The sequence below is a fragment of the Myodes glareolus genome, chromosome 14, assembly GCF_982192425.1.
Source record: "Myodes glareolus chromosome 14, mMyoGla1.1, whole genome shotgun sequence".
Classification (NCBI taxonomy): Eukaryota; Metazoa; Chordata; class Mammalia; order Rodentia; family Cricetidae; genus Myodes; species Myodes glareolus.
In genome coordinates this window covers 47,638,465-47,782,643 of record NC_142039.1, presented here as the reverse complement: position 1 = coordinate 47,782,643, position 144,179 = coordinate 47,638,465, and the positions used below count along the sequence as shown (strand labels likewise).

General features: G+C 43.7%; 1 protein-coding gene and 1 long non-coding RNA gene across 4 annotated transcripts; one reads left to right on the top strand and one right to left on the bottom strand.

Moving 5' to 3' along the window:
* Positions 1–13,645: 13,645 nt before the first annotated feature.
* Positions 13,646–27,523, top strand: LOC146892012 (uncharacterized). The gene is made up of 2 exons (XR_015005110.2): positions 13,646–14,061; positions 26,640–27,523. It is a non-coding gene; the product is annotated as an uncharacterized LOC146892012 (long non-coding RNA).
* A 14,828-nt stretch (positions 27,524–42,351) lies between these two features.
* On the bottom strand, positions 42,352–96,072 carry Dusp22 (dual specificity phosphatase 22). Of its 3 annotated transcripts, XM_048428105.3 has the most exons (8): positions 95,952–96,071; positions 86,696–86,729; positions 82,828–82,910; positions 59,286–59,335; positions 48,591–48,665; positions 45,668–45,839; positions 44,781–44,853; positions 42,352–42,881 (listed from the first exon to the last, which is right to left on the bottom strand). In XM_048428105.3, the coding sequence occupies exons 1-8, from the start codon at positions 95,970–95,972 to the stop codon at positions 42,835–42,837; spliced, it is 555 nt and encodes a 184-aa protein (XP_048284062.1). In that variant the 5' UTR covers positions 95,973–96,071; the 3' UTR covers positions 42,352–42,834. The 3 variants fall into 3 exon arrangements, with proteins under 3 accessions (XP_048284062.1, XP_048284061.1, XP_085555457.1); XM_048428104.3 differs by lacking the exon at positions 42,352–42,881 and having other exon boundaries at positions 42,888–44,853; positions 95,952–96,072; XM_085699331.2 differs by lacking the exons at positions 42,352–42,881; positions 59,286–59,335; positions 95,952–96,071 and having other exon boundaries at positions 42,888–44,853.
* Between the last annotated feature and the right edge of the window lie 48,107 nt (positions 96,073–144,179).

The following is a 144,179-nucleotide window of genomic DNA, read 5'->3' as shown; positions in this document are numbered from 1 at the left end:
GGCAGAGAGACAAAGGAAGTGGTTTCTGATCCAAAGCAAACTTAGCTCTCATGTCATTCAAATAAACTAAAGTTATTTCCCACATTAGGGGGATCAACATTTTTCAATTTAAACTTATCTTTCAGGTGATACAAAAGAGAACCATGAAAATTGTGTGTATTACTAGGGTGCTGTGCGGTGTTTTGATACAGATATGCCCAGTGTTCTTTTATACATGATGTGATTAGCCGGTGAGTGCTGGCATATGACATGTGGCTTGTGTGAGAGCATCATACCTCCCTGAGGTTTAGGCAGAAAAATTCCCCCATATCACATAGCAGCCATGGGCAGTAGGCTCTTCAAAGAGTGCGAAGGAACTATATCATGTGAGAAGCTACGCTTGAGCAGAACTCTAATTGCAGAACTATGCTTCTCCAGACTGGGCAGGTGGAGGAAAAGTTCAGATAGAGGCATCAGAGGCTAACAGATCAGTTTCCCAGCCTGCTTCTTGGGCCCACTCTGCCTCTGAGTCCTGGAGTCAAGCCTCTGGCTGCTCAGGGAGTCTTCAGGAAGGCAATTTTAAACAGACTGTTGGGGTCCAATTTAGTCCACGTTGTCCTCCTGCGGGACACAAACATTTAAAGTGATCTTCACAACCAACCAATTTTAGCAAGAGTGTCGAAAGGTTTATTTCAATGTCAGCATTAGATGACCCAGAGAAGATTCTCTTTCAGCTTCCTTCCATGAACATTTAAATGTCTGAACATGTTTTCTCTTCAGTATTTTTAGGCTCTCATTTATGAACGCAGCTGATTTTCCCCATTTCAAGTATAGTGGACTGCATAGGCCAAGCAGCCAGGGCTCTCTTCGGACAGGACCGTGGATTTGCGCCTTCTGTCTTCTCTGAAGGACCAGTGACAGAAAGTATTGTCTTTGGAAGCTAAATGTTGAATTCACACTTTGAATCTCGAATCTTGAAAGCCAAAGGGTTGATTTTCTTCAACTCTCTGCTTTTCTCTAACGACTGGCCCCCAAGGCAGTGGCATATGGCAGTGTCCACAGACCTTCCATGGTGGATGGGAAGGAATGTAGTTTTGAACTGGAGTAAGCCCTGCTCCCCAGACCTGCCCTGGCTTTGGATGATCTCACAAGGTGGCTATAGCGCACACCCTCAGCTCAGTAGCAGCCTGCAGAAGATGGCTGGTTCTTCTAAGAGTCCTGCGGCCCCAGGCTACAGTTTCCTCAGCCATTTTTTACTATGACCAGGTGGGGGAGACAAGTGGGGAGCACAGTCTTATTTTAGAGAGGAATATGTTGACAGCAGGGAGCTTCCCTGGAGTCACCCAGATGGCCATGGAACCAGCTGGGATTGAGGACAGCCTCACCACACACTTGGAAGATGTCGCGAACTCTAAACGTTGGCCTGTTCCTGATACCTTTCTGGGGTCACAACCCTGGATAGTTCCCTTTATTCACCTTCATTTGCTCCTCTCTCCAGGATTTGGGAGGCCAGGAGTATGGAGCAGTGCGATGTTCCCTTTGACTTGCTTCTCACAGTTCACAACTACCAGTGCCTTCCCCTTACCTACAACCCACCTGATCTCCTTCTTAGAGAAAGTAACAGTTGAGGTGTGAGCAACCTGTGTCTCCCCTTTCACCCTCTCCTTAGAGGAGGCTTCAGCCTGTCTGTGGCTTGTTTCCATGATCCAAGGCTGAATAAAAGAATCACGGAGTCCACTAAGTGATGCTTGTTGCGTCTCCGTCGAAGCCACTGCAGTCAGGTCAGGTACTCAGCGAGGTTCACCTTTTTGATGTTGCTTAGGCATTTCCTCTCAGGTCTTTGGAATTTTAGAAAGACAAAGTGCCAATATTAATAGAGCTGTGGGCATGGGCAGAGGTCATATTGGGGACATTCAAATGTAGGGGCAGTTTGGACAATATACAACGTTAGGACAGAGTACAAGGGCTGGTGGTGCTGTGGGCCTGGACAGAGGTCATGCTGAGGACATTCGATCTTTGTTTTCCACAATACTACACAACATGTTGTACCAATCTCTAAGTGAACATGCGATGTAGATTGTTTATGTGAAGAGTGTTGCTTTGTACAGGCAATAGCCACAAACAGTACCGACAGCACGAATTTGTTAAAAACCTATTCTGCAATCCCTGTGAGATGGTGTCCCTCCTCGATTTGGAACTTGGGAAAACTTGGTGCTCTTCTCCTCCCTCCACACCTCCAGGTCTTCGGGGTTGTTTCCCTGTGTGCCTTTGGAAGCATCTTTGTGGAAGGGTCTCTCTGCTTAGCCTATTGGACCAACTCAGACCAATTGAGGTCATGACACTTCATCTGGGAATTGCCTCCTAAACCTGTTCTAAACCTTGTGCTTTGCCCTGGACTGTTTGCAAAATCATGATCTGCAGGCAGTTTCTTATGAAGAGACACATGGCCTTGGCTACTTGTTCTTATTTGATATCGTCCACTCAGTGTAAAAGAAACCCATTCATACAGAAGAGGAGCCCCCAAAGGGCCAGCTGTGTGCATTCCTACTAGTCTTCTTCAGCACATGCACTCTGCTGGAAAGGGAACGGTCATGGTGCACGGTAGCCCCTGGTAGTGTGATCAGTTGCTACGGGCTCTTTGGAGCACATGTGGGCATGCTCAGAGGGAACGAGCTGCACAGAAGAAACTTACCGTGTTGGATTTTAATCCTTTTTTATTTGAAACTGTATGAACTTTTAATTTGATTAATTTTTTTCAATTGAATGCCTCCTTTATTGAGCAGGTTCATAGTCTCTCCTGCTTTTTTATCAGGGAATCTGTAATGAACGGATTCTCGTGCGCTGGCTCATTCACTCCTACCATTTATAAACCAGAAATCAACATTTTTTCCCTGTAGAAACTTCCCAGTTCCTTCAGAGTTTTTTTCCCCTTGGAAAATCAAGCACCCCCCCCCCCCACACACACAGAGTTAAGCTTCAGGATGTGTTTATTTTAGACAGTCACTCACTCTGATGGTATGTACTCAGTGGGGTGCTAATGAACAAGCCTAGAGGGGTTTTCAGAACGTAGCAATGACACTCCCCTCCCTGACAAGAGTATTGTCGGTGTTTTGTGGCCAAAGGACCACTGTAGCTGCATCCTCAGGATGCACCGGGGGCATCTGGCATCAGATGGAACTTGACAACAACAAGGAGAGCTGTCAGCTGGCTTTTCCATCTGTGCAGTAAGGGAAGGCATCCCAACGCGCCACAATGCTCCAAGAGGAGCTCGACTTTCCAGGGCATGTGGACCCTCTATGGTAGCAGGCCTTTAAAAGGCAAATAAGCAGGTGCCCCACACTGTTGGATTTGAGTACCAAGTCCATTTTCATACTTTCTTCTCTTCTCTTCGTTCCCATGAACGAAGGGCCAGGGAGCTTTGCAGAGGCCTCTTGTTTGGGGTTTAGTGTTGTTTCGTAGGTGGATGAGATATTCTACCATAGGAGCTGTCTTCTGCAGAGGTAGTGCTTTCAAAAATAGTCCTAAACTTTGTGGCACTGCTGCTGTCACTCCAAAGCTCCAACCTTGGAGGTCTGCCTCCACAGCATGAGTAAGAAAAACCCAGACACTGGTGTTAAAGCTCAACCTGAAGGTCAGAAATGCAAAACAGCCAGCCACTGGCTCGTACCCCTACCTCAGTCTGAAACGGTGGTCCTGCCTCTGGGAATCTCAGAATGAGACTGTCTGAAAGCTGTCTCCTCCCATTTTATATTTCTCTCTAGGGCTGGGATTAAAGGCATGCACCACTTCCACCCCATTTTTATGGCAAACTACTGTGGCTACTGGGATTAAAGGTGTGTGTCACCACTGCCTGGTCAGTAAGGCTGACCAGGGTGTCTGTTTTACTCTCTGATCTTCAGGCAAGCTTTATTTATTGAAATACAAGTGAGATATTCCTATATGCTCTCCTTGTTATGACACTCTGAGGCCTCAGGCTCAAGCTAATGGCCACCTGCATGGAGCACAACAATGTTCTCCTAAGTTCTGCTGATTTACCTCAGCTCTTCAGCTCCTGTGAGGCACAAGATGAGGCAGTGAGGTACGGTGAACGAGTTTGCTGAGGGTGACTCAGCTTGGTACTGGGTTCATATCACTCATCTCCAAAATTATCGTTCTCTAGGAAAGTACCAAATAGTGGATGAGTGGAGATGATCGAGAGAACCAAAGAAAAAAATCAGCAAGAAGACTTCTCTTCTGCACCCTGGAGTTGCAGGATTTCAATACAATACGATGGAAAAGAACCTTGGCGGTTGAGACTAGCATGGCTGGAAATCTTAATGACGGGGGATGTTAGTAGAAGAGAAACAGTCTGAGGGATGCATGGGGACTGAGGAACTGGAAATGGAAGGCTGTGGAGAAACTCCAGACTTTTAAGGCCCTTGTTCTGGACAGGACATTAGTTCTCCATCGTCACAGGGATAGGATGCACTCAGGGGGCAGCCTAAACTCTGGGGTTCGGCCAGTAGACCTTGGGATCTACATTTCTATTAGATAGTAAGGGGACAGGAGTGTGGGCGGTCCAGTCGGGTGGTCTAAGGGCCACACACTTCAGACAACACCGTTGGAAGAGGAGCGGCAAGTTGTTATGTGTGACATGGTTCAACTGGAATTCTAGGAAGGCAAATTTCCTTCCTAGTAAGACTAGCCTGGATAGAGGTGTAAACGAACTATGGAAAGATAGGATGATAGAATATGCTGAAGAAGGACAGGCCTGGGGTTCAGAAGGCAAAAGTAGGGGGATGTTGAACCCTGGGGACTCTGGTGTTATTACCAGGGAAAGGAAACAAAGACAAAAGTGATATTTAGAATGGAAGGCTCAAAGTGGCAAAGCTAATATTGATTGACAGCTCAATGAGATGGAGAAAGAGTTGCCATGAAAATCAGTCTGTGAAGAAGTTTCTAGACGGGGTTAGTTGAGGTGTGAAGACCCACATTGACTGTGAATGGCATGGAGTTCTGAGCCAACAAAAAGAAGTAAGGGAACCCAGCCTTAGCACCCACATCACTCTGTTCCCTGGCTGCTGAAATAATGTGACCAGCTGCCTCAAGCTCTTGCCATCACGACTTCCCAGAATTCCCTGAAACTGTGAGCCTGGACACACACATGTAGAATGCACACCCAGAGGGACATGTGGAGGGTGAAGTATCTTGAACACAGTGGATATTGTGGTGAGTGGTTGGCTTCTCTATTTTCCTGCCTCTGACTGGTTAGGTAGGGGCCAGGGGGAGGTCAGGAGGAACTAGGTTCCGTATGACCATGGACACTGATCGCTTTCCTCCCTTCAGGTTTATTCATGATGGCTTTGGAGTCACTCAGGGTGGGAACAGTGAAGGTCACTTCCTTTTGAAGCCTGTAACAGGCTCCTGTGTACAGGAAGGAAATGCTGCCTGTCTGGAAGGCACAAGCGCAACAGCCTGGAGAAAGGGAAACTGATCCTCATTGGGTGAGCATGGTGTGGGACACAGTCTGAGGAAACTTCCTAAGAAGGGACTGCCCTGACTTGGCTTTGAGACTTTGAGCTCTGGAAAGGGATCCTGGACTTGGTGCTCAGCCTGGGGCCTGGTTTCATCACCGAGAAAGGTCTTGGGAGGCAGGAGGATACCTCATATGAGCTTTAACCACTTTGGATCTTGGGTCAGCGTTAGGCATCAACCTGCACAAGGGTCAATCTGATATCTGTTCTGAGGCTATGGGACTTTCTTCACTGAATCCCAGCAACGTCTTGTGTAACTGAACACTATAAGCCCATTCTAGATAGTACAATGAGGTGAAGGGGACTTGGTCAAGCTCTCCAATGTCAACAGAACCATCTGGGGAATGAGGGCAGCCTCTGTCAGTCACATGCCTCATTGAGAAACGCACCGTATGAAAAATAAAGAAAAACACATCTGTCCTCCTTAGCAGTCCCTTCCTTGGAACGCTGCCTGCCCCCTGCCTTCCTTCAGGCCTATACTCAAGGGCCACTTCCTAGGGAGTCTTTAGGGGTTTCCAGCACCCATGCTGATTTATCCACAAAGGCCTGGTTGCTGGTCACATTCTGTCTCAGTCACTCTAAGCATTCTCTCTGTAATCACTTTCTCTGACCGGAACACAGGGGTCTTCGATGATCTTGTTTTCTGGAGCCATCTCCACTGGAATGTGGAGGTGTGGCAGGGCTGTTTTCTGAATGAACGAACAAGAGACGGTCCTTGAACAATGACTGGTCCTTGAAAAGAGACAGAAAATTCCCATGAGAGCAGATAACAACCACGTGGCTAAAATGGGCGTCTTTCTTTCAGTGTCTTCAAAGACACTCATCTCAACAGTGACTGAGGTGACGCTAAGAGACACTTTAAATACTGAATCACGGGGGAACAACTAAATATGCCTTGGTACATCTGCACAGTTGGAAACTTATACTTATGAAAATTTTCGTTCATTTTGGGGAAAAGCTTATGATTCGAGGTGAAGGGGAGATAGCAGATGCAAAATTGTATGCATGATGTGATCTTAACTCTGAGAAAAAGATACGGCAGTTAGGGAAATCCCCAACATGTTACCAACATGGTTAGGGGTCACACAGCATTCATATAATTTTTTTTTCTCTTTTTTCCCCTCTGAATTTAACACTCTTTGAGGATAAACATACAATGTTATTAAACCTATAAGGATATTTCTTTAGATAAGAAAAGTTACTTCTCAGCAAGATTAACTAACCATGTTGGCTTCCAGCAAGCCCCAGGGCAGCCTCTCCCCTTTGCTCTAACAGTGCCGTTCTCTGTGACGGCCCCTGTTTCTCTTCCTTTTTGTTGGATAGTTGGATAGTTCCCCTGAAGCATGTCTTTGATGCCAGTTACTTCTATTTTCACATGAATGTCCTTTTCTGGATTACTTGAAACCTGGCTTGGGCTGAACCTGCTGTCCTTCTCTGTGCTGGCGGTGTTAGGGGAAACACAGACACAGCCGAGCGTGGTTCCTGTCCGGAGCGCACTGCCGGATGACTGGCTCTGCATTTCTGCTCTTTACCTTGGAGGAACTGCATTTACCAAAAACCGCCAGTGACATTCTTCTGGCAAAATTCCAGTGGCCTCATCCCCTTTTCTAAGCCTTTAGGCCTCTCAGCACTTCTGCCAAAGGTGGTCAGTCCCCTCATGACATCTCTCCTCTGTGGTCACTGGGGGTGTTTAAACCCTCAGTCGGTGCTCACGTCATGATCCGCCGAGCACCAAGCATCCCTTCCTCCTTCTCAGGCCTCTAGGCCTCGCCACACAGTCCGGTTGGCCCCGGTGAGCTGAGTCAGTCTCTGAAGGATTGCCACCTCCCCCGTACCGTCTTCACTCGTGTCTGTTGACTTAGGCTGCTCATTACTGCCACACAGAACCTCACTTCTGCCTCTCAGCTCCTGGAGAGCCAAGGCTCTCTGCAGAGCAGAAGGCAGGCCTCTCACCCCTCAGCTCAGGCTCTACCACAGCTTCCTTTTTCAGATGGTGCTGTCTAACCCACTCACCTTTAAGGGTCACCTGAAGTTAATATTTATAGGATGTGTAGTATCTGTGGAGACTCTGAAAAAGATTTGCTAGCCAAACTGAGATTTTTCCTTTAAAAATTTATTGCACAAAATAACGGGTTCCATCATAGATTATACATACATATATATTTTACACGCACATCATACATACACACACACACATATAAAATTTTACCTTGTCAGTTCACTACCCTCTTTCTTCCCAGTGGTTCTTCTGTTTTCATGTGATCATACGTGTGTTTGCTTGTGTGTGTATTCTGCATATGATTTACAAACACATAATTATTTGCCATTGTTCTTCCTTCTCCCAACTTTCCCTCTCTTGCTCACTCCCTTTAGACTTCTGCCATCTTCTCGCAGTATCTTTTTCACTTCCAGGCATATACAGTTATTAATATTGTCTAGACTGAGCATAGGAGAGAAAGTTAGGATATTTGTCTTTCTGAGTTTGACTTTGTCTGTTTAGCATGGTATTCTATAACTCCACTCAGTCTCCTTTCTGGATGAATAAAATTTACACACACACACACACACACACACGCGCGCGCGCACACATGCACACACACACGTACACACACACACGTACACATGACATCTCTATCCACCCATCTGTCTGTGGATGTTTAGGCTGGCCCATATGGCAGTTACTGTGGACAGTGCTGTGGTGTATATTGAAGAGCTGCCCTGGAGTCCTTCAGGTGTGTTCCTAGGGGTGATAGCAAAGTCACATGGTGGTTCTATTTTAAGAACTTTTTTTCCTTTAATAAACTTCTGTACTGACTTTTCATACCGACTGGACCCATTTGTGTTTCCACTGGTAGTGTAAGTGGCTTCCTTTCCCTACATCCTCCCCGGCATTTGTTTCTTGCTTTTCTTTTCTTGACGGCGGTAATTGACTCTCTGACTGAGTTGAGACTCTTGGTGCAGTTTTAATTTGTATAAAATATATACTTTTGTAGTATGAAGTTGAAAACCAATAAAATATTCTATTTATTTTGTTATGATTTCCCCCTCTCTCTCCCTCTCTCCCTTCCCTCCTTGCCTTCCCTCCCTCTCTATCCTTTCCTTCTTTCTCTCAATTTGAATTGACAAAAAAAAACCTATACTTTTTTAGGGGGGGGGGCTTTCAAGACAGGATTTCATTGTGTAGCCCTGGCTGACCTGGAACTTGTTTTGTAGACCAGACCAGCCTTGAACTCACAGGGATCCACCTGCCTCTGCCTCCTGAGTTCTGGGATTAAAGACATGCACCGCCACTGTCCCACAAAGTCATACATACCTTTTATTTAGCTAACTTTCCATTTCTATGCCAAAATATGATATACTTTACTTTAAAAGACAAAAAAAAAATCGTTTTGGATCATTAGTCAGTTTGTAGCTCGTGATATGTTTCTTTGGTTCTGAGACGGCAAAGCAAGTCACGCTAAAGGTGTGCAGAGAGAAGGCTGAGCCGTCGAGCTGGGAGGCCCAGAGACACAAGGACTTCTGTGTCTGTAGCCCTTTCAAGTGGTAACTGCAAGTGGCCCAACTTCCCTCCACTAGACCCCACCTGCTAAGGTCCTGCTGTCTTTCAATAGCTGGTGACCAGGCCTTCACACATGGGCTTTGGGGGACATTCCAAACCGCAGCATTTGTGGTGCACATAAGATGCTCTGGTGTGTGCACGCACTGTGAAATTGCCGTTACCCTGGCAGATCTGCATTTCCTCACTTATTCACTCACTTAGCAAGAACACCTAATTACGCTCCAGCAATCCTCAAGTGTGCAATTCATTGTCTCTAACTGTAGTCATCGGGTAGGTCCCAGGAGTTTACTCTTCTGTGCCGACTGACATTTTGTGTCCTCCCCAATTCCTCCCCACCCAAGGCCCCAGCCTCTGGCCACCGCTCTTGGACTCTTTGCTTCTGAGTTGAAAGTCTTTAGACTCTGCATCTGATGACAGTCTTCGGTGTTAGCCCGTGCCTGGTCTCTTTCACAGCTGATGTCTTCCACACTTGCCCCTGCTATTGCCAACAGCAGGGCTTCATTCTCCACGGGCCTGCCCTGTAATGCTTGCTTTGCATATTATTAACCGTATCTACCATACTGTGCAATAGGACATAGCAATTCCTTTCTTTCCATCTAACTGAAATTCTGTATCCGTTGTCCTACATTGCCTTCTCCCCTGAATCTTTATATCCACCATCTGTTTCTAAGAGCGTGGAATTTACCTTTCTATCCCTGGGCCTTTGTTTGAACAGGGTGTCACCAGATCTGTCCGTGCCATCACTAATGGGCAGACTTCTTTCCCCTTAGATGCTGTATATTATTCTCTCATGTACGTTTGCTGTTTTCTTCATCTAATCCTCTATTGGTGGATATATACTTTGATTTGATATCTTGGCTATTGTGAGTGTGAAAGCAAACACAGGAGCGCAGCTAGCTCTGCATTGTGCTCATCTAATTTTTGGATATATATTAAGTAGCAGACTTGTTGACTTTTACATACTTCTTTTCTTCAGGCATTTCCACCCTCTTTCCCATAGTGGCTGTGCTAACTTAACTTCCCAGCAGCAATGGGTCAGGTTCTTTTCTCCCTGTGAGCATTGTTTTTTTATTTTCTCTGTTTATATGTCATGCATGTGAGTGTTTGCTTACATGTATTATGTGAGCATGTGCATGTCGGGTTGCCTACAGAGGCCAGAAGAGGGCATCAGTTCTTCTGGAACTGTTACAGGTGGTTGCAAGCTGTAAGGTGGATGCTGGGACCTAACTGCAGGTTTTCTATGGGAGCAACTGGTGCTTTTGGCCCTGAGATATCATTCCAGCCCCAGGCATTCTTTGAAATCCTGGATCTGTATATTTCTCTTTCTAATTTCCCCTGGAACTTCCAAGAACGAGTATCATACTTCCTTCCTTCCTTCCTTCCTTCCTTCCTTCCTTCCTTCCTTTCTTCCTTTCCTTCTTATTATTTTTTTGAAAGTAATTTTATTAAATTATAAAAGTTTCCATTTACGCCCCTCTTCCCAACACCCTCCCATTCCCCCCCTCCCTCTCCTCCTCCCTCTTTGTCCCTAAGGGCAGTCAGGGTTTCCTGCCCTGTGGGAAGTTCAAGTTCCTCCCCCCTCCCTCCAGGTCCAGGAAGGTGAGTATCCAAACAGACTGGATCCCAAAAAATCCAGTATATGCAGAGGAAACTAGTCCCAGTGTCATTGTCAATGGCTTCTCAGAGAGACTTCAGGCCAGCCACATTCAGAGAATCCGGCCACATTCAGAGAATCTGGTTGGATCACGTGCTCGTTCAGTCGCAGTCCAACTGCCCTTGGTAAACTCTCATTAGATCCGACCCCTTGTATCATCCTTCTTATTTTTTTGCAGACTTAAAATAGTATCATGCATAAAGAAAAAAAGTTGAAAATTTCAGACTGTTTTAAAAATAAGGCTAGTTTTTAAAATTCTGCTTTATTTGGTTCTTAAGTAGCATACAAATGGGTTTCATTATAACCTCTCCGTGCATGTCTATCGCGATCTGCGTTCTCCCCTATGTAATTTGCTCGCCATTACTTCTTTTGCTCCCCACACCTCAACCCACCAGTTACCTTCCTTCCCCCACCCCGCTGCATGTGAAATCTAGATTCCACATATGAAAGAAAACATGCAATATTCAATATTTGTCTTTCTGAGTCTTTTATTCTGCTTAAGAGATGATCTCTAGTTTCGTTCATTTTCCTACAAATAATATCGTGGAGCTTTTGTTTATGGCCAAATAAAGCCCCATTGTGTACTGTTGACAAGCTTCAAGGCTGGTAACATACCTCGGTTCTTGTGGAAAATGCAGCAAAACACATGGATGTGAAGTTCTTTTGTGGTCTGATAACTTAGAATCCTGCAGGTGTAAACCAGGGGTAGCACAGCGAGATTATATAATGGCTACACTCTCTTTTTCAGAATCGCATACTCATTTCTATAGCGCCAGTTCCAGTTTACATGTTTCCCAGCACTATGTAAAGGTCTCTCTCTCCTCATAGACTCACACTATTCAAGGGTGTCTTCTTGATGACAGTTACTCAATGGGCTGAGATAAACCCAGTAAAATTTGGGTTGTGTTTCCAAGACGGCTAACACTGTGGACCACTGAAGATGCATTTCGCAGTCTTTGGCACTGTTTGAGAATCCGCCTTCAATTCATTACTCACTCACCAAATGATAACTTGTTTGCTTTTTAATTTTTTCCCCTTTGGGGTTTGTTGTTTTGAGTTCCTTCCAGATTCTAGATACTAATCTGTGTTAGATGCTTAGTTGGCAGAGATGTCACATTGCCCTGTGGTCACCTCTTCACTCTGTTCATTGTTTTCTTCGCTGTGGGGGACCTTTCAGTTCAAGCCCATTTGTCAATCCTTGGGTGCATTTCCTGTGCAACCAGAGTCCTTTTTGGAAAAATCCGTGTCTGCGCCTCTGTCTAGAGTGTTTCCCTTCAAAAGTTTTTCAGGTCTACATTGAGATCTTTTATCCAATTTTAATTGTTTATTATATCAGTTATGATATTATTATTGTTATTATTACCATGGGTATAGAGAGACAGCATATCTAGCTTAATTTTTTATTTTTATTTTTTGGTTTCTCAAGACAGTTTTCTCTATGTAACCCTAGCTGTCCTGGGAACTCACTCTGTAGCCCAGGCTGGCCTCAAACTCCCAGAGATCCACCTGCCTCTGCCTCCCAAGTGCTGGGATTAAAGGTGTGCGCCACCACCGCCTGACTTAGTTTCATTCTTAGTTTCATTCATATGGCTTATTCATTTCTTTAGCATGGTTTGTTGAAGAGGCTGTCTTTTCTCCAGCGTATGTTTTTGGCACTTTTTTGAAGAGCAAGTGGCTGCAGCCGTGTGCATGAACAAGGTTAATTTTAATGTGTCATTTTGTTTTTATTATCGTACAGTGGCTACCTCCAGGTGCCTTCTCTTTTTCGGCCTTACTCCTGACACCAACCCAGAGCTAGAGCTGATGTTTAGCTTCTGCCAGGGCTTCAGAGAATCCCAAACTCTGTTATTTTGGTGGTTTTAATTTAATTTGTATGTGTGTGACAAGGTCTTGATATGTAGCCCAGGCTGGCCTCATTGACCTCATGGTGATCTTTCTGCCTCAGCCTCCTGAGTGCATGGCTCTCATTTTGGTTTTGAGGGAAGCAGAGCAGTAGTTTTTTTTTTTTGTTTTTTGTTTTTTTTTTTTAACGGCTGGTCCCTCTGTCGGTTTGGGGTCCACCCTTGTCGTTCCTGCCGCACCGCTTTTGATACCACTAGTCAGCAATTTCGCATAATGTCTCTCTGTTGCCTGGTGTTTGCTCTGGTTTCATTGCGGTCAGTGCACTTTTGACAAAAATCCCACAGAAGCGAGCTGTGTCCTCAGTGCATCACAGCGATGGACGTGTGACAGTAACGGGGTTGGTTAGTGTCGCTGTTCCCCAGAAGAGTCCAATGAGGGTTCTAACTGAAGGGTTTCCCCACTGATTAGTGACTGGGTTTTTCTCTCTCTCGGGAGAGATAAGTCCAGACTATGCAAATGCAGTCTTCCCGCGTGCTGTGCCCAGTGGTTCAGTGACTCTGGGTGACCCGTCTGCCTAGAGTTATCCCTGCCACCATCACGGTGATTCTGTACCTTTCTCGTTTGTATTTCTGCATCTGCTCACCTGAATTCTTCTACAAGCAGGAATGCTCCATCCTTCTACTTATTGATTTACTCATTCAGTTCCATGCCAGTTTGGACTCATGGGCATTTATTTATGTTGCGCTGGGGTAACGATAGTGTTCTAGTCCTTTGTCGCTCAAGCTACAGCAGTTTGGCCCTGGCTGGCTCTGCAGCCTTTTGACTTGTCCACTTCTTTTCCAAGCACTTCCTTATTCCCTGGCTGCACAAACTTCTCAGGATCATAGCAAAGTATCTTCCTTTCGGGGCCTGGCATCAACCACGTCTCCCTGACATCTTATGTTGGAGTGTTTTCAATACCATCACTGATTTCTGTCATGGCCTTCTGAATGAAACGCTGACCACCGACAGTGGGACCCAGCCACAATCCACACCTCCTAGCGCAGCTCCCAAGCAGTCCGGCAGCGCACAGAGCACTTAGTAAGATCAACCACTCCCGTCTCCTTTAGTGGCTTTTGATCACTCAGCAAAAAGTTCTGGAGAATGGCCAGAGGAAGAACCGTGAAGCAATTCCAGCTTCTGCCAGTCTGTGGAGCCTGGAACTAGGAATCAAACCTCTGTCCTCATTTTTCTCAAAGTAGTTTCTTCAGGCAACAGGATCCGGGACAGTACGAGCCACTCACACAGCCTAGCGCAGTGCAGGCAGCCGGAGGACAGGACATCTCAGCAGCGGCATTAGTGGAGACAAATGTGTAAGAAGTTGTCAGCAAATAACCGAGAGCCAGATAGGGAAGTGCTCAGCAGGCTGAGGACAATAAACGCTGAAGGGGGCTGACTGCGCGCTAGTGTGCAGCTCACTCTAAAGCTAAGTCCCTGAAAACAGGATCCGTGTTTGGCGAAAACGCTCTAACCAGGTGAGTGAGTTTCTCTCTGACACTGGTCTGAACACTTCTCTCCGACTGCTGCTACTACATTGCTAACACTAGGAGACATTCTGCTGAGTCACAGCAATTCCTGAAGTGTGGCACAGTGAAGTGCCAGTAATTTAGGTTTTACAAGAACGGCCGGGTTTCAGGATCTTATAAAATCGTCCAGCGCTCCGTGTCACTCTGTAGCACAAGAACTGGGGAGCCCGTGGAGACTCGGGGTTACCTTTGGAAGCGTGTGGGAAGTCAGGGGGTTACCTTTGGAAGCGTGTGGGAAATCAGGGGGTTACCTACGGAACCTTGTGGGAAATTAGGCTTTGAAGGTGCAGCCTGCTCGGGTGTCTGCTGTGCATCCAGTGAGCTTCCTCCACCTCCACTCCTCATCTGTGTAACATGATGCTAATGCAAACTCTGCCATACACTCTAGCAAGTCAAGAATCCAAGAATCTCTAAGACAGAAGGAGCCCCTACCCTCTGCCCAAACAGGCTTTGTGCTTTTTCTTATGATTGCTACGCAAGTGCTCTACCACTGAGCCACACCCCAGCCCATGTGTTTCTCCATAGCAACATGACCTTGAGGAACTTCTACGATGCCAGCCCAGATCCAGTGTGATGGCATCATTTGTGCTTGGCCTGGTTCTGGCCAATGGGAGCTCCCGCTGGCCAGCTTTTAACTTTCGGTGACCACACCGTCCCTGATGGTTAAACAGACTTTGGGGCAAGGATTCCTCAAGTTTGACCTAAGGGGACTGATGTGGGAAAGACCCACAGGGGTGCAAGAGAGTGACGTGTGGGGTAAAGAGACGAGTTGCCAGGAGGAGAGGGTGCCGCCTTTGAGGAACTGAAAGGGCTACCGGCTGTGCCTGTGGGCAAGCGTTGAGGAGGTGGGGCTTGGTGGGTCCTGCTGCAAGAGGCCTTCCGAGGGAACGAAGCCTGTGTGGGCTCTGGAATGGACTGGTTTAGGATGTAAAGGTGATAACACCTAGCGATGGTGTATCTGTTGCCATGGAGAAGGTGCTGATAGAGGGATGCTGCTGCTTGTCACTGCCACTGCTCCAGCTGCTGCAGCTGTCTCTGCCATTGCCACCACTGTCACCACTGCTTCTGCTGCCACTGCCACTGACTCATGCTATTCTCTCCTGCCACTATTCCCGCCACCGCTGGCATTCCTGAGGCTTCCCGTTCCACTGTGGTACTTCTACGGCGGCTGCTGTGGCATCTGCCCTCTGACGCAACGGCCGTTGCCCACCAACTTCTATGCTCTGCACTAATCTCTACTCAAGAAACTATGAGAAAAGTTCTTTATCTGTGGTTCTCCTGCGTGTCTGAAGACTGGATCCTAGACATCCCTTAACCCTGCTGATCATTTACAGGGAAGGTGAGGGGAGCTTCCTGGCCTTAGGAAGCTCCACTTTGAGGCCTAGAGTGACTAGAAGCAGCGACTCCATATAAGTCCTTATTACCTACAGCACATCAGCCTGGGCCTCGTGGAAAGCTGGCTTCAGCCCTAAGCCTTTACTTCCTCAGCAAGCAGGAACCAAGTATCTGTGCCTTGCCAGGTACTATCTAGCGCCAGCCCCTCGGAGCTTGCGTCTGAGCGAGCCGAAGTGTCTCATTGTCTGCACATCTGTTTACTCCTGTTGTAATGCTAAATATTAAAATGTAAACTTAAGTAATCCTTAGCCTAGACAGAGACAGTGGCCTCACATAGGCACCTGTGAGGTGCCAAGTGTCCCATGAGAAGGTTCTATAGGGAGACGGCCTCTAAAAACATGCAGGTGGTCGTTGAGACCTCCCCAGGGACAAAAATGGCTCCCTGTAAGTATCCTCCTTCAGTGGGGTTGTGGGGTCCAGTTTTAAGTAGACGACCCCCAAATGAACTATTCAAACCAAGGGAAATCAGAGCTTATGTTTGAAATGTTCAAAATGGCTGTTTGCTAGTGACTGTCCCACAGGATGAGGTAGGAGCTTAACTCAACACACACACACACACACACACACACACACACACACACACACACACTGACGTCTGTAGAGGTTCAGAGCACATGGACTTAGGAAAGCCCCACACTCACTGAATGAATGATTTATTCAATAGCATTTACGGAAGGTTGGTGTTGAGAAGGCCCCATCTCTAACTTCCAATACTGAGTCCCCTCTACCATCTCCGCCCCAGTGTGGTACTGTTCCATATGAGAAGAGTCTCATTGCTTCTCCACAGAGGAAGATCTGTGGGGCAACAGAGAATGTGTCTGCAGATGAGAGAGGGTTCTCAAAGGCTCAGTCCTAGGGAAGAGGGAACCCATAGTACGAGACAGCACGCTAGACCAAGGGTGAACTCAAGAGTTAGCTGCGGGGGAGGGGGGCATCTAAAAGGACAAGGCATTCTGAAGGAAAGCAGGAGTTCCAGCATGGAGACTAGAGCCCCAGGGCTTATCAAGATGGGCTCATGCACCCTGTTGTCTTGTCCTAAGCAGCCTGTGTGAAGGAACTGAAAGGCTGGAACAAGCAGCAGTCAACTCATTTAGATAATTACCTGCAGACTTTGGGGGCTGTAACCAAATCTCACAGGGACCACACAGTCTGCATTCTCAAGCCGGGCCTCATGAAGGGGCAGTGACATGTAGTCTCATTCCTGCTTTAGCTTACCCAGGCCTTGCTCTTGTCTCCCAAGAGACCACCACTCTAATGACTTTGATCTACACCCCCGATCCATTTGCAACCTTTCTATGTGTACTTCTAAATCTTTTGCTTGTTTGGAAGTTCATGGACTTTTTCTGGGTTTGGTGGTACATATCTATAATCCTAGAACTCAGGGACCATGGTAGGGAGACCCTGATCTTGAAGCCAGCCATAGCTATATAGTGAGACTTATCTCAAAACACAACACAAAAAAACCAAACATGAACAAAATAGTAAAGGTTATAGAGAATATATTTAAAATTTGCAGTAATCATACTTACGTATATATACATTTACTTTTGCAAAAAGAGCAGGTATGACAAGCCATTGTCAATGACTGAAGCAGGACCCTGACTATTTGTAATAGGTACACTTTACAGGTTTTTTTTTAACGTATGCAAACATTGAAAACTTTAATTAAATTTCATTTTATATGTAAAGTTGTCTATTACACAGAAAGATTATTCAAAGAAGTTTAAAGAAATTAATATACCAATGGTGTGTAATAGAAAAATATCCCTTTTTGAAGAGGCTGTTGACTATTCACATTGTGAACTAATTTTCACTGCCATTAAATTATCCTCAGGGAAGCATTTAAAATATATTTTGATTAATAGTTACTCCTAAATGAAAAATATAAAAATTTATCGATGTTGATTAAAATCTCTATTACTCATTTATTTACTTATTGCCCTATTAGCAATTCTTAACGAGAGACTCACTCTCATATAAGCAGGTATAATTTATTATAAATTAATGTTAAGTTATAGCTGCTTCTATTCTCCAACTAGGGACTGTAGGGAGCCGCCTGGATGTCGCCTTGGCCAGATAGTGCCAGCAGTCCTTCAGCCTGGAGGTATACATATCCTTTGATGTTGCTGCCTTGGGCGGGTGTGCCCGAGCCTTGTTTTGCATCTCAAGAGACTCGGTCTCCTGACCTGTCCCGTGGCCTTGGGTCCTAGTAGAATGGCATCAACCAATCAGCATTCGAGCCTCTCACCCTAGAAAAGCGGCTGTCTTTGGATTTTTCGCTCTCTCGTCATCCCTGTTCCCCATTCCCCCTTTCAAGCAAGGAGCTCTAATAAATTGTGATTGAGAAGGATTCTTGATTTTGTGATTGTCCTTTCCTGCTGGTCAGGAAGCGCGTCACATTTTGGTGCTGATAACCCGGGACGCCGGATTTGAACAAGCCAAGGAGGGAGCAGAATTCAGAACTCAACGCAAAGAGCTGTGACTGATGTCAGGAAATCCTCCAGATGTATGCTGATTGCTAAGGCTGGTCCAGAGTGGTAATGTTTACATTTGTTCTTCTCTGTTGCTTTGGGTTGCGCTGTGATTAACCAGGTGGTGAGTGCCTTTGTTGCTGCTGTGACTGCAGCTCTAGTCAAAAGTAAAAATAAGTCCGCAGTAGATCAAGCGGCATTTTTCTAAAAGGACTTCCTTGTAAGTAAAAAGGAGGTTTTTTTTTCTTTCGCCCAGGGGGTAAGTGCGCACCATGGGCAATTCTTATGGAGCCAGTTCGAACCCCAGGGAGATTTATCGCTCAATCCAGGCACTTTTGCGACAGCGTGATTTAAAGATCTCTTCTAGCACTGTCGCTAACATCGTAAAAGACATTGTTGATGTCTCACCTTGGTTTGCAGCTTCAGGTGACCTAACTTTGCCATCTTGGAATAAGCTAGGCAGGGATTTGGAACAAGCAGAAGGTAATATTGGGAGAGGCACACTTCCTTTTTGGAGGATGGTGCGGGACTGCTTGAAGGAAGAACGTAATATAGAGATATTAAAACAGGGTCGCAAGGCATTACAGAAACATCAGGACAGCTTTTCAGAATCAGATCAGAAGGAGGAACAAGAGTGTAGGCCTAGAAAGAAAAAGGAAAAATTAAAAGATAAGGATCCGGAAATAGAAAAAGGAGAAAAGGGGAAGAGAAGCCCCATAGCTTTAGTAGTGAAAGAATTTGTAGATTTAGATTTATCAGAGGAGGAAGAACAAATAGAGGAAGCAGCTGCAAGATCCGAGAAAGAGCAGCAAGGTAGCCGGAGGCGGGGCGATGTTGATGTGTTTACTACGAAGGGCAGAAGAGACGAGGCGCCAGTTCCTGCTGCCCTCCCCCCATCCGCCCCTCCACCCATGTACCAGCAGGCAGCTACAGAAGGTCACAGCTTCATAGGAAGGCAAACTTGGTCGCAACTGGCTGCTGCCTTTCCTGTTTTTGAGGAGCCACAGAATTACAATAGGTGGTATGAACCAATCCCATACAGACAGCTGAAGGATTTGGTTGAAGCTGCGAGAAATTATGGAGCAAATGCCAGTTATACAATCACATTATTGAGAAGGATTGTTACAACAGCGCTGACTCCTACAGACTGGCAGGAGATTGCAAGAGCAGCTCTTCCAGCAGGGCAGTTCCTGGATTTTAAATCTATAGTCCAGGACAAGGCTCAGACCCAAGAGCGCATTAACATACAAAGTGGCCACCCAGAGTGGACGGCTGATATGCTTCTTGGACAGGGGGCATTTGCTGGAAATCAGAATCATTATCCTTGGGAGGTTTATAGGCAGGTTAGTGAGATTCATTATAGAGCATGGAAATCACTCCCTAATAAAGGTGAAACAGCTGGTAACTTAACCAAGATTATTCAAGGTGCTGCAGAGCCATTCTCTGATTATGTGGCTAGGATGACAGAGGCAGCTGAAAGAATGTTCGGGAATTTAGATATTTCATTGCCTTTTGTCCAGCAAATAATATTTGAGCAGAGCACCAAGGAATGTCAAAGAGCAATAGGTCCAGTAAAGGGAAAGGGATTAGAAGCCTGGATCAAAGCCTGCCGTGAAGTTGGGGGGCCTCTAACCAATGCAGGGCTGGCGGCTGCTGTGCTTGCTGCTGCCAGAGGTGTCAGAGGAGATAAGGGAAAGGCATGCTTTAAATGTGGACAGTTGGGGCATTTCAAAAAACAATGTCCCAATAGTCATAATGCCTCAGATTCTTCAGGGCTCTCAGCTGCAACATCGCAGAGGCAGCCAGACATTTGTCCCAGATGCAAGAAAGGGAAACATTGGGCTAATGAGTGCAGATCAGTTAGGGATATAAATGGACAACTTATTCCTATGCCTATTCAGTCATTGTCAAAAAACAGATTGAGGGGCCCATGCACCCAGGGCCCAAAAATATTTGGGGCAATTCAGAACACGATGGCAGTCCCCGAGATGACTCCATCGTCCCAACAAGAAGGGCAGCCAAAGGCTCCGGAGGGCTGGACCTCTGTGCCACCTCCAAACTGCTATTAACTCAGGATATGGGAGTTCAGGTCATAGAAACAGACGTGTTTGGGCCATTAGAAAAAGATACTGTTGGCATAGTCTTGGGACATTCATCCTCAATTATGAAAGGCCTGATAGTCCATCCTGGAGTCATAGACCCTGCCTATGAAGGCTGCATTAAAATTCTTTGCCATTCTCCATACGGGGTAGTTTCCATCGCCCCAGGAGACAGAATAGCTCAACTCTTAGTTCTGCCTTCAGGGCGTAATAAGCTTCCAGCAGAGGGGCTTGTCTTAAAGGACAAAAGCCTTGCTCCCATGGGAGTAGATTTGGCTTGTTTATCCTTGGAGCTTGATCAGCGACCAATCTTAAATTTAGAAATAGAAGGAAAGATTTTTTCAGGCCTGGTGGATACTGGAGCAGATAAAAGTATCATCAGATCCCAAGCATGGCCAAAACGCTGGCCCTTACAACAGGCCTCCCAGTCCCTTCAAGGGCTGGGGTATGCACAAACACCGCATATAAGTGCTAAGGAGTTAGTCTGGAGAACAGAAGATCAGAGAGGGACTTTTCAGCCTTTTGTGGTTGATTTGCCCATCAACCTATGGGGCAGGGATGTGCAGTCTCAAATGAGATTGAGACTTACAAATGATTATTCTGATACCAGTAAGCAAATGATGGCACGTCAGGGCTATGTTCCCAATAAGGGACTTGGTAAATGTCTCCAAGGTAGACAGAATCCTATTGAGTCTGTCTCCAAGTTAGATAGAAAAGGCTTGGGTTTTTCATAGGGGCCACTGAAGCTGTAGCTTCCACACAAAAGACAATGCCCATCCCTTGGCTAGTAGATAAGCCGGTATGGGTCCCTCAGTGGCCCCTTTCCTTGGAAAAGCTGGAAGCTGCAAGACAATTAGTACAAGAACAGTTAGAACTAGGACATTTAGAACATTCTGTATCGCGTTGGAATACGCCTATTTTTGTGATTAAAAAGGCTTCTGGAGGTTGGAGGTTACTGCATGACCTTAGGGCAGTCAATGCTCAGATGCAGGTCATGGGCCCAGCCCAGCAGGGTCTTCCATTGCTTTCAGCAATACCAAAGAATTGGCCTGTAATTTCCTTGGACATCAAGGACTGTTTCTTTTCAATTCCCGTGTGTCCCCAGGACCGGGAAAGGTTTGCATTTACTCTTCCATCTGTTAACAATGAGCAACCCAATGCTCGGTTTCAATGGAAAACTTTGCCTCAGGGAATGGCCAATAGCGCCCTCATATGTCAGTTATATGTAGATGCAGCATTGAGTCCTGTTAGGAGACAATTTCCTACTGTGAAAATTGTTCACTATATGGATGATTTATTATTATCTGCCCCACATCAGGAAACCCTAAAGGAAGTTTTCCAAAAGGTTACATCCCTTTTGGAGGAGCAAGGACTCCACATAGCCTCAAATAAAGTACAAACATCTTCCATGGTGAAATTTTTGGGGACTATAATCACCCCTGAAAGCATCAGGCCTCAGAAAGTGCTTATTCGCACCCATCACCTTAAAACTCTTAATGATTTCCAGCAGTTGCTGGGAGATATAAATTGGATTAGAGGATATCTAAATATACCTCGATCTGAGCTCTTGCCTCTGTTTTCCATCTTAGAAGGCAATCCTAATATCTGTTCACCTAGAGCCATGACCCCGGCTGCAATGCAGACCCTTAAGAGGGTAGAATCTGCTATTACTACAGCTCAATTACAGCGAGTGAATCCATCCTTACCAATTTTGCTATGCATTCTCAAAACAAAAAATTATCCCACTGGAGTGTTATGGCAAGATGGACCCCTCTGGTGGATGCATGGAAATTCCATAGGAGCAAGATCTGTTCAATATTATCCAGAATTGGGGGCTGGCCAAGCATTAATGGGAATAAAGCTTTGCTTAGCCCACTTTGCGAGAATGCCTGACAAGTTGATAATTCCCTATACGAGGGAACAGGTAGAAGTTTTGACAGCCACAGTAGATGGCTGGGCTATCCTGCTTTGTGTATTCCCTAATGTTATTGACAATCATGTGCCAAGGCACCCCTTAATAAATTTTGTGGAGAAAAATTTGGTGTATTTTCCCAGGATTACCTCACCCCACCCATTAGAAGGAGCCTTAACTATCTATACAGATGGCTCAAAGACCGGAAAAGGGGCTCTGGTGGCAGGAAATGCTAAACCTGTGGTCTTTCAATTTCGGCCTGATTCCCCCCAAGTCACTGAGTGCTTGGTGGTTTTGGAGGTGTTTCAGAGATTTCTTGAGCCATTTAATTTAATTTCAGATTCACAATATGTGGTCAATGCTGTGGCCTCTCTTGAGGTTGCAGCCTCAATTCGCAGCTCAAGTACAGTGTCTAATATTCTTTTACAAATACAAAAACATATTTTAAAAAGAGAAAATCCCTTTTATGTTGCTCATATTCAAGCCCATTCTCTCTTGCCAGGACCTATGGCAGAGGCCAATGCTCAAGCTGATGGTGCTACTCGAGCACTCGCCCTTGTGGCTACAGATTCACTCCAGCTAGCTAGAGATTTCCATCAGCTTTATCATGTTCCAGCGAATACACTTCGCTTAAAGTTTAAGATCTCTAGGGAAAATGCCAGGAGGATAGTAAAAGCCTGTCCCTCCTGCGTGACCATGTTACATCCCCCACATATTGGGGTAAATCCCAGGGGGTTAAAGCCAAACTCACTCTGGCAAATGGATGTGACTCACATCTCGGAGTTTGGCAGACAAAAGTATGTTCATGTGTCGGTGGACACATGCTCTGGAATAATTCATGCCACCCCACTGGCAGGGGAAAAGGTAACTCATGTAAAAATGCATTGCTTAGAGGCCTGGGCAGCTTGGGGAAAGCCAAGTCGTTTAAAAACCGACAATGGCCCAGCATATGCCTCACAGGGCTTTAAAGCCTATTGCAAGCAATTACAAGTTGAACATACCACTGGCCTACCATACAATCCTCAAAGCCAGGGTATCATAGAAAGAGCAAATAGAAATTTAAAGGAAATTTTGCGAAAGCAAAAAGGGGGAATAGCTGTAGCAGCTTCCCCCAGAGAAAGGATTTCTCTTGCACTCTTTACACTGATTTTTTAATCCAAAATATTGCTGGAAAAACAGCAGCAGACAGGCATGCCCTGTTTGAAAGCTCTACAGAGCGAGATTTGGTCATGTGGAAGGATGTATTGATTAATAAATGGTGTGGACCGGATCAGGTAATTACCAGATCCAGGGGAGCAATTTGCATTTTCCCTCAGAATCGTGAAGATCCAATCTGGGTGCCAACGAGACTGACAAGAGAAATAAAGAAGAAAGATGATCCAGTGGATGCTGAGTGTCCTGCTGTGGAAGATTCGTGCCAGTGATGACCCTCTGGGCGGTGTCAAGAGCAACTGTTTCACGTTATCACCTTGAGCAGCACCCTGTGCAACCTCTTATCTCTTAACAATTTTCTGACTGACTCTATTCTGCCTTTCTCCCTCCTTGGGGATGGGTGGGAGCAGAGATATCCTTGGCATGCTGTGTCTAGGTGGAAGTGCTGTATGTCTTTGATTGGTGTGCTACCTGCTAGCCCAAGTGAGGAGGGACAAGGTCTTTGTGGCACAAGCCTTGGCAGTCTTGGAATGTGTATCCTCACCCCAGGTTTGGCTCTCAGCCTCAAAAGAGCTCACAGGCAATTAGCCATGCATAGCCTTTGCACCCTCTAGGGACCAGATAGTCCCACGGCACAGAGGAAGGTATGCATAGGCGGAGGGTGTGCAGACACAGCCCTAGCACTCCCAGGGAAGTAATTGTCCCATTGCACGGGAAGGGTGTGTCTTGCTTTTCTTTTCTTTAATCAGTCCACACATCATGAGGTGGGGACCAGATTGGAAAACAGTTTTGCCTTATTGCTCTTAAAGACAATAAAAGGAGGAGCTGTAGGGAGCCGCCTGGATGTCGCCTTGGCCAGATAGTGCCAGCAGTCCTTCAGCCTGGAGGTATACATATCCTTTGATGTTGCTGCCTTGGGCGGGTGTGCCCGAGCCTTGTTTTGCATCTCAAGAGACTCGGTCTCCTGACCTGTCCCGTGGCCTTGGGTCCTAGTAGAATGGCATCAACCAATCAGCATTCGAGCCTCTCACCCTAGAAAAGCGGCTGTCTTTGGATTTTTCGCTCTCTCGTCATCCCTGTTCCCCATTCCCCCTTTCAAGCAAGGAGCTCTAATAAATTGTGATTGAGAAGGATTCTTGATTTTGTGATTGTCCTTTCCTGCTGGTCAGGAAGCGCGTCACAAGGGACCTCATTCATTTATCCTGTTTGTCATTTCAGTATTTGATCTGCACGGACAGACATTTTTGCTTAAGGAGAATCTTCTTTGCTTATTTGCAAATGATGGTCTTCTGTAATTACTCCTATCTTTCTGAAAATGACAGTTAGAGGTTGACCTACCATCTTAAAAAAATTGCATTACATATTTACATAGCACATTTCTTCACAAGAGAAGTCTCTTATATTATGTTATATAAAATATTATGTCATTATTGTAAAATGTAGAGAGTCCAGTTACACTATAAACTGAAAAAATACCTCTTTAGATGAATTTATGTGAAATTTTCCATCCTAAGACTTCTCACCGAAATTTCTACTATGAAACATCAAAAGATATATGTCTGCATGGAATCATAGTTGGGAGGAAAGCTCAAGTACATCTCAAGTCATGAGTTAAGTTTTGAAGTTTATAATGTCAACTTTTAAATACATAAGCTCTCACAGACCATGGTAAATTAGAATATTTACACATAGTGCCTTACTGGAGCTATCAGACTGGGTGATGAAAACTGGTGTTTATTTTGTTTATCTGGTTAGGGACAAATAGGAGAAAATCCATTTCTAGAGGACAGGTTACCTGTAATTACTCACATACATTCATATTTCTACATAGTACTAAAGAGTTTAAGTCAGAATCTCAGTTTGATGAGCAATTTTTGACATACAGTAAGACTAAAAAATATCCAGATTTTATATTTCCTTTCTTAAAAAAAAAAGAAAAAAAAAGCAAGCAAAGGGGGATGGATGGCTCAGTGGTTCAGAGTACTGGTTCTTCTTGTGGAGGACATGGCAGACATGGCTTTCGTTTCCAACACACACACTTTTGACCAAGTGACCCTGAAGCGAGCTTCCCATTGCATAGAGGGCTGAAATAGCTGGAGAACCAGAATGGATGATTCAAGGTCTAAAATCCTCAGCCTGCAGTCGACTGGGAGCAGCAGGAATTGTGAAGAGCCTTCCTCCACAGTCGTGTCCTCCTTCTGATGAGATGAGAAGGGGACCAGAGATGCGGAAAAACATCTCCCAGGACAAGGGCAAAAGTTCAAAATGCTGTCTGCTGTGGTAACTCCAGTTAATTAGCATACATGGTACCTCACCTGTGTACTATTTTTAAGTCTACAGTACCTTAGCTATAGTCACACAGTATCTGATGAATCTCTTGAACTCCACGTTGTGCACATTTTTCAAAACACCCTAAACACAATATTTTGGTCAAATTAAAAACAAACAAACAAATTAAATCATAGGTTAAAGTGTGCTGTGTACTTCAGAGGGAGAGAGAGAGTGTATAAACACAGGACAGCATGTTTGACAGTGAGGACTGCCAAGTCTCTCATTTGGCAGTTTAGGAAGCAGCTTCAGCCAAGGGCTGGAGACAGACAGGAGTTTGCCAGTTTTGAATGATGCCCACCCCTGCCCCCCCTCCCCAGTTGTACTTTAGGTCAGCATAGGCCTCTTCCAAAGCTGGGAAAAACATTTCCCGCATGCCAGAGTTGCACTTAAAAATAATAGTAATCCAAACCCTCTTATCTACAAAATAAAATGTCTCCAGAGAGGAAAGGTGCCCTGGAAGGAAAGGTTAAAAAGCAGAATATATGACTTGCTTCATCTAGGAGTTTAGGTGAGGTCAGGAGACAGGTACGTGGCTTTGCGGGAAGGGTTTAACGTGATCATCTTTCTATAGGCTGAGGTGGGTTCCTGCTCAGAGATCCATTTAGTCTCCATTGGCGGCAAAGGCTTCTGAGGAGTCAGGCTGTTCTTAAAGGAAAGAGCAAATGCAGACAACCGGGACTCCTTCCTGGGGATCTCAGAGATTCACCCACCCACCAGTCCAGAGGTAGAAGAGAGGTACTGAAGGGCCTCCGGCCGGCTCCGCCCACCAACACCTCTGGCTTGTCCTCTCAAATCTAAGTGCAGATTCCTAGAAAAAGTATAGAAGGAAGGAGGGAAGAGAGGGCAAATTTGTATTTCTTTTTTTTTTTTCAGTGGGAGGACAGAACGGGAGTGAGCACAAGAACTGGGTGGGGAGCGAGGGCACAGCCCTGTTTTTCTCTGTTGTCCACACTAATCACAGTCTCATCCTGTCCTGGGTGTCTGGAGGACAGTTAAGTGTGCCCCTCCTGTGACTCAGTGGTATTTCTGGGAAATTACCTGAAGGAGAAAACACTATTTTCCCAAGTATTCCCAAGAAGGGAACAGAAAGTGCCCACTATAACAACAGCCCGCCTGGACTCTTCCTGCGTCTTGATTCATCTCTTCTCTCTGCCCACTCGCATGTAGGTACCCAGGACAGGGACCAGCTAGTCCATCCATGAGATGAAGAACACAATACACTACAGTCAACGCTTGCTGGAAGAATCCGAGATGTTAGAAAAATGGCTCCAGCCTCAAAGAATACATATTGACCAGATACTAGTTGTGAATTCACACGGTCATTATGACAAAGAATTAGCCATGTTGACACAGAACGCCTGCGTGCACTGCTGAGATCAGGCTGCAATGGGACAGCGTCCAGGGACAGTATCGTCTGTGTACACTTGTCGCTCTGTGTCCATCTGTCCAAGCACTGCCTGTCAAGCTGCTGGGGGAAGACTGACAAGATGCTGAGGCTGCTTCTCTCTCAGGGAGGAGAGAGGCAGTGCTTGTTTTCTCCTGCTGCTTCATATGCACACGGACTGCTTGGACAACACACATCTGCTGGTTTTAGCTTTAGGAAAGGTGCTGATCTCATTTGGAGATGGAAGATGAGGTCGTCACCCTGCTGTGCAGTGAGCCCAAGAAGGCTTGGAAGGTTTTTGAAACCATAGCTGGAAAGTTTTTCTATGTTTGATAGAATCATATATTTTTAATTGTGTGTGTGTGTGTGTGTATGTGTGTGTGCATGAGAGAGAGAGAGTACATGAGTTTAAATACCCTTAAATCCTCTTGAACTGGAGTTACAGGCAGTTGTGAGCCATCTGACATGGGTGTTGGAATCAAAACTCAGGTCCTCTGCTTTTATTCACAGAGTCATATCTCCAGGCCAGAGTTACATTTTCTTTTTTAAAATGATATAAATTGTAATTTTATTTTTCAGTCTTGTCTATGGGAATACACTTAAAATTCATTATGTTTTACATATATCAAGTGCACTTTTTAATAAGTATACTGCTTTTCTAATTGTTGCTTTAAAGTCATGTATTTTAGTGAAGATCTCCCCTTTTCCTTTTATTTCTTCTTTTCTCATACAATACATACCACTACCATCTCCCTTCCCTCCACTCCCCCCCCATCTTTTTTAGAAGCAAGATTTTCTTTTAATTGTTTTCCCCTTTGGAGTTTGGATTCAGAGAAAAAATGTTTCATTCAGACTGTGTCCTCGGGCTGTGTAGGTGACCGGAGAAAGCATTCTCGACAAAAAAACAGATGCCATGGCCAATATGGAGACTGTGCAGAGTGCCTTCAGTTATGTAGAGAGCTGTGTATGTGCACACAGGTGTTTGCATAGGTAACTGGTGTCTGCAGTGTGGGGGAAGGAGGGAGGGGGGAGGGAGGGAGGGAGGGAGGGAGAGAGAGAGAGAGAGAGAGAGAAAGGAGAAAGAGAGGACAAAGAGAGAGAGGACAAAGAGAGAGAGAAGAAAGAGAAAGAGAAGGGGGGGGGGGGGAGAGAGAGAGAGAGAGAGAGAGAGAGAGAGAGAGAGAGGAGAGAATTGCCCTCAGTTTAATTCTACCATATGCTTCTTTTTCCTTGTTCCCTCTTTGTGGTGATGGGGTTAGAAGCCAGGGCTTTGTACACATTAAGAACATGATCACAATTCACTAGCCTCCAAATCCAGCATTTGCTTCCGACATGTCTCAGTATTGCTGTGGACAGGAAGGGGATAAAGGCCATTTCCCATTCATGCTCCCTTGCCTCCCTGTACCACATTTACTTTCAGGCTGCCTGTGTTTTCCTGTCGCTACTGAGCCTCACAGGGCTGAGGCAGAGCTGCCCAGTGGAGCAAAAGAGGGGTCAACACGAGGAGAAGCTGCCCAGGGAGCCAAAATGCTGCTGTTTACTTGCTGTATTCCCAGAGGTCCCTGTGCTGGGCGGGGGCAGTGTTCTGACTCAGGCAACATCGGTCTCCTTTTACGTGAGTGAATTCCAGACAGAGGACTTCGTGGCTAATTCATCATTGCATAAAGCCACAAAGAACTGGGAGATAGAATTCCACCTCTTGGCATCTCAGCCACCCTAGAGAGAGGATGGAAGCAGCCAGCAAGTCCCTGGTCTCAGATAAAAGAAATATTTTAATTCTGGCTGATTTCTTTTTGCTTGCAGCGGGGGTTTTATGCTATGCCAAACACCGGGTGATAAGAGCTTTAGTTTTGTTTTCTTAGATCTGTTTTCTTTCCAACTCCGCCCATGCGTAGGCTTTATCTTTTCTCATTGAGAATAACATAGATTCGAAATTTTGACTGTTTCATGCCATCTTGAGGGTTTATCTGTACCAGCTAATACTTGCTATTTTTAAAAGTTCTAAACGTTTTAAACCAGTATATATTAAGATCTCAACCAGGAGACAGGAATTATCCATTCCCCTTCCCCATGTCTTCCTTTGGTGAAAAGTATGTACAATAGAATAATATATCAGGGGATTCCAGAACTTACCCAAATGGTTAAAAGAGATCAATTTCACTAGCATCTGTGTTTAGGATACACATCAAAATGGGACAACACATCAATGCAATGACACACAAGTCCACTCAAAGGGAAGGTTAGCACCACGTCCTCTAACTGACAGAGGAATTGTTAATGAGGAATGGGAATCCAGGGGGGATCTCCCAACTCAGCGCTGTTCTTATTCGGCCAGTGAGTTCTCAGTTGAGAGGCTGTTATGAAATCAGAAGCATCCCGGTCTCAGTAACAGATGCCAGAAGCATCCCCTAGCCCAGGTGCGACAAGCAGACACAACGCCACAGCCACATTACTGCCACATGTCCCCCCAGGGGGCAAGATCAGCCCCAGTGAGAGTCACTGGTCCCGCCCACTCGCCTTGAGCCTGCAGAGCCCAGTAAAAAACAAGCAGACAAGTCAAGGAAGAGGAGAGGCCTGCCACTACAGGCCACAGCAGGACAAGCTCAGCAACCGACGGGATGCCAGACAGAGGCACTGCACACCGTGTGCTGTGTGATTCTGTGCCAATGCCGTGTCCTTGGGAGGTGGAGTTGGTCTAGAAAGGCAGTAGGTTTGGTAACTAGGTACAAGAGGACAGGCCAGTCTCACCAGGTGGTGAACGTGTTCAAAGATAAGACTCTGAAGATGGCCAAGCCACTTGGTGGCCTTACTGCGCTCACTGAAGTTACACTTTAGATGGGTGAGGTTTCTGGTATTTAAAACCCTGCTAACCAGTTTTTCTCTTTTAAGTAAGAAAAATAGGAAGGCGACATCAGAAGGAGAGGCTCCAGACAGGGACATCTTCACGATGAACTGTCTCTGTTCAATGGGCTAGATTCCCTGCGTTTCTGTCTGCCCCAAAGACGGTTACAAGAAGCTCACAATATTTTTGCTGGTCAGACAGCTGCAGTCTGTTAACACCTGATGCAACCCAACGGGCTGTTTAATTAGCCCGGGCCTGCATCTTCCTATGGAAAATAGTGTGTATGCATGGTCACTCATGTTCAACACAGCCAGAAAGGTGGCAAGCAACCAGCACGGGGGTGTCCTACAGACAGCTTGTATTCTCTGTTAGAATATGAATTAACTCAAACCAGTGACCTCGTATATCTGGTACGACATGCTATCTGAAGAGGGAAGAGGGTCAGAGGCCATGCAGAATTCCCCACTGCCCATTGCCGTAGCCAGACAGAATCAAAAACAAACCCCAAAGACAGTTGTTTTCTCTTTCTCTGTCCTTTGGTTTAAATGGCAGCTGCTCTCATTATTCAAAGAAACTCTGGGGACGTTCCCTATAAATGATGCAGTACATGTTTTTCTGGAGAATGTTAGCTGCTGTCAAAATTACTATAAAAACATTCAAGGTGGGTGAGGGAGGACTGGGACACTGGTGGAGTGTGTGTGTGTGTGTGTGTGTGTGTGTGTGTGTGCATGCGCGTGTGCGTGCGTGTGTGTGTGTGTGTGTGTGTGTGTGTGTTTCTTCTGGCCTGGTTATAGATACTAACCTAACTAAAGACACAGCTCCAGGAGAAGAACACTCAGTATTTCTAGCATCTTCGGTCTGATCCTTAAATGAAGTGAGAAATGGATTAGAAATTGGGGGAATAGGGACATTTTTTTTCCCCAAGACCTCACTTTGGTAAAGATTGAGGTAAAAAAAAAAAGTAACCAGGGCAAATTCATTTCATCCCTTTAGTTGGCAGTAATTGTGGGCATCGAAGAGAAGAGGTGAGTTAGAATGTCCAAACAGTCACACAGAGAAAGACACTGTCCTCTTTTGCTGACTGTCTATCTGACAGAGATGGGCTGAAAACCGAAACTGAGGAAGGCGGGCCCCATTCCTTGGCTCTGCAAACTGAGGCCTGCAGCTCTGGTCTGTTTGAGAAGGAAGAGGCAGCCAGGGAGGCAAAGAGCCCACCTAGTGCCTGGCAACACTTCTGAAAAAGCCAGTGCAGGAAGAGGTATTTCTGAGTAGGCCTAATTTGGAAATCTGGAGTTAGGAGGCCTAATCCATCAGATCGTGTCAGTTTCCGGGAAACGGCAGGAAGACACTCTTTTGGATTTTCACGGTCAGCAAATGATATGGTCTCCACACAGCAGAACTTCTGCCAGGCACTGTCTGTGAAAATTGCATACCTTTATTTCTTGGTGATGGCTGTCTTCTTGGGCAGGATTCAAATGGTTTGGAAGCAAAGATCTCATAAAACCCATGTTCCGGCTCCTCAACCTCTGTGTGCTTGAAAGGTCACATTGGGGAGTCTCACACTGAGAGCTGTCACGTGCCATATTCCCTTCATGGGTTCTTGCCTTCTGCCCTGTGAGTGGACACCTACAGGGGGCAGAGGTGCATGCTGGGGGCTGGGGCACTGTTTTAACAGAAGCATTCCAGGTAACAGTGACAGAGGTGGGTTCTCCATTCTTCTCAGCTGTGTTCTCTTTAAAGCTGTTCGCGACAAAACTCACTGAGAAACACTGCTCTTTTTCTTACCTGTGAAGTTCTCTGAAAAAAATCTTTCAGGGACTAGAGGTTTTTGGGTTTTTTAAAAAATTATTGTTTTTAATGTTTTGGAGCAAAATAATGTCACCTCTGAGATTGGAGGACATTCATTGTGGTTTACAGATATTTTCAGTTGTTTGATGGCTTTACACTAGATAGGATAGTTTAATTACTTAAAACATAGTCAGGGCACTGTTCTCCCTGGCAGTGGTTGTGGGGCAAGTACCCTGCAGCTGGGGCTCCTGCCTGAACCAAGTCACAGTCCGTCCCTGTCTGAGTAGCTCCTGGACCTTGGATCCACCCACGCGCCACTTATGAGTTAGCAGTGCTTTCTTCTACAGTTTGTGTGTACTGACTTCTAAATCATAGGTGTGGCTGTGTGGTGTTCATAGGTTTGTAAGGAAAAAGGATCTGTCCACGTGAATGTGCTCCATACATGGGAAAGGATCTGTCCACGTGAATGTGTTCCACACATGGAAAAGGACCAGTCCACGTGAATGTGCTCCACACATGGGAAAGGACCGGTTCACGTGAATGTGCTCCACACATGGAAAATAGTTAACAGAGCATGCAGAATGGACCGCACAAAACTAGTTTTCTCAATTTCAAAATGGAATTCTTTCATTTTAGAAAAAAAAAATTACAGTCTTAGAAGGAAGTTAACAGTAGGAAACCCAGAATTAAGTCTTTTTTCCCCAAAGAACCCTGAGTGAAATATACCATGAACAGCTCTGTACCTGGCCCATGTGACCCTGCTACAAGAACAGGCACTTGGAGGAGCCCCTGTGGGTGTCTGTGTCGGCTTCAGGATGGAGCGCTGATGCTCCAGTGTCCCTTCCCGTCCTCTACAGAGCAGAGCTCTGGGTACTCCTAAAGGAAAAGCTGCTTCAAGGAATGCTGGGAACTGGCACTGTTCACAGCTAGCCTCAGAGCAAACAGTCAGCACAGGTTCTTCAGAGAATGGGGTGCAGACTGTGAGAGAGGCAGTGAAGGAGAGCGGTCCACAAGGAAGCTGATGTGTGATGTACACGCGTGGATGTGAGTGAAAAGTGCCTAAAGTAATGTCAAAGGTCAGGTGGTGGAGAAGCCAGAGTGTGGCTGAGAAAATGGAGCCCACGGGAGCCCATGGTGCTGGGCCTCCCTTCTGCCAAGATATCCGCCCTGATCCTCTCCTGAGTATAAATAAACCAGCTGAGGAGCTCTGGCACACTCCCAGTGCACAGCGGGGTGGGGATGGGGGCCATTAACCTTAACTGCCTATAGGTAATAGGAGGCAAGGTATGGAGTTCTGGAATTCCTTGTCAAGTTCTTCCCATGCTCCCGGCCATCCGAAATAGTGGATTAGACCTAGGCCCTGCCCTCAAAGGCATGAGGTCTCTGGGAAGGCTGGTGTCCTACACCAGAGGCTAAGCACAACAATTCCAGACTCAGGAATCCAGCCATTTCTGTTGTGGGAATGGCAGTCTTGGTAAGATGTATCCACACCGAATGATTCTAAATGCGACTCTGCAATATTCCAGAGAACACAGCGATTTTAAGCCACAGCTATAGGCATTCTTTGCTAAAGAGAAGGGGGCAAGGGGCAGCCTTTCTTCCTGTGAGAGCTAGGCTGTGCTAGGCCTGCTCTCTTCATTGACGGGAAACCACAGGAGCCCTGCACAGAGAACAGCAGCGTTTTCATCAAGGTCTCCAAAATAACCAAAGTCATACCCCAAACAACAGAACCTGAGGAAGGGTCAGGAAACTGAAAGGGCCCGTGGAAAGTCAGAGAATTTTCATTTCTCTCTGCAGAGATAATGAACTGGAACCTGCTGACCAAGTCCTAGGTATCTGAGAGCTCTAACGAAAGCAAATGAAAACAGGGAGAAGGCCATTCCAGAAAAATCACCAGTCAACTGGGTTCCCACAAAAGGGCAGCTAACAGGGAAGTAATTTCCATGCAAATGGAAGCTTCTTTTGTTTTACATGAGGGAGCCTATGAGCAGAGGTACAGCAGGTACATCTGGCCCCCTGCTATAGGACAGTGAAGCAGAAGACAAGGGCACAACAGAAATGCTCACAGTTCTCAGGCGGGCAGGAGGAGTCCAGCCCTACAGTGATCACAGTCCCAACAGTTCTGAAGGCAGGGTCCAAGTGTGCTGAGCTCTCCCTTTGCTTTCCTGAGGTCCACTCTCAGGATGCCCTTGACCCTTCTTCCAAGTTCCCCACCTCCACGCTCAGTACCTGCCCTGAGACAGACCTGGAAGGCCCTTGGGCTTCCATCCTGAGCTGAGTGTATGCTCCTCTCTAGGCTGATTGATCAGCAAGTCTGTCTTCCTTGTGGCTGACTGCACCTCGTGTGACTTAGAGAAAGGACGGAGATACAGTGGACTGCTCCCTCCCCTACTCTGTGTGTGTGTGGACTTCTTAGGAAGGTGCAGTTTGGTTCACAGCAGATGTCCTGACACCGCTGACCCCATAAACTTCCTCTGGAGGGCCAACACTCCAGATAGGCTGGAAGGAAAAACACAGGTTGGAGGGACCTATGACAAGAAGAATGCTTCTAGAATGTTTTCCCCCGCTCTAGACAGGGTTTCCTGTGTAACAGTCCTGGATGTCCTGGCACTTGCTTTGTAGATCAGGCTGACCTTGCATTCACTGAGATCTGCCTGCCTCTGCCGCACGTGCGCCATCACCACACTGCCTAGAATGCTTTATTTCTTTTTTTCTTTTTCTTTTCTTTTGTTTTCTTTCCTTTTTTATGCCCATACTCCCTCCAAAAGGTGACCACATTCAAGCAGGTCATCTAGGACCTGCAGTTCACCTCCACTAGCCCACATGCTTTTCCCTTGAGGTATAATTTGTGTGACAGGCAGAGGTGACTGGGTTCTGTCAAACACTAAACATCTTGTTTTGCCCGCACCATCAGGACAACACGGTTTTCTGTGCCCTTGTGGTGTGCCCCTGTGAAGGTGTGCAAGCAGAGGGGGACCTATGGGTTAGCAAGGTACTCAAGACTTGGTAACACACCACCGAAACGCCATCGCTCCCAGCTCAAAAAGAAAAACGTATCTAGAAAGAGACAGAGTGGGGCTGCAGAGATGGCTCACGGTCTAAAACACTGGCTGCACTTCCAGGAGGACCCAGGTTCAATTCCCAGCACCCACAGGGCAACACACAACCATCTGTAACTCCAGTTCCGGGGGATCTGACATCCTCCTCTGATCTCCGAGGGCACCAGGCACACATGTGTTGCTGGAGAGATGTTCAGCTGTTAAAGGCTAGGCTCACAGCCAAAAATACACCTAAATGCTTTCTAAAGATGAGAGCAGTTATAGGAAAAGCTCCCATTAGCATGTTCTGGGGCAAATGTGGAGCAGACCAGAGCCCCCACCCCAGATCACTTTTAGCAGTTAGTTGGTTGACTCCAAGGTGTTTCTTGGAAGCTGGCAGTCATTAAGGCTGTTATAAAATCCTTGGCCCCATTCATGCCATTGCTAATCCCAACCAGATGAAACAGACAGGAGGCACCAGACAGTGAGCTTCTATCCATCCAGCTCTTCTCCCTCACTGTACTTCTCAAGGGGCATCCTGTGGATACCTCTACATGGGGACCAAAGCTTACTAGATTCTAGGGACACCATCTCTTAGCGTTTCCCTTGGCCGCAGGGGTGGAAGGTTCTAGCTGCAGGCAGGTTCTAGCTGCAGCAGCCCTTGCTTCCTTTAGCTCTGTCCTTGGTAATTGTCCCAGAGGGATCTATTTCCCACCAGGACTCTCCAAGTTTCTATAACCCATCCCTTACCTTGCAGTGACAATGCAGCACGGGCGACAGAAAGCTCTCAGCTGAACATTGCTAGCTAGCAAAAGTCAACTTCCCCAGGCCCCCAGATGGTGTTGGCACCTTAAATGGACAAGGCCGTGGTTCTCAACCTTTCTACTGCTGTGACCCTTCAATACATATCGTGGTGACCCCAACCATAAAATTATTTCATTGCTACCTCATAACTGTCATTTTGCTACTAGGATGAATCGTATGTAAATATCTGATATGTGGCCCCTGTGAAAAGGTTGTGCAACCTCCAAAGGTTCATGATCCACAGGTTGAAAATCATTGGACTTTAAAATCTGGCACATCTAGCCAGCTAATCTCACTGCTTGAATTCTAGTCCTGACCTTGTTGTTTTCTAGTTGTGACACTAGAATTCAATTTCATTTGTTAAATGAGGATAATAGTAAGGCCTGCCTCACAAGACTGCCATGATGATATTTCAACAGAAAAGGCCTCAGTTCCTGTTGTGAGGGTACACATTTAATGCTCAATGATAGCTGGCCATTATTCAGAGCCTTTCCTACCCTCTAGAGGGAACGTGTCTGGGAATGAGAAAATTCACAAACACAAACACCACCTAGGAAACCGGCTCTGGCCGGTTCATTGGTCCAGTAGAGGTATGGCATCATCTGGCCCCTCTCTTCTCTCAGAGGGAGTTTCTGCTGCAGTAGACTACAGGAGAAATTCCTCACATGGATGGGTGGACTCTTCTGGGACTCCCCTAAGTGTTCCAAAGAACTGGATAAAACCGGGTCTCAGTCAAGCCTGCCTGGCCTGTGATTCCTAGGCCTATCTGGTCAACCTCATGAGTCTCAGTTCATCTGCCAAGGAAATGCCTTCACTCGGCTGTATCACCTGGACCTGTGCCTCTCCCGCCTAGGCATGTAGGAGATGACCGGAGGAGGTTGAGAATGCACAGGACAGGGCATTCTGTGGGAGGGCTGTGACTATCACGCTGTGGGGCCATTTTAGGTCACCTCACACCACACTGTCAAATAGAGCTGAATCTGCAAGCAGCTAACACATACAGTTCAGCTGAATGCTCCTCTCCTCACACCTCTCTGTCTTCCCTCTGCCCTCCCTCTTGGTCTTCACACAAGACCAAGGAAGATCCTAAGCTTGGGGCCCAGGCACAGGACCTTCTAAACTCTGGGTCTGAGGGAAATGTGTACCCTTTGAGCTTGAAGCCGTGAAGGCCACACCCTTCGCCCAGCAGAAAGCAACATTTCTCTGATGCGCATACAAACCTCTCTGATTTTCATTTTCCAACATGGCTTCCAACCAGTGCTCTGGGTTTCCCCAGGGCAAAGCACCTCACCAGAAAGTCTGGTTCCTGTTTAGACTGCCTTTGCAGCTGCTGGGGACAGAGCAAGGCGGAGAGCAGGGCACACCAGGCGCAGAGGATTCTGAGAGGCAAGATAGCCAGTTGTTCTGTTTCTGACATGTTCCATGCACATGGAGTTTACAGCTAATATGTGTGCTGAGCAGCAAGCAGTGACCAGTCAGCATGGTTCTCCAGAATGGTCCCAAAGAACATTATTCCTCAAAGGAACTGTCCCAGTAAGACCCTTCCCCAAGCACTGATACCATTTTTAAAAACAGACCTTTGCACATGGGTATGTCCAAGAACGGTCCACTCTAAACACCTCTTGCAGTAACTAAGTACCTCTCACGATTAGAATACTGAATTGCCCATACTTTCAGACACCTGCTAAAATAGCTCCTTTGGCGACCAGATTCTAATAACTGAAATAAAAGCTTCAGGAAAATTAACTGTGAGCTACTAACTCTTATGATCTATAGTTTGCATAGAGACCTGGAGCCAAAATAAACCCCAGCTTGCAGATGTTCAGACACGTGCTGGCAGGTCTTTCCCATGATGGAAAGATGCAGGCACAGTGCTCAGCACCCAGAGCACCATCAGATGCTTCCTGCAGTCCCCTGAGCTGCGAAAAGAAATGACACTAATTTATGACACTGGCAACAGCGACACAGAAGGAATCTCACCCCGCTACTTGGCATCATCAGTCTCAAGGTCTTAAGCTGTGACAGGGAGACAAGAAAGCAAAGTGACCAGCCCTCCGGGCACGGGATTGTGCTCATATGTAACACTGCCCATGCCCTTGGTTGTGTTCTGGCGCATCTGATGACCAGGAGGTGCCACTGAATGGAAGAAGGGAAAGAAGTTTCCAAGTAAGGAGCCAAGGGCACATTTCTTGTTTCTCCCTTTTCTCTGGCAATAAGGGAAGCGGAACCACCCTCTGCAGTCTTGGTGATTTCTTGTTAAGTATATATATAAATACCAGAGTGTTGAAAGCACATTCTTAATAAAATTATTAATAACTCAGGGTCAGGATGGGAGGAGTCAGATGATGTGGGATGGCAAGGGTGTGACTCTCTGTGTGTTCCCTATTTCTATGACCAGAGGGCTGGCATGCAACACTTTAGTTGGTGACCAGCTCTGGTTGTAGGATATGGGCTCGTATGCTTCCTAGGCCACTGACAGGTACCACCTGAGGACCTGAATGTCCAGGTGTTTGTTTGAGCTTGGCATGTCCTGGACATGGCACATGCTACTCCCCTGGGGGTTAAGGATTTCTTTGAAATGAATAAACAAACAAAAGAGCAGCAATAAAAACAAATACCTTGAGTGCACGCATGTGTGCCCCAACCCCATCAACTGAATTGACTTGTGGATAAATATCAGGTTTGCTGCCAAGACAGAAACAAGAAAGAATCATTGCTCAGTAAACTAAAAAGCCAATAGTAGGAGCTCTTCCTCAGGGACAAGGGCAAGTGCCAAAGCTTATGGCTGGGACTCTGAGAAACAGGACAGACTCTTGGCAGTTTTGGTAGAGGAAGTGGTATGGACATGGGGATCTGCCTGCAGCCCAGCAGAGGTGTCTTGCTGGAACAAGCAGACTTGCCTAGCAGGGGGAGATGGAGCCTCTGGGAGCCATGCAGCTCTTCCCTTCTGGAGTACAGTCCTGGCTGCTGCAGCAGCACTCGGGCCAGGGTACACAGCCAGGGCAGGGCAAGGTGAGTCCATGCCTACTGCACAGGCCTGCCCTACTTTGTTTCCTATGACTGTGACAAACACCACGATCAGAAGCAACTTGGGGAGGAAAGGGATTAGGTCATCTTACGGTTTGTTGTCCACCACCCTGAGAAGTCCGGACAGGAACTCAGGAGGCAAACTGCAGCAAAGACAACGGAGGAATGTTGCTTGCTTACTGGCTTGCTCTCCATGACTTGTTCAGTTTACTTTTTTGGGTTTTGATTTTTCTGCTGAGACAGGGTTTCTCTGTGTAACAGTCCTAGCTGTCCTGGAACTAGATCTTGTAGACAAGACTGGCCTCAAACTCATGAAGATCTGCTTGTCTCTGCCTCCCGAGTGCTGGGATTAAAGGGTGTTACTTTCTTATATTCCCAGGACCATGTGTCCAGGGCTTGCATCACCCATGGTGACCTGGGCCCTCCCACATTAATCAAGAAAATGTCCCACAGAATTACTTCCACGATAATCTATCTGATGGAGGAATTTTCTCGAATGAGGTACTTTCTTTCCAGGTGACATCATCCTCTGTGGAGCTGGCAAATGGAACCAGCACAGAAGCCCAGTGACCAAGTTGATCTCCCAGGAGTTCTGACAATGAGAGAGAGAGAGGCTGGGCAGGAAACAAAAATCAATCTTTTAGAAAGTAAGTATTTCCTTCCCCCAAATTAGAAAATTGGAGACTGACTTGTACATTAAGGTGAATGAGTCTGGCTCTGGGGACCATGTTCTGGGTGGGTGGACAAGCTGTTTGCACACAAGCAAGCCTCCTTGGAGATCTATCAGTTTCTTCCTTAGCATCCCCTACATCTAACTGAACACGGCAGAGGCACACTGCCATGCTGTGCAGGAGACAATACTAAAGTACCAGTGTTGAGAGCACGCTCCCAGAGAGCAGGCAGGTCCCTAAGCCCAACCCCCCCACCCCCAGCCACTCAGTTCCTGTCTCACCTGGTTTGCCTCAACTCCAGTCTCCTTGCTTGCTTGACCTGGCTCAGGGTGCCAGCTTCCCTCACCTGGATGGTGGCCACAGCTGCCTCCGCAGGGGCCTCCCGTCCATTCTCAACAACACCAGAGTGTGAAGTGAAAGTCTCTTAGACTGAGCGACAGATGGCAGAGACACGGAATGCTGGAGATCCAGAGCCAAAGTCATCTTGGGCTCTCTTTAGTCCCATAGTAGTTATTTATTGGCCACCTCTATATCTGGCATCTATCGATCAGGCGAAACATCTGGATTAAATTGACTTAGCAGATCCATGGTGTCTATCACCTCAAAGCTAAGACTATCACTGGATACCATCTGAGACCTACAGCAGTGGTCGCCCCACTTTACTGAGACCTGCACATCTGATACCACTGCTAACGGGTTTGGTATATGCACTAATTTGACTTTCATTTTTTTTAAACTACAAAACAGCATTAATGTAACTGACTTCAGGGTGGAACATGTCATTCAGAACATCCTGAACCTGTTCTTGAGCCCATGAACACTCTAATCTGGGTCAGAATAAACTATTTCACATTTCATTTGTGTGGGGCAAACGCGTTTTTTCATTGTGCGGTGAAGTATGAGCCCATTGGCTGAAGGAGCGGAAGGTGCTCCCGCAGCAGTGCGGACACTAGAGAGCCTTCCATGTGCACACAGGTCACAGACCTGCTTATCCGGCTCCATTCAATGAGTTCCTGCAGTGTCCAGGGAACTAATCTATAGCCCTTAGCTCCTTGTGATGCTCCCAGTTCAGGATTAAGTCACAGAAGGTGAGAAGAAGACAGTGAGAAGCGTTGGGGTCGTGGGACCTCTGCAAGCGACAACTGGCTGCCACCACAGTTTGACTGTATGTAACTTAAAAAAATGTGAAACCCACAATGTTCCCAAATCCAACATGGTTGAGCATTGGTATTTTCCACAAATGAAAAATCCCAGACTTGATATCTCAAGCAAAAAGCAACAGTCAAAATGCAGATGTGCTGGCAATAATGAAAAAAAAAACCTACCTACAGACTCTGTAGGTCATGTCTACATACTCAAGTTCATATGAAGCAAATATTTTTAGATTTATGGAGGGCCCTGTGCCTAAGATAGTTCATGATGCTCATGAAAATGTTCTAATCAGTGAACCACCCCAAATCCAAACCAGTTCCAGTTGCTAGCATTTCAGGGAAGGGTCAAGCCTATACCAGCACTAGACTGGTCGGGCCAGGCCTTTCATAGCCTGGTTTACAGTTCCTCACTACGGCCTGTGCTCTGCTGCTTTCTAGTCGCTGGGGATGGCTCACATGTGGTTCCCAATCCCGAGCTCTCACACCTTCACAACACACTCACTGTGACGTAGATGCCAGGTCTCAAATGAGGCTGCAGTGCTTTCAAGATGCCTTCCCTTAGCCCTCTGGCCCCCCTAAATGGGAATAGTGTTTCTCCTCCTGCATGACACCAAGGGCAGGTGTACTGCCTCTACCCTGGTGTGAAATAATCTTTTTGTACACTGTAAAGATGTGCCATTCTGATTGGTTTAATAAAATGATGAATGGCCAATAGCTAGGCAGTATTTTCAGGCACACAGGATGCTGGGAAGAAGGTGGGAGTCACCAGCCAGATGGAGAGGAACCAGCATGGACACTACAAAGGTAATAAAGCCACAAGACAAAAGGTAGATTGATTAAAACAATGGGTTAATTTAAGTTGTAAGAGCTAGTTAGTAACAAGCCTAAGTTATTGGCACAGTTTTTTATAATTAATAAGTCTCCATGTCAATATTGGGGCGTGGTGGTCCTGATGAAAAGGTCCCACTACACTGCCCCACTGTTTGGCCATCACTACCCCAGTTTACTGTTCTGGTGCCCAGCTGTGGTGAAGACAGATGCATCAGGTCAGTGAAGCAATGAGGTGGATCCTGTGTCCCTCTGTGAACAGTGATGTTGAGGGTGGGCTGCAATACATCTGTGTTGCAAAAAACCAGCCCAAGAACTGCACTGGACCATGACCCACCCAATCTTACAAGCCAAAGTCCCATGTATGTGTACAGATCCCAGGTCTCATCTTCAGCATCTTGTTCTACCTTCAAGTACTCGGTTTGGTCATGAAGAGAAAGTGCTTGGGCTTCTTGTCTAACCACATCAATGCCCTCTTAGGGCAGGGAGCTTCCAGATAAAAACAGTATGACTGAAACCCAGGAACTCACCATGAGGGTAACTATAGGTTTCAGGTTTGAGCCTTCAGGGAGTGAAATACTTCCTTTTCTAAGCTTAGAAAGTGGAGGAGTTGGTATTAGCATCAGATGTGGTTACATGGCGAGGGACAGCCAGGAAGGGACGTCAGGCTACAGGTGCTATTGGCTCAGGCAGGCTGGGTCTGTGGCCCACGAACCTGTTTTCCTGCTGTGTTTTCTTTCCCCTATGTAGGCATGACAGTTCTCCTGGGACTGTGGTGGGGCCTGGCTTCTGCTGTCTCAGTGTCCCCACAGTCTCACAGCTGGTTTGGGAGCCATGCCCAAGGCTCCCAATATCACCTGCCTTTCCTTTAAGTTAACCCTCACCAGATTTAGACAAAAAAATTCAGGAGTTGGCCTTAAATTGTTCAGTGAGTTTTGTGACCCTTCATAGTAAGAGCTGAAAATGAATTTGGAATGGGTTTGTGGACTGCCTGGACAATGTATCCCTGTGGTACATGCACTAACCAGAGAGACCAAATACTCAATCTTCATTTTGCAGGGCAAGTTTCACTTCTGCATCTGAATTTCTTTACACCCACAAATGATGAGGTTTTCTTTTTGGTGCCAGGGATAAAAGACAGAAGGTAAGGGCTTCACTCTGAGCGACACCTCCAGCCCCAACAATTCCAAGACATTTTTATTTATCTTTCAGTAATCAGACAGTGTGGTATGTGCCCCTCCTAATGCATGCTGCCAGTCTTCTGTGCCAAGACCAGGTGCACCGTGACCCTCCACAAACATACGTGACCTTCACATGTCACAGAATACACGGCACATGACATTAGACTTGGTTGACGTGCCCTTTATTGACAAACGTGAGCAGCTTTTGGTAATTCTGCCATGGAGAACAACGGCCATGGACGACATAACACACTGAGACATGTCTTGAGCTGGAGAACTTAACAGGAGGGCAGAGTTTGCACTGCACTTCCCAGGTGCCAGCCTTCCTCCCTGGGGAGTGTTCGTGAGAAGCAGTTACTTCACAAAACAGAATGGAGCAGTGTGATAGAGCTCTTGAGACTGTTGGGGAAGCATCCGTCGGGCGAAGGAACAACCACAGTAGTGGAGTTAAGGCAAATATTTTCTCTTGCTACAGAGTCTCCATAGTTCTTAATGTATTCCAACATGATTATACATGCTTTCAATTTAAAATGAAAAGACAAACAAGTTTACAAATTAGTACTGGACACTTAAAAATAATCTCTATGTCACTTGTCTTTTTGGCAGCACCAGCCTGAACTTTGCAATATGTCAGAAACTTCAGGTACATTACAGTCTTCTGAGAAAGGCCCAGTACTTCAGAATTCCCGGGGCAGCTGTGAAGAAAGAATGTTACTGGCAACAAAAGTTAAGACAGTTGAGAACCTACGGAATATGTGTAGCTGTTCACACATGTGTACACATATTTAGGCTTCACTTTACCGCCTACTGTTCTGCTTGTCTTTCTCTCTCCAGCGCCAGGGCCTCACGTCCACTCCGTGGCGCTCTGGCAGCTCTCCCCTCTGCTTTCCTAGCCAGCAGACATACTCCTTTCTAAAACACGTTGTTTTAGTGGAAGATGCTGAGTTAGTTCACGGATACCTCATCTCACTACACACACACACACACACACACACACACGGAGAGTTGGCTACCATACTTTTCCTGGGCCCCAAAGGGCTCAAATTTGACATGCTCTACACACAGAGAAAGCTTGTTTTTCTTATTCGAGGGCTCTTTTGGTGATGGAATTCAGAGAAACCAGGTGGCAGCATCTTTGTAGGGAGAGGCTGAGTGTATTCAGTCATTCATACGGATCTGCGTGCTTAAGGAATATGAGTTGGCATAACAGACTAGACCGTGCATAGTTTCTTGGGGTGCCTACTGCCACAAACTTCAAGCTGAGGAGTTCTCATGGCCAGAATCTGGGGTTTGACCCACTAGAAAACCTCATGGAAGTCCAAATTGAAAATTTTAAATAGCTCAATGACATAAATGTCTTTCTCTTTGGTTTCAAAAACAAAAGCAACATAACTATCATTTTTAACTATGAAGCAGAATTGACAGGGATACCAAAGCAACCCTAGCCTTAAAGAAGAAAGGAAGAGAGAAATAAATCTAGTGAGGTAGCTGAGGTCAAAGGTCACGTCCACAGCCTATACCAGTGAGCTCAGGAAGCACTCAGGCATTTTAGAACACAAACCGCTATGGTGTTTAATAACTGTTCTTCCTTCCCAATTGCTGCAGGTCCATGCAAACCTGAGATGGGGTCCCTGCACATGAGGCCAACCAGAGGCTGGAGTGTGTAAAAGCAAACGGGGGCAGGTCAGACCTCTGGTGCAGGGTTACTGTGGCTAAGGTCCTCCTTGTCACCATCAACTCAAATGACACTGCTCCCAGACAGAGCAGGCACCAAGTGACACTAAGGGATATGACTGGCTGGCAAGTAGAGGATGGTGGAAAGCTGCAGGGAACTAGGGCCTGATACACCCAGCAAGCCCAGGGCAAGTCTCTGAAGTCCCCTACCCTGTCCCTCCAGACATAATTTGCAGGGATCATGTCACCCTACTTCCTCTGCACCATCTCAGGTTCCGGAACACCACTGTTTCCAGCTGCTCATGTCTGAATTCTCACTCATCACAGGTGCAGGCTGTTACTTGGTGAGTAATTTTTCAGAGGCCAAGTTCAAATGACTTCCATGTGGCCATTCCAATTCTGGTGGCAGGGGATTTATAACTCTCAGCACTATGAACACTCAGTTCTCACATGCCGAGACACCTTTCCAAGTATCCCCTTTTCCAATGCATACATTTGTAGGCACATAGGCACACTCTTACACACATGCATGCACATACACACTCTTGCACGCATACAATAAAATACACTGCAGCCCAGCAGCATCCTAGGCACAGCAAGCTCAGGTGAGGCCAAGATTGGGCGAAGATGGGCAGAGTGAAAAGGCCTTGAGCAGGGCAGGGTAAGGTTGCTGGGGAAGGAGCCCTGAGTGGTCCACCTCGCTGTGACCTCCTTTTGTAGTCCTCAGAGGCAGTAGCCAGTAACCAGGCACACCAGCCTAAAGGCAACCCAGAAGACCCGTAGCAGGAAGGAAAACACCAGATCTCGCTGTTAGGTCTCTGTCGTGTAGCTATTGTAGGTCAGAGGAGACAGGGCTGAGAAGCTGCTCCACCGCCTGGTGCTAGGCCGGGGCTCCATGCGCCCTTGCTCTTTATATTTACCCAGAATACTTTTGGCTTCTTCTGCATCTCGCAAAGGGTTCTCTCCATATTCTTCTTTCAGCCACTGACGATACTGGAAGAGTTGGAAACAAATCCCAAATGTCACACACACACACACACACACACACACACACACACACACACACACAAATGCACAGTGACTTCACTTCTTAAGCAATGGTGAAGTTTCCGCATATAAGCATGGAAATAAAAGGGCATCAGTTAATCATAGCTTTGCAGTTGACAGCCAATGAAGCAAGAGAAAGAGCTGTTCCTTCAACAGTCTGAGCTCAAGATGTGAAAATCTGCTGAACTATCCATCAATTTAGCAGATTTTGAGCAGTTACTGTCTGCTGCTAAGGAATCTAAAATGCATGCAAGAAAAATGTGTTCTTGTGCCATCTGCCTGTGACAGCCAGGACTGATGAAAAGAATTCAGGGAGAAAACAGCATGAGCTAAGGTTTGCAGTTCAGAATCACTGCATAGAAAGGTGACCCCATTTACGCCAGCCGAAAATCTGATACTTGAGTTACCATAACTAGTATGGGAAATACCCCCTTCCACTCTCATTTGGTTGCTTATAACTCTAATAGCTCAAAGGCTGAGATATGAAAAAGAAAAATAAGAAGAAAGTAGGCCAAACCAGGAAATGCTAACTATACCCAGAGGGAGAAACAAGCAGATATGGAGAAACTGGCACAGCAAAGTGGCAAAGCTGCCATGCAGGAGCACAGAGCATGCAGGAAAACTCCCCACAAAGATGCAGGGAAACCTTGGGCCTGACAACATCTGTGGGCCTTTCAGTTCCAGTATCACAATTCTCAAAGGGTGAGGCATGGCCCAGGGTGGCTGACTACATTTGAAAAACTCCCCAAGGAACACTCACCTGGTGCACTTCATATTTCTCAAACTCCTGTAGCTGCCTTTGGAAGCCCAGGTTGGGATTGGCACAGGACCTCCCAGCTCGAACGGTGTGCAAGGCATCTTCCCAACCAAAGTCGGTGACAGTCATGATGTATGCGATCACTAGTGTCACACTCCTGGAGACCCCAGCCAAGCTGTAAAACCGAGATAGCTACGTGTTGCAAGGACCGTTTAGGAACTGCTGATCCACCCCATCCATCCAAACAAAGGACCTCATTGCAGAAAGTCTGTCTGCCCTGAGGCTGTCACAGAAGCAGACAAGGGTTTACCAGAGAATTACTCAGAAATACACCAAGAACTTTGCTCTACTCCAGTTCTACTGGATCTTAACCATTCTATAGGCATCTCGGCCTCATTGTCCACGGTTTTTCTATAGGATACAGCCTGGATATTTTCTATTTCCTTGGGCACTAATGTAACTGGAGCATGGTGAGGGGCTTAGAGTTTCCAACCCTCTGCAACAATTTCACTCAAAACCTGAAGGCTTCATGGCTTGCTTAGCTACCATATATAATAAAGGGCAAGTCTATGACTTTTAAGGCTCACGAAAGGGCTGGGAATGCAGCTCAATGGTAGATCACTTGCCTAGCATGCTCAAGGTTTGGGTACCTATCTTCAACATGGACTACAGAAACCATTTCTAAACCTTAGTGTCAAGATTTGTTTTGCTCTAACCAGGCAGAGCACTGTGGTGGGCAGACTGAACTTAGAGGGTGATTGTTGGGTGGTTCATACCATCAAAGGGTTAATTTTAAATGCACATGCAATTTAAGACATAGAAGATTGTGCCTCCTCAGAGTTCTCTATCAATGAATGAACAGAGGGAAGCTTGAAGAATATTCTTGCTTTCTGAAAAATTGCAGATATACATAAATACATTAAACAGGAATTCTTAGAATATCAGGACTCGAATATTCTAGTGACAATAATAAACTTTCCTCTTAAGCACTATCTCATCACCAGGGCTTTTTATTAGAAACTGCAAGGGAATTTTAAACAAATATATCCTCTTAGGCTTGATATGAATTCACCAGAAGCCTAGAGAGACCCCAGGACTGGGGCTTCAGAATCTCCATCAAGTGTCTCTAACTGCACTCCCAAGGCTCTTTAAACTCAATGGAATGGAAGGTTGAAACAAATATCACTTGTATTGGTTATACTACCTGCTTTTTAAAACACTACAGCAAAAAAAGATACTGCACATTATTTAATGTCAAAACATAAATCTGTGTAAATCTGAAAAACACTATTCTTAAAGCTACGGAACCATCTCATGTCCTTTTCTTGCTTTTGTTCGTGGACTGCTGGCTCCCAGCATTTGGGTGGGCTCTCTGACCAACGCCAGCACAAGCTCCGAGAGTCACCATTGCACACTGCTTGTTCTGCAAGGGGGGGGAAGGAGTGCTTTCACTTAGTCAAAGACTCACACTTTCAGTTAATTAGTATCACACATCATTTAAGACAGAGGAGATATGATCAATCTCCATTTAAACTGTGACAGAGTGATGGCTCCAGAATATTGCAAGCTATTATCACTACCAAAGGTAATAATCACCTAGGACCTACCTGGTAAAAATCAGAGAAGTGTACAAACACTACGCTTGCTAATTATGATGGCTTGCCTTTCTTGTCCGTGTGTGTGTGTGTGTGTGTGTGTGTGTGTGTGTGTGTGTGTGTGTGTGCATGTACAGGTGACCTTTCTGACCATGGGTCACTAGTCTCAGGATTCACTGTGGATACCAGAATTCATGGTGTTCAAGGTATCATAAAGGGCACAGCACTGGGTGCCATCTGTGCATATCCTCCCAAACACTTTCATGCATTTCTAGGTGACACTGTAGCACACAGCAATGCAAATGCTGGCTAAGGATGAGAGAAACATGTACAGACTTGGTATAGACATACTTTTCCTGGATATTCCTGACTCATGGTTGCAATCATAGATTTGGAAGCAATGGATATGAAGTGCCGACTTTCCATTTATGATACAAAGTACAGCAGACTGAAGGTGGGTCCCTGTCAATAAAATACTTAATTCTCAGTCTGCTTGGATCACTTTAAAGTTCTAGAGACAAACACACACAACAAAAGCCCCAACCTGAAAGTGGAAAGGAAATATTTTGGTGTTATTATGTGGCTCTACACAGCCACAGTTGCTATCAGAGTCTGCAGGAGGAAGCAGGACTGTGGAATGGCCACCATGGCCACCATACGAGTTGACACATAAGATGCTGTTCTAATAAAATGTCAATCTGGTAATGACAGTGTTTTGTGTCTGCTAACCTTGACAACAACCCCTAGAAATTCTAGCAGTGACTGAAGCAAAAACTAAAGCGAAACCAGTCAGTTTTCTTTCTGCTAAAGGAAACAAGGACCACGGCAGAACAGGCAGCAGTGCAGTGTGCTGAGATCCAGACTCTACTGACTGCTGTGAGGACACGAACTGGTTAACCACATAGAGGAAGTGTGGCAATTTGAATAAAAAAGGCCCTTATAGGCTCATAGATTTAAATTCTTGGTACCCACCTGGTGGAACAGTTTGAGAAGGACTAGGAAGCATGCCTTGTTGGAGGAGGAGTCACTGGGGGTGACAGTGACTCTGTCTGGGTGCCATTCCAGTTGGCTCTCTGCCTCGTGCCTGTGGATCAAATCATAAGCTTCCCTTTGCTGCTCCAGCACCATGGCTTCCTGCCTGCTGCCATGCTCCTCACCATGACGGTTATGGACTCTACCTTTCTGCAACCATGAGCCCCCAGTTAAACGCTTTATTTCTAAGTTGTGTGGGTCATAGTATTTTATTACAGCATTATAAAGGCAACCTAGATAAAAAGACGCCAACTAGAAAGCAAACTTAAGATAACATTATCAAGAGACAGCACACCTACCAGTGCACCAGACAGCCCTCACCCTGCAGTCGGCACTCGTGGATGAACTTGATGCTTTCTTTAAAATGTCTTGTCCTATGCACAAAAGAAGTGAAAAGTGACATTTACTACATATCATCTGATGAAAAGAAACATCTAGGATTTCCTAAGATGTCTTAGAGCAGTGGCTCTCAGCCTTCTTAATACAGACCCTTTAATACAGTTCCTCATGTTGCGGTAACCCCCATCCATAAAATTATTTTCATTGAGACTTCATAACTGTAATTTTGCTACTGTTATCAATCATAATGTAAATACCTATATTTTCTGATGGTCTTAGGTTACTCCTGTGAAAGGGTCTTTTGACCCCAAAGCGGTCATGACCCACAGGTGACAACCGCTGTCTTAGATTCTGCCCCATCTAGAGCTGGACCATACTGGGACCAGGGCTATCTAAGCCTTGGACATAGGCACAGTGAGGCTTAAAGGCCTCCAATCATCAGCATATTCCAGATTTTATCTTCAAGGCATCCCTGAATCACGTGGTTGCTGCTGACAGACACATGGAGTTCTTGTTTAACTTCTTATTTCATCTGCCTCTCACATTGGCTGTGAACACTGCATAGCCTCAGATCTCAAATAAAAGATCTCCTGGAAAGCTTAGAGACACTGGCTGTAATGACCTCCCTAGAGACCTCCCTGGCCATTCTCATCACTGGACCTATAGGAAAAGGATAGCTTAGTTTCAACCCATTCTGCCACTGTGTGTGGCCTTAGAAGCATGACTTAGAAAGCAAGGATGATGGCTCACAGAGGTGACATGGTAAAATATCAGTAAGCTTTGTAAACTCTGCAGTTTGCAATGATGGTGAATGTGCTACAGCTCTTTCTTCTGACCCTTATATGTTGGGTCCCTTCTTTTCTGTGCACTTGTTCAGCATACAACTATTCAGGAGACCACGGTCAGGTTCCCTGGCAGCTGCACTGGAGCATGGGCCAGGCAAAAGTTGCGATGGGTAGGCTCAGAACCTTTTACCAGGTGTATTCTACCTTCAGGTGGTTTCTAAATCACTGAGACCCCCAAAGCTGCCTATGTGCCCCATTTGTTTCTCCATAAGCACTGAGTACTGGCCATTTACCAGAGATTATGAAAGGCTGAGGGACAGCTGGTGTCAGGTGCCTGGCCAACAGAGAATGGCACTACCAGAAGGTGTGCCCTTGTTGGAGTACGTGTGGTCTTGTTGGAAGAAGTGTGTCAGTGTGGAAACCAGCTTTGAGGGCTCATATATGCTCAATCACATCCAGTGTGAGTGTTTACTTCCTGTTGCCTACAGATCAAGATTAGAAGTCTTAGCTCCTTCTCCAGCACCAAGTCTGCCTGCATGCCACCATGCTTCTCACCAAGATGATAATGAACTAAACTTTTGAAACTATAAGCCAGCTCCAATGAAATGTTTTCTTTACAAGAGTTCTTGTGTTATGTCTCTTCACAGCTAAGACAGAAGTAAATACCAGGGGCAATTTCTGTGATAGGCCAGACCATGCTTTTGTTAAGAAGTATGTGGATGAAAGAATGTGGACTTTGGGAGTTTGGATTGGAAACACTGCTATATCCTTTAAGTGGGGCTTAATGGGTCATCCTCAAAAGAACATGGAAGATGGTGCTGAGGGTGAACCCAACTGTGTGGACCTGGCTCAAAAGGTTTCAGAGGATTAGAATTTTAGTTTGTGGCCTAGAGACTAGTTCTTGTGATATTTTGGATAAGAATGTGGCTGCTTTTTGCTATTGTTTGTAAAGTCTGCTTGAGGCTAAATTAAGAGTTTTGAATTGATACATGACATAGCATAGCATAGCACAGCACAGCACAGCACAGCACAGCACAGCATACCAGTTTCTGATAATTTCCCAGGGAAAAGACTTCTAGATGTAAACATAGGGTTCAGAGAACCACAGTCTTGTTCCCAAATGACCAAAAGCAGGCACAAATAAATATGTCTTTACTAAAACTGTACACCTGACAAAACTACTAATCAGAAGCCCAGTGCAGTATCTGGTAGGAGGGGAAGGTACAGAAACAATCTAACAGCTGGTGGGGAGGGTGTCTCCAGGCATGGTGCATGTGTTGGAGGACCGAAGCAGGAGGGCAGAGCCTCCCAAGTTACAGTTCAAACCAGGGCATCCCTGACACTGTTCTGACACCATAGCAAAGCAGGCTAAGTACAGCGACTCGGTTTTGGGCAGCACAATGCTCAGGTTCCGAGAATATTCTGCTTCTGCCAGCTGTGGCCACAGAGAAAGAACAAAGAAAGAAAGAAAGGAAGGAAGGAAGGAAGGAAGGAAGGAAGGAAAAGGGGGAAGGGAGGGAAGGTTATGGGAGAGGATTTCTGCAAAGGTTGCTCTTTCTGACAAAAGAAATGTGTCATGTCTAGCCTCCAACCAGAAAGCTACAAAAGTCACATTAAGAGCTGTAGCAGAAGCACAGAACTCCAGGGTAAAGTGCAGCAAGGGAAGCCAGGTTCTCACAGGATGACAGTTTTGGCGCCAGCCCTGGGAGTACCACTCAGGCTTCTCCACACCATCTCTCCCTGAGACACCATTAGATTCAGTCTACTTACAGCCAAATGCACCCTCTCATATCAGAAACTAGCTCAAGAATTAAAAAAGTCCAAGCCACCTCACCTAGGCCGGAAGTGTCCTGTTATGGCTAGTTTTATGCCAATTTGACACAGGCTAGAGTCTTCGGCAAAGGGAACTTCAACTGAGAAAAATGTCCTCACCAGATTGGCCTGTGGGCAAACCTGTAGTCTAGTTTCTTGACTGATGATTGACATGGGAAGGCCTAGCTCACTGTGGGCAGTGCTACTCCTGGGCAGGTTGTCCTGTGTGTTATACAAAAGCAGGCTGAGCAAGTCATGAGGAGCAAACCAGTAAGCTGTGTTCCCCCACGATCTCTGCATCAGTTCCTGCCCTGACTTTCAAGGATGATGAACAAGCTGTAAGACAACATAAACCCTTTCCTCCCCAAGTTGCTTTTGGTCTTGATCTTTTATTGAGGCAATAAAATCCTAACCAAGGCATAGACCCAAGCTGCAATGTGCCTCATGGCTTATATAGAGGTGTCCATTCTCCTTGCAGTAGATAGGGGCTTGACAGGCTAGCCTGACTCTAAAGTCCCTGCAGAGCAGATGGCAATTCCTCTGTCCACCCAGGCTGCTCCCACTGTAGTTGTCAGGAGTGTGCAGTTCTCTCCTAGCTACAGGTTCTGCTTCTTGGTAGGGAACCACTGGTCTATAAGCACAAAAAAGGAAAAGAGTACCAGAGAGAGCCACAAAAGCAAAACCAGAAAGCAATAAATGAGTGCCACTCAGATGGAGGAAGAGGTCGCAGACCCCTCAGAACAGTCTGCCCGAGCACAGTGGGGCAAAGCCAGTAAAACTCCTCTGAGTGCACACAGGACTTGGAGTCTTCAGGGAGGGGTTGTTCTACAGACTCAGAGGGCAGGTCAATTTTTCTACTGAGGCCACCCTGGCAGCAACTTCTTAAATCTGTTTTTCACACCTGCATGTCACAGACTCATGCATTATGAAATCAGGCTTCCTATGTACTGTGACGTAGAACCCGGATTCAAGAGTTAACCTTGCCACAATGGACTGAACAATACTCAAACCTGCACCAAGCTCACAACAGTGTGTTAAGGAGCCTTGAGAGGCCTGGGGAGGTGGCCTCACTTATTCCTCCCAAATAGCATTTCCTTCCTTTGGTTTGCATGTCTGCATGTGACAGGTGCTAAATCAAGGGCAGCATACAGGATGCTGTTATTGGCCACCACTGTGCTGGGGGTACAGACTATGGAGCTGCAGGGCAAGCGTCTGTAACTGGGACACCGGCTGTCTCAGTCTGAGAGCACAATGATGCCCACAGAGATGATGGAACACTCCACCCTGAGACTTGACTCAGACACAAAATCAGGCACTGGGCCAAGCCAGACAGACATTCCTAGAAATGCCTTTTACAAGAAAGACCAGGAGGTGGGCTGGCCCAGTGCTGCTCTGGTTTAAAACTGGGTGATGCAGACAGAGGTGTGTGTGTGTTGGGGGGGGGTTATTTCCAGGGAAAAATGACATAAATCCAAGCTCTGGTCACTAAACTCCCTCCTCCACAGTGGGAAATACCCACAGTCTGGGTTCTTTCTTTTCTGCTGCAGTGTGAAGCAGAAGCACACATCTGCAGCACCATCCCACCACATGCTGTTTACATGAACTCCAGTTCCCTCTTTGCGCTCCTCAAAGCAGTTAGCCTTGAGGCTAACTTGGCTGGCAGTTAGCCTTCACTTCCATACAAAGATTGCCACAGGCCTGTCTGCAGAAGGAAGTGTGTCTACAGGTGTATACTCATCCAGCAGTGCCAACAGCCTAAGAGAACAGCTCAGGGAGGAGAGGAGCTCTGGTAGAGAGATGTTCTTTATGTGGATTAACCATGGGTTCCAGGGGTTGCAAATTGTCCTCTTACTTCTCACTGACCAGTACCTCAATCACTCTCCATTTCAGAAGCTAAGAGTGACCAGGTCAATAAAAGATGATAGATGGAGCAAGTTACCACATGACTCTCTGTGGAGACTTCCTACTGTTCTAAGACCCATGATCTTAGATGCCATGATCCTGAGTGTGATTTGACAGTCCTTAGGTTCAGCCCTTTTGATGTGGGATTTCCCTTTGTATGCTGTGATTACCATTAATGAATAAAAAAACTGCTTTGGACCTATAGCAAGGCAAAACTTAACTAGGTGGAAAAAACTAAATTGAATGCTGGGAGAAAGAAGGGCGGAGTCAGAGAGAAGCCATGCAGCCCCACCAGAAACCAGATGCCAGAACTTTACTCGTAAGCCACAGTCACATGGCAATACACAGATTAACAAGAAATTGGTTAAATTAATATGTAAGAGTTAGCCAATAAGAAGCTAGAGTTAATGGGTCAAGCAGTGATTTAAATAATACAGTTTCTGTGTGATTATTTTGGTTCTGGGTGGCAGGGACTAACAAGCAGCTCCCTACAATACCCTTTGCTTACTTGAGTTGGAGACCAGTGACCTGGCCACCTGGAATGGTGGTGGGTCTTACTACAAAGAGAGTGGTATCAAATGAGGTTGTGCTGACAACAAAGGCCACAGACATACACAATGTTTCTCCTCACCCAGTGAGTCCAAATGTGTGAAGAGAAAATCCCAGCAAAGACAAGCACTTTATAGTCCCCCCCCAACACTTTTTTTTTTTTTTAAAGAAAGATGTTGATAACTCTATGATGGGATAGTCTTCCTGGGACGAAATTGGTCCAGACACCCCAGGATCCCATGTCCATCTCTCAGCTAGATCTCTGAAGGTAATGCCCCCGAATTAAACACAGACAACTCACACTTGTAACAGTGACTCCCAAACTTTATGCTTAGGAACTGCCGCCATTACACAAGAATTGGAGGATATGTATATCACACTTTTCATTTTACTAGATACATCCATTTAAAAAGATAGCTTAAAAACAAACACATCTCTCTACCCTTTAAGACAGAATCATTTCACAAAAGAAGAGTTTAATTCAAGAGTAACAAGGACAGTATGAGACCCGAGGACTCTGATGGCTACTGTAGCAAACACTGATTGTATCTTTTTCAGAGATCTCCATTTACCCCAGGAGCAGGAGCACATTACTGAGTGAGTGATGCAAAGACCTCAAGAACCATCTGGACACACAGCTACAGTGGTGCAAGGGCTCATCTACCTCTGATCTCTAAAAGCTGCTCAGAAACAATAGAAAAACGGCAAATAAAGAAAAATGGGAATACAGACAATGTCAGCTACACATAGACAACACAGACAAGATGTGAACAAAGCCCAGAGCATTCCCTGATGCCCCTACAGAGCTCCGTGTAGCGCTCATGCTCACCTCTCCACAAAATCTCAAGAAACACCGCACCCACTTGGTTCTGAAGCCACAGAACACCAGCACCTACTGTAATGACGCAATGCTATAGATTCCAGAGCCTACGACAGAGCTCCCTCAGACTTTGCAGAAAAGGAAAGAATTACCAACTTAGTGATGTCTGACTACAAACACCAACTTACTGTGTAATGAAAATAGAATAAGCAAATCCAAGTGAATACATATCTAAGCGCCTATTTTCTAAACACATTAGCATTCCTTACTTTGAATACAGAGAGGATACAATATTATTTTTACAAGTACTAAGGAATTAATAAAATACCCAATTTCATAATCACCTTAATACTCTAAATCTCCAAGGAGATGAGCAGATTATTAAGTGAGAAGGTTAAAATAACTTGCTTTAGAGAAACCATAGAGAAAACAAATGCAAATGGGTTTGCAAACCTTCATGTACTAAGCCTTGGCACTGGCCACTTGACACACATGCACAGCAATGTGCAAACACTCACTCTGGCATATCTCTTATGACAACGTCATGCAAAACATACCACACTAGGGTTATGGGGTTATTGGGACACAGAGAATTTGAACTTTTATATTTCCTGACTTGGGCAGAATAGGTGGCTGGGGGAACTAAGCTAAAATTTTGTGTTAATGTTATCTCAAACCAGGTTTCTGCATTTTAAGTTCATGGAAGGTCAGATGGGGGAGATTCTCTAGGATTAAGGCCAAGACAGAAAACCAACTTTTCTGAAGTTCACAGCAAGTGGCTACAAGGTGACTGAAGTGTCAAAGGCCACACACTTCTTACTAAGCAAAGTAGCCAGAATTCCTGCTGTTTGGGACTTTGCAGAAAAAGAAATATTTAATCTTTATCTTACCAGATAGGGTAAGCACTGAGTATGTCCCCAGTCCAAGATTTAGGAAATAAAGCATTTCATCCAAAGTTGAAAATTATTTTTAAACCAGTATCTAAGTTTAAAACACTAAGCAGTGCAGACTTCCAGGATTTGTTCTGTCATTGAAGAGAGGGAACAGGCACAAGAAGTTAATGTGGTCAGACGGAAGATTGTCGTTGATAGCTGTCTGGGTTACCAATTGCAAGTTTTACAAACTACTCAAGTTTTTCTCTTGCCTTATTTTTTTTTTTGCCCAAAACATTAAGAATATTTATCTTGGTTTGGAGAGATTGCTCAGTGGTAAGAGCATTGGCTGATCTTCTGAAAGACATGGGTTCAATTCCCAGTCCCTACATGGAAGCTAGCAACTCTAGTTCCAGGGGATTCAAAACCATCTTTTAGCCTCTGTGGGTATTGCATGTACCTTGGACACAGGCAAAATACTCATATACATAAAATTAAAATAAATCTTTTCTTTAAAAGATCTATTTAAATAAGAAAGGAGACTGATCTCCTGGCCATCCACATTAGTCAATGACACAGAAATTGAACTCCTTGTATTTAGTGAGTAGTAACACAGAAAACCCTAAACAAGTTAGATCATACAGAGGTAAGCATTCCAACTGCCAACTTAAGGTGAATCACTTGATTCTACCATGGAGTCACACTTACTGTTACAGTCTGAATGCTACCTCTTCTAATGTGTTTATTGGAACCTTAGTTCCTATATCTGGCAATACTGGGAGACAGGCCAGGTGTAAGTGTCTAGGTCATGGACACAGAGCCTCCACGAATGTCTCAAGCACCTGGTCCTTTCACCTCTTCTACACATATACTCACTCCTTTTGTCTTTCCACCATAGTATTAGGAAGCAGCACAAGTCTCTCAACAGATATGGCCACCTAATTTTGGACTTTAAGCTTCCTGAACTGTGGGATAAAACTTATTTGTTTTCTGTATTAATTACCCAGTCTCAGATGTTCTGTTATAGCACAACAGAAAAGAGATGAAGACACTCAACCACCTTTACTGGCAACAGATAAACAAAACTTATCATCAAAACTTATTTCTACAATCATTCCTGTAACTCTGAAGACATTCAGCATAGTAGATAGATCCATACTTCTCAAAGTGCCAAGAAGTCACAGAGATATGCTCATGGGCATAACTGCCTCTCTGAACCCTAGAGATGAATGTTTTCAGACAAGAGAACATAAGCGTAGACTAGTTAAATGATTTGCCCACAGTAGATGAGACTGCATTGTCTTGTTCACTGGTCTACAATGCAGGACTGTCAGCACTTGTGTTAGATCACTGTTATGGAAGGTGAAGGCGGCACTTAGCTCCTAGAAAAGATAAAATCTTATAGCTGCTCAAAGACCAGGGGCCATGTATCCTGGCAGCACATACCCAGGATAGCTTCCAGCTTGATTCCTGCCAATCAGGTATTGACACATTCAATAGCATGGTTGAATCGTGGTTAGAGATGAGAGCAAAGCAATCATTCCAAAAATAGTCACCAAAACAAGGGCAGAAGATTGCTGTGGTCTTCGGAGAAAGGCAGCGCCTCACTTCCTTCCGCAGGGACCATGCCCTTCCAACCACTTCTGTTTCTTGACACGACTGGTAACCAAGGAAGTTCTCTAAAGTTGCTGCTTCTCCTTCCAGGGTAGGCTACTACTTTGTTTTCCTAGTAAAATCTTGCCTCTCTCTTTATCACTTTTAAAGTCTCACCTCTCTGTGATTTATCAAGAGTCGGGGTAGAAACAACCCCTGGCCTGGGCAGAACAAGCTTGGACCAACTTCCCATTTATGCAGTGCTTTCCTGGTCTAACTCTATTTCCACAGTCCCCTGTCCCCTGTCTGACTCTCCACTGAACTGTAGACCTACCCTGCCCCTCTTGGAACAGGGAGGTCTTATAAAGTTACAGCCTGATCCATGATTTCTCAGTTCTCTGGCAGTGAAGACTTATGGATGGCTGATATTCCAGCAACTTTTAAAGAAGACTGTCAGTCGAGACAGAAACTATAAGTATGTTGTCTGCCCCACTGACAAAGAAGATCTGTATACACCAGCACTCGTTTATAATGGAAGATGAACCCTGTGGTCCTTCAGACTTAACAATACTATTTGAATCTGGGGCACTTTTGATGAAATAGTAACATATAGTTCAAGGAGAGCTGTCATGCTGGCCCCCAATATCCTGGCCAAGACAGCCAGAAGCCAGGTTCAGTGGGATGAGTAAAGTAATGGAGTTCCTAGCATCTCAGTCTGCAAGGATCAAATGCAGGCCTGAGGGAACTATCACCTATTCATGCTAGGCCTCAGTTGGGACCAAGGGCTTGCTGCATTTGTAACTGGGTCTCCAGTGCTCCATCCCATCCTACTGAGGCTGCACCACTGGTCAATGTGGATGCTGTCATTGAGGTGAGCTACAACTGTGAATCCCTCTTAAACGGTTAAAATGACAAAGAAGACCCCGTGAGAAAGGCTGGTGGGTCAACATGTTTCTGCACAAGCCTGAACCCTGGATTAGATCCCTGGAGTCCAGAATGAAAATAGAAAACTGACTCCTGGAAGTTGTCCTTTGATCTCCCAAGTTTATAGCATGGCACACACAAGCCCACACTCACGCCTGTATGTTAAACACATACACACATATACACAAATAAAGCATAGGCATATATTTTGGAAGGAAGAAAGATAAACAGGACTAAAGTGATGTCAAAGGTTTATACAGTTATGACAACACAATGCACTGGCAAACAAGAGAGAGCAGGTCACTCTGATAGGCCAGGCTTGAGGTCTAGACCGTCCTGCAGGGGAAAGGACACAGACACTGGCTCTGCAGCTGGTTCCAGCAGAAGAGCTCTCAGGGCAGAGGACGCACATAGACTGCTGTGACAGCGTGAAGGCATGGGTGAGAAATATCTTGGGAATTTTTATAGTTAGCATGTATATTTTTACATATAATAACCACATTTTAGATATATTAGATTAATAAAATATTAGAATCAATTTAACGCGCCTGTTTCTTTACTTGGGTATCAGTTGACCTTCAAGTACTTCCACTTCTGCTAAGACAGTCTCTCATTTGGCCTAGGATTTCACTGTGCAGGTCAGACAATCTTGCCTATGAGTTTCCAGAGATTTGCCAACACCTTCCATTTTATGTAGGCTCTGGAGATCAGAGCTCAGGTCCTCATGCTTGCAAGATAAATATTTTACTAAGCCATCTTCTCTACACTACAGGTGTGTGTGTGCATGTGTATGTGTGTGTGTGTGTGTGTGTGTGCGCGCGCGCGCGCGTGCGTGCGCTGTGCATGCACATGAGTACATGTATGTGGAGACTAGAGGTAGATGGCCAGTGTTTTCTCCATCATCCCCAACCTCATTTTTTTTTTTAATCTGGGGCTCAATAATTTGGCTAGAGTAGCTGAGCAATGAGCTCTGAAGATCAGTTTATCTCTAGGTCCCCAGCACTGAGGTTATAGACATGTGCCTGTGTTAGTTTTTACATGGGTGCTGGGGTTCGAACCCGGGTCCTCAGGCTTGCCCAGCAGGCACTTTACTGATTGGCCCATCTCTCTAGATTTCAAGTCTTCTTAGGGGACACCCAGCCTTCATGTTTCGCAGTAGGACTGGAAAATAACTCCATCTACAGTTTGCAGTGGCCTACCCAGTTAGGATTCCTGCAGACTCACGTCCTCCACCTCAGGATGGTAGCTATGCAAGGACAGTAGCAGCTCCACAGACGCGCACAAGGTTTACTTATTTCCTTCAGAATCCCACATTTGCTTTCCCGTTGGCCCAAGAACTGCTGGGACACACACTGCACTTGTTCTTAATTTCTCCCAATAACACAGAAAAAAACTTACAGGTTTTGAGATGGTGAGTCCGCTGCTGGAATGCACAGGTATTTAACTCCCTGTAGAAGGATAAAAAATATATATACACATATAAATAAAACTAAAAAAAGATGCTACACAGGGGAGTAAAGACTTAAAAGGAACCATTTCCTTAGGTCAAAAAACAAGAAAATAAAAAAGGAGAAGTTTCTAATCATCTTTTGTTGCCAAGGAACCGAGGAAAAACTCTTTAATTCGGGTTCCTGATTCTTTTCCATGGGCATCTCAATATTCATGCTTTGGCTTGCAAGCAGCATATATAACAAATTTAGACAACATTTGAGGGACTGAAAACAGGAGCTGAGCACTTCAGTGTTGAAGTTCACAGCTCACCTTAACGTTCGCTCTCATACTGTGTGTCCTTGGGATCCCGAGTCTCCCCAGAGGAGGCACTCTTGCCTATGCCTTAAGAACGGCTGAGAACTGCAATGTACTGCCATAGCCTTCTATGTCATTTTAGTGTTATAAGAACTGCAATTCCACTACTAGGCCTTTGAAACCTGAAAACAAAGTCGCTTGCTTTGTAGAATACCAAAGGCTTGTATAATAAACTACTATATTTATTTCCCCCTAATTTGAGGGAGAAAAACTACCAAAGGTAATGATTTAAAATCATGCTGAGCTGGAGTTTTATAAAAGAAACAACTGCTTTACTTTTCTACAGAAAAGACGGACATGGTAGTTCTAAAGTCTTCGGTGTCACTCAGCACAGAGCTTACCAACCTTGGCAATGGAGTGTGGTAAAGGACAGACGAACCATTCATGAGTTTTCTCTCATATCTGACAAATGTCACAGAATCTTGTCATTAAGTCCTGGACAGTCAGAGAGAAGAACTAACTAGTATGAGAAGTCGGCCTGATGTACAATAATGATGCAGAGGTAGCCAAGTTCCCTGGAGGGGAGGTTACAACACAACCTGCTTTGTAGATTTGCTTGAAGTCTTTCTGTAATTTTTAGTGTTCATCTGGTCCCCCGGGAGGTGTGCTGGAGCTGTAACTAGACAGTGCAGTACAGGCATCTGCCTACCCACCCTGATGCTCAGGCACAGGCTCAGGACCAGGCCCTCCAGGTCAGGTAAGCTGACAGAAGGCAGGGACAGAGTACAGCAACTCTGGCTTCTCTGGCACAGGTGGAGGCAGAATATGGGGAAAGTTGTATAATGAGAAAGCTGAGCTGGTCCTGGGACTTTAGCACAGAACCCATTTCTCCAGCTCTTACAAGTAAAACAGAAGCCTCCAGCTGCCTCTTAATCTGCCCCTTTCTGCTGACACTGGCTCAGAGTATGACATGCTGTCAGCAAATAAAAACCTGAAAGATACAACCCCCTTTCTTCCCATCTGCCATTATTGGGGGGATCATCAGGAAAAGACCCTCAAACATGAAGATTAATTTTCCCTCATCATTTCTGTGCAGCTTTTCAAACTTTGAAAAAAAGTATCAAATTATTTAATCAGGATTTGAAAGAGAAGTATTACATACAGCAGTTATTGTATCTTTTTGTACAGGATTGAGTCTTAGAGATGAATTTTACCTCTGTTTAGGCAAATAAGGGCATTTTACCCAAGAACAAATGTACTTTGCCAAGAGTGGAAGCTCACTGGCAGAAAAGGGAAGGGAGGCGGTGGGCTCTTCCATGTATGACTACACTTGCAGCCCACCGGCACCTTCTCTTCAGGTATCCTAGGCTCTTGAGGCTGTGTTATGCTGGGAACACTGACCAGTTATTTTAAGCATTTAAAGTTCTTCCAAACCTTATGGCATAATTTGAAAAGAAAGGAAGTACTTCTGCCAAAAAAGGTCCTTTCTGTCCTCTCTTCCACTGAGATGAACAAGCCTGCTCTCAAATACACACACCCATTGCTTCCTATAGCTGCCATGGGAATCTCTATTTCTCTTTCTCTCTCTCTCTCTCTCTCTCTCTCTCTCTCTCTCTCTCTCTCTCTCTCTCTCTCTCTCTCCCCCCTCCCTTTCTGTGGCTCTTGAGTGAAAGCAGGCAGTTAGGTGGTCAGGTCCAAACCCTGTGGAATCCTTCTTCCCACAAAGCTCCTCCATCCTCAGTGCAGTGCAGAAGTCCAGAGGACGGGGTTTTCAAGTGCACTACTGTCACCTCAACTTGGCAACTCCAGTCAGGCAAAGGGCTAAGTGGACCCTCCAGGACAGCACAAAAAAACCTACCTCTCTCAATGTTGATGGCTATCCACCACATTCTAGTAGAGTCTAAAGTCAGCCCTGTCTATTGAAGATAAACAAAAATAGAGACAATGAAAAGAAGGTTAGGTCAAACAGCGGTTGGCCTACTAAGAGTGTATACACCCGGGACACTTGTCATCAGGGTAAATACGAGTCATTGTGCTTCCTTTAGGTTGTGCTGGATAGGGAGGGCCAGATTCATGTGTCTGCCTGATGCACAGAAGGAAGTAAGCTTGGACCCACAAAGTAGAACCTGCCCAGTATTCAGGAAAATCTACCAGCCACAGGAAGCAAGTGGAAGGCATTCTCTCTGTGTGAGCCACAGGATAAGGAGTAACATGTTGTCATTCTAGGCTCCTTGCCCTCATAGCTGAGATGGGCAGGAAGCAGCTTCCCACTCACGTAACTTGCAAAGATGAACATGTGACTCTCAATTACATTTGAGTACTCTGTGCTGTTAAAGCACAGCAAAGAAAAAGACAAGACAGTGTAGCATCAAAGACTGTACATATAAGCACAAGAACGTTAACTTCCTGGACTGATGCCCATGGTAGGCATTCACTCCAGATCTGTAAAGATGGCGGGCGGCGTGAGAAGAGTGCAGGGTGAGGATGTGCTGGTAAGTACCATCAGGAAAGGGGGAGAGCTGGGTTTCAGGCCAGGCAAAGGGCACGCTGTCTACATACGCTCGAGTGACACTCAAAAAGAACATAAACCACTTCACTATGACCTACAATAAAAATATGCAAATCCAGTCATGGAAGGAGTCAAAACTGTCAAAAAGGCTTAGCTGTTTGCCCCCAAGAGCATATATTTATCGTGACTTAGTCATTAACAAAGCACAGATATCTTTGAGGCCACAAAAGGCAGAACTACAGCTACCTAAAGCAGGCGTCAGCTGCCTGCACATGTGCACAGCTTCTAACAGTTAGTTACTAATTCAGAAAGCAGCACTGAGACCCCTGTGCCACCAGAAAGCTGGGCTGACTTAAAATCACCCTTGGATTGATGTGTGGACTAGATGCTTCCTCTCTGACCTATACGGAGGATTGTACTCCGGAGAGCTTCACAGAGAGATGGATGGAGGGCAGCATGTATTTACTGACATTATGGAAAGAATAGCAAAAAGGAGGGTAAAAAAGAACTTAGAAAACTTCAACAATCTGAAAAAATCTACAAGTACTAAAAATAGCAACAATGTTTCCAGTAGTATGCCGTTTGCTACACATACATAGTAATAAAATTGCTTTTCTGTTCCTTGAAATAAGATGCTTACAGAATGAGGAAAACTAAAACACTGAGCCCTTTCTATGGTGTTTCAGAATAGTGGGCTGGTGGGAAGCCAGTTAGCACTTCTGGAGCTATTAAATATCAAGTCACAACTGTTCAAACCACAGAGCAGTTAGTTTCATGTTGTACTGAAACACAGAAATAGTTAGTGATCGACCTGAGCTTCAAGGGTCACAGTTCCTATAGAAACGCTGGAAGAGCTATTTCTTTGCCCGGTGTGGCCTTCTGAGCGGCAGCAGCAGCAATACGGATGAAGTGAGCATTACAATAATGAGACAAGGGAAGGTGCAAACACTCTGCCCACAGTGAATGACTGCGTCTGTTGGATATTCACCACTCCAGGGTCCACATGGTGCAAACATCAGAAAACCCAGGGCAGAAGTAAAAGAGTTACACGGGATCTGCTCTAAGAAGCTTCCTGCTGAAATTATTGTATTTGGGTTTTGAAATTACGTCAATAGACAATACTGGGTCAAGAAGAAAGTTCAGAGAAAAATTACATCAACAGACATCACTGGGGAAGAAGAAAGTTCAGAAAGCATACCAGAGGCTTGATCTGAATAAGCCAGAACTGTCATATTCTCAAAAGTTCCACAGTTTTTCAGTTTTCTGTTTCAGCAAGTATAACAACCACTAAAAGGTAGGGTTTTTGTCTTTCTTTGGACCGAAACTAAAAATCACACTTAAAATGATAGACCTGAGAAGCAGGGCCAAGCTTCTGATCACAAAACTAGGAAAGAGGGCAAGCTCTTCCTTGTTTCAAATGTGATTTCTAAAACTACCAGACACCCAGACAGCAGAGTCTGCTGAGAATCCAGTGACCTGTTTTCAGAAGATGCAGCTGAGCAGAGCCATGCTCTTTCTCACAAGGACGCTAAGATGAAGCATTTAGGAACAGAGCCCTGTCTCACATCTACAGCAAATGGCCGGACCCTGAGGGCATTACAGACAACATATAGGATCTTCCTTACACAGGAGCTAAAGCTGTTCTTCTCATATGAGAGGCCTAGTGGATATTAGAACCCAGGCAGGCAGTGGGGTGGAAGGATGTGAAGAAGACTGACAATGGTAAAGGGGATGTCGGAGACAATGACTCCAGAGTTTGGCAGGGAAACAAATGTGGCAATGGCAGAGAGAATGGAGGTGACATAAGCTGCTTGTATGATTATTGTACATTATATAAATGTGGCAAAATATGCATAAATGCTATGTACCTGTTTTAAATAAAATAACACAACTAAATCCTTGTCGAAATATTAAAAACAGACGCAAGAGAGTAATTTCTAGAAGGGGCTAGAACTCCACAGAGTGGAAAAGTTATTTTAGCTGTCAAAAAACAAAAAGATGTTACTATTAGAATTTAGTACCAGAGACAGGATGGGTGAATCAAGGGGCTTCCTTCTACAAATATGGCATCTTTTCTTTGACAAACAAGCCCATCCAGAGTTCCAGGAGGCCAGCTAAACAGATCTTTCAGTTTGAAACACACAAGTTCTAATGAAACAAGGATAGAATAAGCCTGTAACCCCACCAAGAACTAATTTCACCACTGTCCCCAATTCTTCACTCCCAGAAAGAAAAAAATAAAAATAAGGAAAAACTGACCTCTCCTGATCAGAAGCCAGACCACAACTTTATGCACTGCTACAAAACCCACAAAGCCAGCTCGGTGCCATGGTTCATGTTTTTGTCCTCAGTTCTTGGAGGCAGAAACGGAAGAACTATTTTCAGCTTTCTAGCTGGTCTGAGGCTAGCCTGAGCAACATGAGACCCTGTCTCAAAACAGAAACAATCAAAACTCCAAAATCGTGTAGCAAAGGTGTGTTTCACTGGTGGAAACAACCCACAGAACTGAGGAAGGCAATGAAATAGTTTAGTAATCTGAAAGCCTACCTGGTTTGGATTATACACACCTCCACATTCTAGTAATGCGCTGGTTAGCCTAGATTTCTTACCTGTATGTATGTATGTATATGTATATGTATGTATATATATATATATATATATATATATATATATGTACATATCACCCTCTCTGAATAAAGCACATAGCAACTTTGGATCCCTACCTGCACTGGGCTACATGTACATCCCCCTTCTGAACATTAGCAAAAATAGTTTTTTTCTATCCCTAAGACAAACAAATTTAGATAGTTTCTATTCAAATATATTTCCAGTGAATCTAGTATGAAGAATATTCACAGTAACACAAAGCTGTATGCTCAAGTAAACTTTCATGGAGAATCCTCTACTTAGCATCTTACACCTATGCAAAATTGGGCATGCATATATTTAAAATCAGACACATATGGGGACATGCACAGTAGAAAAATAATTTATTGTTCAACAGAGAATCATCCAAATTTTACCCAACGTAGCCAAAGTTCTTCTTGAGTCCATAAAGAAAGCCCTGAATAGTATACGGGGGTCCTTGAGTATCTGTACCCCTGCTCTCTTGCAATGTATTCTGATCTTTTCTACTGTTCTCTGAAAAATTTCCTTGCTACTTTTGCAAATCTGTGTATGCACTCACTTTCAATTCTTTGTATTAGAAGTCAAAAACCTGGAAACACCCAACACCCATACTACACAAGTATCAGCACCACACTCATCTCTAGTATAGTAAAATAAGTATACATAATGCAAACTTACCACCTTAAATTTATTTTACTTTTTTTACTTTGGCAGAGCTGGAGATCAAGGTAAGGCAAATGCCACACTACTAAATCACTATTCCTAGCCCTCCTTTATTTTCTATTTTGAGACAGGGTCCTACTAAGTTGTCAAGACCGACTTTGAACTTTATCCTTCTGCCTTGTCCCCTGTAGTTACAGGTTTGGTTTGTTTGTTAGTGTTTGTTTGAATTGGAAACTCTCTATGCTACCCAAGCTGGCCTTGAACTTGTGGACTTAAGGGAATTCCTTGTCTCATCTTTTAAATATCCATGACCACAGATGTAGTCACTGTACCAGGTACCATACCGATATTTCCCAAGTGAACATATTCATGGCTGTAAATCATCAACATCATGCATATCTGGGTTCCCATTACATACCAACTCCTTTTCCTTCCTATCCATTACCCCCACAGATAACCAGTCCTTCCTCTGCCTCTGTGGATCTGAGTACTTCTGCATTTCATCTAAACCGAACGGTAAGAAAAACTGTGAAAAACTGAATTCTTAGAGACCACAGACCCAGAGATGACAACTGCTGACTTGAAACTTACATTACATGCGCATTCCAGGTGAGACCACCTTAGTTCCCTTCACATGCCCCCCCCCCCCCCCGACAAGAGTGTCTATTCCAGAGAGGCACTGGAGACTGGCACCTCTATGGGGTGTGTGCAAGCCAAATTCAATGCCTGGTCCATGAGTTTTGATTGATGTCTTTCTTCAATCTAAGGATTTACCAACAGTCCATAACAGCTGAAAAAACTGCCGTATCAAACAGAAAAGTATAAGTCAAAGTTACTTCCCCAGGAAGAATAATCTAGAAACACTCTAAGTGCCATCAGAGAAGGAATCAGAAGTCAATATAGAAAGTAAACAATAGACAGTAAAGTCTAGATTCTTCATCACTTCCTTTTTAAATTTCTAGTATTATGGCAAAAATGTCAATGGAATTACCGAATCCCCTCTGAAGACAAACACAGCCTTGTAGTGATACTCCACAATGCAAGCATTGCGTCTAGATTCTGAACTGAAAAGAGGTTTTCTGAAAGTACCCATTTGTCACTGATTCTTCCTGCAGGCTAAATTTAGGCACTATACTACAAATAACAACTTCCAAGAACACTGTGGTCCTTGGTGGGGTTTGGGGGGAGTGGGACGGTCAGAGCGGAGATGTAAGATTTAGCCTTGGGCTTGATTTTGTGAGCCACGATGCAAATAAGGAGTCTCTACACCTGCTGCTTCTTTCAGGTTAGTCAAAAAACAACATACATTTGACTTGTCAGAGCGACAGAAGAGGATTCTGACGTTTATTTTTGTTTAAGGTATTTCAAAGACAGACCACAGTGGCCTCAGTTACAGGGGTTTCCTCTGGCCAACACGGGATAGATTATAGGAAGGCAATGAGGGAAATCCGGGCTGCCCCACCTCCCCACCTCTTCAGGGTTTGCTTCAGCGTGAGGGTTGCTGGTGTACAGCTGTGATTCAGAAATCTGGACCCAGTTTTATATGTGCTCCAAACCCAGGCATCCTGCAGAGTACCTTCGTGAAGAGGAAGTGCCATCCAATCACATCAAAAAGTGATTGTGGAAAAAAAAATGATTCTGGAGAAACTGCTACTCAGAAACTAATAAGAGAACATCAATAAGGAAAACATTATTTCTATAAAAGATACATATTTATCTGACCATGTTTGCCTAAAAAATACTCAGTAGCACCTCTGAATCTGAAAAGTAAAGAAGATCAAAATTTAAGTCCTGGAGTGTAACCATAGCCCCAGCCTATCACCAGCCTATCAGTGGCTCAGGGCCACTGGATTGCATGAGTCCCATACTCCTCCCGAGCTCTGGCTTCCAGTCGCTGTGATTCCTTCTCCAGAGGCTCCTCCCAACGGCCTTTCCTCAGTAGAACTGCAACACAGCACAGCACCTCTCTGCCAGCTTCTCTCACCATGTTGGCTTACAGGGACTTCAGCTCTGTGTTCCAAGTGTCTCCAAGACCCTAGAATGTAGGCGCCTTAGCCCAGCATGCCAGGTTTGGGCTGCTTTATTCCAGATTCTTACAGTGGCAGCCATTTTCTCAGTCTCTCAGCTCTTGCTCCTTGAAAATCAGTAGTAAATGCCTTTGAGTGAAGAAGATTCTTCAAAAGGGATGCATCTTTAGAATTTCAAACCCATATGTCCTAAAGGCACAACCCTTAAGCTGGCTGTGAAAGTTGGAGCTGGCTCTAGAATCAGTGGTTCCATGTAGCCACAATGGTGCCTTCATTTAGAATGCCTGAACTTCAGCTTTCACTGCCTGATGCTAGCTAATGGTCTCTGCAGGACACATGGTAAAAATGCTCATTAGGAATCAGCAGGACGCATGATAAACATGCTCATCAAGAATGAAAAATTTCGGTAGCCATTAGAATGAGTTGTCATGGATCTGGTTTCTCTGACATTTCTATGAAAAAGTCACACAGAAATACCCTGTTTCTCTGGCTCTTATAACCTCCCCACCCCTTCTCTGCTATGATGCCTGAGCTTCAGGTAGGGATGTGCTGCAGATACATCAGCAGGGGCTGGGGACCACAGTCACTTATCCTCTCTATTTTGATGGACTGTGGCTCTCTGTAATGGTTGTCATTTGTTGCAATGGCTGCCTAGAGAAGATGTGAACAAGGATGACAGCAATAGACATGAGAACGTGGAATGGGGAGATCTCATGGGGCATCAACTCTAGACAAAGAATTACAGGCAACTAAGGAATGCTGAGAGCAGGAGAAAAAGGTTTCTCCAGGGAAGAGACCCGAAATTGGTTATCCAACACCAAGTGATCAGCCCTGAAATTATGGATATATATATATATGGATGTATATATTAAAACACAACAATTAAAGAAATAGAGGCCATGAATTTTAAAGGGAAGATAAAAGAAAAAGGTTTGGGGCAAGAAAAAAGGATGGAGAAAATGATGTAATTATATTTTAATTTAAAAAAGAATGAAAAATTAAAACAGGTGAGTACTGAGTATAAGGCAAAGCCATTTGCACATTCTCAGAAGCCATTAAACTGGGATAGCACAGCTCAAGCTTTATGCCAGCTAGCCTCTGGAATCACGCATGCCCACTGTGACAGAGACTCCTCTTGGGCACTGACAGTAAAGGCAAGGAGGGCAAACTGAGGCCTGTGTTAGCCTAGCACAGTCAAACTTGTTGCTTATATACCATCCCTGGTTCCATGCTTACAGAAGAGTGGAGAAGCTTTAACAGAACCTCTACACCCCAAATCCTTATTCTCCTGGCCTTGACAGACAAAAGGGCACAGAGCCCTGGTCTAGGCAGACCCTTTTCACACACCCATTCAGAGGACATGAATGGTCCCTCTGAATCTTCCCGGCTCACTTTCTTTCCCAATTTCATGGTATCTGACTCAGTATAGTGCTGGTTTAGAACTGCATTCTTCAGGGACAATAGCTGCATTTCATTCTCTTCTTTACTCTGCTATTGAGTGGGAGGAGGGGGTTTTATAAAATGAGGAACTAAGAACAAAATGTGAATGACCCCAAGCACAATGCTAATATAAAATAGGTGCTCAAAAAATGGCTGACACCAGGTGTGTGATCAGTGACTCTCACGTGATGGTGGGCCTACCTATCTTCTCAGCTATCAGCAAACAGTACCGCACAGACTAGGAAGTGCACCAGCAGCTGTGTCCCCAGGAGAGTTATCTGCCCAGCCAGCCTCACTCTCTCAGTGGGACACGACTGCCCCTTAAGCCCATGTGTTCCAGAGGGCACAGGGCACAGTGTGGAACAGTGTCAGTGCCTCTTTTCAGATGTCACAGCCTTGAAGAGCACAGTTCTTGAAGTGCCTCACCCGAGAAAGCCAGAAGAATGGTCTGGCTTACAGATGTGCCACCATCTCGGGGTTCAGGTGTGGATATGTACAATGCTGTCTAAGCCTCTTTTAAACAGTATCCATGACACCCTAGTCTGATTCACTGTTCCTTCTCTGGGCCACACCTTGGATGTTTTAGAAGAAGGTAAAGATTGACTCGGAACTGGGTGTTGCTTGTAAGGGCTAGTCAATTCCTAGATTGTGGGGGTTCAGGCTTCCAAAAGTAGAGGTCAAATTTAGCAAATGTTTGAACAACATGAGCAGGGCAAGGAACTTTCAGAGTAGAAAGGATTCAGGAGCTGAGCAGTTAGGGAGAAGTAAGGAGAGGCTGGCATTCTGTCATTTCTCCTCCACACAAAGAGCAGCATCCTTCTGCAATGTGGTCAAATGTGAAGGCTGCCAGGGTTGTCATGGTACTGCCTGACATTTACAACATAGGAGGTGCAGCTGGAGGGCACCTGCACTCTTAGCACAGGCACCAGTGTCCTCGGGCCTCCCTTTGATGGGCAGTGCTTTATCACACCCCTCCCCCTTCCACTCTGAGTAATCTGATAGGCTATTTTTATTTCGACAGCTGTGTACTCTAGCACTGGACACAGATGGAAGCCCCAGGCCACCTTGGGCAGAGCTCACTTTGGGGAAGCCCCAGGACAGAGAGCACCAAGGAGGCAGAGGGTCAGCAGGGTCTCAGAATGATCAGTTAGAGACACTGATTGGAACAGTGTAACACCATTGCTCATGCAGGAGCAGGAAGAACAGTTTTCATAAGAAAAGGCAGGGAATCTTAGTTTAAAGGAGCAGCAAACAAAAGAGATGTTCAGAACACCTGCTCCTCCTGGGTTAGCCAGAGGCATTTTTCTTGAGGGTAGACTTCACACCAAGTGCAGCTGAAGTTCACCATGCTTAGTAAGTAACTGCCTTTCCCTGGGACCACAGAGCCAGCTCCCTGGAAAAGGAGTTCTAACTTAGGGAAATAAGGTTGTATTTGCTACAACATGCTAGCAAGTTCCTGAGAGTGGGACTCTTGATGTGCCGGTTTAGTTCTGTTCACCCAAGCTACCTCACCCCAGAATCAAGAAGTGACAAGGGAGGCAGCTGGTTCTCACTTACAGCCAGCCTCCTTGTTCTGGCACAGACCGAGGTTCTTGGCAAAGGAGCCAAGGGTGCTATGGCTCATCTCACTTTAACTGCAAGAAAGTCTGGGGGAAGAAAGAGAAGTTCCACGCCAGACCTGGTGGTGCAGGCCTGTAACCCCAGCTACTTGCAGGGCCGAGGCTGGATCACAAGTTCAAGGTCTAACTGGGCTAGAATAAATTCAAAGCGTAGCCAGTCTCAGCTACTTAATGAGACACTGCCTGAAAATGGCTTTGAAGATGTAATTTAGTGGCGGAGCACTTGCCTAGTTTGCAGAAGTCCTAGGTTAAATCCTTAGTAAGACAAAAGGAAAAAAAAATGAAAAAAAAGGAATGGAGGGAGGGAAAAAAGGAGGAAAAGAACTAAGAAAAGAGAGAGGTTTTAAGATATTGGGAACACAGTGAGTCCAGCGCTGTGAACCATCGCAGTTTGACTTTCTGTAACTTTGACCTTGTATGGTTTTCTTTCCCATAAAAGAGGTCAAGAGGTGGACAATACTCCTCCTGCTCTGTGACCCAGGCTGGAAATTGATAACTGCTGCAAATACAGTAGAAACTGAAAGGGGGAAGCGATGTCTCAATGCCCATCTAGGAGCGGATGCCATCCTCCCCAACACACACAAGTCCCCAGAACATCCCAGGGACTCAGGCTACAGGGAGGGTGCACACTTCAAACGCATTCTGGACACAGCTTGTTTGTCTGGCCTGCACTGCTATTGCTTCACATTCAGAAGTTTAAATAAGATTGCATCACTTCCCTTGCAGGTGTGGGCAGAAACTGATCCACCTGTGTCACTATCCAGCAATGAATTATTAAGAGAACCCGAAAACAGCAAATTTGCTTAAACTAATCTTAAGTAAACCTGGATCCATTTTAACAATCATCTTTCCTATGGTGAAGAACAATTATGATGTTCATAGTAACCTTGAGCCCCGATTTAGCTCTAAACAGTTTCCACTTGCCATTCGAACTTCTGATTGTAGATTCTGAGGCCTCTTTCTAAAGAGCATGCAGCACACAGAGCCCCTTGGGAGAGACACTGGCCTGCTCATCACAGTGCTCAGGGTGTCTCATGTGTGCCAGTCACACACTGTACCATCCCAATCCAGAGACAGAGACACACTTTCCCTTTCTAGATGCTATCTGATTACTTCCACCAAACTGAGCCAGCCTTTAAACATCTTTAGACATCACATGCCCATTAAATTCTGTCCCATTTGCTTTATATGTAGCATAACTTCTTCTTTTGGTCGCCTGTAAGAGCCACATGAATAAGGGTCTCCCAAGCTGAGGGTCCATAACTAGGGAACTAGAGACTTTTAGGTAAAACAAAATGTAAACCCTACACCTATTCCAGGGTCAGACTACCCTGTGATGCAGAGAATCCCAAAGATTATAACCAGAAGAATGGAGACAAGCTAGAATGTACAAGGAATTAATAGAAATGACACACACAGAGCTACCTCACAGTGTGGATTTGGGGGCTGATGACATCCTCTGCTATGCTTCCAACACAATAATATAACAAACCATTGTCTGGTCTTCCTAGCTTGGCATTTTCTCCTATGGTTTTATTCAAAACCAACGAAGTGGCTGTATATTTTACAGAAAAGAGGGTCAAATATTTATGTTCAACCAACACTTTCTCTGGAGCAATGAATGGACCTGCATTTCCAACAAACTTTGGAATACAGCAGAGGCATGTCATCCAGAGCTCTAGGGTGCTGCATATCCACCAGTGGTCCCAGTGCCTGCCCATGAAGCTATTATGTAAGCTACTCTGACACCTCCCTTGCCCCACCCCATAACTAAACACTAGATAATTCCTTCCCACTCTACCTGAGAAATGGCTTTCTAGTTTTCAAAGTTGTTTATAAGGTGTCTAAAGGTTGCAGGTTGTTACAACTTTCTGATGGATTATTCCTTCTGTCCGTTGTGTAGTTAACCTCTTGGCTTTTACACGCATATTGTGTGTATGTCTAATAAGACTGCTGTTAGTCCCTCCTTCTTTTGGATCATTTTGCTTCCGAATCTTTCTCTATTCTTTCATTTTCAACATTGCTGTATCATTTTGTGGGAGAGTCCCAGATCCAATCTGATCTGTTATTTCTAGAAAACAAATATGACTCCCCAGCATTCCAGGTCAAGCCCTTATTTCTAACTAGGAATAAGGCAAGAGCTTCCAAGGGTCTCCAGGCCATGAAACTCCTTGCTTTCATTCTATTTCTGTATCGACATTACTGGAAAAGCAGTCTGCCTGAGTCACTTGACTTGATGCACAAATCTTGGGCAAGCCTTTATTTCCCACATGACTCTTTAGCCTGATGAACAACTGAGGTTGCTTTTCCAGCCTGGCCACCCTTAAAATGTGTTCTGCTGGGCTTTTGTGGGCCAGGAACACACCCTGCCTCTGCATGCCCATATCACCACACGTACTATCCTTTACTAGGAAACATACCTAAACTCAACCATCCTCTCCATCACCACCTAGCAAACTGATTATCTTTTAGAAACAACCATAATTGTCACCCTTTGGCTGGTATAATCTTGCCGACTGCCATATCCTCCTGGGTATCTTGTGGCCCCTTAAATCTGGTAGATACTTGCAACTCTGCAACACTATGAAGATATGTATGCCTGTATCAGTATGGAAGCCCTTGTCTCTCTTTGTAACTGTGCTCCCTATACAAGGTAGGCTCATGAGCAAGAGTACTACAGAGAAGTTTGAAGAAGAGGGACAAGGTGTTTGTAAAACGTCTGGCTTCACTGCCAGGAGACAGACATGGAGTTCCTTCATTCTGGAGGGTTAAAAAACATCATTTCCCCCCAAGAATCAGTCTGGTATTGGGACTCCAGCCTTTCTATGCCCCATGCAGCCTTATACTAGTGCTCCGTTTGCAAATCAGCTGCAGAAACAGGCAGATAGCAGTAAATCTCTTCTGTACTTGGCTGCCCCCACATAGGAAACTCAGACAGCTGGATTTAAGAAAGAGCAATTACTAGACAGTTTTCGATCCTTACAGTAATTATTTCTATTTGAGTCATATCTATTTAAGTCTGGGGTTAACTTCAAACAAATTTGCTTGAACACACGAAAGGCCCTGCAATCTCTGAGCAGAATAGGTACCACTGATTTTTAGATGACACTCGAAATTCTTCTAGAGAAGTGAGAACCAGCTGAGGTTGCTAGAAACAACCATCAATCAGAACATAATCCCAGGGCAAACAGTGGCTTGTTTCAAAGGCACTGGGCTCCACTACCAGCTGGGGAGATTGGTGGATGTGCAATGCTAACAGGAAACCAAACCACCCAGGTTAGTGGAGATGGTGGCCATCTAAAGCAGGAACCCTGGCCCAGTGCTTTAAGCTGCAGCACTAGGCCAATCTGTGAACCCCAAATGAAAAGCATAAATCCACTCATATTCAGTCAACCCAGTAGAAACAGTGTTTTGATGTTCAAAATAAAGCTTCTATCATGACAGACATGTCCTGGGCTAGCTTCTGCTTTGAAGATTAAGACAACTTGAAGTGGATGATGTACTTTCTTTGCATCTGCTGACCACAGACCACAAAGGATGTTTGATGCCACATATCACACATGTGTCCACAGCACACAGTGATAAAAAATGCAGTATCTTGTCAAGCTGAGTCTGATATGCACAAGTAATCTACCTGCTGTTGCCATAGGCACTGAGAGCATGGCTCAGCAACCTTTCCTTCCCATCTTTCCTGACTAAAATCACCTGTATATCAGATACTTACATATAACTCAGAACCATAGCAGAACTTCAGGTATGAAGCAGCAATGAAATAATTTTGTGGTTGGGAGTCACTGCAACATGAGAAACTGTATCAAAGGGTTGCAGCATTAGAAAGGTTGAGAACCATTGCTCTTATCAGAACACGTAAAGTAAGGAGTAAGAGAACATAATAAAACAATACCCCATTCTTGGGAGTCTGATACCATCCTTTCAGAACCTTGCCTGTGTATTTACAACTTTATATATGTAATAGAAATAAATGCTGATTTTGAAATTTACATAAATGAGATCATACTGTAGATATTTGCCACTATTGTTTCTGTTTCTTCATGAGATCTTTCTTTAAATGCACAGACATCCCCTCTTTTGGAATTGCTTCAAGTAGTTTTGCATATGCATTGGCTGACTGGCTCCACTGCTACATCATCACCAAGAATGTCCATGACCTTCTGCACCCAAACATCTGCACAACAGTTTCCACAACTTGGGATAAGCCTGAACACTCACATGCACTCTGCCCGCCAGGTCTCTGTGGTCTAAGCACAGAGGAGTGCAGTGATCACCAGACAAGACAGGCTGAGGAGGAGGTAACACCTGGGTGTGTGCCTGGGTAGCTACCCTTCTTATCCAGAACACGAATTTCTACCTCAGTTTCTATGATTTTTTTCTGTAGGCTCCACAAAGTCTGAGACCATCTCCTTCAACCCCATGTGCCTACCTTGAACATGGCAAACTTTCTATGGACTGACTATTATGAAGATGTGTGATCTTTTTTATAGATTCAATTTTCCATTGCCAACCAAAGGTCATGAGAAAGTCACTGACCTTCTGAGGGGATTATAGGTTAGTGATTCTGCAATAGAGGCCTGGGCAGCACCACAAAACCAGATACTGTGTACACCACTACTTTCTGACAAGACAGGAACTGCGACAGCAGCCCGTGTGAGGGAGGCTGTAACACACTAATCAGAGCCTCTGGCACCACAAACTCCGGACATGAGGAAATCACCGTTGACACAGGCCTGCTTTCATACACCAATGAGCCACATGTGACCAAACACATGGTTTGTCACTTTGGGATGGGGCTTAAAATAGACACAGTTCTTTGACCAGCATCTACATCCCTGTGTGCCAGACTACGCTGCACACCACTGGAACCAAAGGAAGCTGCCACAAAGGCAGCCGCCTACCTGCCGGTTCAAGACTGTTTCATGGACCAAAAAGACTTTGAGCATCAAACAAATGTTGTGACAGATGGACAAATTTCATGTCCAAACTAAGAACACAAAGTGTAGACACTACAGAAATGGAAAGAAGCCTAAGATGGGATTTTGAAGGAAAGGAGACAAGATGAAGACAGAGGAGTACCGTATGGTCTCGTTCTCTTGTTCGGGGAGATGAGCACATACAGCAGTGATTACTGCAGCTGGAGAAAGGGGCTGGACTGCAGCAGTATTCCCCACATTCATGTGTTATCATTCTGAACCACACTGGGAAGGGACGAACAGGAGCATTTTCCCTTAAACTTTAAACAACATTTAACACTGGTTCTGCCTTGCTTCATATTTCAGAGGCCAACAAAACTTCTTGGGAGACGGAGACAGAATAGGGAATGTAAACCAGCCTGGGATTCCACAGGGAGAATCGATCACACAATGAATGAATGAATGCACAAATGCTTATGAAAACATGATGGCTAGTACCTAACATATATACTAAAAGGGTTCAAAATACAGAACTCAAGCTTAAAAACAAAAACATTCAAACCAAATTCGAGCTAATACAATCCACCTGCTAAACACGTGACACACAAATATATAAATTTTGTTCCTCTATCAAGTTCATCAATGCAAAATTAAATTCTTTGATATGAAGAAGCTGTGTGAGGGAACGAGAACACTGGTAAAACATTTCTATTAATAGTGAAAAGTAGTTGTTTCCTGCAGGTGCTGGCAAATACATAGAACGAAAAATGAAACAAACTCTGAATTTTTACATCAGAAAGACAGGCTGCTGTTTCTTTTCTCAGGGGAAGGGAGAAACCTTTCATTGCCCAATATTACTTCCTCAGCACCTATGAACATTACTGAGCTTCTAATTGGAAAAAAAATTACCATTGTTAACCTCTCCTCAATGCTGAAGCGATCTTTAGGTTCTGAAGAAACCAAGCTAATGCTAGTCTCTCAAATAAGGAAACACTTCCATGTGTGTGTGTGTGGGGTGTGTGTGTGTGTGTGTGTGTGTGTGTGTGTGTGTTTGCATGTATTTGTGTATATGCTGTTGCACATGTGTGAGCATGTAAGTGGAGGTAAAAGGATGATCTCAGGTGCTGTTCCTCAGGTGATGTCCACCATTTTTTTTAAACAAGGTATCTCTTTAGCCTGTAGCTTGCCAACAAGACTAGGCTAGCCACCCAGTGTGCTCCAGGGATCTGTCTGCTTCCCCAGTGCTGGGATGATACACAGATACCACCATGCCTGGTTTTAACATCCATTCAGGAGATAAAACTCAAGCCCTTTTGCAAGCATTGTATTGACTTTCAAGCACTTACTATCCCTGCAATCCATCAGGGAAACACTTAATAATGCAAGCAGTTCCCAGCCACAGCCCAAGCATAGAATCAGATGAAGAATTTTTATACCTTAAATACTGTAACTACAGATCTAGAGGGTTTTTATTTGAAATTAATCTATGTGTTGACTGTTTCTCCCTATAAATGCATTTGTAACATGTACTTCAGTGATTGACACTAAATCATAGCCCTAAATTATTATGTCCAGGAGAAAGACCCTTGCCTTTATAATGAGAAAACCTCAGAGTATAACCCTGGTCAGGGCCCATTTGCTGACAGGTGGAGTCACCCAGATAAGTTATATCATAAAAAGTAAGGATAGTGCAGTCTGTTTGCTAGTCTTGGAAGTCTTGAAGGTTCACAAAATCACAGTGAAGTATCTGGGTCATGCAAAGGGGCTTACATTCTGGTTCTCTCTACCAGCTTTCTTCTAGCCATAACACCATAAGAAGATTATATGAATTCCTAGTCATTGCTTACGGCCAATAAATGCATGCTCAGTGAAACAACTCCAGATTTATGGGTGGAAAACAGAACTCACCCTCAGGTCTTCAGTCTGCTGTTCCTGTTTGACTTGAACCTACCATGAGCCACAGCTCTTCTTTCACTAGGCTGCAATAACTGTGAATACTATAAAATAATCAGAATATAATCTTGCCTATGGAATAAAGGTTCTGCCCAGGCAGATGGGGAGTGGTGACCACACTTTCAGTATCTTCAGTGTCTGTCCCTGTCCTTGCACATACTAGACGTTAAAGTAGCAAATATGCCATTGACTCCCAGCCTCCACAGGGAAGAGATGTCTTGGAAAGGAATAAGACTTTGATCAAAAAATAAAATAAGACAGAAATTTTGCTAAATGCAAAGGAGGGTAAAAGAGGGTGATAAATATTATCAAAGTATATCACAATCAGGCATGGAAATATCACAATGAAATACATTAGTTTGTACAATTACTACATGCTTAAAAAATAAAAGTGTGCTAGTACTGGGCAACAGGCACATTTGCACACTGCTAGTGAGAGCTCAATAGATACACCCCTTCCCTAATGTGGAAATATCTCCAAACACTGCCATTAAAAACATCGACCATAGGAGCAAAGGGCCGCTACAGGGAGCATGCTGGAAAAAAAATCTCTGGCCTAAGACAGAAAGACTAACTTCTCATCAAACTACCTAAAGTAGGCATGGGGCCTTGATGCCTTAGGGCTGTTTACATTTACAATGATGGAGTCAGTAAAGAACATCTGTGGGAACCCAGTTCTGCTGGGAACTGTCACACAAAGGGCAGGACTGGGCTAGGGTGTGGCTCGGTGTTTATAGCACCTGCCTAGAATGAATTTTATTTCCAGCAATACACAGAGGTAGGGGGCAGTAGGAACAGAAAGGGAATTATAGCTCTTTAGAACCCCAGAGGGAGTTGGAGTTACTCTATGTGCTGCTTTATTTTTAATTTGTGTGTGAAATGTTTGTCCAGGTTTGTGCATGTATGTGTGTGCAAGTAAAGTCCAGAGATCAAAGTTAGATGTCTTAATAACTCTTCACCTTATTTTCTGAGACAGGGTTACTGCCTGAAACCTGGAGTCCATGGGTTCAGCTAAACTGGCTGATAACCAGTTCCAGGTATCCTTCTGTCTCTGCCTTTCCAGTGCATATACTGCCGGACCTGATGCTTTTTTAGGTGGATACTGGGGGATCCAAATTCAAGTCTTCATGCTTGCAAAGCAAGCACTTTGCTGAGCGAGCCATCTCCTCGGCCCCTTTTGTGAAGTTTTTGAGGGTTTTCATTCTGTTATGAGCCTGACCTGGTTCCTAAATGATTTTAGAGTTATCTCTTCAGAGACAGGGGATGGGGGGGTGTTAAAGCAGCCATGAAGGCCCACTAAGGGAAAACTTTTGGTAAAGACAACAGAATCGCTGGCCTGGGTAGAGACCTAACAGTCCAGTTGGTCCTGGCCAATTTCCTGGCCATGGGATCATTCTTAGGAAGACAGATTCACCTTAGAAACAGGCAGAAGAGTCAGTCCTCTGATGAGATCCCTTCCCTTTCCAGAATTGTGTCCATAGCACAGCAGCTTACAGGGTCACAGCTGTGCAGCTCTGTGCAACTTCTTGAATTACTTAGGAAGGCCAAGTTCTCCTTGCCTTCTTTCTGTGTGTTCACAGTGTTCCCTGACACTAGGCTCCCTTCTCTAAAGCTGTAGATATTTGTCTGATTTCCATCCCAGCGTGACGGCATGGCTTTTCCCTTCTCTCTTCCATTCTCCTCCTCCAGGCAGTTCCTGAGACCCATAGCTTGCCTGCACTGTGGTTGTTCTTGAGTTTCAATAAGCAAGCAAGCAAGCAAAGTGTTTTCATTCTGGAAGAGCATCTCAGAAACTCTTCTGAGGGCCATAACTGGAGTCCCAGACCTCTTTTCCTGGACTATCTTATTCCATGCACCAGAGACCACACAAACCTTGACTCATCGGGAACACTTCTTCCACTGACCAAAGACAACGGCTCAGTCACCCTGGAGGCCTGAGATCAGTGGTTTCCTATCTTCCCCTCCAGGAACTCTGGTACGAGTGTTAGACACTTTGGGGAACTTTCTCCAAAACTAATCAAATAATGGTAAGTTGTATGCAGTCAAGCTAAAATCTAACAAAGCATGTGCTCTTTATTTGGTTGAAAAATAAAATCTGTAATGCATAATGATTAATCTGACCTGTGGTGGATGCAGTGTAGGACATTGTACTAGCCATGAGCTGTGACAGGAAGAAGACTCCTACCTTCAGAGAGGATGGATGTACAATATGTGCTAGACCTACAGAGCCTCCCCTTCTACCTACAATGGATTCTCACAGACATACAAGTAAAACAGTGTGGAGAGGCTCAAGCTGTACAAAGGCAGTCTTAGCTGGCAGGTCTGAGCACGGTCTCTCCTGCGTTAGCGTGGCAGATGCTTGAGTACTCTTTGGTCACTCTGATAATACAGTTACACAAGACTGGAGCAGGTCACATGTCACATCAACAGGCATACACACAAGATCCTTGCTCAGAGACAATGAAAATATGCGTCTACATTGCAGCTTGTGAATGTTTATCTTCTCAACCTCGCCAGGACTTTCACAGGAGTCTATGGCATACTACATTTCCTTAACTTGTTTCCCCAAAGCATTAAACTTCATTCTCACAGAAATTTACCCTCAGAGAATTCTCAGATCCCCTCATCAATTCTTGAAGCATGTTCAGTGATGGACCACATGCTCTCACATGGCTTCTCTTTCAATAAAAGCTGGTCTGAAGACTCTAAAGTTCTTGATGATAATAACTTTAATGCTTAAAAACCCTTGAGGTATTTATTGAGATGACCCAAGAAGTATCCACACTGTAGAGCCCCATATATGGCTCTAAGGTAGCTATGCTTCTGGAAGTCCTGCCTGGATATTATCGGACTAAAATTTCTTGATTTGGGGAAGCAGCCATCTTCTTACTACCTATCCACTCCAGAGAAAGGCTGTCCAGAGTAAGCTAGGGGCATTTCATACACATGCCTGGTTTTGAAGTTCTCAGAAAATGCAGGATCTTGGCTCTTTCTTTTCTTACCCCATCCTCTACCCTTAGGTACAGTTCCCCCCTAAGCAGAGGATCTGCTCAGTGCACTTATGTAGCCTTGCACACAATCCCACCATCAGAACCCAGAGTTGTGGAAGACCACAGCCAAATAACCTCCCAGCCTCTTCTCCAGATTGGTTAGGACATGGATTCTGGAGCTGACCTTGGAATTTCAGAGAGAAGATGACTAAACGAGTCCCCAAACCTTTGGAATTTCAGTAACATACTGTGTATACATCACGCCGCATAGCTCCCACACACGCAGCTACAGAGGCTATTAAACATCTTTTTAAGAACTGATTAAGGGATCACCCATGACATAAACAATGACCGCAATAACATGGACAATGTTAAACATGTTATGCTGTAGAAGTGTAGTGTAACCTTTAGTAAACACAAACTGCCACAGGAGCATTTATTTTCAAGCTGAGGTAGTAATAGTACCCAGCGGCTATGACAGAATATTCTGGAGATTCTGAAAGCACAGCTGGTAAACTGTGGGTGTAAGATGATGATGCTTTGGGGAAACACTAAACACTAACAAAGGAGCACACTGACTTCCCTCTCTCTTCATTTCCCTCTTCTCTTTGTAAAGGCAAAATCTGTCCCTATAGACAAAATATACAGAACACAATGGACATGCAGTGTGTTAAGAATGGAGGCTCACAGTCTGCCCAGAGCTCTGACGTTTCATGCATACCGTGCCTTCTTTATACCTCGGTTACAACCCCACTTGTTTTACTCTCCAGCCCAACCAGAGTCTCTGTGTGTAGAAGGGGTTTTGACAGAAAGGCTGGAGGCTTCTAACACTTCGAGACCTTGTATGCAGACAGAAGTTAGAAGATTAGGACCACTGTTCATAGGACAATGTGTTCCATTAAAGTGAGTAGACAATAGAGGGCAGACCTAGTGGGTGAGGGTGGGAAGACGGCTGTGCAATTTATTAAAATAAAGGAAACCTCAAGCCTCATCTTGTGATTTAAGAGGAAGTCAGCCATGACCACTTTGCAGTTTAACTCGTCTATATTTTAAACACAAACTATCATTAACAGATTTTAAAATGGAATAATTATTTTCAAAGTAACTGCCAGACTTTGGGGGAAAAAAGTGTTGTCATTCCCATTGAAACTAACGCTGGGCCCAGCAAACACCCAGGGGAACAGCAGCAGGAAGTGTGAGCTTCCGACCAGGAAGATGGAGTGGAGGCATCTGGGCAGCAGTGATCAGCTGCTGCAGTCATGCTTAGGAGCCACTTCTCAGCCTCCATTTTCATCTAGCTAGGTTAGAGTGGTTTGCACTAGCTAAAACCTGGACGCTCCAAAGGCTGCGGAAAATACATAAATAAGCACTACCTATTCTTGCATGATATGACTTTCAATAAAAACAGCTTAAACCAGGATTCTTTCTTTCAGAACAAGCACCCCTCCCAACACCCCACCCTAAAATAGAAGAAACCATGTATCACAACCACACAGGCATTGTTTTCTAAAAAGAGGTTAACCTGGGCTGTGTCACAGTAGAAACAGAAATAGATTTTGTCCTGAGCAACAGCTCAAACCGTCTGTCAGGGTAAAATTGAAGATGTTTTTGGAATTAGTGTACAAGCAGACACACCCTGTTTACTAATGCATCTAAAAACAACAGCTCTCTACTGACGGTGTCTGTTCAGACCACACCTGGGAAAATCACAGGGATGCTTGCCTTCCCTTGTCCTTTACTCCTGAACACAGATGGTATTAGAACTCTTGTGGAAAACATCAGGGAATGAGCAACTTGAATTCCTTAGCATCCTCCTAAGACAGAAGTAATTTTGAAAGCAGCAATGGGTCTGACTGACTTAGTGGTATTTCCTGAAGTTCCGGAGACGGAACCTAGACCTTCGTAAGTGCTAGGCTGCACTACCACTAAGACACCCTCAACCTGAATTTTATTTTATTTTATTTTTTTTTGACATGGTGTCTCACTCTATAACCTAAGCCAGGCTGGAATTCACTGTGTAGCCCAGGTTGGCCTTGAACTCAAAGCCATCTTCTTTCCTGAGTGCTGGGAGCATATGTCTAAACCACCATATATTATGTTTTAAATATCCTTCATATTCAAAGGGAAATGGAACATCCGTTTAGTTTCTGGCATTTGGGAAAAAAGGGCAAGCAAGCAATACAACAGGGGCATAATAAGGATGCCTTCTCCGTCAGGCCACAGGATGTCCAAAGTGGACACAGGAGTAAATTCAACTTGAGTACAAAGTAATCCAGCCAGTGACCACAGGAGCATACTGGTATCAAAATATGGCTGCTTTCACCAATGTCAGACACACTTCTACAGAGTATAAACACTGACACACACACGCACACAGACACGCACACAGACACAGACACAGACACACACACACACACACACACACACAAATCCTCACCTCCATCATGGGCCTGGCGCTGTCGTGCACAGACAGAATGTGTGTCACCTTGTTCCTGCTCAATTGGTCTGCATCTCTTGCATCTGCCATCAAAAATAAAAGGACATTTTAATAGTTTCTATGAGTTCATCACTCTTAAAGTTTTAAAGGCAGAAAACAGCACATGACTTACAGAAGTTTTTGATGCTTCATAACTGACCATATCAGAACACTGTAGATTGGTAAGTTTCGGACTAATGCTTTTATGTACTTTGCCTTAATTTATTTCTGACTAATACAACTTCAGAGCTTAAGTATAGTACTCAGATTAAAAGAACATTGTAATTGGGAGGCTGTTAAAAGGAGGAAATGCAAGATGTTATAATATAATGCACAAGTATGTTTTAAAATGAGATACATATAATAAACATATTTGAAAAAGTTACCTCTTAATGATTACTTAAGTTGAAAGTAAAATCCAAGGACCTACTTGTAGGAGACAGAGGAGCACACTGGACAGTTCTTACCCTGACAGTGGTAAAGTCTGAGAGAGGACTATGGTTTACAGTATCTCTATCCACATTACATCCACTATGGTTTACAATATCTATATCCACATTACATCCACTATGGTTTACAATATCTCTATCTATAAAACAAAGAAACAAAACTCCAGAATGTTTTCCAGAAATTCCACACAGAGTTACCAACTGGCTATTATGTCATCTTCATAAGGAACTGGAACACTTTCTCATGCTTCCAACTATAGGAGAAAGACTAATTTGGGGGACTTCTGAGTTAGAAATCTTGTGTAATCTACAAAACAGTCCAGCAAGAAGAAGAAGGCCCACTCTTCTGAGTCTTGGGCCTTCACCAAGCTCTTCAAAGGGATACACGAGAAAAAGAACCAGAAAGCAAGTACTCAGTGACAGTGTTCCTCAAGAACACCTGTTGACATGGGGAAATCTCTGGGCAAGGGGAAAATTTAGGCACCAAATTTAAGGACACTAGAAACTCAGTTTGTACAAACATGGACAGCTAGAAATGAATATGTGGGGCAAGCAGTAAACACACCCATTAAATGTGGAATAAAGAGTGCCCTGCGTGTGCATCTAAGGGTTTATCATGCACAGTCTCTCTAGGCGTCACAGTGGAAAGACTAGTTCTGAATTCCAGTCAAGTTCCAGGTCTATGATCAAACTAGGTCATTTACATTCCCAACAAGCCCTGGGACAGAGCAAAAACTAAACAACAATCTTCTAAATATTTGTCAATGTCAGGAAAAGTCTTTAAATGTAATTTTAAAATGTTTGCTTTTAATTTGAAGATGCTCCTCATTGATTCAACCACCCTGGGCTTCAAATTCCAGGCCATTCCCCACTCCTGTCCTGTGCTTCATATCCTGCCCTTTTACTAATCCCTCCCTACTTTCCTCTATTTCCGCATGAGAGGATACACTTGTCCTTCTGAGCCTGGCTGTTTCACTTAACATGAGGATCTCCCACTTCAAAAGATTTAAATTTTAGCAATCATTGCTTGGCCTCGTACAAATCTGCTTCCCTGTAGTCATAAGAAATGGATCCACAGGTTCAACCAAAATTGGATCAAAGATTCTGAAAAACTTGCATTTGGACTGAACATATACAGACATTTGTTCTTGTTATTGTTCCCTAAACAATAGAGTTCAAGTCTCACACAACATCTGTCCTGTGTCAGGTAACCACCTAGAGATGGTTTACATATAGATGAGACAATGAGGGTTCTTATTCTTCTTTTAATTTAACTTTCTTTTTTCAAAGACAAAGATTTAATTACAATGATCCAACAGTTGTAGGCTAACAGTCTGGGCCCGGATGACACCATGGACCACACAGCACAGGCCACCCAGATCTGTATGGCCCCATGGCTGCACCATGATCCCCAGACTCCATCCAACAAGGCCACAGGCTGTGGCTGAGATCCTGGGCCTCCGTGTGGGCCCTAGTGGCCACCTGGGTCACAGACTTCAACACAGACCCCAGTTGAAGCTAAACTACATATTTTGACATGCTCCAGGCAGCAGTACAGCCTGGTTCACATCCTAGCTCCCGGTGGTAGCCCCAGCCACTCCAACATGGCCCAGGACACAAACAAGGCCACATGTTGGGGCTCAGACCCCAGTCTTCATGTGGCCTTTGGTGGCAACATGGACCACAAACTTCAACATAGACCCTGCCTGCAGTAGGCTCACAGACATGTAGACATAGTCCTTATAAGCAGTCTGGGTCTGATTGCCACCATGGCCCCAGGCAGCAGCAAAGGCCACACAGATTGCCACGGCCCCAGAAGCAGTGTGAACCCTGGACCCTAACACAGCCCCAGGTTGCAGCACAGACCCTTGGAATAAGCATGGCCCTCAATGGCAACAGGAGCCATGAATGACAGCACTGACCCTGACTGCTTTGGATCAGCGACCCAGATATGGCCCTTGGCAGCAGCCTGGTCCGGACATCACCATGGCCCTGGGTGGCAAGCAGACCTCCCCATAAGCTTACTCTTCATGGCCTTCACCATGACCCCAGGTGGCATACAAGCCTCCAACATCAGCGTACCCCTCACTGTCTTCATTTCTTCCTTTCTGCCTCTTCCCACAGCACACGAACCATTTTCTCTCTCTCTCTCTCTCTCTCTCTCTCTCTCTCTCTCTCTCTCTCTCTCTCTCTCATTTCTCCACTAATATATCTGCTTATCATAATGTAGCCCATGGATGTTTTCCCACCAGTCAGGGTCTTAAGGACCCTTGATGGCTAGACACTCCTTCAGCAGAACTGCATCAGATAGGGCATGGATTTCTTCCTACCAGCCAGGGCCTTGAGGCTCCTGACTGGCCTGTGGCTGGCTAGTCCCCATCTCAGCAACTAGGGTTCTAGGAGGGTGCTGTATCACTTTAAATAAAGGACTTAATTTTGGTTTTTGGTTTCTGTGAGGGTCCTAGAGCCAGCCCCTACTGAGGGCCAGTGTACTAATGAACTATTTTCAACTGCTATTTTGCAGCATCTCGGCCTTTGGCTATGGTCAAGCAAAAGCATGACTCACACACCATAGACTCATACATACATGCCAGTGGCTCTTTAGTACATTTAGAGTTGTGTAACTATGACCATAGTCAACTTAAAATTTTTCATTTGCCATGAAATACATTTTATAACAGATTACCATTTAAATTGTGGTTTGGTGGTAAGACTTAATAAATCTGTGAATAAAGAGGCCCACTGTACCACACATGAGCCAATGGGCTGCAGGTCCTGGAAAACAGGGAAGCAACGCTTGGCTCATGCTGCTCCTGCTGGGCCTGCCTTCCCGCTGCTGCCTCAGAAGACGCCAGCACGGCTGCACTACTCTGGACCACTCTCTCCCACGGAGCTCAGCACAGGTGCGAGCATGCATGAAACCCTTCATCACTTTTGCTGCATGATGACAGTGGACCTTTGGGACTTACTGACCTCAAATCACTGGGCATTCTAAATGGAAACTCACAACCACAGTCACTGTGGCAGTGGGCTGTGCACATGTGCACAGTAGCTCACTAACTTTAAAAGCCTGTAAGTCTGAAATCAGATCTTCCTGGGCACCTTCAAAAAGGTATCACTTGGCAAGTGTCAGACGTCTTAAACCAGAGTGGCATATGTCCAACCTACTGAGCTCTGAAGGGCTAGGGGTTTAGATTTTCAATCTGGGAAAGGGAAAGTTCTGGAAATAGATGGGCGTAATAGTTACACAACCATGTGAAAAACTTAGAGCTTTCTGACCTGTACATAGAGATGGCTGCAGTGGGACACTTTGTGATATATATGTATTTACCGCCATATAACAAAACAAAACAACAACAAAACCCAAAGCTGTCGCTCACCTTTGAAGTTGCCGATGAACAGGCCAGGCAGGATCTGGAAGAGAGACATAGACATGACTGTCACAGGACGCCAAGCGGACGGACAGTGTTGCTGCCTAAAATGGTGAGGCTCTCACAAAGTTTCCCAGCCAAACCTGGCACCCCTCACTTACCATACCCAGTTCCCACACCTCCCTGAGAACAGACTGTAACTTCAGCTCCCTCTGGCTCCCTGAGCTTAGGGCTGGGATGGTACTCAGAGACAACACTACCTTCTCCTCGTGGCACCTCCTCACTGCCTTGGCAGACATGCACTCAGTGCTCAAGATGTTTGTGCACAGTGTTTGTGCCAAGTGCCACTAACACACCGCAGTGTTCTGTGAGCCCGTTCAGGAAAGCTGTGGCAGGCCTGCTTCTCTGCGGCACTAGAAAACTCCCCATGCCCCCACGAAGGTTTCAAAGGGCTGAGATGCTACATAGAGAAGGTACTTTTCACAAACACCCGATGACTTTCAAAGTACCAAGCAAATCCTTGTCAGTCTTTTGCAAAGACAGCGAAATCCAACTACAAAAATGCTCTGGAAAATAAAAGTATGCCCAGTGACCTCTCTGCCCCAATTTCCAGTTACCCTTGGCTTGCTGGTTCTGCATACATGCAAATGTTACAGCCACACAGTCCTCCTGTCCCCTGCGTCCTCAGTGTCAGCCTCACAAGCAGGGTGGAACAGGTACCATAGCATTCCTGTTATAAAACAATGTAATAATGCGTGCTCACTCTGGAGCTGGACCAAGCTGAGATTCCCTGACAGCTTTTGGCTCCCTGGAGCCTTTCCACCTTCATGGTCCATTCCTCAGGGTCTCTGGTCTTTATTAGAATATGACACCAAATACTACTTTTTTTTTTTTTTTTTTTTTTTTTACTGAGTTACACATCCTGTGATACTGGGCCAACAAATGGCTGCAGTCTATCATAATTCAACCATACAGAAATGGAGATGTTTACAATCAAGTTATACATCACAGGCCTACTACATAGTACTGTAATGAGACACAGGTGAATGAACGGTGCCTAAGCAATGAATGCTATGAAAATAGCAGGATCTATAAAATGGTGGGCTATGATTCATTAGTGGGCCCAGGGTTCATGCCCTTGAAGCTGTATTAACGGTACATCACAGTCACCTTCTGGGATGTGAATGAGCCTGGGAAGGTACCCATCAGTATGGGACTGAGGATTAAAACACGGGGGAGCTTGATCCTGATAGGTCTGTCAGGCTACAAGGGTTACATTTCTTGCTGGAAGCTATGTGGAGTTAAACAGGCCATAAAGAGGCCTGGTACAAATACAAATTTGGGATTTTGGAATTTTTTATTCAACCGCCATGAAATCATTCATTCGTGTGTGTGTGTGTGTGTGTGTGTGTGTGTGTAATATTAGGTGGACTGAGCAGGTTGTATTTACATATTTAGGTGTATGTGTGCACACACACAAATGTATACAGACACATATAACAATAAAAACTAAAGAAAAAGAGGCCATGATTTTGACACAGTATAAGGGGTGGGGGGAAATGAGAGGAGTTGGAGGGAGGGAAGAAATGAAGGGGGAAACTGATGTAATTATAATTTAACTTTTAAAATATTGAAAGGAAAACTATCAACCTTAAACAATAACAATAGAGGATCTAAAAAAAATCCAAGGTTTATTTATCTATGGATGTGGAACCACAGATACCAAGGGCTGACTACATTTTTCCTAAATCTGATTGTTTCTGTCATAGGTAGATAAGGAAATACTTCAATAATAAACAGCAAATAAACATCAATAGGGTAGAAAGAAGCAAATCAAAGAAAGAGGGAGCATAAAAGTCATAGTTGGCAAAGCCTAAAGCAGGCTTAGCCAGTGATCAAAGGCTTTCCCTTGCCTGGGAAGCTTCCATGCAGGGGACAGTAGCAGCAGCAACTGCAGGGCTTGGCCAGCATGGAAGACACTCAGGGGCCCAGAGCGGCCAGAACAGGGCATCAGAAAGCATGGATAAAGAAGCAGCTCATTGAAAATAATGGAAGATGAGGGTTTTACAAGCATTTTGAAAACTGTATGGAAAGAACAGAATTGTGTCAGCCATCTTTTGACTTTATTTTCTAGACAGGACAGTGAGCTAGACTTCCATGGGCTGTACCCACCCATTTCTGTAGTTGGATTCTGGCTCTCTTCCACACAGAACTACAAATCAAAATCAAGGAAGGCTGGTTTCGGATGGATTAGAAGTACTTGGGACTTCTCAAGCAGCCAGCTTTGTAATTTAAACATGATGCTCAATATGTCTGACTCACGACAGCTGATACTGTTATCAGAAGGTTGGTAACTTCTGGGAACGGAGAAAGAGACAAGGAAGTCAATCAGCTGGAATGACTTTCCCAGTGAAAGGATGGTTTGAGGAGGAGCCTGCAGAGTGTGTTCTTCGGGACAACACGGGAGACCATGGTGAACACAAACAGGGAGTACGAACAGACCTTACCTGGTGGGCGGCAAAGATAGGTCAGAAAAGTGTCATGTGACATGGGGATGTTTGACTTCTCCAGAAGGGTAAGGAGAGAATTGGTCCTGATCATCCCTGCCCTTAGAGTCATCGTTATTTCTAGGATGGATTGCCTTCCCTACCATTTGCCCAGGGGTTCCTTACAGAGAGGTCTCTTCTGGTCACACTCTCCCTGTCTGTCTTGTCTACTTTCTCTACCATAGTACTGAGTACTCAGGCTTTTATTCCTGGGAAGAAAACTCCGATTCCCTGATGAGAGTGCTGCCTCGGGTCTCAGACGCCTCCTAACGACCTTCCACCTCTCTGCACTGAGGATCAGGATTCGACAAACATTTGTGCGGGCACAAACTATGTTCAGACCAACACAGGGCATAACCCTTTCCACCATGTAGCACTGGAACTCGTGAGGCCACAATACCAACCCCAGAGGAATTGACTCTCTGGAAGCCCCTGGTCAAAAAGATGCTTGTCTGTCACCAGACAACATGCAATGTAACAAAAGCAGAACCCTAAATGGCAGAAGCACTTTGGGATCACATGACCCCAGGGGTTCCAAGCTTCTCTTGATCAATCCCCTTCATGCCCACACATTACTCAGCTCTAACATCAGCCTCAGAGAGGTGCAAAAGTCTCAAATACTTTGCCTCAAAACATACTTATATTCAAATGAATTCTGCTTCTGAGGCAGGAAATGCTTGGAATTTATTTTTAAACATTTCTTGGTATTTTAGGATGCCACAAAATCTGAGAACCCTATTCCAAAGATGTAAGAGAGAAACTTCTGATCAAGCAGCTGGGTCAAAAGCTGTATTTCGAGTAGGTGTGGCTTCTGGATTTTTCCAAGGTCAAAAGGACTTCTGGGTTTCAAATCCAAGGACATCTAAAAAAACTTTGGTGAATTCCATGAAGAGTGAAATATCACAGACTTCTCAATGTCCTTTGGTCATAGATTTATGCAGCAATAAAAAAAACATATCTAAGTGTGCCCTGTGTATTCTTAACAACACCACCTTAAGTATCTGTTCTTTGAAACGTGTAATGAAAATGTAATGCTAAAGCAGAAAGAGCAGGCATGTTAGTACATGCCTATGATTTCAGCTACCTGGGAGGCTAGAGCAGGAAGATCGCAAGTTCAAGGCCAGCCTGGGCATAGTAAGGTCCTAGTCAAAATAAATCAGAAAGGGTTGGAGATGAAGCTCAGTGGTAGAGCACCTGCCTGATACATGTGAGGACCTAAGTTCAATGCCCAGTACAAGAGATTGGGAGAAAATGGGTGAGGACAAGATTCAGGGGTAGAGGAAAGGCATACTGTTAGGGTGCCATGCCCAACCACCAGCCCCAAATATGTTAACCTTCTAAACTGGAGTCCTCCATGACAGAACCAATGCCTAGGGGGAGTGTCTTCCAGGTTCAGTATTTTTTACCCTACTACAGGGACTGGCACTGGGGCTTGACAGCAGCAGGTGTGGAATACACAAGTTAAATGGTGGATGGGTGGATGCATGAACAACAGGCAAGGTACCTGGTGACAGTGGAAACAGTGTTTAGTAGGACAGAGATGTGAGACTTCCAGCCCCTTCCACACTGAAACAGTACTTCCTGCAGAGTTAGGTCCACTCCTGATAACTTCCCAGTCCCAGGTGAAATGAGCCTCAGGGGACCTAACACAAAGAACACTAGGCCTGAGGTCGGCAACTGGGAACAAGTTTGACCCCAGGAGATACATCAAGATTTAGGGGCTGCCCCAGAGTAGGGGGAGATGCAAATGCCACCCACTGGTAGAGGCCTGACGAGCCATTTAGGTCACTGTGATTCTTGCAAAGCACACAAATATCAAGTCCAGTGTAAACTGGGCGGTGGTTGAGGGACCCTTCTCTACGTGGAGGCACATATCTTTCTCCACTCCTCTTTCTTCTCACAGAGAAGACGTTAGTCACATCCAAACCTGATACATCCCTGGGCTCAGCAGTGGTCAAACCCAGGAACACTAACCACAGGGCTCGTGTACGTTTACAGTTTGTAAAAATGCCACCTAAAATTTGCTTTTGCTTCTCCCAAGAATGTGAGCTGTAACTGGAGAGGCACTGTTCTACCCATTTTAGAGGAAATGGAGACTGGATTATGCTAACCACTGAAGGTCTTTCAAATTTATGAATCCAGGAAGGGGAAATCAGGCTTTTTGACATTCCTGCCAAGAGGACTTCTCGTGCAAAATACCAACAGAAGCCATAGCAGGCTTCCCACGAAATGTCAAGACAATATCCTCGCTCACCAGACAAGGCGCAGGAGGAGGAAGAGGCCACCAGACCAGTCCGGTGAGAGCTAATGAGCTAAACAATACTGGCAGGGCCTTAGGCTAATCAAGCTAAAGGCAAGCATAGAAGCATGTGGGGCAGCTCTCTGTGAAATCAAACTTAACAAAGAGAGCAGCTTTGTGGCTTTATTTTGTTTTTAATGATGTACTGCAGTATTTAAAACTAAGAAGAGACAGTGAGGACAGAGGTCTATCTATAGGTCCTCCCTCTTAAAAATGCGTTGGTCCAAACACTTGGGAAAACTGAGTCAACTGCCTTACAGAGACGTCACGGAAAAAAGACATGTACATACAACAGTGTGCCTAGTTAGTCCCACTATTACCAGAAACTTTTAGTAGGCTGGTCCCTCAGTCGTGCCATAAGGCCCTCTGTTCTGTGGTTGTGAGCCCAACCAACCAGTCCTGAGTGCAGGCTCTGCCACTCATCAGGTGGGTAACTCGGCCAGTTCCTTCTAAGTACATGTATGTGTATTTGTGAGCATGAACACACATGTACATGTGTGGGGGTATGTGAACATGTGTGTATATAGAGGGAAAAAGTGGCTCATTTCAATTTAACCAATATTTACTCTATACCTGTGTAACATGAGGGCCGGCTTGTTGGGGTTTCTGTCCTGCCCAGTACCCCATAGCCGGCAAGTCCCAAAGAAAATCATACAGAGTCTATATTAGGTTATAAACTGATTGGCCCATTAGCTCAGTCTTCTTATTAACTAATTCTTATATCTTACGGTAACCCATAATTCTTGTCCCTGTAATTCTTGCTTTATAACTGTTTTGTTATACATAATTTTACTACGTTAAAGTTAAAGCCTTCTTTTTTGTTTAAACAGAAAAAGGGGAAATGATATAGGAGGCTAATCTGTCTATGTGTTACTCTCTGGTTAATAAAGAAACTGCTTGGTCTGATAGGTAAGAACATAGATGGGTGGTGTAGACAGAACAGAATGCTGGGAGAAAGAGGTAGAGAGCCACCGCTATGGAGCCAGCCACCAGGTCAGACATGCTGAATCTTTCCCGGTAAGCCACGAGCTCGTGGTGAGACACAGATTACTAGAAATGGGTTAAATCAATATGAGAGAGTTAGCCAATAAGATGCTACAGATAATGGGCCAGGCAATGTTTAAATGAATACAGTTTCCATGTAATTATTTCGGGTAAAGGTAGCCGGGTGGTGGGAAGCAGCCTGCTGCTCCCTTTGCAACACACCTGTTTTTTGTTTTTTGTTTTTTTTTGAGACAAGATTGCAACAAGGTGAGCTGAGCATCAAGCCCCAGAGATCCTGCTGTCTCCGCCTTCTTAGGGCTGGGGTCATAAGCACATGCTACCATGCCTGGCTTTTGGGACAGGGGCCGAGAATCAAACTTGGATCCTCATGCTTGTGTACTGAGCCATCTGTCCTGCCCCTGGTTCCTTACACTTTGTGTGCCTCATGTGAAAGACAGGCACGGAATGAGCAGCATTCCGTCACCAGCTGCTGAAGAACAAGCAAGTTACTCCACGGCAACAAAGCACTGCTAAAAGGCCCAGGCAGCACAGACTGCAATCCTGGCTGGCTCAGAACATCTACTGGGGACTTAGACAAAAAGTCAGAAAAAAAGACAGCTGGAGTAGCTTGCCTTTAATGCCTCCTTTATCAAAGGCAAACACGAAGGATGAGAGTGATATTGTCTTACAATGAATCTTAATCTATGGTGGCCATCTTTTCTGGCTTTTTTTTTTTTTATTTTGAGATTTTAGGATTTACTTGAGACAAACTGGCAGCCTTGGTCAAAGGAAAGAGAACTCCTCTCCTCTAATCCATGGGAACCGGATCCAAACCCAGTTCTACCACCTCTTGCATCATGATGTATTGTCTTATCTAGACTCTCCAAATCTCCATTCCCAATCTGCACCAAGAGGCAAGCAGCTTCCTTAGAGCGTGTAACGTACAGGCACACGAGACGATGCTCAAAAAGAACGGCCCCACTGCTCGCTCTCTGTTGCTTTTCTCCCATCTCTAACCGGAGAGAAGACATGGGCCATGTCCCTTCATCCTCTGAATAACAGGGAGGAAACCGGGACGAAGATCTACTGTGAGGGCAGAGGGTAAAACCCGCTAGCCCAAAGGGACAGAGTGGAAAGTGCATTGTTTAGTTCGTAATTCTTTGCCAAAGATGACCAATTTGTATGTGATAAAGAACTCTGCCCCAAGAACCTCAGGAAAACACCCTCTAAGCGACACTCCTAAATTTCAAGGCATCACCCACTTTACTTATGTTCTTAGAATCACATCTCCCCTGCTAGCACCTTCTGCAGATTCTGTAAACAAACTGTTCCTTTCTTCTCTCCCCAGCTAGGGAAACAAGGGAACTCTGTCTAAAGTCAGATAGCAATACACGGAAGAAAAAAGATCTTGGTCACCAGCATCCAACAATTTACTCCGCTACTGCCTTGCCTTGTAATTTGGGTAATTATCTCTATTTCAGATTAAGTATTTTTATTCTAGCAGGGATCTTTTACCTGGCTGAAGATATTGTTTACATTGGCACCTACTTTCCCACACTCTAAAATTTATCCTTAGAGCCTATAGTCCTCCACCTTGTGAGCTACCCCTCCCCGCTCCACCACACACTGGCAGGCAGGGACAGAGACGCGGCAATCGGTGTCATGCAGTGGTCATTAGCCAGCGACTCCGGAGCATTGAAAATGTAGCAATTACCTAGTGAGAATTTAAGGCACGGCAGGAAAAAAATGTATTGGAAGAATAATTTTACTTATAGGTTACATGTTAAAATGCTTTAAATATACTCAGTTTAATAATGTTCTTAAGGTGATCACCATCTGCTTTACATTTCAAAGAAATTTTATTAGAGAATTTTAAATGATATATCTGGCTCATGTTATTTTTCTACTGGACACGCAGTGGCCTACACTGAGAAGGCCTGGGAAGGACTTCTCTGTCATTTGCACTGGCTTCCTCCCTCTGTCCCCAAAAGCACTATACCTGGCCCATATACAGTACACAGTCAGTCTGTGCTGGACCACTGGAGACCTAAATCTCTCTGTACATTTACCGTTTTCCATTTCTATATTGGAAATTGTTTCTGCACAAGACAGTTACGATAATAAAATAGCCAAGAAATCCATTCCTTTGAAAGGTAAATAACACAATGTGGATATGAATACTGCCACTTTTACTGAGAAGAGTGAAATTAATATTCCTTAGGTGATTGTTTGCACATTTAAATCTATTCTTTCAATTATAATATAAAATACTAGAAATGAAATGCAGAAAGGAGCAGTGAACACTGGAACAAACTAGAAATACCAAAGCAAAGCTGAGGCACAATCACGGTCAGTGGGAAAGCAAATAGAGCCTCCAAGCCCAGACTGATGTCTCTGCTGGTCTGATTTTAAAAGTGGAAGGCTTACAGTGCTGCCGGATCCCCGCGCTAATGGGAACATAATGCAAGCACATATCCAAGAGAGGGAGCTTGTTTCAAATTTGATCACTGGCAAAAGAAATTTTAAGTGAACTAAATCCTAGCCACCAAAATACCTCGGAGAGATACTGGTCTACAACACGCAAAAGCGTGGAGACTGTAGGAAGAGTCAAGGAGCGTGGAAGATTCCACCAAGGACATGTTCATTCAGTTCCTTGTCTTGGATCCCTGCCTCAACATTCATTCTCATGGAAATAACTAAACCACGGCAGCGTCCCTCACCCCATAGCAGAGAAAAACGGGGGAAGAGGAAGAGAAGGGAGAAAGCAAGTCACACCATTAGTGCCCATAAACATGGAGACGAGGTGGGGGTTGAAGGTGGAACACAAGGCCAGAAGCTAACCAAATCCAGGAATATTTAAAATCCTTATACAGATGTGCTTGTCTTAGGCCCGGGCATCTACACTCATAGTAAGATTTCCCTTTAAACCAGCGAGTTTCTAATCTTGAGGCTGGCACAAACAGACCCCAGAGGGCTGTCTCCCCTAGACCATCCTCAGCCTGGAGGGTGGCGGGTGAAGACACCGTCTCAGAGGGTTTGCGCCCGCAACAGGGTCAAGGAAAGATTTTCTAAAAGGCCTAGTGCGCACAACAGCCAGCCAACAGGTTGCCCTACGGAAGCCCCACAACCTGGGGTCAAGTAGTTCTAGACACCGAAAGCCAGGTCAGTTCTAGGATTTCCGTGAACTTCCCCACCAGAGCGGCTTTTCTGTGCACGCGCACACAAATCTGGGGAAGAGAAGAGGAAATTATAGAAACCGCCCATCTGGCCCGATTCGCCAATGCTGTGGATGACAGGCGTCAAAGGGCCCGGTCTCAAGGGAGGGGGTGACAGACCACATTCAGCACGGGGCCCGGCTCTCAAAGGGCAGACGGTGCCCAGCCGGGTCTGGCTGCTGAAGCCGCAGAGGGAAGGGGCGGCCGGGCCCGGACGTTACCTGGCTCATCCCACTCCCCATGGCCGTGCCGCGCTCGCCGCTCCGCGCTCGCGGGAGGAGACGGCGCGCGGACGGCCGGGCGGGCGGGGCGGCGGGAGGCGGCGCCAGGGCGGCGCTCGCAGCGCACTCCGCCGGAGACACCGCATGGCTGCCTGGCTAGTCGGGGAGACTGGCCCTCGCCCCCGCAGCCGGACGCCCAGCGCGCACGCGCACCTAAACCCGCAGTTCGCGCACGCGCGCGGGGTTGGCGAGGGGGCGGGGGGAAGGGATGTGTGTGGAGGCGGTAGCTACGGTAGGGGGGTCCCCACGTCCCCAAAGGCGTTTTCCCCTGGGGCGCCCTGATGCCTATTACCGGCAGCATGCGGGGCTTGACTCCCTGGGTGAATCAGGTGCTAAACGGAGCCTGGACTCAGGGGCTCCCCTGTCTGGGTTTTCTGAGCCGACAGTTTTAGGCGGGTGGGGATTCCTGTGGCCCTGCCCCACCCAACCCAGGCCGAGAAGGAGCACGCTCTGGGAAAGGTGGGCTAGGTGACTCACCTCTGCGGAGATATAACCCAGATCGAGGAGAGGAAGGCAACTGGAGGCACTAAATGGTCGAGGGTCTCCCTCAGGGGAGTGTATTGAGATTACTGCTCCCAGAAAGCCCCCCCCATATACCTGTGTCTAGCGTAGGTTGCATCCTAGCATGTAATAAAATTATTTAAGGACCATCTATCACCCATCCTAAATTTTAAATTTCCTTTTACAAGCACAAAAATCCTTCATCTAGAGCAGTGGTTCTCAACCTGGGGGGGTCAAATGACCTTTTCACAGGGGTTGTCTAAAACCATCAGAAAACACAGATATTTACATTACGATTCATAACTCGCAAAATTACACTTATGAAATAACGAGGAAAATCGTTTTATGATTAGGGGGTCACCACAACATGAGGACCTGTATTAAAGGGTTGCAGCATTAGGAAGGGTGAGAACCTCTGAGCTAGAGGTTTCTCGTTTTCCTTTTGTGCTCTTGACAGTGCCCTGCACTCACTTGATACAAAGAAAGTCCTTGTTGAATGAAGGCATGCCTACTGATGCGACAGGTTCGATTCTGCTGGCTCTGTATCATTTGCCCCTCTGACCACTTGGAATTACCCTCAGAGGCTGCCCTGCTCTTTCTTGAGCTTCCTATGCTAGATCTTGCCCAGGGTCCTGTGCTCCTGATATCTCAATCTCCAAGTCTTTGCATAGCTTCCTTTGAGGTCTCAGAACAAAGGTCATCTTAAAGAGCCTTCTTTCTACTAACTCACCATATTTACAAAGGATACACCAGGTAGTTATAACATTACTGCATTTTTTTTCATAGCACTTAGGATCAGAAATTATACTTCATTGCTTAATATTGATCTATCCCATAAGATAGCAACCTCCTGAAAAGGGTGTTTCTGTCTTATTCACTACTTAGCCATAGGACCTGGGAAAGCAACAAAATAAACTAAATATTTGTTAAATCAAGTAATGAATTCTTGGCTGAGAAACCAATGGGGAGGTTCTAAAAACAAACAAACAAACAAAATCAGAAAAAAAGAAATGGCGTTGAGTTGGCCCAGCTGATAACGGCTGTTACTACCAAGCCAGATCATCTGAGTTCAATTCCTGCGAACCACATGGTGGAAAGACAGAACCAAGTTCTGTAAGTTGGCCTCTGACAACACCTGTGAGTGTTCACATGCATACACACACAAGGCATGTGCCCTCTCATGCACAAATAGCAAGCAAACATATTTGAAAAATATTTTAAAAGTTTCTAAAGAATGCTAAAAAAAATTGTGGGAAGAGCTTGTTGACTCTGTCTAGTGTTGTTTCTTCCCATTGACACCCTTGTTCTGGGCAATAAAAGGCGTTCCCTCCCTCCGTGTGCACTTGTATTGTCTTTGCCCGCAGGATGAGCCTGTGACCTGCTTCTGTTCCCTGTTATGGGCCTGTTCCGGTCCTGTCACCCTTGTGTCTTCTTCCTCCTGCCACCGGGGCAGCCTGCCCTCTTCCCTCTGTACTACCCTGCCATTACGTCATCACGCCTGCTGCTTAGGGTCAGCATGGTTAATGGACTTTCCTAGAAGAGTCGCATGGTCAGCTTCTAGCCCCTTAGGAACATCTTGGGCAAGACGATGCACTTTCTTAGCGTTTCCCTCTTTGAAATAGGTTCACTGGGTTATGAGTTTATGAAGGTGATCAGCAAATTGCTTAATCTTCCCCACTGTCCTTAGGTCATTGTTTCCTGTAGAAAGGCCGGTTTCTCAAAGAATAGGTAGCTCATCAGTTGGTGTACACACACATAAATGACAAAGGCAAAAATGTGGTTTTTTTTCTTCTGCCATACATCTGTGATGCCTCTTTGTGTGCTTATGCTTCTATTATTGTTATTATTAGCAATATTACTATTACAGCTTAGATCATGAGCTCACAGTTCCTCATATCTGTCTCCTGACAGAGCTAGTATGCTTTGCCTTTGCCTTGGCTCTTTTGAGAATACAAGCAAACAAGCGCATTCTATATTGGATGTAAAATATACTAGGTTTGTTTAGATTTTCCCTCCTTTTCATAATGAGAAGCTATAGAGTTGAAAGCCAGGTACTAATCATGTTATGATGAGGGAGATGACCTTAGGTTCTAGAATGAAGTAGGAGAGGGCTCTTTCTAGAATACTCACATGCCCAGAATTCATCTCAAATCCTCAAATTTCATTTTGAGAAGAGTAGGAAAAGGTGATTAACGTCAGAAGTCAAAAGAGAGTGATTTTATTTTGTGTGTGAGAGAATTCCCTAACAAGATTTTCTGCCTCTCCTCATCTCCTCATCTAGAACCTAAGGCCATCTCCCTCCATCACAACATGATCAGGGTCTGGTTTCCAACTCTTGCAGTTTGGTGCGTTTTCCTCTGTGTAGCTTCTCATTATGAAAAGAAGGAAAAATCTAAACAAACCTAGTGTATTTCATATCCAATATACAATGTGCTTGTTCACTTGTGTTTTCACACACTCATAAAAGTTTTAAAGGCCAGAAACAAAGTATATTTCCACCCCATAAAAGGATTCCATTCATAACCTTTCTTCCTTTCATTCCCCCACCCGCAGCATTGCCAACATCATGGATGAGTAAAGCATTCATGACACAATAAATGTCACCAGCCCATATTTGCATGTGGATTGCAATAACACTTGTCGTGACATATAAAAGTCCACAAGCAGAACTTCAAGAGAACAAGTTAGGTTATTATGTATGTTAACGATAATTTCAGAGAATTTAGAGCAACCTCTACACGAGTGAGTAGCTATGCAATATGCCTTGACCAAAGCACTAAAAGAAACACAAAGGCAGGCACCAGCTAGTGTGAAATGGAGAAACAAGGCAGAGCCTAGAACTTCAGAAGAAAAAGCACAGATTGTTTTCCCTGTTTCTGCAGCTCTGTCCAGAGGAAAGATGCTCAGCTGATCACTTAGGCCTCTGAGCCTACAAGATAGACTAGCCACAGAATTGACCTCTGTAGAGAATGACCTCATCAGGCAGCCTACTCAATGCAGCTTCCATCTTTTGGACAAGAGACTTACAGAGCTCAGATCTCAGAACTTCATGTAGGTGTAGTGTGATTCGGAGGAGAGAGGCAAGAGACCTGGTTCCCAGGTGATTGGGTGGAGCAGTGAGCAGGGCTTGGGATCTATGGAGATGCTGCCAGGTTTTTATCTGAGCATTAATAAAGGCTGTTGATCTGTAAAGTCCAAGAATACCAGCAAGACCTAGAAGGAATGAAATTGTGAGCAGATTATAGATCAATGTCCTGATAAGACAGAAGACTGTTTCCTAACAGTGGGTGAACACTCAAGTCATGGCACACAAGTCATGACTGCATGCCTGGCACTGTTAGCACAACTAGCCACTGCCAAAACTCATTTCTTGAAGGCAGAGACCAGTGGTTTGTTTACTTATTTATATGTTTTGGCGTTAATGACTGAAACCAGGGCCTCAAACTTATTCTTCCACTGAGTTATACTGCTATTCCCAGGAAAAGTTGTTGTTGAACTCGGCACCAGGAGCACAAAACAGTTCCTAATCCGAGAAGATTTATGTTAAGTAAGGAAAGAAGCGTGCACAGCCAGGATGTTGTTACATTTCTGTCTTAGATACGCTTCTGTTGCTGTGATAAGGCACCATGACTAGCACAGCTTATAAAAGAAAGTGTTTAATTTGGGGCTCACGGTTCCAGGTTAGCGCCTATGGAGATCATGGTAGGCGGGAGTGAGGCAGCAGGCAAGAAGGCGTGGCATGGGAGCAGCCGCTGAAAGCTGTGTCTTGATCCACAAGACAAGGCAGAGCAGGCTAACTGGAAAGGCATGGTCTTCTTAAACCCCAAAGCCTACCCCTAGTGACACACCTCCTTTAAAAAGGCCGCACCTCCTTCCTGAACAGTTCCATCAACTGGGGACCAAGTATCGAACTTTTGAGCCTAAGGGGGCCTTTCTTGGTCAGACCTCCACTCTGGGGAAATTTCTATTAGGTAAGGAAAGGAGAGCCAGGATGCTGTTAAATTGTCACAGGCATAAATTCCACTAATCCTTCATGTATTTATACACCAGACACTCGGTCAACCCTGAAGCTACCTGTCTTCCTCCTTTCATTCCCCATCCTCCCTTTCTTCTTCCTTTCTACTGTTTGTTTGTTTGTTTTTTGTTTTTTTTTTATCAGACATATGGTCTTGCTTTGTAGCCCAAACTAGCCCGCAAGTTTCTCTATAGCCAAGGCTGTCTTCAAATTCACAATTTTCCTGCCTCTGCCTCCCAAGTGCTGGGAGGATGTATGTACGCACTCAACTCTCTTTTTCTTTTCTCCCTAGAGCAAGTATCAGTTTCCCTAAAGCCATACAGTGATGGCTCTATGATCCAATAGTAACCAAACTCCTATTGACTTCCCTTTTGAAAAACAGATACACTGTGACTCTAATAGAGAAAAGGGAAGGGATGGTAAGGAGAAGGAGGGTAGGGAAAGGGGGTAGAAAGGCAGATAAGAGAGAGGAGGAGGCGGACTGACTGGGGAAGAGAGTACTAATCTTTTAAGGGTGCTTTCCACACTGCTGGGCTCCGTCTGGTGCAGTGCTGATGTATCAGATCAGATCCCTGGGCTTTCTGGAGTTCCAGTCCTTGATAGTCTGTTGTCTGAGTCTTGCGTAAGAAACTTTGCCTGGCCTGGTCACTTCCATCAATATTGTTTGTGGTTATTTTCCCTGCAGGAAATGATTTGACTCAAGTCCTTCCTTATGCCTGCCGAGAAAGGTTCAGCAATAATGAACATGTTCCTTTAAAATATATAATGCGTAAACAAAACCTTTTTATGGCTGGTAACTCTATGTCCAAACAACTAGCAATATCTGAACCACTGGTGTCTTCTTAGCCCCTGTAGAACATTTGACTTTATCTTGGTATTTGGCAGGACAGAACCGACGTAAGATCAAACTTGAGTCTTGCTTTGCTACCCACCCACCCCCCTGCCAGCACTCCAATTCACTTAGGCTTAAGACACACCCAGGAGGCTTTACCAACTCTACCTCTCTCCAGCACCCTAGGCATAGTCTCTAGATCCTCATCAAACCCTCTTCAAACTGACCCTAAAAGCTGCAATGTGGGGGCGTGTAGGATATCCCCTAAGTGTCCCTGGTCAGAGAACTCCATCCGTTGGCACTTACTGCACCTGCACTCTGAGACTCACTTCTGCTTCTTCCCATGCCCAGAAGGCTAGAGGCTAGCTTAGAAGTGCAGGCAGCAAGGGGCATCTTGAGTCAGAGTGGTTCCAGGCAGTGATTCTGGCGGCTTTAGCCATCTTGCACTTGTCAACTGGATGTAATTTTGGAACTCCTCTCAAAAGAAGGGCTTGAGCTTTGTTTTGCTCACTAAAAAAAAAAAAAAATTATTTTCTCTATGTGAAACCAAAATTGAATTTGAAGTGAAGACACACACACAGCCTAGATAGGACCAGAGGGAGGAGGGGCTTTCCTGAGAGAATGGAATGTCCCAAGAGAAATTTCACTCACTGTGATGGGGAAGTCCATTTAGCATGAAATAACACTGGTGCTATTGGACATTCTATCTTGGGTTTTACCTTTGTTAATAGTTATCATCACCGGCGTCCTCTAAGTTTGATAAGTTCCTCGCACAGTGAGCACATCTCGGGTTGATGGTGGCCAACAAGCCATTATTCGCTATGCTACACTTAGACTTACTTTTTTACAGAGCACTGCCTGTCTTTAAGGATGGGGCCGAAAAGCCACAATCTCACCCACAGCGGCCACCCAGTGCCAGTAATTGGTGTTTTCTTGAAAAAGGCTTCCCATCAATAAAGTACTAGTTGCCCTGTGTTTTTAATAGCTTTGTTATACCTTCACAACCTTTCTCCAGACACCAACCAGCACAAGAAAAGCTGCTGCACAGAGACTTAAGCAAGTGAGACCCAAGATACATGTGAGTCACACAAAATTATGATTGATTTTTCTTATATCTCCGTGAGGACCTGAGAAGACTATGGCAGAATGCCCCATTTGGCTTATCTTGTGTCACTGAACAGACTAGAATATTTATATTTAGTTGAATCATAGCCTCAACTCCTCTTTTGCTTCACCACAAAATGCAAGACAATGTTTCTTTCTTCTTGTATGTTACTAAAGGGTCTCTGATGGTGATTTTTCTCAAATGTAGGTACATTCTGTCTCCAAGGTGATGTGAGATCTGTCTCTCCAGATGCAAACCTGTGACTTGGAAGTATCAGTTCCCCATGCCACTTTTCAAGGGGCTGAAGGGCAGTCCAACGACAGGGAAAGATGCAGGTAGGGATGCAGGTATAGAGTGGGTGGCAGAATGATGACTGGTACATAACTTAGGTGGTATGCTGCCGCCTCCCCCATCACAATGCTTTAACAAATAAGCATAGTGTGAGATGAATTCTTGTTGTTTTGCAGTGTTTAACTGCTAAGCGAACAGTCTCAGGCTCTTGGTATTGCTGGAATTTTCTTCATACTGTGGCAGGCTACAAAAGGAAGTTTAGTTTTTCTCTTGATTGATAGCAACTCCGGCACTTGAGGGCCAGTAGTGGTACTGATTTCAAAGTCTACAGTTGTGTATCTGAGCCCCGTAGAGCAACAGAAGCAAATGCTTAATGAAGTGGCGGACAGAGCTAGCGTTTTAAACAGGACATCCGTCGTCTAGTGATGTGGGATTTCCCTCTGTATGCTTGAATACCATTGGTAAATAAGAATTGCTTTGCGCCTATAGCAGAGCTATAGGGGAACAGAACTAGGTAGGAAAAACTAAGCTGAATGCTGGGAGAAAAGAGGGCAGAGTCAGAGAGAAGCCATGTAGTCCCCACTGGAGCCAGACGAAACTTTACCTGGTAAGCCACTGCCATGTGGCGATACACAGATTGATAGAAATGGGCTAAATTAATATGTAAGATTTAGCCAATAAGAAGCTAGAGCTAATGAGTCAAGCAGTGATTTAATTCATACAGTTTCTGTGAGATTATTTCGGGGCCAAGCAGCTGGGAACTAACTAGCAGCCTCCTCTAAAAATCTAATCAGTTATTAAATGTAGTAGTTCTGCTAAGTAGAGTAATAATCCCTTACCACTCTTTTTGCATTGCTTTAAAGATATATATATATATATATATATATATATATAAAATATGTGTTATACATGGATATTTCTGTGTACATAAAAGTGGTTTTGTTTGCAAGACTGCCCTCTATTATCTTAAACTTAATAACATTTCTTGATGTTTGGTTTTTCAGGGGCGAAGAAGAAATAATTTGGTATAGGGTGCCTGTCATGTCAGGTTACTTATTTGTTCTGATTTGCCAAACATTTTTCCTCATTTGCAAACTGAAAACCCAATGTACCAGGAAGCCCTTTGGTCCTGAGCAATACAGGACAGCTGGTTCCCTTAAATCTGTGGTATGTTTTGGGTGAAATGGGGATTGCCTTTAAATGAGAAACAAAACTATCATTTAAGCACTTTCCTTTTCATTTACGAAAATCTCACCTGTAAAATGTGGGGAGAGAATGACGGCCTTCAATCACTGCACAGCGCAGGCAACACTGGCCTGGGACTTGTGCCGAGAACTCTTCTGCTTTCTGGAAGGGAAGTACTGGCTGCTAGGGAAAGTTGGAAGCATCTCTCTTTTTTGATGGAGAGAAGTGTATTTTGATCTCTATCACAGCAAGCCAACATTCGTGTCTGCTTCCTTGTGAGTGTTTTCTTTAGAAACCCTCGCAGAGTCAGTATGAGAGAGCCCGGGAGTCTGATGTTGTCAAATGGAGATTATGGTGCTTAAAGGGACAGTTTAAAGAAGACTAACACTCTCCTACAGCCTTTCAGAGGGCCACAGTGTGGTGGATTAGCACATGAAAACCTCAATTAATCATATTTACTGAAATCCCTTTGCTGCCAGCTGCCCACAGCTCACTCAATGACTAGGTGCCAAATGCCCCAGGCTTGGTGCCCATCTCAAGCACTGAGGGTCTTTTATATTCATTCAACAACTATTTAGCAAGAACTTGCCATGTTCTGGGCTTTGTGTCTGAATCTGGAGACACAAAAATGAAAACAAACATCTCCCATGTTTAGTGCCCATCCAGTGATGAGTCTATCAAAAGAGGGACACCACACAATTAACCTCTATACAGTCTGATATATCTTGAGTTTGCCAAGCTTAAAAATTGCCTCCATGACATACACTCCCATATGGGTTTTAAGTTCAACAACTTTGGTAGACTGACACGGTTAGAGATGTAAGATTGGCACATCCTCATGCTGTGTTCTGGAGATCTTCATTAATAAATGATGTTTTCCAAAGGGGAACACAACAAAGGGAGGCAGGTATCATACCTGGAGGAGTAAGGGCTGGGTAGAATGTGCTCATCCTTGGAAGTCAAAGCTGATTTTGTGGGTTCCCACCCTCACCCATTTGCCTTCCCTTTCCTGGGGCTTTCAGAGGTACACCCCCAAGAAAAACCTTCGGACTTTAGAGAGGCCACAAATTTAGGCAGCAAAGCCAGCTTATTAAACAGGTGCAAGGTAGAAATGCTTAACCTTTTGAAGAGAAACCTTTTATCCTACATTTATGGAGGAAAACCCGGCTTTAGAACCTGATTAGGAGTAATACGCTAAATCAGCAAATTCGCCTTTGCAGTGGTGAACAGAAATCAATTTGTAGAGCTAGAAGGCCTTCCCCGATCATCACATTCTAGTCTAAACCAGCCGGCTAATGAAGTGTGAAGTGACATTTTTTTTTTCAGGCCACACAAAGTAAGGAGAAATAAAGATGTTTGTTGTCCTAAATTTTACACTCCATCCCCACCCCTCCTTGGAAACCCTCCCTCTTCTAGTTTTATTGCAATTAAAGGGTCCTTGTCGGACACACCATAGAGTCTGCCAAATCTTAGCTTTTCTTCTGTAGTCTTGACAGAGAGAGCGCGAGTGCCAGGCTAGCATGAAGAGCAGCGCCTTAGTCAGTGGGGAAATTGGTCCACAAGTATTGATTACCTACATACAGCAGATACAAAGATATAAAGGTAATCATCTTGGTTTTTACTTCTAAAGAGCTTTTAGCACCGCAAGGGACATAGGGAAGGCATCAGCTGTATCACTAAGTGCTGGAGTAGAGCAGGAAAGGCAACCTCTAGGCAGGAGAGCGAACCCACCCAGAGAGGCCATGGAACTTTAGGGAGGATTTACTTAATGGCTGGTGGGTCAGGCTTGAAAGAACCTAAGCAGTTAAAGGTTTCAGAGACCGGAATCCATGAGCAGTGATTGCTGATTGTCTAAGTCCATTTCCGAGAAAGAATGGATGGGTTGGAGGCCAGTAGGAACCAGAGTTGAGGAGTATTATGTTGAGCTGATGTGTCCCTTTGAATTCATGTGTTGAAATCCTAAACTAGTACCTGGGTTTGCTCACATTTAAGATCGAATTTAGAGTCAAAGCTTTTATCAAGGTAATTAAGGTAAAGCAAGGCCTTTGGGGTAGGACATGATACAGCATGGCATTTTTCTCTCTGTGTCTTCAAGGTTTAATGGTGTTGTGCTTTAAACTACAAGACACTTTATGTTACTCTTTAGTTCCTAACAATTGTATATGATTGCTATTATTTTCTCCTACTAATGAATAGGAACATTAAGTTCTAGGAAGCCAAGCAAATGATCAAGGCGGCATTCACACCCAGGCCTGTCTGCCTAAAAGCCACCAATCCAGGTTGCAGCCCATGAGTGCCAGTCACTAACTAGGTAAGGAAGCCTGATCAAAGGACAGTTCCAAAAGGACAGACAGCTCTACAAAAGCCTGCTAGCAAGAGAGATTCTGTGCTTTGGGGCTTAAGTCTGACGACCAAGCGTGGAGGAAGGAAATGGATAGATGGGAGGCCTGGACATGTCCTCGGTGCTCCCAAACTCAATTCCAGAAACTTTGAAAAGACTTTGGTTTTTGGATAAAGGTGTTTTAGGATAAACACCTTGAGGCCAAGAGAGTACATTGGTCCTGAAGGGAGTGTAATCAGTGAGAACGTCAGTACAGAAAGTCAGATGAAGAGTCATGAGGGCCTTCAATCAAGATGGGCATTAGGGGTGGTAGAAAACAAGGGGTTGAAGAGGATAAGGAAGGAGATTCACTAGGTACGGAGACTGGCTGGAAGTAGGAGATGAGGGGGAGAAAGAGCCAATGGTGAAACTGGGTTTGATTTGTTGGGTTTTCCCACCATAATGCCACAGTAATGGGTATTAGGTAGAAAATAGATCTCAAGTTGTGAGTCTTCATTTTTTCTTGTACGATTGCTATACAATGCCATCTTCTCCTGGTTCTGGGTAGTAGCAGAAGCCACAAGGCCCAGTCAGTCTCAGGAGTATGAAAAATGACAACCAAACTGAATGACACCCTGGTTAAGTTAAAACAATATATATGATAGGTGTATTGGGTATTCTCAAAACGTGAAGGTTCCAAAGTAAAACTTATCTAAACAAATGGACATATGCCATGTATACCACCATATGATTTATTTTTGTATGTGATATTCATGACTAATACAATGTGATGTAGCAGTAGTTTCTCTAAATGATTTTGGAATATGCATACTAAGTCAATGTTTTCATCCCAGCTTGTTTGATAAGAGCGATTGTTAATGTGACAGTATAAAGTCACAAATTGATGAATCTGCCAAGAAATAGTGTGGATGACTAAGGTTTTCCACTAACAACACCTGAAAAGTAGTAATGTTTACTGTTTTCTTTTTATCCCACTGAAGAGCACTTACGTCTGGGGGGATTCTGAGTTTTGAGTCAATAGCAGGGACATGGTAGTCTGGCAGTAGGACGTCAGGACTGTGCTTTCATTGACTTCTATTTATGCAACAAGTCACTGTTTCTCTTCACAAGTGTATTTTTTTTGTTTTTGTTTTTCTTCAACACAGGGCTTCTCTGTGTAACAGCCCTAGCTGTCCTGGAACTAGCTCTTGTAGACCAACTGGCCTCGAATTCACAGAGATCCTCCTGCATCTGCCTCCCAAGTGCTAGAATTAAGGGTGTGCAGCACCACCACCAGACAAGGGTATCTTTTAAAGAACTATTGACTTCTGATTTTGGTGTTTTCATTTTTAATATTCATTAAGTTTTATAAATACCAGAGTATTAAAATGAATAATAGCAAAAACAATGATTTTACTAGGCATACAAACACACACACACTTTTTGAGAAAAGATCTTGGTATGTATCTAGGGATGGGCTTGAACTTGAAATCCTGATTCAACCTCACAGGTGATAGATAAGGATCACTGTTTTTAAGTTCTGCCCTCTACCATGTATGTGTGTGTGAGCGTGTGTGTGCATGTGTGTGTGTGTGTGTGTGTGTGTGTGTACAAGAAACTGGTTATATGAAAGAATTTAGAAAGTCATTATGCATATTCAAAAATATATGTAATCTCAGAGCAAAACAAGACCCTGAGTTCAGAGCTCAAGTTGATCCCCAAGGACCCTACTAATTTCACACATGTGGTTTTCAATAACAGCAATAAAACCAAGGAATACAAAAGAACAGAAAAGTATAGAAAAAAAATTTTCTTTCATAGAAAAAATTGGACAGATTAAGAAAAGGAAAGCAGATGGACAGAAGTCATCCCTGAAGAAAGCTAAGTGGCAGACTCACTGGATAAAGAAATTAAAATGACTGTCTTAAAGATACTCAGAGAAGAGAAGACATGGGCAAATCCAGGGAATTGACAAAGAACAAACTGTTAATAGCAGTAAAGAAATGTATAGTGTTAAGAAGAAAAAAGTTCTGGAGTTGAAAATCACATACACACACACACACACACACACACACACACACACACACACACACCACAAGGGTCAAAAGCAAATGTGGACTTGAATATACAAAAATTGCAGCTACTGAGTCAGGAATCTAACATAGGGTTGATCTCCAAAATATACAAAGAAATCAAGAAACTAGACATCCAAAACAAATAATCCAATTTAAAAATGGGGTACACATCTAAACATAGAATTCTCAACAGAGGAATCTCAAATGATTGAAAGGCACTTAATGAGTTGCTCAATATCCTTAACCATCAGGGAAATGCAAATCAAAACAACTCTGACTACCATCTTACACCTGTCAGAATGGCTAAGATCAAAAACACTAATGACAGCTTATGCTGGAGAGGATGTAGAGTAAGGGAACACTCCGCCATTGCTTGTGGGAGTGCAATCTTGTACAGCTGCTTTGAAAATCAGTATGGTGGTTTTTCAGAAAACTGGAAATCAATATACCTCAAGACCCAGCAATACCACTGTTGGACTTAAAGCTAAAAGATGCATACTCTTACCACAAGGACATTTGCTAAACTATATTCATAGCAGTGTGGTGGGGGAAGTCCTTCTCTATATATGTTGAACAATCAGTCTCCACCTACAAAATGACACACCAATGTGGTGTAAAATGTTTGGGGCTGATGCCTGCCACCCACTTGGGGTCTGGAGCTTGTATGCACACTTGGGGTTGGGAGGAAAGAAGCTGAGACCATGGTCGCAGCTCAGCACTCCAGCCTAGGCAGGCTTTGGGATTTGGTCTGCTAGGAGTACACAGGCAGGAGAGCATGGTGAATTCCTGCTGCCATACACAAAGATGTTTCCAGGCCCCACAATGTGCTATATGACATATTTAGCTTTCACTCAGATGAAAAGGGTTTATGTTCCACATACTCACTCTCAGAGTTAAAGTGGTATGCAGCTCCAACCTGGTGGTCCCAGAGTGAGCATCCAGAACCTCTGCAACCAAGCTTCTTACCATTTTAAAAGTGTTCCTGGTCAAAAAATGATTACAGATGCAAAATAAAGAGAGATTTAGGGGAGCTGGAGAGATGGCTCAGTAGTTAATTGCATTGCCTGCTCTTCCAAAGGTCCTGACTTCAATTCCCAGCAACTACATGGTGGCTCACAACCATCTGTAATGAAGTATGGTGCCCTCTTCTTGCCTGCAGACATACACACAGACAGAATATTGTATACATAATAAAACAAACAAACAAAAACAAAAAACCCAAAAAATAAATAAATAAAAGTTATTTTTTAAAAAAGAGAGATTTAGATAAAAAAAGAAAAACCTCTAAATGGGTCACAGTATTAGATAAATACATGTAGGCTTGGAAGAAAAAAATAGTTATAAAAAGTAAATGGTTTTAAAAAATAAAACAAAGTCTTTAAAAAGGCAGAGTACAGACAGTCATAGATTAAAGGAGTAAAAAATGTCACATAAAGATAAAATATACAAAGAGAGTCTAGATTATATTATTATGTTTTCTTTACACTTTTTGATTGTAAATGAATAAAGTACAGAGAGACATTTCATTGTACAAGCTGTTAAGGTAAATTTTAAGGTATCTTGATTTCAAAATTTGGGTCTAAGGATATATTGCTTCAAAAAAGGGGTTCTTCTTTTGTTTCCACAGAGGATGAGAACCTGCGGATTCTTTCTAGACTAACTAATGTGATTTGATAGACCAATACCCCACAAAAGACCCCCAAATTACTTTGCCCAACAAAAAACAGTCTTAAAAAACCTATGCCCAAATTCCCTAAGTGATTGTTTATGAATGTTTGTTTACATTTAAAGGGGTTATGCATCTTTAATGACAGTTTTCTTCTATGCATATTTCTTCTCTTGATTAAGGTATTGTGTTTGTATAGCTACTTAAAAATGTAATGCATAATTAATAAATACAGGTTAATAGATAGCCATTTGTAATAGTCAAGCTTGTACTCATGTTAGTTAGGTTTTCTAGATATATAGAGATATATTTCAGTTAGATAGGTAATATTCAAACCTTTCAAAGACCTACAGAATATGACATTTAAGGTATTTTAAGAACTTAGGACTTTTCATGACAATGGAACTCATGGTAGCACCAATCTATTTCAAAAGGGTGATGGGTATAGAAGAGGCTACCTATGGAGTTCGTTAACCATTTGGGCAAGAAACTGCTCTTGCCTGGACTGCTTGATGTTATGCTGTAAAAAATGAACATGCAGGACCCACAGAAAAATGACTGCTAAACTTGACTAAAGATGAGATCATCCTTCGGAGTTCCTGCTTCATGAAAGAGTCTGCCAGACATTCTGCAGGGCACACACAAAAGCAACTAATGGATTTTGCCATTTCAAGGCAAAATAAATCTTCAGATTTCCTGCTTCATAAAAACGTCTGCTGAATACTATGGGCCAATAGGCTAAAAATGGATGCCACAACATTACAAAAGAACTTTGAGTGAATGTCCAGATAGCGAGATGTCTCTGTCAATTCTGAAATTTTGGAAGTTGCTTACAATGCACTTCCTGTTAACTTAGGTAAAATATATCCTTCTGGGGTCTTTGATAGAATTAAAAAATCGGTAATTATAATTACATTTTTCCTTAGTTATAAAAGATAAAGTAGATATAAATATTGTAACTATAATTCTTATTTGATACCTGTTTGGTTATATATAATCTTACTATGTTAAAGTTAAAACCTTTCTTTCTATTTGAATAGAAAAGGGGAAATGGTTTGGGAAGTCCTTCTGTATAGGTGTTGCTTTTATTGGTTAATGAATAAAGCTGTTTTGACCAGTGGCTTAGCAGGATAAAACAAGGTAGGAATCCCAAGCTGTTAGAGGAAGAAAAAAGGCGGAGTCAGTGAGATGCCATGTAGACCCTGAAGGAGACAGAAGGTGGACAAAACCCTGCTGGTAGGCCACCATCTTGTGGTGATGCACAGATTGGTAGAGATGGATTAATTTAAGGTATTGGAGCTAGCTAACAATACTTAAGATATTGGACAAGCAGTGCTTTAAATAGTATAGTTTCTGTGTAATTATTTCAGGTCTGGGTAGCCGGGAAACAAACGAGCAGTCTCTGCCTATAGCATCATTATTTGTTATAGCCAGAACCTGAAAACAGCCTAGATGCCCCTCAGCTGAAGAATAGATAAAGGAAATGTGTTACATTTACACTATGGAATACTATTCAGTGGTTAAAAAAATCAATGACATCTTGAAATTTGCAGGCAAACGGATGGAACTAGAAAAAAAAAAACCCGAGTGAAGTAATTCAGACCCAGAAAGACAAACATGGTATGTTTTCACTCATAAGTGGATATTAGACATAAAACAAATAACCAGATAACAACCCCAGAGAAGCCAGGAAACAAGGAGGATCCTAAGAGAGACATACATGGATCCCTCTGGGAAGAGGAAATAGACAAGTTATCCTGAGTAAATTGGAATGGTGGGGAGAAGAGAGAGGGCTGAAGGGGAGGGGGAGAAGAACATGAGGGATTAGGAAGGTCAAATTGGGGAAAGGTCAGAGAGGAAGAGTAAGAAAGCAATATTTTGGTAGAGCCATTATGGGGTTAGCGAGAAACCTAAAACTAGGGTGATGTGGGAGGTTCTTTTGTCTATGTGTTGCTTTTATTGGTTAATGAATAACGAAACTTCCCTGTCCTGTTGATAGGGCAAAACTTAGATAGGTGGGGGAAACTAAACTGAATGCTGGGAGAAAGAAGGGCAGAGTCCAAGGGAAGACATGTAGCCCCTATGGAGACAGACACTGGGAACTTTACCCGGTAAGCCACAGCTATGTGGCGATACACAGATTAATGGAGATGGGCTAAATTAAGATGTAAGCATTAGCCAATAAGAAGCTAGAGCTAATGGGCCAAACAATGTTTTAAATAATACAATTTCTGTGTGATTATTTTGGGGCTAAGCAACTGGGAACTGACTAGCAGCCTCCTTACTATACTAGGGAAATTCCCAGGAATCTGCAAGGATGACCCCAGCTAAGAATCTAAGCAAAGGTAGAGAGAGTGCTCTAATTGTTTTTCCCTTATAATCAGACTGATGACTACCTTAGTTGTTATCATAGAACCTCCATCCAGTAACTGACAGAAGCAGATGCAGAGATCCACAGCTAAGCACTGGGCCAAGTTCCTGGAGTTCTGTCTAGAAAGGGAAGAGTGATAATATGAGCAGAGGGGTCAAGACCATTATGGAGAAATCCACAGAAACAGCTGATCCAAGCTAGTGGGAGCTTAATGATTCTGGACTGACAGCTGGGGAACCTGCATAGGACCAAACTAGGCTCTCTGAATGTGGGTGACAGTTGTGTGGTTTGGGCAATTTGTGGGGCAACTGGCAATGGAACTAGTGTGTATTCCTGGTATATGAACTGGTTTTTTGGAGTCCATTCCCTATGGAGGGATACCTTGTTCAGCCTAGATGCAGAAGGAAAGGCCTTTGTTCTGCCTCAAGTGATGTGACAGACTTTGTTGACTCCTCATGGTAGGTTTCACCTTCTCTGAGGAGTGGATGTGGGAGAGTGGGGAGACTGGGAGGAGGTAAGGGAGAGGGAACTGGGTTTGGTATGTAAAATAATTTTTTTCAATCCAAAAAATAATTGTATCAGACAAAATTTCTCCTATGGATGCAGCAGAGGTTAGAAACCAATAAAAGGATGCTGAAGGTATTATTCTTGCCGAGCTTATGAGGGCACCATTCTTGCCTAGCAAATGAGAGGTCCTGGTTTGACCCCAAGCTCTGTTCCCTACTTGATTAAAACAAAAAGAAAACCGAAAACTTCACAATATGTGTAAATTAGACTGTACACTTGAAAAAAATCAATGACTCAGAAAAGAAATGACAAGAACAATTCGAATATAGCATTTAAATTTACAGGAGCCAGTGAAAATACTGCTGAGCAGGAAATTTATAGCTATAAATGCTTACATTAAGAAAGATCTCAAATCAACAACCTAAATTTATACTTTAAGGAACTAGAAAAAGAAGAACAAACTAACCCCAAAGCCAGCAGCAGGAAGGAAATAATAAAGATTACAGTAGAGATAAACAAAATAGAGAATAGAAAAACAATAGAGAAAGTCAGGGAAGCCAAGGGTTGGCTCTTTACAAAGATCAACAAAAAAATAATAAAACTTTAACTAGATTGACTCAGAACAAAAGAAAGTAGACACAGATTACTAAAATCAGAAATGACAGCAGGGTCACTACTGCCAATTCTGTAGAAAGATAAAAGATTATAAAAGAGAACTATGAACAAGACACCAACAAGTTGGATAATCTAAATGAGTGGACAAATACCCACAGACACAAAGTCTTCCAGGAATGAATCATGAAGAAACTCTATAACTTGTGATAAGATTAAACCAGCATTCAAATACCTCCCATTGAAGAAAAGTTTAGGGTGGCTTCATTGACATAGTCTACCAAATATTTAAAGAAACACCACACATAATCCTCTAACCCATCTGGAACATTGGAAGGGGGTTCTAATTCATTTCAGGATGCCACTATTTTATGAATTCCAAAATCAGACAACAACACTACAAGGGAACTATATAGTATCTGTTATAAAGACAGATACAAAGAGCCTCAACCAAGGTCTATCCAAACAAATTTAAAAACACTTTTAAAGGACGACATACCGTGACAAAATAGGATCTAACAGAGTTAGAACTACTGTATAAACAGCAATATATAAAAGTCAACATGCACAGGCTGGAGAGGTTGCCGCTCTTACAGAGAGCCTGGGTTTGGTTCCCAGCACCCACATAGTGGCTCACAATCACCTATACATTCGATTTCAGGGCATCTAATACCTTCTTCTGTCCTCTTTGGGCAGCAGAGATGCACATGGTGCACTCACACATAAATTACATCTTTTTGAAAAAGTAAACATACAAAGATTATATGCTAAAATAAGCCGCCTAAAGTGCAAATCAAGTGAATAATTTCATTAATAATAATATTGACAGGCATAAAATAATAGCAGCTAAGAAGATGAAAGGCTTTTTTAAAACTATGAAACATTTCATATATATTAAATAAATGGAAAGACACCCCATGTTTATGGACTATGACTTAGTATTGTTAAGATATTTTCATGTCCCTCCAAAAGGCCTGCGTTAAAGATTTAATCACCAGCTGGTAGTGCGGTTGGGAGCTGACTGTATTTGGAAGTTGCTAACTTCATCCATCAATGAAGTTAATGAGTTAATCTGTTGGTGAGTTCATTGTTAGGGAATAGACTTAGCTATAGGAAGTAGGTCACTGGGCCCTGCCTTTGAATGCATCTCTTGTCACCAACTCCTTCTTTCTGTCTCTCTCTGCTTCTTGGACACATAAGGTGAGCAGCTTTGTTCTGATGCACTCTCCACCATGATGTTCTGCCTCATGACAGGCCTATAACAACTGGACCATGTGACCGTGACTTAAAACCTCTGAAAACATGGGCCAAAATAAATCTTCCTTCCTTTAGGCTTTCTTGTTTTTGTTGGCTTCGGGTATTTTGTTAAAGATACAAAAGACTGGCTAACACAAATATCAGAATTAGCTAAAGTGGTCCACAGATTGAATGCTACTCCTACAAAAACGTTGTAATTTTTTTCAGAAATATGAAGATACATCCTAAAATTCATGCAACATTGTGAGGGTTCTAGGAGAACCAAAGGATCTTGAAAAAGAAAGTGTTGGAGATCTAACATTTCCTAATTTTGTAAAGATAGACCACATTAGTTAGGTTTTATTTTTTCTGGTTTTCCTTTTTATTTAATCAAAGACTGGTGAATAAACATAAATACAGCACAATGACTTCAGATAATTCTTTATACTGTGCACACACAGACCAATGAACAGTAATCGGAAAGAAACTTGCAGTTAGCAGTGAAATGCATTCTGCTTGTTTTCCTTTGCAAAAAGAAAAACAAAGAAAGATAAAACCACAAATTTAGAATCTCATCAGCACATATTCTCCTGTGACAAATGATTCAGACATAAATAGTGGGTGCAAAGAAACTATATGGTAACAACTTATGTATAACCTTTGTTAATGAGAAAACAAACAGAAGCAGCCATAATGATTAAGATACATTCAGCTACTGATAATTAGTTGTGCTCAGAAGGGCATTATCAAAAGGGAATTGTGCTGCAGGAAGAAATTTCGGAGGGCTGTGATTTTTCCAGTATTAAACATGCATGTGCTGATCTTGCAGCTTATTTCTCATTGTGTATGTGTATATAGTTAAGGTTTCTAACACTGTGATAAAACATCATGGCCGAAAAAAAGTTGGGGAGGAAACGTTTTATTTCATCTCATACTTGATAGGTGACAGTCTGCCATTGAGGGAAGTCGTGGAAGGAACTAAAGATAGAATCCTGGTGGCAGGAACTGGAGAACAAGCCATGGGAAAATGGATTACTCAGCCTACTTTCTTATTCAACCCAGTACCATCTGCCCAGGGGTTGATACCACTCCCAGTTGACAGGTCCTCCTGCATCAATCATCAATCAAGAAAATTCCCCACATGATGGAAGCATGTTCTCAGTTTAGGTTCATCTCAGATAGCTCTACCTTGTGTCAAGTAGACAATAAAACAAAACAAACAAGCAAACCCAACCCAACCAGGACATAGACAATAATACGTTCCCCCCCCCCCCCAAAAAAACTTAAAGACTACTATTGGTCCATTACTACTAAATGAATGGTAATGTTATTTATTTACATTTTATTAGGTTCTTCATGAATGCCTCTTCTTTGTTCTGGGATCACAGGAGCAATATCATCATCACTTTTAGCTGCCTCTTCTGGTCTGGGAGAAGATTTCAGACTTTGTTTTGATAACCTTGACAATTGGGGGACCTATTGGTCAGGTGTTTTGTACACTGTTCCTCAATTTGGGTTTCTCTGATATTTACTTGTGGTTACACTGGGCTTACTGGATTTGAAGAGGAGAACACAAGGGTTAGGTGTCATCCTCATTGTATCATGCCTGGAGTGCTTTCTTTCAGCATGACTCATCGCTGATGATGTTGGCCTTGGCAACTGGACAGACAGGGTTTTCCAGTTTTCCTGCAATAACATTGTCCCTCCTCTTCCCTACACAAGTCATGGATCAAAGCCCCTATTTAGCAGAGGAGCAGGAGTAGAACGGAAGGAAGAATCACTTGTCCCAGAAGGCAATGCACCTATGAGAGGTGTTGAGAGTTTGTTTATGGCAACCTTGGTAACTGGGAAACATACTTATCAGGTATTTGCAGATTGCTCCTCGATTTGGGTTACTCTGATATTTACTTGTGGTTAGATTGGGTCCACAGTGTGAACTCTTTGTAATCCTTTGGTATTAAGCTTTGGTTATAGTTTCTTTCCCCTTTCTCTCCCTCCCTCCCTGAGCCCCTCTCTTTCTTTCTTTCGTTGAAGAATGTTTAGAAATCATGAAAGCATGGAGTGTGGCCACTTCTGTTCAAGTGACCCCCTTCCAGAGTCAGGACAAACATAAAATATCTATAATCATTTCTACACTGCTCATGTGTTCTTAGCTGAACATAAGTTCATGCTGGTGTCTTCAACTATATCCACATTACATACTTCACACCAGGTATCCTATAGGGAGATACTACTTTGAGATCTCCCCAATGTCAGTTTTATGCATCTGGCTTTACATTTAATTTTAAGATGCCATCAAAACAGCACCATGAGTATCAGCTTTGCGCCAGAGGCTTCCCCAACTTCTGCACTTCAGAATGCTTATTAGCATGTCTCTTTTAAACTCAGGCTAGTAGTAACAACTTCTTAGATATAGGTATAACTGGTACACAATAACCTATAGATACCTGAAAGGCACAATTTTCCATTTTGACATACGTCTACATCTGTGGATATGTGTAAGTATGTGCATACTCATGAAGCCATTTATGCATCCCTGACAGTGAATAAATGTATACACACACTCTAACTTTTCTTATGCCATAAATATTCTTTTTAAAGACTTATTTTTAATTTTGAGTATATCTGCGCAGGCGTGGGTATACACACATATTAGTCTTTGTGCCCACAGAGTTCAGGAAAGGTCATTGGATCCCATGAAGCTGGAGTTACAAGGTATTGTGAACTGCATGACTTGAGTGCTGGAAACAGAACTCAGCTCTCTGCAAGAACAGTTTGCATTCTTAACCACTGAGCCATTTTTTTCCTGCCTTAGCATGCTACATTTTATTTTCTTAATATATTTATTTTATGTTATGTGTATGAGCGTCTTTGCTTGCATCTGTGTTACCATGTGTGTTCCTGGTGCTAATGGAGATCAGAAGAGTGCATTTGATCCTATGGAACGGGAGTTACAGATGGCTATAAACTGCCTTGTGGGTGTTGGAAACCAAACTCTGAGTCCTCTAAAAAAAGAGCACGTGCCCTTAACTGTAGAGCCATTTCTCCAGTCCACTATGCTTTTAATCCCTCCTTTTTTGCTGTACCCTGCCCAGTTTCCATCCTTGGGTGGCTACTGACAGGTCACACAAAATAATAATTTTAAAACAGCAGAAAAATAAGCAAAGGAGATGAGTGGAGAGCTTGTAGAGAAGGAAAACATTTATTCTATAGCTTCACAATGAATCTTCAAGAATATTGGGACAATGGAAAATTTAGTAGTGACCCTTGTGTTCACTCAAATATATGAGTTAGTTCATAAAAAAGCAATTATATATATGTATATATAAGATATAAGAACAGACTGAGCCCCCCATGGTCCAAATGAGGAGCAGAAGGAGGAAGAACATGAAAAAAAACTCAGGACCACGAGGGGTGCGATCACCCACTGATACAAGGGGACTGATCTAATGAGAGTTCACCAAGGCCAGTTGGACTGGGACTGAACGAGCATGTGATCCAACCAGATTTTCTGAATGTGGCCGGATTCTCTGAATGTGGCTGGCCCGGAGCCCTCCTGAAAAGCCATTGACAATGACATTGGGACTTGTTTCCTCTGAATATACTGGAATTTTGGGATCCAGTCTGTTTGGATACTCACTTTCCTGGACCTGGAGGGAGGGGGGAGGAACTTGAACTTCCCACAGGGCTGGAAGCCCTGACTGCTCTTAGGGATGGAGAGGGAGGAGGAGGGGGAGTGGGGGAGTGGGAGGGTGTTGGGAGGAGGGGCGGAAATGGAAACTTTCATAATTTAATAAACTTTGAAAAAAAAGATATAGGAAGCAAACTAATAAATTGAAGAATGAAATACTTAAGAGCTGTAGACTTGAGTATTGCATTAAAATGATGGATGTGTCAATCAGACAGAAAGTGATTTTGCAAACAGAGGACTTGAATAAGACACTAAGTCAATTAAATCCAACAGTCATACAAAACACTCAACAAATACAAAATATGCTTTCTTCTCAAGTGTACAAGGAATGTTCTCCAAGATAGACCATGTCTACTCCAACCATAGTGGAATGAAGCTAGAAACCCAGAGCAGGAGAGAGTAAGAGAAAGATCACAAGTGTATGAAAATCAACCACCTGTTATAAAACTACAACAGAGTCAAAGAAGAAATCAGAAGGAAACGGGAAAACACTCAAAAATGGCTGAAAACAGGAGTAGTACACCAAATCTCAGAACACAGCCAAGACAGAGCTTACAACTCTAGAGCTCCAAGTGCCTTTTAAAGCATCAGCGAACAAAGCACCGTTACGTCTTGGGGAGATACACCACAAAAAGAGAATACATGTTGTTTCGTCTGCAGAGTTAGAAGGAGGAAGGAAATAGCAAAGATGAGATTGGTGATAAGTGAAACTGAGAACAGAAAAATAGTCAATAAACTCCATAGTTTGTTGACTTTTCAGCAAAATTAGTGTCTAAAAAGGAAAAATAGAAGACACAAATGAATGAAATCAGAAATGAGAGTAGAGAAATTAGTATCAGTTTTACAGTAATGAAATATTACACATGGATTCGAGGAATAGTGTGGGACAACAGATCAGATAAGCTAATTAAATGAAAAGAACACATTCCTAGAAACACAAATTATAAAAACTTACCTACAAAGAAATAGAAAATCTCTATAATTTTGTCAACCAGAAATTGAACCCACAGTGAAAACCTCTCAATAAAGTATCCAAGACCACACAGCTTCACTAGTGAATTCTATGAATTCACATTAGTGAATCATTACTAATTCTTTACAAACTCTTGAAAAAGAAAGAGGAAGGGCAAAAGGGAAGGAGAAAAAGGACAAGAAGGAGGAGGAGACAATGAAAGAGGAGGAAACTCATCTTAGTGTATTGTAAGAATCCAGCATTGCCTAGATAGCAAAGCTAAGAAAACACAAGATAATTGCAAACAACTTTCAAAAATGTAGACACAACAACCTATTGCTAACAAATGAAATAGTACAACGTATTAGAAAGATTACACATCGAATCAGAATTACCCAACAAGGGCAAAGAAGGTTGAAAAAAAACATTTAAAGGAATCACTATAGTAAATTTATTAAGTTAGTAGATCATCAAGGAGGTGGTGGAGGGGAAAGGCAGCATGGGGAATAGGAACAGCTTAATGAAAGTGCCACAATTTGACCATCGCTTTGTATGCCCACCAAAAAGCTTAAATTAATGGGACAAGGAAAAAAGAACACGTGATCATCTCATTTGATGAAAAAGAGGATTTGGTAAAATTCAACATGGATTCAAGATTAAAAATAACTCAGCAAACTGGAGTAGGTATAGAACTTATTGAATATGTTAAGAGCCATATGTGGAAAATGCAGATGACAGCAAATTCAGTAGTGAAAGACTGGAAGCCTTTCCCTTCTAGATTTGCCAATTTCCAAGGATGTCTGCTTCCACTTCTCTATTCAGCTTCATAGATTCTAGTCAGAGAAATCAGACAAGGACAGAACAGAAATGAAAAGGAAGAAGAAGTCAACTGTCTGCACTGGTAGGAGACACAAAGTTCTGAAGAATCTGCTAGAACAGAAGTTTTCTTTTTCAAGGTGATTTTTGGCTACTGTGAGCCACTTGAAACTCTCGATAATTTCAGTATCAGCTTTTTCACGTCCTCGGTGGAGGCACAGTATGCAGAAAGAATGTTTCCAGCAATAATACATTCCAGCAAAGATCAATCAAAACCGCTACATTTTGAAAAATAACTCAGATTTAAACATATCATTTAAATGCAATTGCCTGTCAATAAATCTAACCAGAGATAAAATACTTATATAATGTGTATATATATGTGTGTGGTGTGTGTGTGTGTGTATTTGAAAAAGTACAAAGACATCTTGTGCTTGTGGATTGGAAAATGTAATAATGCTAATAATATTGTAATATATTAATACCCACCCAAGTTTATGTCATTCCCTTCAGTATTCTGACATCCTCTGCTGAGAACGTGGGAACGCTGATACTGAAACTTATAGAAAAGTTCAAGTGGCCCACGGTCTCCAAAATTATCTCGAGAAAGAAAAGCCTCTTTTAACTTGAAGGAAGAAACATTTGTTTTATCTCTTGGTTTGAAGAACTTCAAGTCCACCATGTCACAGGGTCAGTCCATAAAGCCGTAGTAACTAATGTCAAGGACGAAGATACAGAGAGCTTGGATGGGAAGCAAAACTGGGTATCGACATCAAAGGATCATCAGCATGACCCACCTCTGCCGGTATCAGTCATATCTCGCATCCCAAAGGTCCTGTGACTTCCTAAAACAGCACCGCCACTTGAGGATTAAGTGTTCCAACACATTAGCCTATGAGGGACATTTCACATTCAGAGGACTTGTACTTCCCATGTAAAACTTCCATCAAGGATGCAGTAAGCATCTTTGTTATAATTTGTGATAGGTTAAACTAACATAGGCATAAACATATGAACTGACAGAGTAGAATTAAGGCTCCCAAATTAAATCCACCATCTATAGCCAATTGCTTTTGGTACAGGTGCCAGTCACATTCAATGGGAGGGAAACACTTTCTTTCACAAGCGATGTGAGGGCAACTGCAGTAAGTCAAAGAAATTAGACCCTGACTTGTGTGCATCCAGACTTTACTTTCGATAGACGGATGAACTGAATGAAGAGCCCCAACCATTAAATTCTTTGAAAGACTGAAGTATTTTAGGAAATTGAAAAGAGATGAAATGACAGATACCTGTAGACGTTACAACACCAAAAGTAATCGCTAAGGTACGCTGTGGACTTTGAGTAACGATGATGTCCCATGTGGGTTCATAAACTGTGTGCACTACCTGTGGAAGGATTTTAGTAATGGTGGATGCTGGGACTAGAAGGAAAATCTTTTACCTTCTTCTAAATTTTTCTGTGAACCTAAAACTGTGAAGGAGAATACCAGTGAGCTGGAGAGATTGCTCGGTGGTTAAGAATACTTATTGTTCTTGCAGAAGACCTGGGGTCAATCCCCAATACTAGTTGACAGCTTACAACTGTCTGTAAGTCCAGTTCCAGGGCACCTGACCTTTCCTTTTGGCCACCTTGGGCACCACTCACATAATATACACACATATATGTAGGCAAAACACTCATTCACATGAAATATAGATGCACAAATCTTTTAAAGTATCAAAGAAAATTAAAATAAGTCTTGAAATAAAAACTCTTAGAACCCACCTATTTATTTTTGTCAGAAAGACAAAGACAAAATGCCCAATAAATTTTTTAGAAAGGCAAAGCATGTTCCTCAAAAGGAGATATAGAAGTTGGCAATACGCTCATGAGTCATTAACATTAACACCACTAATCACTAGGGATGCACTAATCAAAGCTGTAATAAATGAATGTTGACAAGGACACAGATAATCCAGCACCCTTTTACGCTGCTAATGAGAATTTAAGATGCTGCAGCTGGAGTGGAAAAATGTGATGTTCCTACAAGGTTAAATGTATCATTAGGTCACAATTTGGCAATTCAGTTCCTACACATGGACCACAAAGAACTGAAAACATTGAATCGTATCCCCAGATGTTTATTATATGTCATGTAATAAACCTCGTATCCATCAACCAAGAAACAGACAAAACACTGTCTAGCAGTACAATGGATCATTGTACACCAGTCTTCCAAATGAACTCTCATACGTGCTACAATATGAATGAATCTTGAGAGTTTTCTAAACAAATAAAGCCCCTTACAGTTTGTACTTGTCAGTTGTACCTAGAGTGAGAAAATTAGTAGAGTCAGAAAGTGGAATATGATCTCCAGGGACTGGAATATGGGGTGGGGTGGGGGAGTTAGTGTTAGTGGGTGCAGGACGTCAGTTCAAAAAGGCGGGAAAGCCTGGCATTGGATGACGATGAGCGCAGTGGTACAACTCTCTGAATGTAACGAATGCCGCTAACCTTTACCAGTGCTTACGGCAGTATATTTATGTCCTGAGGGTTTTCCATCAATAGAAATGTTAATCTGGGGCTAGAGAGTTGGCTTAGAGCACTTGTTCTTCCAGACAACACGGGTTCACTTCCCAGTATCCACACGGTAGCTTACAGCCATCTGCAGTTCCAGTCCCAGGAGATACGGTGCTCTCTTCTGATCTCTGCAGGCACCAAGCATGTGCATGGTGCATATGCAAACAAGCAGGCAAAACACTCATACCCATAAAGTAATAGGATATATAAATCTAGACATTTTCCCTCAAATCTGAACATGGTGGTACACTCCTATAATCGAAGCAGTAAAGACAAGAGGAATGTAATTTCTAAGCCAGTCTGGGCTATTAAATCATATCCTCTCTCAAAACAAAACAGCAAGCAAGCAAACGAACAATTAAAAAAAAAAAAAAACCAGATACTTTGTTACTGCCTTTTGACTACCTGGTTAAAACAAAGCAGAATTCAATGCTTTGAATTCAGTGAGTTCAATGCTTTTTTTTTTCATCACTAAAAAAGTAGTTAATTTGTGGTTGTGGTATGTTTCCGGCACCAGCACGCAAGTGTCTAAAGCCCAGTGTGCTAGGGAACACACCTGTAACCCCAGCTCAGAGGAGGCAGAGGCAGAATCGCTCATTTAGTAAAAAAAAAAAAAAAAAAAAAAAAACCACTGGACAAGTCACTTGTACAACTCTGCTGCACCATCTCATCTGTGACTCTTGCCTTTCCTACAGCAATTAAGGCTTGTAACAATTGTCTCCATATCTTCCAGGTGGCTGTAGCAGGCTTGCTGACATGCTGATCTACAGAGAAGCTTGGACAGCCAAGGCGAGGAGGCAAAATTCCCTCTAAAGAGAAATTCCACAGCCATCGCAGTTCTCACGAGAACGTATGAGCTCCATTTTGTTCATTCTTCCTTACAAAAACCCAAGAGTAACATGTAGCACACTAAGAAATGTTGAGAGATTTTTTTTTTGGTGTGTTGTTTTGTTTTGTTCTGAGACAAGGTCCCGTGTAGTCCAGACTGGCCTCATTCTGGTAGATTGTAGCTGAGGATGACCTTGAGTCCTTGGTCCTCCCACCTTTGCCTCTGAATGCTGGGCTTACAGGTATGTGCCACCATGTCTGGTTTTACCCACTGCTGGGGATTAAATATATGACCTTGGGCATGCTAGTCAAGCCTTCTACCAGGTGAACTATGTCCCTCCTTTCCCCTCACCAGTACCACCACTGAGAATTTTAACTTATTTAAATAAACTCCTTCTACCTTTAAGTTCTTTCTTTTTTTCTTTTATTTTTTACTTTCTTAATCTAATTGAGAATTTCACACATACATATGATCTATTTTGATGAAGTCCACCTTACACTTCATCCCTGCCTGGCCAGACATTTTGACTTTTGGGCAAGGAACACCATAAATTGAGAGAGCTCCTAGGGTCTACAGACAGAAAAGGAAGGAGGCAGAGGAGGAAGCTGCATCTCTAGAGCGGCCCTCGGTCTCCAGCTCCACTCAACACTGTTAGTGCCCACCCTGGCCTGGTGCTGTAGTTCTTACCAAGATGGGATTAAGTAACTTTCACAAATCTGCACTAAATACTTCTTGGATTTCAGATGTTGGTGTCCTGGGACAAAACCTCAGTAGTCAACTCAGGCCAGACCCTTGGCCTTGTCACATTCTACAGGACCTGTAACCTCCCTGTCCCTCCTGCTCCTGCTTCAGCCAGGAGAAGAAACTCAACTTCTGTGAAGTGGTTGAAGGGACGTTTGTCTCCCCCCTCCCCCACCCCCAGACACATGGTGGCTAATTGTGCTGCTCACTAAGGGTCGGGGCTGCAGTGGAAGGTCACTGCTCCCCTTCCGCTTTGCTGTGCACTCCCCCCTGTCTCTCCCACCCTCCTCTCTCTAGTCATTTTTTTTTAACAGGAAGCACCTGTCCTCCCCCTCCATGGTGTACGTAAACCCAAGGAGCCAGGTGCTGTCCTTGCCGTGGGAGGCCACAGCTGTCCTGCCTGTGAAGGGTGGTTTGGGGTGAGTTCTCTGAAGATCTTTTGGACTCTGTATCCAAGTCAAGAGTTTGATTCATTGTATCCGATTTCTGCATTTTTTAAAACTAATTTATAAAGCTTTCACAGGAAAAAAAGATGATGAATTTGCATTCTCAAAACCAAACCACAATAGTGGGTTTGATGTCCTTTAAGAATGGGAGACATTTAAAAGTAAACAAACAGAAAACCAGTCTCTATCCTTCTGTAAAGAGCGTTCCTGTGCCTGAAATCAGGTATGTCAGGTTTAATTTTAGAGAAGAAAGAGATTTTTTACCATTTCTTGCCAGTGTTGGGGTCTATAGGAGCCTAATTGCTGACTGGAACTGTGTAAGTGGTAAAATTGATGAGTTGTTATATCAGGCTTTCCCACCTCTTCTTGGGCAAAGTCACAGCATCCTTATCTTAGTCCATTTTCTGAGATTGGGTAATTTACAAAAAAAAAAAAAAAAAAAAGGTTCATTCTGCTCACAATACTGGAGGTTCAGAATATATTCCTACTTGGTTTCTAGTGAGGGTCTCGGTTTCTGTAACTCAAATAGACATGAACAAAGAAAGTTTCTTTGTAACAATCCACTCTTGAGATAATTGTTTGGCTCCTGCCAGGATTGATTCAGTCCTATGAGAATGGCATTAATCTCTCTTAACAAAGAACTTAATCACCTCTTACAGGCTTCACCTTCCAACACTGCCACCATGGTAACCAGATTCTACTTGAGTTTTGGTCGTGACAAACCACATCCGACTCTCATCCAAAACTATTTCTAAAACTGATCATTGATAGACCTCAGAGGAGGTCTGACCAGATAAGACTTTCTACTGACCTAAGGCTTCCAGTGGGTATCTTGTTCAAGAGACTGAGATGAAGGAAGACGGACAGCTACAAATTTAGGTTTCTCCAAGCTAACTAGGTGAAGGGTTGTGATTGGATGGACCCCCACACGGTCCACTAACAGACAACCCTCCTGATGGAAGAGAATGTCAGGAGTGGACACAAACACACTGGAGATGTGCCAGCTGTCCTCAGGAAACTAGCAAAAAGCTGAGCTGAGTGCTTGGTGAGTTCAGAGCCAGGAACAAGAGCAGGCACAAGAGGCGGATGTCAGAAGCCGGGAGAGCAGAGCTATGACACTTGGTTACGCACGCTCTTTCCTGGTGAAGCCTAACTTACCTGTAGTGAAGCACAGTGCATGGGGTTACAGATTCCTTGTGTGTACACTCAACACGCACACCTCTGACCAACTACAAGGACATTTTTAGGACCATTTTCAAAGAACTTGTTTGCCCCTTATGCTCACACGAAGAATCCCTTAGAGGTCCATTCTAGAACTCATTCCTCAAACCCATAGATATAATTTTGCAGCAACAAGACTTAGCTCTATTCTAATTTCTTTCTTGTTAGCATTTAACTTACAAGAGTAATCTTTAATCATGTCCACTGCATTAGTTCTAGAAATATTTTTGCATTTTAAACAGCTGAATAACTAATTGTCTACGTGTAAAACAATTCTGCATCTTGGGAAATGTATTCTTGAAGGGAAAGGCTGTCTGTGTGAAACACTGGCTGCCTCTCATGGGGAAAAAAAATGAAAGTTTCCTTTTCCCCATGATGATAAAATCAGAATTGGAACTATCTCATCACGGGGAGATTTCTTATGATTAGTCAACCAAAAGCAGTCAGAGGAAGATCGAGTTAATTTTTAAAAAGGAACTGTCTCAGGAAGTATGGTTTTTTTTTCTAGAATACCTTTGGTGCTTTAGAGGAAAAAAAACTGTGTTGACTTTACTAATAGACATGCTACCACAACATGAGTATGTCTTCTCTAGAATACCTTCAGGGCTTTAGGGGATGTGTTGACTTTACTGAAAGGCAGGCTATAGTAACATGAGTAGAATTCTGGTGCCAAAAAAAAATTCCCCCAAATTTTTATCCACAGGGAATGTCTTTTATTTATTTTAATTTCAAAATAAGCTTTATTCTTACAAAAACCTAAAAATAAGCAAAAACATCACACATCAAAATTGCAGAGACTCTAAAGTCTAAACAACTCAATGGACTTCTCTACACAGTAGGACTATGTTTTCAGTAAAAACGCTGTGAGGGTCCACATTAGATTGACACTTTTCGTATCAAATATATTTTATGAATTTATCCACTTTTGACGTTTTTAAAAAGTTGATTTTCTTAAATTTTAAAGAAGACAACGTCAAAAACTTCTTCACTTTGAGGGCATCCATTATAAGACATGAACAGGACAAAATCTAGGAAAAATGTACATTTGTCAGAGTTAGTATTTTATAATATTAAATACAATTTGACACTAAATAGGATACATTTATACAAATGTGATACAAATATTTCTGTAAATATCTGTTAAATGTGAATAATTTAACACAGCATGTCACAACTCCCCTCCCACTGTGTCTCCTCACTCTGGCTACATGGCTGTCCACACAGGTGTTCATCTGTCATTTTTAATCAGGCACCCACTGAGAAGTCAGACTCAGGTAACACAAGCCAGTTTCAACACTGTACTCATCAGTCAAATCTGGAGACAGTAAGAACCACAAGCCAGGTCAAATTATCACCATGGAAGAACAATGGAGAAAAGACCAACAGATAATTTGATGTGTGACCACCCGCCCCAGCTGCAGATGGACTCAGGACCAGCACCTGGGTGACTAAATCATAAATGATCCTAATACAAACTTGGTTTGAATCTGACTTTTAACTCTGAAAGAATGTGTTTCCCGAGGCACTGTATACATGTAACATTAGTGACAACTGAAGATTGATATTCCCCAGAACAGGAAGTTGGGGGTCTTCTTCCTGCCTCCGGTCAATGGAGAGGTTTCAGCCTCTTGTAAAATGAGGAAGGGCTGATTGCAGGATTTAGACTCATCTGAGCTTTTAAATGCCACCATTTTCCATGAGATACTTTCTTCAGACTTTTAACCACGAGGAAGCAAACGCAAAAGCATCCTCTTTGTAGGCTCTATCTGTTCCTTACTGATGTCAGTGCTTTTAAAGGGATGTGAAAATCTCTAAGAAGCCCTAAAAGTCACTGAAAAGTCAAAACCAATGTCATCCCATTGTCGGTTTCCTCTTGTCCTGTCCTCAGGAGAAAACACAGGCTGACTGCAGGAGTCTGCCTGCTGCCGATTGTGAGCTGCTAACGATGGTGGCGTCAGTGTTTAGTGCCAAGTTTCACTGTCTTCTAAGAACCTCATTTCAGAAGCCGGGTGACTTACTATGCTCTGCAGTTGATATCCTTTTAGTTTCTTTTTAAAGCCAAAAGTTAGGGTTCACTTGGTGAACCTCTCTTTCCCAGTAATTTCGCTTTGACGTAGTTATCTTGTTTTGTGCATTCACTCAGAATGTATGTAATGAGTGTTCATTCGGGGCTCAGAGATTGGAGTAGACTAGCATTTGACATGGGTCCTGACAGAGCTGGGGGCCAGATCTTTCCTCGGCAGAAGTCTCTCCCACCCCAGTCTTGTGAGTAGATGCACCGGAGGCCACCTCAACTTCCACTTCAACTTGTTTTAGGAGAGTAGGACTGAGGTGGAGGTGACTGGTACAAAATTAGTTACTTACCCTTCTTAGAAATTTAGAATAGAGAGTGAGAGGAGGTTTGTCCCTCCCCACATAAAATATTTTTGTCGAAGCTATTTTCTGTCTAGTAGAGAACTGAGCGGAGGTAGAGAGTGAAGAACACTGACAAGGTGAAAGGAGACAACTTGAGTGAAATAGCTGTCTTTCCCCCCTTCCTCAACCTCTCTCTCTCTCTCTCTCTCTCTCTCTCTCTCTCTTTCTCTCTCTCTCCTCCTTTTCCTCCTCCTTCCCGCTCCCCGCTTCTTTCCCCACCTTATCCACTTCTTCTCCTCAGCACTGGTGATACAATCCAGGGCCTTGTCCCGTCTAGGCCAGAGAGATGGGTGGGATAAATTTCTGGTTTTGTTCCACACTTCAGCTGAGGTGTGGAACTGTGCTGAGTCCCAGTGGAATTGTTTCCAGTGACGTTTTTGAGGTACTGGGTGCCCCTAAAGTTAGCTCTAGTACATGCCTTTTGTGTTGATAACCAAAGCATAGCCTTGTGCGTACGCAGGACGGAAAAGCCCACTGAACTATTTCCTCATGTGCTGAGGCACAGGGAGGGGCTCTGTGGAAGGGACGTTGACCCTGTGACCAAGCTGGTGGAGGAGGAACAGGGGGACCTTGGACAGGTTCTTCACCACTCTTTCCCTAGGTTCCTCATCTGGAAGGACCTTTATACATAACGTTGAAGTATTTCTTCCCCAGAAGAGGAACTTGGGGCCCAGAGAGGTAAAAATGATCTGCAAGGTCACACAGCTAGTTCCCAGCAGAACTGAAAGTACACTCAGTGTCTCTAATCTCCCAGTGTACTTCACCCTGGCCTGGGATACCTGCCTCATCAGCACCCACAGCCTTCCTGAGCCAGGGTATCCCTACTTGGCCTCCCCTTCCTCTGCACAGTACAGATTCTTAATTTGGCTACCACTCAGGAGAGCTCACGGTGTTGCCTTCAACCGGCCTCTGCCAGTCACAGATGCTGTTCCGATATAGAACCCAGAGTTCTCATGTCATGGAAGGTCCCAATATGAAGTTACCAAGGCAACCCATAGACATGCCAATCAGTTTTATTAACAACTGAAACAGGATCGTTCTCTGACTTTTCTAGTCAGATTGAGAAACATAGAACGAATCATCCCCAAACTGATAAGCAAAAGCATTCACTCAAATGTAATGGTTGTAAAGTGCATCCCAGTACGACCTGGGAGGGACTTAAAGTCAAACAACCAATCAACTTTCTAGTCAAAAGATGCACAGTGAAAGTTTAAAAAGAGAGAGAGAGAGAGAGAGAGAGAGAGAGAGAGAGAGAGAGAGAGAGAGAGGTGGTCTGAGGATGTGGCTCCGGTGACGGAGTGCTTGCCTAGTGTACACGGAGCCCTGAATTTCATTGCCAATATTGAAATGAGGAGAAAAGAATAAACTGATCTGTATGGTGCTTATAATTCCAGCACTAGGAAGACCAAGAAGCAAGGTTGATGAATTTGAGTTTAGCATGGGCTATATCATGAGACTTTGTTTCAAAAATAACAACAAACAAGCAAAACACCCAAGCTAAATCAAACAAAGAAAACAACGCGAGGACCCAGGGTAAGAGTTTCCATTTTTAGTGTCAGATGGGGAGAAGCAAGGATTAAGAAGGGAAGGTCAGTAAACTACAATTCAGTTATTGCAGCCCTGACTTTTATATTGGTGGGAGGGTTTATGGGTCCTTTTTATGTTATTAGAAACAAGCAAATGAGAAAAATGAATAAAAATAGGCCATGTGTGAACCCAAAGTGAAAACCAGTTATGGACCAAAGATAATGAATAATCCAGTTTTGTCTGCCTGAAGCTTGTGGACAAAAAGAACAAGGCGAAGAAACTATAATTGTGGTGTCAGTATAATATCTTTATATTTCCCTCAAGCCAGCAATCATGTCATTTTAAGTCTTTGGAATTTTGTTGATATGTTGCATGTTGAGATAATCACTTTGCCACAGGTGGAAACAAACTGTCCTTAATTTGCTTCATATCTGAGCTAAGCTACTGATGCGAATCCACGAGCCACAGCCCTGATTTACAGAGGGCGGCCATCCCTGGCTTACCAGACTAGAGCTAGACTCTCCACTGAACTTGGGCTTCCTGTGTGTGGCTTACAGGACCCGACTGATGATCATAGTGCTTTGGTTTCAGTTGTGAAATAATTGAAAGCAGGCTTTTCCGGCCCTTCAACGTGTTTAATGGTATAAGGAGAGATGTGTCTAAGACGTTCTGAAACAGGATTGGAAAGCCAGAGGTGAGTTCTGAGCAGCAAAAAATCTGCTTGTGACCACTCCAGACCTGGCTGGTGCCTATTGTGTGGGGGAATGAGAACCCACATTCCACAACCCACCCTAGAGATCACAGCCTACTCAGAAATACAAGTGTCACCCACATTCAAAGGGCCTAGTTTGGTCCTATGCTGGTTCCCCTGCTGTCAGTCTCGGATCAGTGAGCTCCCATTAGCTCAGGTAAGCTGTTTCAGCGGCAGGATACAGGATCATCTCAAAAAAATCAGTAGCCCTCCTAGATGCAAATGATAAAGGGGCTGAAAAGAAATTGGAGAAGCATCACCATTTACAATAGCCACAGATAAACATAAAATATCTTTGGGGTAACATTAACCAAAGAAGTAAAAGGCCTGTATAACAAGAACTTTAAGTCTCTGAAGAAAGAAATTGAAGAAAATTTCAGAAAATGGAAAGATCTCCCATCCTCTTGGATAGGTAGGATCGACAAAATAAAAATAGCAATCCTACCAAAAGCAATCTACAGATTCAATGCAATGAAGTCCTCATCAAAATCCCAACACAATTCTTCATGAACTCGAAAGAGCAATTCTCAACTTCATATGGAAAAACAAAAAGCCCAGAATAGTCAAAAACAATCTTGTACGATAAAGAAACTTCTGGAGGCATCGCCATCCCTGACATCAAGCTCTATTATAAAGCGAAAATAATGAAAACAGCTTGGTATTGGTATAAATACAGACAAGTTGACCAATGAAATCAAATTGAAGACCCTGATATTAATCGACACACCTATGAACACCTTATTTTTGACGAAGAAACTAAAATTACATAATGGAAAAAAGTAAGCACCTTTAGTAAATGGTGCTGACATAGTTGACGGTGTTTTTTTTTCCCCCTAAGGTACATTGGGGGAAATGATTTGTTCCTGTGGTGGTTTGAATGGGGTGTCCCTCGTAGTCTGGGGCATTGAATACTTGGTATCCAGTTGGTGATGCTGTGTAGGAAGGGCTTAAGACGTGTGGCTTTCTTGGAAGAGCTGGAGACTGGAGGCAGAATCTGAGAGTTCACCGTCTCATTCCATTTCAAGTTCTCTCTCTACTTTAAGCTTGCAGTTCAAGATGGGAGCTGTCAGCTTCAGCTTCTGCTGCCGTGCCTGCTGGTGGCTGCTATGCTTATCCATCTGGAACCGCAAGTTCAAGTGAACCCTTCCTTGGCATTGGTGTTTTACCACGGCAGAAGAGAAGTGACTAATGCATTCCCTTTAAATGACAGAACCGAGACCTCTCTCGCAGTATACAAGGATGGATTACTTTCTATATCTAGTCAGTTACGGTGAAATGAAAAGACCCGAGTCTTGACTTTGCTCTCTCTGAAAGTGGTTCTCCATCAACACGTGAAACATTTTATTCAAAAAGAGAGGAGAAAAACTCGCAATTAACTTTCAGGAAAGGGGCATTTCTCTTATGAACAATTCTAATGAGGAAGGAAGTGTCGAACTTCATATTCTCAATTCTGTTGAAGTTATGAGTCATCACAGCCTTGCTCGCAATGGCATTGTATTTTAGGAGTGCTTTCCAGTGTTCTCCTGGGCCAGGCCAGTCTGTGAAATCTGATGCTTCTCCTCTTTTACCCATGAGACCTTACAAAGTGGATTCTTATCACAGCAGAATAATATCTCTCCTTCTCTCATTTCTGTGTTTCTTCTTAGTGGAATTCGAGAGAGGATTTAAGAGGTCATTCATGTGGAAGGAAGCCACAGGCATGTAACCTACACAGATCTGTAATATGCGACATTTTTGCTTTACCCCGTTTTCACTGTGCAAAAGGTGAGCCTAACTAATAAAGAAAATGAGTGAATGACATGGAGAAAGAGAAAGTCAAGTAAGTTGTTAAAATTTTAACTTGTGTGCCCATATAAACTGCCAAAACTGACGGAAGAAATAGAAATCTGGAGATGGATGAAATTACAAAAAGAAAACCCTTCTCCCAAGGAAAGCTCAGCTTCAAATGGCTTCACTAGCGAATTCTTAATAGGTAAAATAGATGTAGCGAGAACCTCTCATGAACTCTTTCAGAAAAGGGAACATTAGGGAGCACTTCTCATCGCATTCCAGGAAGCCAGTATTACAGACATCAACACCAAGCCGCATCACCACAGGAAAGAAAAATTCAGACCCATATCTGTGGTGAATATAGACAAAAAAGTCCTCAATGAGCTACCGAGTCCAATAGCATAAAAAAGGTATTCATTTCAAAGAACTGTGGGCAACTGAGTAAAGCTGGGAGAGGTGGTCCTCCCCAGGGAGGGGCACATCAATTGGGTGTCTGATGCCAAATGATCAGCCCTGAAAAGATACATACAACATACATGCAAATAACACTGTATGGAATACATATATATATATATGCATTTAAAAATATAAGCTGTTGAGTCCATATAGTGTCTAATATATGTACATAAAAATACACATATGCAAGCATAACAATTAATTTTAAAAAGATGTGATAAATTTGAAGGAGAGTAAGGAGGGACGTGTGGGAGGGTTTGGAAGAAGAAATGGAAAGAAAGAAATGATGTAATTAAAATACAATCTCAAAAAGAAACAAAAAAGAATTTAAATTTTAATACCAGTTTAATTTGTCACAAGATGGAAAATGTTATATTTAAGAGGATTTTTTGATGGAATAGGAAATTGGTTTATTATTAAGAAATCAGTTCTTTGACAGGGATGGAATAGAACAGCAAAACCCGGGTCTTTCCAGAGATATGGCATTTTACAAAATCTAATAACTTTCCCCAATACCTGATCCTCCCCCCTCCCAAAAAAACTAAGGAAGGAAGGGAACTTTCTCAAATATCTCAATACAGAGTATCTGTATAATCAGTAGCAAGACCAAAATGTCAGTCCCACAGTGTACTGAAGTATCAAACAAGGACAGATTTAGGAAAAAAAAGAAGTAAGATATACATTTAACAACAACAGCACCAGGAGACACTTAGACTTAAATATAAAATGAAAAAGTTCACTAAAGAATTAGGAAATATTTAAGTCAATGGGAAACCACCCATTATCGCAGAATGGAATGTTGCTACTTGCTATTGGGATGACAGCACACCTCAATTCTTCCTGGACAATCAATACCACCCCCACTCAGAGCTCCTGTGCATATTTCATAAAAACTGAGGTGCTGATTTCAAAAAAATAAAATGTCAGAAAATTTCAAAAGATCTAGAAAATTCAGAGCAATTTTGAACACTAAAGTTAGAGGACTCACACACCCTGATTTCAAAGCCTATCATGAAGTTACAGTAAGCAGTGCAGTATGGTATCAGCATACTGCTGAGGATGTAAATGTAGGAAAGAATTGAGAACTCATAAATAAACTCTCATTTGTGGTCAATTGATTTTGATATGGTTTCTACAATGACTCAAGGAGAAAAAAAAATCTTTAATAAATAGTCTGGAATAACTAACTGCCAAGTGTAAATAAATGAAATTGGACTTCCTTTTTATATAAGATTTAACTTAGACTCATAACATTATTATATAAGCCAAAATTATACAGTCTTTGGAGAAAAAAATGAGTATTTTATTTATTTATTTTATGTGTATGAATGTATGTATGTGCGCCTGAATTCCCCTGAATGTATTTTTGAGCACACATGTATCTGGTGCCTGAAGAGGCCAGAAGAGGGCGCTGGATCCCCTGGAACTGGAGTTATGGATGGTTGTGTGCCACCACATGGGTGATAAAAATCAAAGCTGTGTCCTCTGAAAGAACAGCAAGTGCTCTTAACCACTGATGCATTTTTCAGCCCCCAAAAGGACTGTCTATCTCTAGTTGGATGGTTGGGTAGATAGAAAGAAAGATAGATGGATGGATGGATGGATGGATGGATGGATGGATGGATGGATAGATGGATAGATGGATAGATAGATGGATGGATGGATGGATGGATGGATGGATGGATGGATGGATGGATAGATGGATAGATAGATAGATAGATGCATGCATACATACATACATACATAGATGAATAGATAGATAGATGGATGATAGATAGATGAATAGATAGATGAATAGATAGATCGATGATAGATGAATAGATAGATAGATGGATGGATGGATGGATGGATAGATGGATAGATGGATAGATAGATAGATAGATGCATGCATACATACATACATACATAGATGAATAGATAGATAGATGGATGATAGATAGATGAATAGATAGATAGATGAATAGATAGATGAATAGATAGATCGATGATAGATGAATAGATAGATAGATAGATAGATGCATGCATACATACATACATAGATGAATAGATAGATAGATGGATGATAGATAGATGAATAGATAGATAGATGAATAGATAGATGAATAGATAGATCGATGATAGATGAATAGATAGATAGATAGATAGATAGATAGATAGATAGATAGATAGATAGACAGACACATATGTTAGGTAAAATCCGTAAGCTTAAGTGATAAAAGAACAAAATTAATAATGTTTGACCAGAACTGAAGATTGAATTGGCCCTAGAATGGCCTCAGACTCACAGTTCTCTTGACATGGTCTTGAGGGTACTGGGACTGCAGGTGTGTGACCACGCCTGACTAAAACTGAGACGTCTGATATATGCTGAACATGGTGAACTCAGAAGACTTTGTGCCGAGTGAAGGAAATTAGACACTAAAAGACACATACTATACAAAACACATACCGGGGATGTTTAGAATAAGCAAATCCACACAGAAATAAGAAAATGACAGAAAACAAATGACTGACTGTCAGTGATTGGAATGGGGAGAAATTAGAGACTAAATGATATAGATATGAAACTTATTGAGGGATAAAAAAGTATTCGAATTAGCCAGTGGTGATAGTTGCACAATAATTTGAGTATGATAATCACTGAGTTTCTAGTTTCATGCTCTCAAAAGGTGATTTATGGTATGCAAATAATATTTCAAAATTATTGTATAAAAATGTCTGTACTCTTTCTGTTTTGTTCCTCTATCATGCTGGACCTTAAATGTGTATTTCTTGAATAATTCCATGTTCCATAATGACTACTCCACTAAGGAGTTTTTTCTCCTCATCTTCCTCCTCCTGTTGCTCCTCCTCCTTCCTCAAGTTTTCACTCCTAGTAGTTGGAGAACACTCAAGTGTCTCTATACTCAATAGTAAACTTCACAAATCATGCGTCTGCTAAGCAGTGCTTTCTCCTTGTACCCTGAAAGGTCCTATTAGGCTGATAAATTCCGAGGACCAGAATGTGTGCTTGAATGTCACATACATGCACATGGCAGAGTGACATTCAAAGGTGAGAATGTGAAGATGACTCAACACAACTGGTAACAGCAGCATGAGTATCACCCTCCCAAGCTTGTGTCATCATGGGTGGCACCTAAACTGTGATGGATGTGGGAAAGCGTGGGTTGCTATGTGGTAGGGGTGTGAGGGGTGTGAGATGTAAGAGAGCCAAGTTCAGAACCTCTGGAACCCCAATACGAAGAATCACAGCCATGTTTTTGTCTACTTTTCCATTTTGGTAGGAAGAGATAATTCAGATTTTTTTAAAAAAAGGAAAAGAAATTCCTCTCTTAAAATTATTTTTATTCAAATTATTTTTATTTTATTCAAAACCTGAAACAAAGCAGCCAGAAGACAGAATTTCAAGTTGCATCTCAACCATCTCGTATTCATTCTGAATCATGAATGAGACACACAAAACCTCTAAGATTGAAGGGAAAAAAAGGTGGTCTCTTCTGACGGGGTGACAGCATTTCAGAACAATAGTTGGGCTTATGTTCTCCCAGTTCCTGAGCTTATAAATGCCAAAAACACTATGTCACCTCCCCTCATGACATTTCACAAGACTCTCAGAAAGGAGAGCTTAAAGAAACAGAGAAAAAAAACCACAAAGTTCATATTGCTTTCTGCTCATTGCCAAGCAACCCAGAGAACTCTTTAATCATATAGGTTTCTCTTAGGGTAAGTGTGTATATAAATTTGTATATATGTGTATGTATTTAGCATATAGGCATGATCTACATATTTATGTATTTATAGTCTAGATAGAGTATATATGTATATACATACATAATAGAGAGACATAGACACACTAGATTGAATCATTTGGATTTGCTGGTATTTGTCCATTTCTTTAGAAAATATTAAGTTAATATGACTCAACTCAAAAGTCCTGTACAATCTAAAAGTTTGCAAAAGGAGAGTATGAAAATTTGATAACTCCAAACAAATACCAAGAAGTTAGATTTCCGCAATGAAGTTGCTCATGGTATAACGTCTGTCCCATCTGGTACCCTTTCCTACTGTCGGATCATCTTAACACATCACAGGCATGGAATTCCAAGGGTCTTGTTTGAGATTTATCACCATCTCAGGAAGTGACAAGTCTGTGAGAAAGGAAAGAGTTATGTATGAACAGTGATAAGATAGGTTAAATTGTAACATGAAGGGGCCTACTTGTTGGGGTTTATGTCCCGCCTGGTACCCCACAACCAGCAAGTCCCAAAGAAAATCACACACAGGACTCCATAAGATTATAAACTGATTGGCCCATTAGCTCAGGCTTCTTGTTAACTCTTATAGCTTATATTAACCCATTATTCCCATCTATGTTAGCCATATGGTTTGGTACCTTTTTCAGCTATCAGCTCACATGTTGCTTCTTCGGTGATCTGCACAGGAATGGTGGAGGGAGCTTCCTGCTTCCCAGAATACTCCCATTCTCTTTGCTCCATCTCTACTTCCCGTCTGGCTTTCCCGCCTATACTTCCTGCCTGACCAATCAGTATGTATTTAAAATATGATTGACAGAATACAGACAATTCTCCCGCACCATTAAATGATGATTTTCTTTTACATAAATTTTTAGAAGGGGTAAGGTCAAGTCACATATGGCGACGAAATGCACATACCTGTAATCCCAGTCCTTGGAAGGCTGAGGCAGAAGGACCATAAATTTGAGACCAGCCTAGGTGATGTGGCATTACCCTCTGTATGCTGTGAATATGTTTTACTACCATTGGTTTAAAAAAAAAAGCTGCTTTGGGCCTATTGCAGTGTAGAATAGAACAAGGCAAAAATTACAAGCAGAGATAGAGGAGAAAAGTAGGCAGAGTCGAGGAGATGCGATATAGCTGATATAGCTGCTGAAGGAGACAGAGGCCCTGTAACCTTTCTAGTAAACCAGAAGCCTTGTGGTAAAATACAAAATAATAGAAATGGGTTAATTTAAGATGTAAGAGATAGTTAATAAATAGCCTGAGCTAATAGGCCAAGCAGTGTTCCACTTAATACAGTTTCTGGTTAATTATTTCAGGTCTGGGCAGCCGGGAGAAAAACAAGCAGCTCCTGTCAACACCTAGGTTACATAGTGAAATTCCATCTTTAAAAAAGATACTGTAAAATAAACTCTTGTATAAATATGCAATGAGCACACATTGTATTTTTAAGTTAAATTTATTATCTGGCAGTGTCACACATCTAAATAAGACATTCTGATTACTCTTACCTCATTTTCTCTTATCTCTCTCCTACCATCGCCCCCTCCACAGCCTCTTTCGTACATCCATGTCTTTTTGTTTCGTTTTGTTTTGTTTTGTTTCACTGGCCCTAATTGGGAACATCCACAAGACCATGGGTGTGGTAGTATCCACTAGAGAGTGGTGAGATCACCAGCAGGTACACCGTTGAAGGCAATGAATTAGTCTGATGACAATGAACTAGCTGCTATGAGTGTCAGGACTGTCAAGTCTGTGTCATGGCCAGGAGAAAGCATTTTACAGCTTCTCATTCATTTCTTTTCTGCCCCATCTTCTGAGATGTTCCCCGAGCCTTAGAAAGGGTGGAATAAATACCTGTGCAGGGCTGCCCAATTAGTTATCGATTAATCTCAGCATTTTAAGCAACCATGGGTGTCTGCATCCACTTCCATTCATATAAAGAAAAGATTATCTGACTGAGGCTGAGAGTGTCACTAGACTGTGAGTATAAACATGAATATTTAAAAGATGATTTGATACCATGTCAACTTAGCAAAATAACCAGAGTAAAGTTCTCCCCTACAGCCTATGATCTCGTCAGCCACAGGTTTTGCAAGGCTAGGTCTGAATTCTTTCCTATGCAACAGGGTTCTAATCCACAACAACTAGTTAGCCTCATGACAACTGTGCCAATATTGCAGCAGTGGTCCCTTCTTGCCCAGCAGGTTGGTATGGCACCCAAGGTCCACATTTAGGTGAAGTACTATAAGTTTCTAACTTAGTAGCCTAACCACTTCTGGCACTATATACTTTATTCAACAGGCAGAAAGGGAGGTTTTGATTAATTCCCTTTGAAAAGAAAAAGGAGCCGTTATAATGAATTTAATGAAGAATTCTAGGAACTCTACATATGTATGGAGGGAGTTAGGAATTATAAAGTGATTTTACAAAGTTTTAAAACTATTCTTTCACAAGGTAATGTTGAATACAAGAACAAGGAAATTCTCTAAGGCTCTGGGAAGGATGTTGGCAAGGACTGATAGAGAGATTCTGCCCAAGGGCTATGGAGCTGCCAAAATGTAGCCACATTTATAAGGCACAGAGAAAATTGCACTCAGTTGATATTGAAATCATGAGAGGTACAGAATGGAAAACATCCTGGGACTCATGAAAATAACCCACAGCCACTGTTTCACAGCCCAGAAGATGCTTTGTGTCTGTCTGTCTGGTTGACATGCCGGGCTGTCAAAAGTTGACTGAGAAGGCAAGGAAGAGACTTTGATATTGCTAATATCAGTTCATCCTGAGGGTTTGCATAGAAATTGTAGTTACTACCTGCTTCTGCAAAAATAACAGCTCTAAAAACAAAACTCAAAAAAAAAAAACCTGTCTGTTTCTCCCTTCCCCTAACAATACAGACACTATGACGACACACTATAATTCTTCCTCTCAGAAGATAAGGACCAAGGCCACAGGGCGATCAAGAACAAATCTTGATCTGAGTTCTCTAGGCACAGACAAGCCAGACAAACACAGTGGTTCCTTCTCTTGGTAGTTTCACAGTGAGGATGCTCTGGCTAAACCTAGTGACATGTGAGTTCTCGGGCCTAGAAGCACTAAAGCCCTTGGAAGTCTCATCCACAATGACGACCACAGGACTGACCCACACAGTCTTTGTCTCTTACTGAAGGATAATTTATTCCTAAAATTAAAACATTCATGCAAAATTTATTCTTAATTAAAATTTGTAAATGATCATATTTGTTCTAGATTCTTTTTGGTTGCAATAATAAAACACCGGCCAAAACACCTTGAGTAGGGAAGGGTTTATTTTAGCTTAGGAGCTTTCAAGCAGTCACTGAGCCATGGAGTACTGCTTACTGACTTGCTTTATGTGTGTGTGTGTGTGTGTGTGTGTGTGTGTGTGTGTGTGTGAGTGTGTGTGTGTGTGAGAGAGAGAGAGAGAGAGAGAGAGAGAGAGAGAGAGAGAGAGAGATGGGATTTCCCTCTGTATGCTGTGATTACCATTAATGAATAAAGAAACTGCTTTGGGCCTATAGCAGACCTATAGAAAAACAGAGTTAGGTGGGAAAAACTAAACAGAATGCTGGGAAAAAGAAAGATGGAGTCAAAGAGAAGCCATGTATCCCACTGGAACCAGATGGAACTTTAGCCGGTAAGTCACAGCCACGTGGCAATACACAGATTAATAGATATGGGTTAAATTAATATGCAAGAGTTAGTCAATAAGAAGCTAGAGCTTATGGGCCAAGCAATGATTTAATTAATCCAGTTTCTGTGTGATTATTTCAAAGCTATGTGACTAGGAACCAACAAGCAGCCCACCCCCTCCAACAAATTGGCACCCAACATGGTGGACTAAATCCATGTAAATTGTGTGTGTGTGTGTGTGTGTGTGTGTATGTGTGCGTGCGTGCATGTATAATGTTAAAATGAAGATTGAATTTTTCTCAAAAGGATTGAAAGATGTTCAAGCATTAGGATGTTTTGTCTGTCGTCAAATCACCCCTCACAGGAACAACAGACCATCCATAGTCCTGTTAGAAATGAGGGTGGGATGGGTGGGAACACACTGCCGCATGCTCACAGTGGCAGCTAGGATGGGAGTTTATCAACGACTGTGTTAAAAAGAAAGGGTATATTTATATTTTGTTCTGTGCTGAAATATGTATTGTCTGTCAAAACTTTTCCTGGGGAGCTGCAACACACAAGTCTATCTACCACTGATAGGAAACTCAGACCAAAGTACAGATACCAAAATAGTCCAACTTGGTGAGCCAATGAGGTGAGCCAATGAGCTTTATTGGGGTTATTTACAGGAATATAGGAGGGGATACTCACAGGAGCAGAAATGAAATAAAGACAGCTGCGTCACCAATGCCCACCCCAGCTTGGGTAAACGTGGGAATCTGGAGCACACTGCACAGCCTGCAGATAGCTCTACAGGTTAGGGAGTGATTCTGGTCTTAAACCTCTTCTAGGCAGCTCAGCTAATTTCTGCTTCATCCAGGCTCTGGTCTGGCCTCAAGCTGTCTTTTCTGAGCGCACTCTCAACTTTTTATCGCTTACCCTGGCACACACAGGCCTAATGAATCTGATCAGTTTCAGGGACTACCAAAAGCTATTTTGAGGCGTTTACCTGCTTTCTTAAAGTGCTTCCTTGAAGGATGGAATGTTTCAATATCAGAGGACACTGTTATACAAGAGATAGAAATATTGGATCTAGAAGCACAAAAATAATGCAGACATCAAATAAGCCAGAACCTTCTAGAAGTTTCTAGATGCACGGAAGTGCCACAGGAGCATATATGACTTCCTACCTTTGAACAATTATGCCTGAGTCCTGGGTGACCTGAATGGGGTCGGATTAGCTAAGGCTCAAAGAAAATTGCCAAGAAAGAAAAGCATAAAACTGGTGTGTCTGAGAAGACAGGAGAGCACAACCTTAGGTTTTGTGTGGGTGCCCGCATGGCACCATCAGCAAACAGGCTTCTTTTTTTTTTTTTTTTAGTAATTTTATTAAATTATAAAAAGTTTCCATTTACGCCCCTCCTCCCAACGCCCTCCCACTCCCCCCCTCCCTCTCCTCCTCCCTCTTTGTCCCCAAGGGAAGTCAGGGTCTCCTGCCCTGTGGGAAGTCCAAGTTCCTCCCCCCTCACTCCAGGTCCAGGAAGGTGAGCATCCAAACAGACTGGATCCCAAAAATCCAGTATATGCAGAGGAAACCAGTCCCAGTGTCATTGTCAATGGCTTCTCGGAAAGACTGCAATAATCAAAACACAAAGCAAACAGGCTTCTTATGCCCCATCAGAGCCAATAGCTCTGAAATGAGCTTGGCTCTTGGGCACAAGCACAGTCTTGGAATGGGGAGTCGGTAGGAAGACAGACCCGAGAGGGCAAGCCTATGCCAAGAGGAGAGAAAACATTCACATGGAAGCCAGCAGCAGCCTCAGGAGAGCCAGACAGTGGCACTTTCTGTTCATGTGGCCTTGGGGACAGAAACAAAGCTTCCAGATGCCTAGAACAGTTCTTTCCAGAACACTCTTTTTCCCTTCCTACCGTGGATAGGATTCCCTACCACCCGGTTTCCCAGGACATGGTGGAAGTGTGCTATGGTGGCAGAGACCTCGATTGGTGAGGCTGGCCCTGTGGTTATCCTTCAATGCTTCGGTTTTCTAACCTGGCTTTATAGACACCACTTATCTCTTGTCAGATTAGATTTATAAATAATTTGACCCCCTCTCTCCAGTCCCCCCAGTAGGAAGTTCTTTCTGTAAAGTGATTAACCACACCTCTTCACACTTGTCAGTGTGTGGGTGGGTGTGCTGTCCTGGTCACTTTATACAAGTTAAGTTTCTTTTCTGCCCTTTGATGTCAGGGGGAAAAACATAAACCGAGAAATGAGGCTCGGAGACAGAGAGACAGAAACATCCACAAGGAGACATAGAGACAGAGAATACGCCTGAGAGAGACAGAAAGAGAAAGAAACGTGAAGGGAAACAAAAGGCTAAAGAGTGAGAGGGGTGAGAGTGAGAAGAGAGAGAGAGAGAGAGAGACAGAGAGAGAGAGAGAGACAGAGAGACAGAGAGACAGAGAGAGAGCAGTTGGAGGGAAACCAACTCATTCTAGAAAAGTTTCTAAACTCCTTTCTTTTAATTTTTTCTTTTTGCATAGGAAGCTATTATGTGTTTACTTATCAAAAGCAGTGAGTTTATTATTTTTCAGACTTAGCTGGATTCGCTGTGCATGTGGGTAACGTGCACAGAAATGAAGGAGGGACTTTTGAAGACGACATGAATTCCTGACTAAGGATTGGTAGAGAAGTCACTGACAGTGGAAACTGCTGAAGGATATATCCCCAAGTGGGCATGCCTCAGAAAAACCACAGCCCCCACTCCCAAGATGAACCAAGCTCCCCACCTGCCTGATTCTATCCAGGCACCATCCGCAGCAAAGGTTTCAGCTCCACGGAAACAGATGGGGGAGGGGAAAAGAAACTGAAGTGCTTCAGGCCAAGTAACGAATTCTAGGTGCTCAGACTGTGTATGCCAGCAGGAGAGAGTATCTTTACCTCCATCCCCATTCCTCCTCTCCGACCTGTCCCTCTGAAGCAATGGATTCCCAGGGAACCCTACAGTTTACAACAGGCATTTTTTTTCAAAAAGTCCTAAGTAGTATATAAAATAGCGGGTTTCACTGTAACATTTCTGCATGCTTGTCATGTGCTTTGCTAGTAGTCACAAGCCCCAGGATAGTCCTTTTCCTCTTTCCCTCATCTTGCTCCTTCTTTGCTTTTCCACCAAATATTGCATGTTGATATATAAAATGGTGTATGTGTATACATGTCAAGATTCCACATATGAGAGATGTGATGCAATGTTTGTCTTTCTGAGTTGGGCTTATTTTATTTTGCTTGTGTGATCATTCCCTGTTTTGTACATTTTCTTGCTAGTGACATGATTTTATTCTTTATATTTGATTTAAACTGTATTGTGTATAATGCTCATTTTTTAAAATCTGATCTTCTGTTGACAGTCATCTAGGCTGATTCCATATCTTCACTGTTGCTACTGGCACTTTTTTCTGGTTACCATCATTAATGAAGAACCTGGACCAGTAGATGCAGAACTCAGTGGCCACACATTTTTCTAAACATTTGAGGCTCTGGGTCCCACTTCAGTGCCATTGAAAAGGGTGGGGGCAAAGTCCAAAAGAATAAGTACATCTTCCCTAGAAGCTAATAGTGTGGTCTTAAGAGAACTCACATAAGAACAAACTATTCATTGCACACAGTGAGCCCAGGGCCCAAGCTTCCCTTCCACGCTTTTCTATTAGGGAAACACAGAGTACAGAACCATTCCTCATGGTTCAACCAATGTTCAGCTCCAAACTGCACCATTGTGTAACTTTAAGAAAGTAATTAACCAGTCAGGCAGCAGTGGTGCATGTTTTTAATACCTGCACACTGGATGCAGAGGCAGGTAGATCTCTGCAAGTTTGAGGTTGACTTGAT

Excerpts from the sequence above, each read along its gene's own strand:
- Dusp22 (XM_048428104.3), bottom strand. The coding sequence starts at position 95,972 with ATGGGGAGTGGGATGAGCCAG. Across the intron at positions 48,666-59,285 it reads GACTCACCATCTCAAAACCT|GACAAGACATTTTAAAGAAA; the intron begins GTAAGTTTTTTT and ends TTTTGTGCATAG. Across the intron at positions 45,840-48,590 it reads GAGGGCTGTCTGGTGCACTG|CTTGGCTGGGGTCTCCAGGA; the intron begins GTAGGTGTGCTG and ends TCGGTTTTACAG.